This window comes from Anopheles marshallii, chromosome 2, assembly GCF_943734725.1.
Source record: "Anopheles marshallii chromosome 2, idAnoMarsDA_429_01, whole genome shotgun sequence".
In the NCBI taxonomy this organism is placed as follows: Eukaryota; Metazoa; Arthropoda; class Insecta; order Diptera; family Culicidae; genus Anopheles; species Anopheles marshallii.
Window position 1 is genome coordinate 63335708 of NC_071326.1, and position 135626 is coordinate 63471333.

At 41.1% G+C, this 135626-nt stretch overlaps 34 protein-coding genes and 2 pseudogenes across 34 annotated transcripts; 16 read left to right on the top strand and 20 right to left on the bottom strand.

The window, feature by feature from the left end:
- Positions 1–247: 247 nt before the first annotated feature.
- LOC128718353 (perlucin-like protein) lies at positions 248–778 on the bottom strand. The gene is made up of 2 exons (XM_053811981.1): positions 718–778; positions 248–624 (listed from the first exon to the last, which is right to left on the bottom strand). Exons 1-2 carry the CDS (start codon positions 776–778, stop codon positions 248–250), a joined length of 438 nt encoding a protein of 145 aa, XP_053667956.1.
- Positions 779–970: 192 nt separating this feature from the next.
- On the top strand, positions 971–1414 carry LOC128718354 (pulmonary surfactant-associated protein D-like). Its single transcript, XM_053811982.1, has one exon. It carries the CDS (start codon positions 971–973, stop codon positions 1412–1414), a length of 444 nt encoding a protein of 147 aa, XP_053667957.1.
- A 6541-nt stretch (positions 1415–7955) lies between these two features.
- Positions 7956–8486, bottom strand: LOC128718356 (perlucin-like protein). The gene is made up of 2 exons (XM_053811985.1): positions 8426–8486; positions 7956–8332 (listed from the first exon to the last, which is right to left on the bottom strand). Exons 1-2 carry the CDS (start codon positions 8484–8486, stop codon positions 7956–7958), a joined length of 438 nt encoding a protein of 145 aa, XP_053667960.1.
- Positions 8487–8678: 192 nt separating this feature from the next.
- On the top strand, positions 8679–9122 carry LOC128718357 (pulmonary surfactant-associated protein D-like). The gene has a single exon (XM_053811986.1). It carries the CDS (start codon positions 8679–8681, stop codon positions 9120–9122), a length of 444 nt encoding a protein of 147 aa, XP_053667961.1.
- A 3728-nt stretch (positions 9123–12850) lies between these two features.
- On the bottom strand, positions 12851–13381 carry LOC128718358 (perlucin-like protein). Its single transcript, XM_053811987.1, has 2 exons — positions 13321–13381; positions 12851–13227 (listed from the first exon to the last, which is right to left on the bottom strand). Exons 1-2 carry the CDS (start codon positions 13379–13381, stop codon positions 12851–12853), a joined length of 438 nt encoding a protein of 145 aa, XP_053667962.1.
- A 192-nt stretch (positions 13382–13573) lies between these two features.
- LOC128718359 (pulmonary surfactant-associated protein D-like) lies at positions 13574–14017 on the top strand. Its single transcript, XM_053811988.1, has one exon. The coding sequence runs from the start codon at positions 13574–13576 to the stop codon at positions 14015–14017; it is 444 nt and encodes a 147-aa protein (XP_053667963.1).
- A 3736-nt stretch (positions 14018–17753) lies between these two features.
- LOC128718360 (perlucin-like protein) lies at positions 17754–18284 on the bottom strand. Its single transcript, XM_053811989.1, has 2 exons — positions 18224–18284; positions 17754–18130 (listed from the first exon to the last, which is right to left on the bottom strand). Exons 1-2 carry the CDS (start codon positions 18282–18284, stop codon positions 17754–17756), a joined length of 438 nt encoding a protein of 145 aa, XP_053667964.1.
- A 192-nt stretch (positions 18285–18476) lies between these two features.
- Positions 18477–18920, top strand: LOC128718361 (pulmonary surfactant-associated protein D-like). Its single transcript, XM_053811990.1, has one exon. It carries the CDS (start codon positions 18477–18479, stop codon positions 18918–18920), a length of 444 nt encoding a protein of 147 aa, XP_053667965.1.
- A 3940-nt stretch (positions 18921–22860) lies between these two features.
- On the bottom strand, positions 22861–23304 carry LOC128718363 (pulmonary surfactant-associated protein D-like). The gene has a single exon (XM_053811991.1). The coding sequence runs from the start codon at positions 23302–23304 to the stop codon at positions 22861–22863; it is 444 nt and encodes a 147-aa protein (XP_053667966.1).
- A 192-nt stretch (positions 23305–23496) lies between these two features.
- Positions 23497–24027, top strand: LOC128718364 (perlucin-like protein). The gene is made up of 2 exons (XM_053811992.1): positions 23497–23557; positions 23651–24027. The coding sequence occupies exons 1-2, from the start codon at positions 23497–23499 to the stop codon at positions 24025–24027; spliced, it is 438 nt and encodes a 145-aa protein (XP_053667967.1).
- A 1110-nt stretch (positions 24028–25137) lies between these two features.
- On the top strand, positions 25138–25581 carry LOC128718365 (pulmonary surfactant-associated protein D-like). The gene has a single exon (XM_053811993.1). The coding sequence runs from the start codon at positions 25138–25140 to the stop codon at positions 25579–25581; it is 444 nt and encodes a 147-aa protein (XP_053667968.1).
- Positions 25582–29190: 3609 nt separating this feature from the next.
- On the bottom strand, positions 29191–29715 carry LOC128718366 (perlucin-like protein). The gene is made up of 2 exons (XM_053811995.1): positions 29655–29715; positions 29191–29567 (listed from the first exon to the last, which is right to left on the bottom strand). The coding sequence occupies exons 1-2, from the start codon at positions 29713–29715 to the stop codon at positions 29191–29193; spliced, it is 438 nt and encodes a 145-aa protein (XP_053667970.1).
- Positions 29716–29907: 192 nt separating this feature from the next.
- On the top strand, positions 29908–30351 carry LOC128718367 (pulmonary surfactant-associated protein D-like). The gene has a single exon (XM_053811996.1). It carries the CDS (start codon positions 29908–29910, stop codon positions 30349–30351), a length of 444 nt encoding a protein of 147 aa, XP_053667971.1.
- Positions 30352–37334: 6983 nt separating this feature from the next.
- On the bottom strand, positions 37335–37865 carry LOC128718368 (perlucin-like protein). Its single transcript, XM_053811997.1, has 2 exons — positions 37805–37865; positions 37335–37711 (listed from the first exon to the last, which is right to left on the bottom strand). Exons 1-2 carry the CDS (start codon positions 37863–37865, stop codon positions 37335–37337), a joined length of 438 nt encoding a protein of 145 aa, XP_053667972.1.
- A 192-nt stretch (positions 37866–38057) lies between these two features.
- LOC128718369 (pulmonary surfactant-associated protein D-like) lies at positions 38058–38501 on the top strand. The gene has a single exon (XM_053811998.1). It carries the CDS (start codon positions 38058–38060, stop codon positions 38499–38501), a length of 444 nt encoding a protein of 147 aa, XP_053667973.1.
- Positions 38502–47987: 9486 nt separating this feature from the next.
- On the bottom strand, positions 47988–48518 carry LOC128718371 (perlucin-like protein). Its single transcript, XM_053812000.1, has 2 exons — positions 48458–48518; positions 47988–48364 (listed from the first exon to the last, which is right to left on the bottom strand). Exons 1-2 carry the CDS (start codon positions 48516–48518, stop codon positions 47988–47990), a joined length of 438 nt encoding a protein of 145 aa, XP_053667975.1.
- Positions 48519–48710: 192 nt separating this feature from the next.
- Positions 48711–49154, top strand: LOC128718372 (pulmonary surfactant-associated protein D-like). The gene has a single exon (XM_053812001.1). It carries the CDS (start codon positions 48711–48713, stop codon positions 49152–49154), a length of 444 nt encoding a protein of 147 aa, XP_053667976.1.
- A 3613-nt stretch (positions 49155–52767) lies between these two features.
- On the bottom strand, positions 52768–53298 carry LOC128718374 (perlucin-like protein). The gene is made up of 2 exons (XM_053812002.1): positions 53238–53298; positions 52768–53144 (listed from the first exon to the last, which is right to left on the bottom strand). The coding sequence occupies exons 1-2, from the start codon at positions 53296–53298 to the stop codon at positions 52768–52770; spliced, it is 438 nt and encodes a 145-aa protein (XP_053667977.1).
- A 192-nt stretch (positions 53299–53490) lies between these two features.
- On the top strand, positions 53491–53934 carry LOC128718375 (pulmonary surfactant-associated protein D-like). The gene has a single exon (XM_053812003.1). It carries the CDS (start codon positions 53491–53493, stop codon positions 53932–53934), a length of 444 nt encoding a protein of 147 aa, XP_053667978.1.
- Positions 53935–55833: 1899 nt separating this feature from the next.
- Positions 55834–59072, bottom strand: LOC128718376 (uncharacterized; annotated as a pseudogene).
- Positions 59073–62430: 3358 nt separating this feature from the next.
- On the bottom strand, positions 62431–62961 carry LOC128718377 (perlucin-like protein). Its single transcript, XM_053812005.1, has 2 exons — positions 62901–62961; positions 62431–62807 (listed from the first exon to the last, which is right to left on the bottom strand). Exons 1-2 carry the CDS (start codon positions 62959–62961, stop codon positions 62431–62433), a joined length of 438 nt encoding a protein of 145 aa, XP_053667980.1.
- A 192-nt stretch (positions 62962–63153) lies between these two features.
- LOC128718378 (pulmonary surfactant-associated protein D-like) lies at positions 63154–63597 on the top strand. The gene has a single exon (XM_053812006.1). The coding sequence runs from the start codon at positions 63154–63156 to the stop codon at positions 63595–63597; it is 444 nt and encodes a 147-aa protein (XP_053667981.1).
- Positions 63598–67210: 3613 nt separating this feature from the next.
- Positions 67211–67741, bottom strand: LOC128718379 (perlucin-like protein). The gene is made up of 2 exons (XM_053812007.1): positions 67681–67741; positions 67211–67587 (listed from the first exon to the last, which is right to left on the bottom strand). Exons 1-2 carry the CDS (start codon positions 67739–67741, stop codon positions 67211–67213), a joined length of 438 nt encoding a protein of 145 aa, XP_053667982.1.
- A 192-nt stretch (positions 67742–67933) lies between these two features.
- On the top strand, positions 67934–68377 carry LOC128718380 (pulmonary surfactant-associated protein D-like). Its single transcript, XM_053812008.1, has one exon. It carries the CDS (start codon positions 67934–67936, stop codon positions 68375–68377), a length of 444 nt encoding a protein of 147 aa, XP_053667983.1.
- A 3696-nt stretch (positions 68378–72073) lies between these two features.
- LOC128718381 (perlucin-like protein) lies at positions 72074–72604 on the bottom strand. The gene is made up of 2 exons (XM_053812009.1): positions 72544–72604; positions 72074–72450 (listed from the first exon to the last, which is right to left on the bottom strand). The coding sequence occupies exons 1-2, from the start codon at positions 72602–72604 to the stop codon at positions 72074–72076; spliced, it is 438 nt and encodes a 145-aa protein (XP_053667984.1).
- A 192-nt stretch (positions 72605–72796) lies between these two features.
- Positions 72797–73240, top strand: LOC128718382 (pulmonary surfactant-associated protein D-like). Its single transcript, XM_053812010.1, has one exon. It carries the CDS (start codon positions 72797–72799, stop codon positions 73238–73240), a length of 444 nt encoding a protein of 147 aa, XP_053667985.1.
- Positions 73241–95881: 22641 nt separating this feature from the next.
- LOC128719690 (LIRP-like) lies at positions 95882–96356 on the top strand. The gene is made up of 2 exons (XM_053813318.1): positions 95882–96092; positions 96166–96356. The coding sequence occupies exons 1-2, from the start codon at positions 95882–95884 to the stop codon at positions 96354–96356; spliced, it is 402 nt and encodes a 133-aa protein (XP_053669293.1).
- Positions 96357–100833: 4477 nt separating this feature from the next.
- On the bottom strand, positions 100834–101719 carry LOC128718383 (uncharacterized; annotated as a pseudogene).
- Positions 101720–104792: 3073 nt separating this feature from the next.
- LOC128718310 (probable insulin-like peptide 2) lies at positions 104793–105355 on the bottom strand. The gene is made up of 2 exons (XM_053811944.1): positions 105178–105355; positions 104793–105106 (listed from the first exon to the last, which is right to left on the bottom strand). The coding sequence occupies exons 1-2, from the start codon at positions 105353–105355 to the stop codon at positions 104793–104795; spliced, it is 492 nt and encodes a 163-aa protein (XP_053667919.1).
- A 361-nt stretch (positions 105356–105716) lies between these two features.
- Positions 105717–106248, bottom strand: LOC128718311 (probable insulin-like peptide 3). Its single transcript, XM_053811945.1, has 2 exons — positions 106035–106248; positions 105717–105952 (listed from the first exon to the last, which is right to left on the bottom strand). Exons 1-2 carry the CDS (start codon positions 106246–106248, stop codon positions 105717–105719), a joined length of 450 nt encoding a protein of 149 aa, XP_053667920.1.
- A 6137-nt stretch (positions 106249–112385) lies between these two features.
- Positions 112386–113340, bottom strand: LOC128708625 (trypsin delta-like). The gene is made up of 3 exons (XM_053803605.1): positions 113068–113340; positions 112658–113001; positions 112386–112581 (listed from the first exon to the last, which is right to left on the bottom strand). The coding sequence occupies exons 1-3, from the start codon at positions 113323–113325 to the stop codon at positions 112386–112388; spliced, it is 798 nt and encodes a 265-aa protein (XP_053659580.1). The 5' UTR covers positions 113326–113340.
- Positions 113341–118307: 4967 nt separating this feature from the next.
- LOC128707492 (mitochondrial import inner membrane translocase subunit Tim8) lies at positions 118308–118661 on the bottom strand. The gene is made up of 2 exons (XM_053802446.1): positions 118560–118661; positions 118308–118478 (listed from the first exon to the last, which is right to left on the bottom strand). The coding sequence occupies exons 1-2, from the start codon at positions 118659–118661 to the stop codon at positions 118308–118310; spliced, it is 273 nt and encodes a 90-aa protein (XP_053658421.1).
- Positions 118662–119290: 629 nt separating this feature from the next.
- LOC128708992 (F-box/LRR-repeat protein 20-like) lies at positions 119291–120267 on the top strand. The gene is made up of 3 exons (XM_053803975.1): positions 119291–119334; positions 119469–120121; positions 120206–120267. Exons 1-3 carry the CDS (start codon positions 119291–119293, stop codon positions 120265–120267), a joined length of 759 nt encoding a protein of 252 aa, XP_053659950.1.
- Positions 120268–125365: 5098 nt separating this feature from the next.
- On the bottom strand, positions 125366–129129 carry LOC128719534 (clathrin light chain). The gene is made up of 6 exons (XM_053813161.1): positions 128958–129129; positions 127726–127827; positions 126884–126916; positions 126240–126429; positions 125931–125942; positions 125366–125549 (listed from the first exon to the last, which is right to left on the bottom strand). Exons 1-6 carry the CDS (start codon positions 129127–129129, stop codon positions 125366–125368), a joined length of 693 nt encoding a protein of 230 aa, XP_053669136.1.
- Positions 129130–129451: 322 nt separating this feature from the next.
- On the bottom strand, positions 129452–129901 carry LOC128718385 (DPH4 homolog). The gene has a single exon (XM_053812012.1). The coding sequence runs from the start codon at positions 129899–129901 to the stop codon at positions 129452–129454; it is 450 nt and encodes a 149-aa protein (XP_053667987.1).
- A 152-nt stretch (positions 129902–130053) lies between these two features.
- On the top strand, positions 130054–132574 carry LOC128718386 (NHL repeat-containing protein 2). The gene is made up of 2 exons (XM_053812013.1): positions 130054–131667; positions 131747–132574. Exons 1-2 carry the CDS (start codon positions 130054–130056, stop codon positions 132572–132574), a joined length of 2442 nt encoding a protein of 813 aa, XP_053667988.1.
- Positions 132575–135626: the final 3052 nt, after the last annotated feature.

Sequence of the window (135626 nt, forward strand, 5' to 3'; positions counted from 1 at the left end):
TAGGCATATGCTATATTTGCTAAGAGAGGGTAAGTTGATGAGATCGCAATAAGACTTAGCCTCTTCTGAATGTTTCATGAGCCCTCAAAATCGTAGTCCTTAAGACCAACGAAACAAAATCGGTTCAGACTGCACGGATTAACTTCGGGAAGGTTTCGGATCTGTTAGCAGAGCATTTGTTTTTGGCATAGAGAAACATATTTTACAACTGTTATAGGTTGCAACATGCAATCAAACTACATGCTTATTATTGACGCACGAAAGCACACACGAACCCACCAGCTACAGAATCACAAGCAACATCATTCCACTGTCTCGAAGATGCGACTCCCATCACAAGACAATTTTCCACACCATTGTTATTGTTGGGCTCGCCTTTGTAAAAGTTAGTGTACGTTGTTTTTTTGTTGAGCCCGATCCATACGAAATTACCTTCGGACCCAAGATCAGTGCCTCCAATGGCCCAATCTTTGCTAAAATCTCCTGCCGCCATAATGGCAGCTTCAGCCCGCGTGTTTTCTTCTGCAGACTCGATGGAAGCCAAATGTCCGCCGAAGAGACGACATTGCTGCCAAGCTTGGAAGAAGTTAACAGCGCGTTTGTATGCCACATAGTCCTTGTATCCTGTGGAGGAGAACGAGTAAGGTACACAGGAAACGTGAATCAGTATTAGTTATTGTGTGGAAAGCGTCACACTTTCGCTTTCGTTACGCTAACCATGCGCTTCCGTCGCAAACAACGCCAAACACAGTAGTAAGCACAAACTCTTGAACGCCATTGTTGTCACTCTAGCTTAGGTAGTGCTTTGCAAAACGATCTGCTACAGAACGACACCGACAGGCAGACTTTTATACTCTACTTCAAATGTTTACTCAGCTGTCCGGACATTGGGCTTTCAAGCTATAAAAACGAGAGGTGGCTTCTTGGTGCATTGTACTTTACGTATAGAGTTTAATCGTAGCTTCACATGATGAAGACAGGTTTGATCGCTCCAATCGTCGTCGCCCTTGTGGCCGTGGGTCTACCCGCAACACATGCGCTTCGGTACACCGTCCACAACATCGCAGTACCCTTTTTCGAAGCCTGGCAGCAGTGCTTAGCGAAGGGAGGAAGCTTAGCCTCAATCGAGTTGGCAGTGCAGAATCTTGCCGTGACCGATCAAATCCAGAAGTCTGGTGCATCTGGCGCCTGGTGGATCTCAGGCTCAGACTTGGGCTTGGAAGGATCATGGATTTGGATGTCGAGGAACACACCAGTCGGCTATCGCAGCGGTTATATTAACTTCGCCGATGGAGAACCAAACAATAAGGCTGCCGGCGGGGAAAACTGCCTGACGATGCACAAGGATGGAGGGTGGAACGATGAATCGTGCGATAATCGCAACTTTTATGTATGTGAGTACTATTCCACTTAGCCGAGTTGGTTGAGCTCTTGGGCTAATAGTTGCGCGATTGCAATTGCGATACAATGGAACAGATAATAAAAACAAAACAATTATTACAAATCATACTTAAAGATGGTATCATTATGTTATACAACATGAGAAACTTAGTTTTGACATTTGACACGCGGGACACGTAGGTATGGTCTTATTAGACAAAGAGATACGCTATTCTAGCGCACATATCTCGAAATTCTGCGTAAGTTAAATCCAGGAGTATAACAGTTGCATAGTTGACTTCCTTCTCTGCACTTCCAATTTATTCATCAAAGCAGGCGACTTTTTGAAAACATACAATAAATTAAAAACATACTTCTTGTATGGAAAAATAAGGTATTTTCGACCAATTTTTCGCCTTTTCCTTATATTTGGTGCTATAAACTAACGCAGCTGTCCAATTTCCATCTATCAAAAACCGCCTATCTCCAAATCCACGTATATGAGGAACCGCGTGTCTCGGGGATTGCCTGTGGTTGACTGTTGCGAAAATTTCTATTATCAATTTGACGTCGTAGTAAGCTCTTGTAAAACACATGAACAAAAACTTCTAGCTTAGTATGATATCGTTAATATCCATTTACCTATTCTTTTCTTAGTGTAATCGCAATCTTCTTAACTTGTGTGTTGATCGATGACTAATGTCGTGTTGTGTGGGGCTGGCTTCTGACGAACGGATGAGAGAAATGATATAGAATGCACCCATTTCCGTAGGAGAGAAGCTCCAACAATCTGCGATAATGTCGTCTAGCTCCACTGATCGGTTGATATGCAGACGAACGGATGAGTGTTAAGGAATGTTGATATGATCACACGTGCAACGTAATTTGTTGTAATGATCTCCATCGCTCAAGATCCGTGTCCATCACTAGCTTTATTGCCAGGAAAGGCTAAGTCGTTTGCTCCTAAGCTATTTTCCTATTAAATTCTCCACCTCCATATCAAAAGGCTTCCTTATTCCGAATTTTTCTATCCCTCGTCTAATCCACGACCATCTCTCCTTAGTATCGTTGCGTTCGTGTCTCGCTTCCGATGTATTTTCCCTTGTTCTACAAGCTTAGGTTATGGTTCGTCTCATTGTTCTGTGAAACTTCAGTTGGTGTGTTACATTTTCGTATAAAGCCTTTTGATCTTAATTCAAAATTAATACGTGCTAAAGCTATAACAATACTGCGCCATTCCACACCACCAATCCCAATGCTTATTGTTTTAAAAGGTTTCTTAAGCATTCAGATAATGTGCTCAGTCTAGTGTATAATTTCAAATTACAACGCAAAAGTATCTCAAAATATTCTCCCCATGCTTACAATAAACTCCTACAGTTTGGTGTTTTGTGGAAAGTTTGCCCCAAAAGTCCCAGATCTGGTCCCAGAGAAGAGATCTACTAAATCATGGAAAAGTCCCAGATCTAGAATAGTCTCTTCCCAACCAAAGCAGCTGTCGATTTGTGCAGAAAAATGCATTTGATTACTTAGCAGCAGTACGTTCTTCTTTTCCTTGAATTGCAATGCATAAAACGATTCGTGCAGATGATTAAATAATCAATATAGGGCAGAAACTGTAGTAGAATCGCTTACACGAAACGACCGGAGAAGGTTGACCTGTTTCAATGTACACCGTTGTCATTTACCTAGGTGCATACAGCCCGTTGTGCCATTTAAACAGATGGACCGCTTCCAATTGCATCTTTGTTCGTCTTTGTCAGAGATTTGGGAGTTCTCCTCTAAAGATGATTTCTCAAAACCGAAATTGGTCGACAAAAGACAAGTCTAACACCACGTTATAATCATTTTCGATCGCTAGAATAAGATTTTCATTTCTTTGCCAAACAATAAGCCTATACTTCCCGTGTTAATGCTGCAACTCTGTTGCCGATTCGTGTTCTATCCAAAAATACGTCGATAAACAGTATCGCATACGATGTGAGACCTGGCTTAAGGACATCCTAGTTATGGTTGCCTGTATGATCGTAACTCTGCTGACATCTATCAGTGCGATCGTAACCTTGCTAATAGTTCCTACACGTGATAAACGTGATCGTGTCCTGATTACTTGCCCAGCTTGCCTCTCAGTTCGCACTTGATAAAACCTATCAGTTTAATTTTAACTTTACTTGCTTACTTACCAGGCGCTTCGCAGTCTTTGTCTGCTGCAAGAGTCCTTTAAACCGCTCACGGTCGAGCGCCCGTCGTCTGCTAATCCATTACTCGGCCTTTCTGGCGGATCCTTTAACGCCATCAATCCTTCTTTATGTGGTGGACGACTTAAAAGAACTTTGCGGAAGGGGTCGTCCAGTATCATTTTAAAGACGCCCTAGTTATATACCCTCGATATCTACATGAGAGCAATAAACATAGCGAGACACAATTTACTCTACTTACCAATGGGAATACTCTCTTGTCCACTTTGTTCTTTAGTTAACTTCGGCGCTTGTTGCATTCTGTTGTTCGATTTCAGTTTTATGCCATACTATGCTCATGGCTTACCATACTACTTAGCATGTGGCTACTACCACTGTTAGGCGAATCGGAAATATTCTTTGTATCGTGCCAGTCCTTTGGCCCTTGCCACATACTCCAACGTACTCCGTGTTTATCGTACGCTCTACTTCTCCTATCCTAACTTACGTAGGAGGATCCTTTTCTCCGCAAACTTTGTTCACAACAAAGCGCTTTAAGCTTTTTTATTATCGGTTACTTCATAAACAATTTTGAAGCACTGAATTTTGTTTTAATAGATTTTGGAAATCGTACTCCAGAAAAAAACTCGCGAGTAGAAACGCATTTGAGAACCAAACAATAAGGCTGCCGGCGGGGAAAACTGCCTGACGATGCACAAGGATGGAGGGTGGAACGATGAATCGTGCGATAATCGCAACTTTTATGTATGTGAATACTATTCCACTTAGCCGAGTTGGTTGAGCTCTTGGGCTAATAGTTGCGCGATTGCAATTGCGATACAATGGAACAGATAATAAAAACAAAACAATTATTACAAATCATACTTAAAGATGGTATCATTATGTTATACAACATGAGAAACTTAGTTTTGACATTTGACACGCGGGACACGTAGGTATGGTCTTATTAGACAAAGAGATACGCTATTCTAGCGCACATATCTCGAAATTCTGCGTAAGTTAAATCCAGGAGTATAACAGTTGCATAGTTGACTTCCTTCTCTGCACTTCCAATTTATTCATCAAAGCAGGCGACTTTTTGAAAACATACAATAAATTAAAAACATACTTCTTGTATGGAAAAATAAGGTATTTTCGACCAATTTTTCGCCTTTTCCTTATATTTGGTGCTATAAACTAACGCAGCTGTCCAATTTCCATCTATCAAAAACCGCCTATCTCCAAATCCACGTATATGAGGAACCGCGTGTCTCGGGGATTGCCTGTGGTTGACTGTTGCGAAAATTTCTATTATCAATTTGACGTCGTAGTAAGCTCTTGTAAAACACATGAACAAAAACTTCTAGCTTAGTATGATATCGTTAATATCCATTTACCTATTCTTTTCTTAGTGTAATCGCAATCTTTTTAACTTGTGTGTTGATCGATGACTAATGTCGTGTTGTGTGGGGCTGGCTTCTGACGAACGGATGAGAGAAATGATATAGAATGCACCCATTTCCGTAGGAGAGAAGCTCCAACAATCTGCGATAATGTCGTCTAGCTCCACTGATCGGTTGATATGCAGACGAATGGATGAGTGTTAAGGAATGTTGATATGATCACACGTGCAACGTAATTTGTTGTAATGATCTCCATCGCTCAAGATCCGTGTCCATCACTAGCTTTATTGCCAGGAAAGGCTAAGTCGTTTGCTCCTAAGCTATTTTCCTATTAAATTCTCCACCTCCATATCAAAAGGCTTCCTTATTCCGAATTTTTCTATCCCTCGTCTAATCCACGACCATCTCTCCTTAGTATCGTTGCGTTCGTGTCTCGCTTCCGATGTATTTTCCCTTGTTCTACAAGCTTAGGTTATGGTTCGTCTCATTGTTCTGTGAAACTTCAGTTGGTGTGTTACATTTTCGTATAAAGCCTTTTGATCTTAATTCAAAATTAATACGTGCTAAAGCTATAACAATACTGCGCCATTCCACACCACCAATCCCAATGCTTATTGTTTTAAAGGGTTTCTTAAGCATTCTGATAATGTGCTCAGTCTAGTGTATAATTTCAAATTACAACGCAAAAGTATCTCAAAATATTCTCCCCATTCTTCCAATAAACTCCTACAGTTTGGTGTTCTGTGGAAATGTTTGCCCCAAAAGTCCCAGATCTGGTCTCAGAGAAGAGATCTACTAAATCATGGAAAAGTCCCAGATCTAGAATAGTCTCTTCCCAACCAAAGCAGCTGTCGATTTGTGCAGAAAAATGCATTTGATTACTTAGCAGCAGTACGTTCTTCTTTTCCTTGAATTGCAATGCATAAAACGATTCGTGCAGATGATTAAATAATCAATATAGGGCAGAAACTGTAGTAGAATCGCTTACACGAAACGACCGGAGGAGGTTGACCTGTTTCAATGTACACCGTTGTCATTTACCTAGGTGCATACAGCCCGTTGTGCCATTTAAACAGATGGACCGCTTCCGATTGCATCTTTGTTCGTCTTTGTCAGAGATTTGGGAGTTCTCCTCTAAAGATGATTTCTCAAAACCGAAATTGGTCGACAAAAGACAAGTCTAACACCACGTTATAATCATTTTCGATCGCTAGAATAAGATTTTCATTTCTTTGCCAAACAATAAGCCTCTTCTTCCCGTGTTAATGCTGTATCTCTGTTGCCGATTGGTGTTCTATCCAAAAATACGTCGATAAACAGTATCGCATACGATGTGAGACATGGCTTAAGGACATCCTAGTTATGGTTGCCTGTATGATCGTAACTCTGCTGACATCTATCAGTGCGATCGTAACCTTGCTAATAGTTCCTACACGTGATAAACGTGATCGTGTCCTGATTACTTGCCCAGCTTGCCTCTCAGTTCGCACTTGATAAAACCTATCAGTTTAATTTTAACTTTACTTGCTTACTTACCAGGCGCTTCGCAGTCTTTGTCTGCTGCAGAAGTCCTTTAAACCGCTCACGGTCAACCGTCGTCTGCCAATCCATTACTCAGCCTTTCTGGCGGATCCTTTAACGCCATCAATCCTTCTTTATTTGGTGGACGACTTAAAAGAACTTTGCGGAAGGGGTCGTCCAGTATCATTTTAAAGACGCCCTAGTTATATACCCTCGATATCTACATGAGAGCAATAAACATAGCGAGACACAATTTACTCTACTTACCAATGGGAATACTCTCTTGTCCACTCTTTGTTCTTTAGTTAACTTCGGCACTTGTTGCATTCTGTTGTTCGATTTCAGTTTTATGCCATACTATGCTCATGGCTTACCATACTGCTTAGCATGTGGCTACTACCACTGTTAGGCGAATCGGAAATATTCTTTGTATCGTGCCAGTCCTTTGGCCCTTGCCACATACTCCAACGTACTCCGTGTTTATCGTACGCTCTACTTCTCCTATCCTAACTTACGTAGGAGGATCCTTTTCTCCGCAAACTTTGTTCACAACAAAGCGCTTTAAGCTTTTTTATTATCGGTTACTTCATAAACAATTTTGAAGAGCTGGATTTTGTTTTAATAGATTTTGGAAATCGTACTCCAGAAAAAAACTCGCGAGTAGAAACGCATTTGATAACATATATTTTCTAATAGATATACCGAAATACAAGGATAGCATATCAGAACTTCCATTTGAAATCAAATTTTAAATTCATTTGTATATTTATCACTGCATTTTACTTCAACTTCAAACCTCGAATTCGATTGTCTCCTGGAATGATAGATGTTATTATTATTTCACTACCATGATCTGTTCCATTCCACTGACATTATAGTTACTGTGCCAACCCAGACAGTGACCATCCATATATCACCCATCATTTCTATCATCGAAGGACTTTCCACTACAAATAAAAATGCTACGTTTTATTTTAAAAATGCTTCATTTTATTTTAATACCACTGATTTATTATCAAAATTATGACGGCTCTTTGTCGTATTATCGATTTTTGTAATTAAAATGATTATTTTTTGGTACGAAATCGATTCCGCAGCATGATTTAGCTCCCTCTACTACCAACACTGCTAAGCCGACAATTAACTCAAAGCGTCCGTTGATGAACATCAATAGGTTCTATGGTATACTGACTTCTACAATGCTGGGGCGACGTAGGCGCACATATGAAGGCATATGCTATATTTGCTAAGAGAGGGTAAGTTGATGAGATCGCATTAAGACTCAGCCTCTTCTGTACGTTTCATGAGCCCCCAAAATCGTAGTCCTTAAGACCAACGAAACAAAATCGGTTCAGACTGCACGGATTAACTTCGGGAAGGTTTCGGATCTGTTAGCAGAGCATTTGTTTTTGGCATAGAGAAACATATTTTACAACTGTTATAGGTTGCAACATGCAATCAAACTACATGCTTATTATTGACGCACGAAAGCACACACGAACCCACCAGCTACAGAATCACAAGCAACATCATTCCACTGTCTCGAAGATGCGACTCCCATCACAAGACAATTTTCCACACCATTGTTATTGTTGGGCTCGCCTTTGTAAAAGTTAGTGTACGTTGTTTTTTTGTTGAGCCCGATCCATACGAAATTACCTTCGGACCCAAGATCAGTGCCTCCAATGGCCCAATATTTGCTAAAATCTCCTGCCGCCATAATGGCAGCTTCAGCCCGCGTGTTTTCTTCTGCAGACTCGATGGAAGCCAAATGTCCGCCGAAGAGACGACATTGCTGCCAAGCTTGGAAGAAGTTAACAGCGCGTTTGTATGCCACATAGTCCTTGTATCCTGTGGAGGAGAACGTGTAAGGTACACAGGAAACGTGAATCAGTATAAATTATTGTGTGGAAAGCGTCACACTTTCGCTTTCGTTACGCTAACCATGCGCTTCCGTCGCAAACAACGCCAAACACAGTAGTAAGCACAAACTCTTGAACGCCATTGTTGTCTCTCTAGCTTAGGTAGTGCTTTGCAAAACGATCTGCTACAGAACGACACCGACAGGCAGACTTTTATACTCTACTTCAAATGTTTACTCAGCTGTCCGGGCAATGGGCTTTCAAGCTATAAAAACGAGAGGTGACTTCTTGGTGCATTGTACTTTACGCATAGAGTTTAATCGTAGCTTCACATGATGAAGACAGGTTTGATCGCTCCAATCATCGTCGCCCTTGTGGCCGTGGGTCTACCCGCAACACATGCGCTTCGGTACACCGTCCACAACACCGCAGTACCCTTTTTCGAAGCCTGGCAGCAGTGCTTAGCGAAGGGAGGAAGCTTAGCCTCAATCGAGTTGGCAGTGCAGAATCTTGCCGTGACCGATCAAATCCAGAAGTCTGGTGCATCTGGCGCCTGGTGGATCTCAGGCTCAGACATGGGCTTGGAAGGATCATGGATTTGGATGTCGAGGAACACACCAGTCGGCTATCGCAGCGGATATATTAACTTCGCCGATGGAGAACCAAACAATAAGGCTGCCGGCGGGGAAAACTGCCTGACGATGCACAAGGATGGAGGGTGGAACGATGAATCGTGCGATAATCGCAACTTTTATGTATGTGAATACTATTCCATTTAGCCGAGTTGGTTGAGCTCTTGGGCTAATAGTTGCGCGATTGCAATTGCGATACAATGGAACAGATAATAAAAACAAAACAATTATTACAAATCATACTTAAAGATGGTATCATTATGTTATACAACATGAGAAACTTAGTTTTGACATTTGACACGCGGGACACGTAGGTATGGTCTTATTAGACAAAGAGATACGATATTCTAGCGCACGTATCTCGAAATTCTGCGTACGTTGAATCCAGGAGTATAACAGTTGCATAGTTGACTTCCTTCTATGCACTTCCAATTTATTCTTCAAAGCAGGCGACTTTTTGAAAACATACAATAAATTAAAAACATACTTCTTGTATGGAAAAATAAGGAATTTTCGACCAATTTTTCGCCTTTTTCTTATATTTGGTGCTATAAACTAACGCAGCTGTCCAATTTCCATCTATCAAAAACCGCCTATCTCCGAATCCACGTATATGAGGAACCGCGTGTCTCGGGGATTGCCTGTGGTTGACTGTTGCGAAAATTTGTATTATCAATTTGACGTCGTAGTGAGCTCTTGTAAAACACATGAACAAAAACTTGTAGCTTAGTATGATATCGTTAATATCCATTTACCTGTTCTTTTCTTAGTGTAATCGCAATCTTCTTAACTTGTGTCCTGTTATATCTTATGTCATCTCGTTTATTTATTCCTTTACCTCTGACCCCTACTCAAAGTGAGGAGGGATGTTGGCTTTCGGAGAGTCGAGCTGCGAGAATGCGTCTTCTTCCATAGGGGACCTGCGTTGATCGATGACTAATGTCGTGTTGTGTGGGGCTGGCTTCTGTCGAACGGATGAGAGAAATGATATAGAATGCACCCATTTCCGTAGGAGAGAAGCTCCAACAATCTGCGATAATGTCGTCTAGCTCCACTGATCGGTTGATATGCAGACGAACGGATGAGTGTTAAGGAATGTTGATATGATCACACGTGCAACGTAATTTGTTGTAATGATCTTCATGGCTCAAGATCCGTGTCCATCACTAGCTTTATTGCCAGGAAAGGCTAAGTCGTTTGCTCCTAAGCTATTATCCTATTAAATTCTCCACCTCCATATCAAAAGGCTTCCTTATTCCGAATTTTTCTATCCCTCGTCTAATCCACGACCATCTCTCCTTAGTATCGTTGCGTTCGTGTCTCGCTTCCCGATGTATTTTCCCTTGTTCTACAAGCTTAGGTTATGGTTCGTCTCATTGTTCTGTGAAACTTCAGTTGGCGTTACATTTTCGTATAAAGCCTTTTGATCTTAATTCAAAATTAATACGTGCTAAAGCTATAACAATACTGCGCCATTCCACACCACCAATCCCAATGCTTATTGTTTTAAAGGGTTTCTTAAGCATTCTGCGAATGTGCTCAGTCTAGTGTATAATTTCAAATTACAACGCAGAAGTATCTCAAAATATTCTCCCCATTCTTCCAATAAACTCCTACAGTTTGGTGTTTTGTGGAAAAGTTTGCCCCAAAAGTCCCAGATCTGGTCCCAGAGAAGAGATCTACTAAATCATGGAAAAGTCCCAGATCTAGAATAGTCTCTTCCCAACCAAAGCAGCTGTCGATTTGTGCAGAAAAATGCATTTGATTACTTAGCAGCAGTACGTTCTTCTTTTCCTAGAATTGCAATGCATAAAACGACTCGTGCAGATGATTAAATAATCAATATAGGGCAGAAACTGTAGTAGAATCGCTTACACGAAACCGGAGGAGGTTGACCTGTTTCAATGTACACCGTTGTCATTTACCTAGGTGCATACAGCCCGTTGTGCCATTTAAACAGATGGACCGCTTCCAATTGCATCTTTGTTCGTCTTTGTCAGAGATTTGGAAGTTCTCCTCTAAAGATGATTTCTCAAAACCGAAATTGGTCGACAAAAGACAAGTCTAACACCACGTTATAATCATTTTCGATCGCTAGAATAAGATTTTCATTTCTTTGCCAAACAATAAGCCTATACTTCCCGTGTTCATGCTGCAACTCTGTTGCCGATTGATGTTCTATCCAAAAATAAGTCGATAAACAGTATCGCATACGATGTGAGACCTGGCTTAAGGACATCCTAGTTATGGTTGCCTGTATGATCGTAACTCTGCTGACATCTATCAGTGCGATCGTAACCTTGCTAATAGTTCCTACACGTGATAAACGTGATCGTGTCCTGATTACTTGCCCAGCTTGCCTCTCAGTTTGCACTTAATAAAACCTATCAGTTTAATTTTAACTTTACTTGCTTACTTAGTCGCAGTCTTTGTCTGCTGCAGGAGTCCTTTAAACCGCCCACGGTCGAGCGCCCGTCGTCTGCCAATCCATTAGTCGGCCTTTCTGGCGGATCCTTTAACGCCATCAATCCTTCTTTATTTGGTGGACGACTTAAAAGAACTTTGCGGAAGGGGTCGTCCAGTATCATTTTAAAGACGCCCTAGTTATATACCCTCGATATCTACATGAGAGCAATAAACATAGCGAGACACAATTTACTCTACTTACCAATGGGAATACTCTCTTGTCCACTCTTTGTTCTTTAGTTAACTTCGGCACTTGTTGCATTCTGTTGTTCGATTTCAGTTTTATGCCATACTATGCTCATGGCTTACCATACTGCTTAGCATGTGGCTACTACCACTGTTAGGCGAATCGGAAATATTCTTTGTATCGTGCCAGTCCTTTGGCCCTTGCCACATACTCCAACGTACTCCGTGTTTATCGTACGCTCTACTTCTCCTATCCTAACTTACGTAGGAGGATCCTTTTCTCCGCAAACTTTGTTCACAACAAAGCGCTTTAAGCTTTTTTATTATCGGTTACTTCATAAACAATTTTGAAGAGCTGGATTTTGTTTTAATAGATTTTGGAAATCGTACTCCAGAAAAAAACTCGCGAGTAGAAACGCATTTGATAACATATATTTTCTAATAGATATACCGAAATACAAGGATAGCATATCAGAACTTCCATTTGAAATCAAATTTTAAATTCATTTGTATATTTATCACTGCATTTTACTTCAACTTCAAACCTCGAATTCGATTGTCTCCTGGAATGATAGATGTTATTATTATTTCACTACCATGATCTGTTCCATTCCACTGACATTATAGTTACTGTGCCAACCCAGACAGTGACCATCCATATATCACCCATCATTTCTATCATCGAAGGACTTTCCACTACAAATAAAAATGCTTCGTTTTATTTTAAAAATGCTTCATTTTATTTTAATACCACTGATTTATTATCAAAATTATGACGGCTCTTTGTCGTATTATCGATTTTTGTAATTAAAATGATTATTTTTTGGTACGAAATCGATTCCGCAGCATGATTTAGCTCCCTCTACTACCAACACTGCTAAGCCGACAATTAACTCAAAGCGTCCGTTGATGAACATCAATAGGTTCTATGGTATACTGACTTCTACAATGCTGGGGCGACGTAGGCGCACATATGTAGGCATATGCTATATTTGCTAAGAGAGGGTAAGTTGATGAGATCGCATTAAGACTCAGCCTCTTCTGTACGTTTCATGAGCCCCCAAAATCGTAGTCCTTAAGACCAACGAAACAAAATCGGTTCAGACTGCACGGATTAACTTCGGGAAGGTTTCGGATCTGTTAGCAGAGCATTTGTTTTTGGCATAGAGAAACATATTTTACAACTGTTATAGGTTGCAACATGCAATCAAACTACATGCTTATTATTGACGCACGAAAGCACACACGAACCCACCAGCTACAGAATCACAAGCAACATCATTCCACTGTCTCGAAGATGCGACTCCCATCACAAGACAATTTTCCACACCATTGTTATTGTTGGGCTCGCCTTTGTAAAAGTTAGTGTACGTTGTTTTTTTGTTGAGCCCGATCCATACGAAATTACCTTCGGACCCAAGATCAGTGCCTCCAATGGCCCAATATTTGCTAAAATCTCCTGCCGCCATAATGGCAGCTTCAGCCCGCGTGTTTTCTTCTGCAGACTCGATGGAAGCCAAATGTCCGCCGAAGAGACGACATTGCTGCCAAGCTTGGAAGAAGTTAACAGCGCGTTTGTATGCCACATAGTCCTTGTATCCTGTGGAGGAGAACGTGTAAGGTACACAGGAAACGTGAATCAGTATAAATTATTGTGTGGAAAGCGTCACACTTTCGCTTTCGTTACGCTAACCATGCGCTTCCGTCGCAAACAACGCCAAACACAGTAGTAAGCACAAACTCTTGAACGCCATTGTTGTCTCTCTAGCTTAGGTAGTGCTTTGCAAAACGATCTGCTACAGAACGACACCGACAGGCAGACTTTTATACTCTACTTCAAATGTTTACTCAGCTGTCCGGGCAATGGGCTTTCAAGCTATAAAAACGAGAGGTGACTTCTTGGTGCATTGTACTTTACGCATAGAGTTTAATCGTAGCTTCACATGATGAAGACAGGTTTGATCGCTCCAATCATCGTCGCCCTTGTGGCCGTGGGTCTACCCGCAACACATGCGCTTCGGTACACCGTCCACAACACCGCAGTACCCTTTTTCGAAGCCTGGCAGCAGTGCTTAGCGAAGGGAGGAAGCTTAGCCTCAATCGAGTTGGCAGTGCAGAATCTTGCCGTGACCGATCAAATCCAGAAGTCTGGTGCATCTGGCGCCTGGTGGATCTCAGGCTCAGACATGGGCTTGGAAGGATCATGGATTTGGATGTCGAGGAACACAGCAGTCGGCTATCGCAGCGGATATATTAACTTCGCCGATGGAGAACCAAACAATAAGGCTGCCGGCGGGGAAAACTGCCTGACGATGCACAAGGATGGAGGGTGGAACGATGAATCGTGCGATAATCGCAACTTTTATGTATGTGAATACTATTCCATTTAGCCGAGTTGGTTGAGCTCTTGGGCTAATAGTTGCGCGATTGCAATTGCGATACAATGGAACAGATAATAAAAACAAAACAATTATTACAAATCATACTTAAAGATGGTATCATTATGTTATACAACATGAGAAACTTAGTTTTGACATTTGACACGCGGGACACGTAGGTATGGTCTTATTAGACAAAGAGATACGATATTCTAGCGAACGTATCTCGAAATTCTGCGTACGTTGAATCCAGGAGTATAACAGTTGCATAGTTGACTTCCTTCTATGCACTTCCAATTTATTCTTCAAAGCAGGCGACTTTTTGAAAACATACAATAAATTAAAAACATACTTCTTGTATGGAAAAATAAGGAATTTTCGACCAATTTTTCGCCTTTTTCTTATATTTGGTGCTATAAACTAACGCAGCTGTCCAATTTCCATCTATCAAAAACCGCCTATCTCCGAATCCACGTATATGAGGAACCGCGTGTCTCGGGGATTGCCTGTGGTTGACTGTTGCGAAAATTTGTATTATCAATTTGACGTCGTAGTGAGCTCTTGTAAAACACATGAACAAAAACTTGTAGCTTAGTATGATATCGTTAATATCCATTTACCTGTTCTTTTCTTAGTGTAATCGCAATCTTCTTAACTTGTGTCCTGTTATATCTTATGTCATCTCGTTTATTTATTCCTTTACCTCTGACCCCTACTCAAAGTGAGGAGGGATGTTGGCTTTCGGAGAGTCGAGCTGCGAGAATGCGTCTTCTTCCATAGGGGACCTGCGTTGATCGATGACTAATGTCGTGTTGTGTGGGGCTGGCTTCTGTCGAACGGATGAGAGAAATGATATAGAATGCACCCATTTCCGTAGGAGAGAAGCTCCAACAATCTGCGATAATGTCGTCTAGCTCCACTGATCGGTTGATATGCAGACGAACGGATGAGTGTTAAGGAATGTTGATATGATCACACGTGCAACGTAATTTGTTGTAATGATCTTCATGGCTCAAGATCCGTGTCCATCACTAGCTTTATTGCCAGGAAAGGCTAAGTCGTTTGCTCCTAAGCTATTATCCTATTAAATTCTCCACCTCCATATCAAAAGGCTTCCTTATTCCGAATTTTTCTATCCCTCGTCTAATCCACGACCATCTCTCCTTAGTATCGTTGCGTTCGTGTCTCGCTTCCCGATGTATTTTCCCTTGTTCTACAAGCTTAGGTTATGGTTCGTCTCATTGTTCTGTGAAACTTCAGTTGGCGTTACATTTTCGTATAAAGCCTTTTGATCTTAATTCAAAATTAATACGTGCTAAAGCTATAACAATACTGCGCCATTCCACACCACCAATCCCAATGCTTATTGTTTTAAAGGGTTTCTTAAGCATTCTGCGAATGTGCTCAGTCTAGTGTATAATTTCAAATTACAACGCAGAAGTATCTCAAAATATTCTCCCCATTCTTCCAATAAACTCCTACAGTTTGGTGTTTTGTGGAAAAGTTTGCCCCAAAAGTCCCAGATCTGGTCCCAGAGAAGAGATCTACTAAATCATGGAAAAGTCCCAGATCTAGAATAGTCTCTTCCCAACCAAAGCAGCTGTCGATTTGTGCAGAAAAATGCATTTGATTACTTAGCAGCAGTACGTTCTTCTTTTCCTAGAATTGCAATGCATAAAACGACTCGTGCAGATGATTAAATAATCAATATAGGGCAGAAACTGTAGTAGAATCGCTTACACGAAACGACCGGAGGAGGTTGACCTGTTTCAATGTACACCGTTGTCATTTACCTAGGTGCATACAGCCCGTTGTGCCATTTAAACAGATGGACCGCTTCCAATTGCATCTTTGTTCGTCTTTGTCAGAGATTTGGAAGTTCTCCTCTAAAGATGATTTCTCAAAACCGAAATTGGTCGACAAAAGACAAGTCTAACACCACGTTATAATCATTTTCGATCGCTAGAATAAGATTTTCATTTCTTTGCCAAACAATAAGCCTATACTTCCCGTGTTCATGCTGCAACTCTGTTGCCGATTGATGTTCTATCCAAAAATAAGTCGATAAACAGTATCGCATACGATGTGAGACCTGGCTTAAGGACATCCTAGTTATGGTTGCCTGTATGATCGTAACTCTGCTGACATCTATCAGTGCGATCGTAACCTTGCTAATAGTTCCTACACGTGATAAACGTGATCGTGTCCTGATTACTTGCCCAGCTTGCCTCTCAGTTCGCACTTGATAAAACCTATCAGTTTTATTTTAACTTTACTTGCATACTTACCAGGCGCTTCGCAGTCTTTGCCTGCTGCAAGAGTCCTTTAAACCGCCCACGGTCAACCGTCGTCTGCCAATCCATTACTCGGCCTTTCTGGCGGATCCTTTAACGCCATCAATCCTTCTTTATTTGGTGGACGACTTAAAAGAACTCTGCGGAAGGGGTCGTCCAGTATCATTTTAAAGACGCCCTAGTTATATACCCTCGATATCTACATGAGAGCAATAAACATAGCGAGACACAATTTACTCTACTTACCAAAGGGAATACTCTCTTGTCCACTCTTTGTTCTTTAGTTAACTTCGGCACTTGTTGCATTCTGTTGTTCGATTTCAGTTTTATGCCATACTATGCTCATGGCTTATCATTCTACTTAGCATGTGGCTACTACCACTGTTAGGCGAATCGGAAATATTCTTTGTATCGTGCCAGTCCTTTGGCCCTTGCCACAGACTCCAACGTACTCCGTGTTTATCGTACGCTCTACTTCTCCTATCCCAACTTACGTAGGAGGATCCTTTTCTCCGCAAACTTTGTTCACAACAAAGCGCTTTAAGCTTTTTTATTATCGGTTACTTCATAAACAATTTTGAAGAGCTGGATTTTGTTTTAATAGATTTTGGAAATCGTACTCCAGAAAAAAAACTCGCGAGTAGAAACGCATTTGATAACATATATTTTCTAATAGATATACCGAAATACAAGGATAGCATAACAGAACTTCCATTTGAAATCAAATTTTAAATTCATTTGTATATTTATCACTGCATTTTACTTCAACTTCAAACCTCGAATTCGATTGTCTCCTGGAATGATAGATGTTATTATTATTTCACTACCATGATCTGTTCCATTCCACTGACATTATAGTTACTGTGCCAACCCAGACAGTGACCATCCATATATCACCCATCATTTCTATCATCGAAGGACTTTCCACTACAAATAAAAATGCTTCGTTTTATTTCAAAAATGCTTCATTTTATTTTAATACCACTGATTTATTATCAAAATTATGACGGCTCTTTGTCGTATTATCGATTTTTGTAATTAAAATGATTATTTTTTGGTACGAAATCGATTCCGCAGCATGATTTAGCTCCCTCTACTACCAACACTGCTAAGCCGACAATTAACTCAAAGCGTCCGTTGATGAACATCAATAGGTTCTATGGTATACTGACTTCTACAATGCTGGGGCGACGTAGGCGCACATATGTAGGCATATGCTATATTTGCTAAGAGAGGGTAAGTTGATGAGATCGCATTAAGACTCAGCCTCTTCTGTACGTTTCATGAGCCCCCAAAATCGTAGTCCTTAAGACCAACGAAACAAAATCGGTTCAGACTGCACGGATTAACTTCGGGAAGGTTTCGGATCTGTTAGCAGAGCATTTGTTTTTGGCATAGAGAAACATATTTTACAACTGTTATAGGTTGCAACATGCAATCAAACTACATGCTTATTATTGACGCACGAAAGCACACACGAACCCACCAGCTACAGAATCACAAGCAACATCATTCCACTGTCTCGAAGATGCGACTCCCATCACAAGACAATTTTCCACACCATTGTTATTGTTGGGCTCGCCTTTGTAAAAGTTAGTGTACGTTGTTTTTTTGTTGAGCCCGATCCATACGAAATTACCTTCGGACCCAAGATCAGTGCCTCCAATGGCCCAATATTTGCTAAAATCTCCTGCCGCCATAATGGCAGCTTCAGCCCGCGTGTTTTCTTCTGCAGACTCGATGGAAGCCAAATGTCCGCCGAAGAGACGACATTGCTGCCAAGCTTGGAAGAAGTTAACAGCGCGTTTGTATGCCACATAGTCCTTGTATCCTGTGGAGGAGAACGTGTAAGGTACACAGGAAACGTGAATCAGTATTAGTTATTGTGTGGAAAGCGTCACACTTTCGCTTTCGTTACGCTAACCATGCGCTTCCGTCGCAAACAATGCCAAACACAGTAGTAAGCACAAACTCTTGAACGCCATTGTTGTCTCTCTAGCTTAGGTAGTGCTTTGCAAAACGATCTGCTACAGAACGACACCGACAGGCAGACTTTTATACTCTACTTCAAATGTTTACTCAGCTGTCCGGGCAATGGGCTTTCAAGCTATAAAAACGAGAGGTGACTTCTTGGTGCATTGTACTTTACGCATAGAGTTTAATCGTAGCTTCACATGATGAAGACAGATTTGATCGCTCCAATCGTCGTCGCCCTTGTGGCCGTGGGTCTACCCGCAACACATGCGCTTCGGTACACCGTCCACAACACCGCAGTACCCTTTTTCGAAGCCTGGCAGCAGTGCTTAGCGAAGGGAGGAAGCTTAGCCTCAATCGAGTTGGCAGTGCAGAATCTTGCCGTGACCGATCAAATCCAGAAGTCTGGTGCATCTGGCGCCTGGTGGATCTCAGGCTCAGACATGGGCTTGGAAGGATCATGGATTTGGATGTCGAGGAACACACCAGTCGGCTATCGCAGCGGATATATTAACTTCGCCGATGGAGAACCAAACAATAAGGCTGCCGGCGGGGAAAACTGCCTGACGATGCACAAGGATGGAGGGTGGAACGATGAATCGTGCGATAATCGCAACTTTTATGTATGTGAATACTATTCCATTTAGCCGAGTTGGTTGAGCTCTTGGGCTATTAGTTGCGCGATTGCAATTGCGATACAATGGAACAGATAATAAAAACAAAACAATTATTACAAATCATACTTAAAGATGGTATCATTATGTTATACAACATGAGAAACTTAGTTTTGACATTTGACACGCGGGACACGTAGGTATGGTCTTATTAGACAAAGAGATACGCTATTCTAGCGCACGTATCTCGAAATTCTGCGTACGTTGAATCCAGGAGTATAACAGTTGCATAGTTGACTTCCTTCTATGCACTTCCAATTTATTCTTCAAAGCAGGCGACTTTTTGAAAACATACAATAAATTAAAAACATACTTCTTGTATGGAAAAATAAGGAATTTTCGACCAATTTTTCGCCTTTTTCTTATATTTGGTGCTATAAACTAACGCAGCTGTCCAATTTCCATTTATCAAAAACCGCCTATCTCCGAATCCACGTATATAAGGAACCGCGTGTCTCAGGGATTGCCTGTGGTTGACTGTTGCGAAAATTTGTATTATCAATTTGACGTCGTAGTGAGCTCTTGTAAAACACATGAACAAAAACTTGTAGCTTAGTATGATATCGTTAATATCCATTTACCTGTTCTTTTCTTAGTGTAATCGCAATCTTCTTAACTTGTGTCCTGTTATATCTTATGTCATCTCGTTTATTTATTCCTTTACCTCTGACCCCTACTCAAAGTGAGGAAGGATGTTGGCTTTCGGAGAGTCGAGCTGCGAGAATGCGTCTTCTTCCATAGGGGACCTGCGTTGATCGATGACTAATGTCGTGTTGTGTGGGGCTGGCTTCTGTCGAACGGATGAGAGAAATGATATAGAATGCACCCATTTCCGTAGGAGAGAAGCTCCAACAATCTGCGATAATGTCGTCTAGCTCCACTGATCGGTTGATATGCAGACGAACGGATGAGTGTTAAGGAATGTTGATATGATCACACGTGCAACGTAATTTGTTGTAATGATCTCCATCGCTCAAGATCCGTGTCCATCACTAGCTTTATTGCCAGGAAAGGCTAAGTCGTTTGCTCCTAAGCTATTATCCTATTAAATTCTCCACCTCCATATCAAAAGGCTTCCTTATTCCGAATTTTTCTATCCCTCGTCTAATCCACGACCATCTCTCCTTAGTATCGTTGCGTTCGTGTCTCGCTTCCCGATGTATTTTCCCTTGTTCTACAAGCTTAGGTTATGGTTCGTCTCATTGTTCTGTGAAACTTCAGTTGGCGTTACATTTTCGTATAAAGCCTTTTGATCTTAATTCAAAATTAATACGTGCTAAAGCTATAACAATACTGCGCCATTCCACACCACCAATCCCAATGCTTATTGTTTTAAAGGGTTTCTTAAGCATTCTGCGAATGTGCTCAGTCTAGTGTATAATTTCAAATTACAACGCAAAAGTATCTCAAAATATTCTCCCCATTCTTCCAATAAACTCCTACAGTTTGGTGTTTTGTGGAAAAGTTTGCCCCAAAAGTCCCAGATCTGGTCCCAGAGAAGAGATCTACTAAACCATGGAAAAGTCCCAGATCTAGAATAGTCTCTTCCCAACCAAAGCAGCTGTCGATTTGTGCAGAAAAATGCATTTGATTACTTAGCAGCAGTACGTTCTTCTTTTCCTTGAATTGCAATGCATAAAACGATTCGTGCAGATGATTAAATAATCAATATAGGGCAGAAACTGTAGTAGAATCGCTTACACGAAACGACCGGGGGAGGTTGACCTGTTTCAATGTACACCGTTGTCATTTACCTAGGTGCATACAGCCCGTTGTGCCATTTAAACAGATGGACCGCTTCCAATTGCATCTTTGTTCGTCTTTGTCAGAGATTTGGGAGTTCTCCTCTAAAGATGATTTCTCAAAACCGAAATTGGTCGACAAAAGACAAGTCTAACACCACGTTATAATCATTTTCGATCGCTAGAATAAGATTTTCATTTCTTTGCCAAACAATAAGCCTATACTTCCCGTGTTCATGCTGCAACTCTGTTGCCGATTGATGTTCTATCCAAAAATAAGTCGATAAACAGTATCGCATACGATGTGAGACCTGGCTTAAGGACATCCTAGTTATGGTTGCCTGTATGATCGTAACTCTGCTGACATCTATCAGTGCGATCGTAACCTTGCTAATAGTTCCTACACGTGATAAACGTGATCGTGTCCTGATTACTTGCCCAGCTTGCCTCTCAGTTCGCACTTGATAAAACCTATAAATTGATTATTTAATCATCTGCACGAATCGTTTTATGCATTGTAATTCTAGGAAAAGAAGAACGTACTGCTGCTAAGTAATCAAATGCATTTTTCTGCACAAATCGACATCTGCTTTGGTTGGGAAGAGACTATTCTTGATCTGGGACTTTTCCATGATTTAGTAAATCTCTTCTCTGGGACCAGATCTGGGACTTTTGGGGCAAACTTTTCCACAGAACACCAAACTGTGGGAGTTTATTGTAAGCATGGGGAGAATATTTTGAGATACTTTTGCGTTGTAATTTGAAATTATACACTAGACTGAGCACATTCGCAGAATGCTTAAGAAACCCTTTAAAACAATAAGCATTGGGATTGGTGGTGTGGAATGGCGCAGCAATGTTATAGCTTTAGCACGTATTAATTTTGAATTAAGATCAAAAGGCTTTATACGAAAATGTAACGCCAACTGAAGTTTCACAGAACAATGAGACGAACCATAACCTAAGCTTGTAGAACAAGGGAAAATACATCGGGAAGCGAGACACGAACGCAACGATACTAAGGAGAGATGGTCGTGGATTAGACGAGGGATAGAAAAATTCGGAATAAGGAAGCCTTTTGATATGGAGGTGGAGAATTTAATAGGATAATAGCTTAGGAGCAAACGACTTAGCCTTTCCTGGCAATAAAGCTAGTGATGGACACGGATCTTGAGCGATGGAGATCATTACAACAAATTACCTTGCACGTGTGATCATATCAACATTCCTTAACACTCATCCGTTCGTCTGCATATCAACCGATCAGTGGAGCTAGACGACATTATCGCAGATTGTTGGAGCTTCTCTCCTACGGAAATGGGTGCATTCTATATCATTTCTCTCATCCGTTCGACAGAAGCCAGCCCCACACAACACGACATTAGTCATCGATCAACGCAGGTCCCCTATGGAAGAAGACGCATTCTCGCAGCTCGACTCTCCGAAAGCCAACATCCCTCCTCACTTTGAGTAGGGGTCAGAGGTAAAGGAATAAATAAACGAGATGACATAAGATATAACAGGACACATGTTAAGAAGATTGCGATTACACTAAGAAAAGAACAGGTAAATGGATATTAACGATATCATAAGCTACAAGTTTTTGTTCATGTGTTTTACAAGAGCTCACTACGACGTCAAATTGATAATACAAATTTTCGCAACAGTCAACCACAGGCAATCCCTGAGACACGCGGTTCCTTATATACGTGGATTCGGAGATAGGCGGTTTTTGATAAATGGAAATTGGACAGCTGCGTTAGTTTATAGTACCAAATATAAGAAAAAGGCGAAAAATTGGTCGAAAATTCCTTATTTTTCCATACAAGAAGTATGTTTTTAATTTATTGTATGTTTTCAAAAAGTCGCCTGCTTTGAAGAATAAATTGGAAGTGCATAGAAGGAAGTCAACTATGCAACTGTTATACTCCTGGATTCAACGTACGCAGAATTTCGAGATACGTGCGCTAGAATAGCGTATCTCTTTGTCAAATAAGACCATACCTACGTGTCCCGCGTGTCAAATGTCAAAACTAAGTTTCTCATGTTGTATAACATAATGATACCATCTTTAAGTATGATTTGTAATAATTGTTTTGTTTTTATTATCTGTTCCATTGTATCGCAATTGCAATCGCGCAACTAATAGCCCAAGAGCTCAACCAACTCGGCTAAATGGAATAGTATTCACATACATAAAAGTTGCGATTATCGCACGATTCATCGTTCCACCCTCCATCCTTGTGCATCGTCAGGCAGTTTTCCCCGCCGGCAGCCTTATTGTTTGGTTCTCCATCGGCGAAGTTAATATATCCGCTGCGATAGCCGACTGGTGTGTTCCTCGACATCCAAATCCATGATCCTTCCAAGCCCATGTCTGAGCCTGAGATCCACCAGGCGCCAGATGCACCAGACTTCTGGATTTGATCGGTCACGGCAAGATTCTGCACTGCCAACTCGATTGAGGCTAAGCTTCCTCCCTTCGCTAAGCACTGCTGCCAGGCTTCGAAAAAGGGTACTGCGGTGTTGTGGACGGTGTACCGAAGCGCATGTGTTGCGGGTAGACCCACGGCCACAAGGGCGACGACGATTGGAGCGATCAAATCTGTCTTCATCATGTGAAGCTACGATTAAACTCTATGCGTAAAGTACAATGCACCAAGAAGTCACCTCTCGTTTTTATAGCTTGAAAGCCCATTGCCCGGACAGCTGAGTAAACATTTGAAGTAGAGTATAAAAGTCTGCCTGTCGGTGTCGTTCTGTAGCAGATCGTTTTGCAAAGCACTACCTAAGCTAGAGAGACAACAATGGCGTTCAAGAGTTTGTGCTTACTACTGTGTTTGGCATTGTTTGCGACGGAAGCGCATGGTTAGCGTAACGAAAGCGAAAGTGTGACGCTTTCCACACAATAACTAATACTGATTCACGTTTCCTGTGTACCTTACACGTTCTCCTCCACAGGATACAAGGACTATGTGGCATACAAACGCGCTGTTAACTTCTTCCAAGCTTGGCAGCAATGTCGTCTCTTCGGCGGACATTTGGCTTCCATCGAGTCTGCAGAAGAAAACACGCGGGCTGAAGCTGCCATTATGGCGGCAGGAGATTTTAGCAAATATTGGGCCATTGGAGGCACTGATCTTGGGTCCGAAGGTAATTTCGTATGGATCGGGCTCAACAAAAAAACAACGTACACTAACTTTTACAAAGGCGAGCCCAACAATAACAATGGTGTGGAAAATTGTCTTGTGATGGGAGTCGCATCTTCGAGACAGTGGAATGATGTTGCTTGTGATTCTGTAGCTGGTGGGTTCGTATGTGCTTTCGTGCGTCAATAATAAGCATGTAGTTTGATTGCATGTTGCAACCTATAACAGTTGTAAAATATGTTTCTCTATGCCAAAAACAAATGCTCTGCTAACAGATCCGAAACCTTCCCGAAGTTAATCCGTGCAGTCTGAACCGATTTTGTTTCGTTGGTCTTAAGGACTACGATTTTGGGGGCTCATGAAACGTACAGAAGAGGCTGAGTCTTAATGCGATCTCATCAACTTACCCTCTCTTAGCAAATATAGCATATGCCTACATATGTGCGCCTACGTCGCCCCAGCATTGTAGAAGTCAGTATACCATAGAACCTATTGATGTTCATCAACGGACGCTTTGAGTTAATTGTCGGCTTAGCAGTGTTGGTAGTAGAGGGAGCTAAATCATGCTGCGGAATCGATTTCGTACCAAAAAATAATCATTTTAATTACAAAAATCGATAATACGACAAAGAGCCGTCATAATTTTGATAATAATTCAATGGTATTAAAATAAAATGAAGCATTTTTAAAATAAAACGAAGCATTTTTATTTGTAGTGGAAAGTCCTTCGATGTTAGAAATGATGGGTGATATATGGATGGTCACTGTCTGGGTTGGCACAGTAACTATAATGTCAGTGGAATGGAACAGATCATGGTAGCGAAATAATAATAACATCTATCATTCCAGGAGACAATCGAATTCGAGGTTTGAAGTTGAAGTAAAATAGCAGTGATAAATATACAAATGAATTTAAAATTTGATTTCAAATGGAAGTTCTGTTATGCTATCCTTGTATTTCGGTATATCTATTAGAAAATATATGTTATCAAATGCGTTTCTACTCGCGAGTTTTTTTTCTGGAGTACGATTTCCAAAATTTATTAAAACAAAATCCAGCTCTTCAAAATTGTTTATGAAGTAACCAATAATAAAAAAACTTAAAGCGCTTTGTTGTGAACAAAGTTTGCGGAGAAAAGGATCCTCCTACGTAAGTTAGGAAAGGAGAAGTAGAGCGTACGATAAATACGGAGTACGTTGGAGTCTGTGGCAAGGGCCAAAGGAACCTATAAAACCTATAAAAAACCTTGATAAAACCGATAAAACCTAAAACGTAGAGTTTAATCGTAGCTTCACATGATGAAGACAGGTTTGATCGCTCCAATCGTCGTCGCCCTTGTGGCCGTGGGTCTACCCGCAACACATGCGCTTCGGTACACCGTCCACAACACCGCAGTACCCTTTTTCGAAGCCTGGCAGCAGTGCTTAGCGAAGGGAGGAAGCTTAGCCTCAATCGAGTTGGCAGTGCAGAATCTTGCCGTGACCGATCAAATCCAGAAGTCTGGTGCATCTGGCGCCTGGTGGATCTCAGGCTCAGACATGGGCTTGGAAGGATCATGGATTTGGATGTCGAGGAACACACCAGTCGGCTATCGCAGCGGATATATTAACTTCGCCGATGGAGAACCAAACAATAAGGCTGCCGGCGGGGAAAACTGCCTGACGATGCACAAGGATGGAGGGTGGAACGATGAATCGTGCGATAATCGCAACTTTTATGTATGTGAATACTATTCCATTTAGCCGAGTTGGTTGAGCTCTTGGGCTAATAGTTGCGCGATTGCAATTGCGATACAATGGAACAGATAATAAAAACAAAACAATTATTACAAATCATACTTAAAGATGGTATCATTATGTTATACAACACGAGAAACTTAGTTTTGACATTTGACACGCGGGACACGTAGGTATGGTCTTATTTGACAAAGAGATACGCTATTCTAGCGCACGTATCTCGAAATTCTGCGTACGTTGAATCCAGGAGTATAACAGTTGCATAGTTGACTTCCTTCTATGCACTTCCAATTTATTCTTCAAAGCAGGCGACTTTTTGAAAACATACAATAAATTAAAAACATACTTCTTGTATGGAAAAATAAGGAATTTTCGACCAATTTTTCGCCTTTTTCTTATATTTGGTGCTATAAACTAACGCAGCTGTCCAATTTCCATCTATCAAAAACCGCCTATCTCCGTATCCACGTATATGAGGAACCGCGTGTCTCGGGGATTGCCTGTGGTTGACTGTTGCGAAAATTTGTATTATCAATTTGACGTCGTAGTGAGCTCTTGTAAAACACATGAACAAAAACTTCTAGCTTAGTATGATATCGTTAATATCCATTTACCTATTCTTTTCTTAGTGTAATCGCAATCTTCTTAACTTGTGTGTTGATCGATGACTAATGTCGTGTTGTGTGGGTCTGGCTTCTGACGAACGGATGAGAGAAATGATATAGAATGCACCCATTTCCGTAGGAGAGAAGCTTAAACAATCTGCGATAATGTCGTCTAGCTCCACTGATCGGTTGATATGCAGACGAATGGATGAGTGTTAAGGAATGTTGATATGATCACACGTGCAACGTAATTTGTTGTAATGATCTCCATCGCTCAAGATCCGTGTCCATCACTAGCTTTATTGCCAGGAAAGGCTAAGTCGTTTGCTCCTCAGCTATTATCCTATTAAATTCTCCACCTCCATATCAAAAGGCTTCCTTATTCCGAATTTTTCTATCCCTCGTCTAATCCACGACCATCTCTCCTTAGTATCGTTGCGTTCGTGTCTCGCTTCCCGATGTATTTTCCCTTGTTCTACAAGCTTAGGTTATGGTTCGTCTCATTGTTCTGTGAAACTTCAGTTGGCGTTACATTTTCGTATAAAGCCTTTTGATCTTAATTCAAAATTAATACGTGCTAAAGCTATAACAATACTGCGCCATTCCACACCACCAATCCCAATGCTTATTGTTTTAAAGGGTTTCTTAAGCATTCTGCGAATGTGCTCAGTCTAGTGTATAATTTCAAATTACAACGCAAAAGTATCTCAAAATATTCTCCCCATTCTTCCAATAAACTCCTACAGTTTGGTGTTTTGTGGAAAGTTTGCCCCAAAAGTCCCAGATCTGGTCCCAGAGAAGAGATCTACTAAATCATGGAAAAGTCCCAGATCAAGAATAGTCTCTTCCCAACCAAAGCAGATGTCGATTTGTGCAGAAAAATGCATTTGATTACTTAGCAGCAGTACGTTCTTCTTTTCCTAGAATTGCAATGCATAAAACGATTCGTGCAGATGATTAAATAATCAATATAGGGCAGAAACTGTAGTAGAATCGCTTACACGAAACGACCGGAGGAGGTTGACCTGTTTCAATGTACACCGTTGTCATTTACCTAGGTGCATACAGCCCGTTGTGCCATTTAAACAGATGGACCGCTTCCAATTGCATCTTTGTTCGTCTTTGTCAGAGATTTGGGAGTTCTCCTCTAAAGATGATTTCTCAAAACCGAAATTGGTCGACAAAAGACAAGTCTAACACCACGTTATAATCATTTTCGATCGCTAGAATAAGATTTTCATTTCTTTGCCAAACAATAAGCCTATACTTCCCGTGTTCATGCTGCAACTCTGTTGCCGATTGATGTTCTATCCAAAAATAAGTCGATAAACAGTATCGCATACGATGTGAGACCTGGCTTAAGGACATCCTAGTTATGGTTGCCTGTATGATCGTAACTCTGCTGACATCTATCAGTGCGATCGTAACCTTGCTAATAGTTCCTACACGTGATAAACGTGATCGTGTCCTGATTACTTGCCCAGCTTGCCTCTCAGTTTGCACTTGATAAAACCTATCAGTTTAATTTTAACTTTACTTGCTTATTTACCAGGCGCTTCGCAGTCTTTGTCTGCTGCAGAAGTCCTTTAAACCGCTCACGGTCAAGCGCCCGTCGTCTGCTAATCCATTACTCGGCCTTTCTGGCGGATCCTTTAACGCCATCAATCCTTCTTTATTTGGTGGACGACTTAAAAGAACTTTGCGGAAGAGGTCGTCCAGTATCATTTTAATGACGCCCTTGGTATATACCCTCGATATCTACATGAGAGCAATAAACATAGCGAGACACAATTTACTCTACTTACCAATGGGAATGCGCTCTTGTCCACTTTGTTCTTTAGTTAACTTCGGCGCTTGTTGCATTCTGTTGTTTGATTTCAGTTTTATGCCATACTATGCTCATGGCTTATCATTCTACTTAGCATGTGGCTACTACCACTATTAGGCGAATCGAAAATATTCTTCGTATCGTGCCAGTCCTTTGGCCCTTGCCACATAGTCCAACGTACTCCGTGTTTATCGTACGCTCTACTTCTCCTATCCTAACTTACGTAGGAGGATCCTTTTCTCCGCAAACTTTGTTCACAACAAAGCGCTTAAAGCTTTTTTATTATCGGTTACTTCATAAACAATTTTGAAGAGCTGGATTTTGTTTTAATAGATTTTGGAAATCGTACTCCAGAAAAAAACTCGCGAGTACAAACGCATTTGATAACATATATTTTCTAATAGATATACCGAAATACAAGGATAGCATAACAGAACTTCCATTTGAAATCAAATTTTAAATTCATTTGTATATTTATCACTGCAATTTACTTCAACTTCAAACCTCGAATTCGATTGTCTCCTGGAATGATAGATGTTATTATTATTTCACTACCATGATCTGTTCCATTCCACTGACATTATAGTTACTGTGCCAACCCAGACAGTGACCATCCATATATCACCCATCATTTCTAACATCGAAGGACTTTCCACTACAAATAAAAATGCTTCGTTTTATTTTAAAAATGCTTCATTTTATTTTAATACCATTGAATTATTATCAAAATTATGACGGCTCTTTGTCGTATTATCGATTTTTCTAATTAAAATGATTATTTTTTGGTACGAAATCGATTCCGCAGCATGATTTAGCTCCCTCTACTACCAACACTGCTAAGCCGACAATTAACTCAAAGCGTCCGTTGATGAACATCAATAGGTTCTATGGTATACTGACTTCTACAATGCTGGGGCGACGTAGGCGCACATATGTAGGCATATGCTATATTTGCTAAGAGAGGGTAAGTTGATGAGATCGCATTAAGACTCAGCCTCTTCTGTACGTTTCATGAGCCCCCAAAATCGTAGTCCTTAAGACCAACGAAACAAAATCGGTTCAGACTGCACGGATTAACTTCGGGAAGGTTTCGGATCTGTTAGCAGAGCATTTGTTTTTGGCATAGAGAAACATATTTTACAACTGTTATAGGTTGCAACATGCAATCAAACTACATGCTTATTATTGACGCACGAAAGCACACACGAACCCACCAGCTACAGAATCACAAGCAACATCATTCCACTGTCTCGAAGATGCGACTCCCATCACAAGACAATTTTCCACACCATTGTTATTGTTGGGCTCGCCTTTGTAAAAGTTAGTGTACGTTGTTTTTTTGTTGAGCCCGATCCATACGAAATTACCTTCGGACCCAAGATCAGTGCCTCCAATGGCCCAATATTTGCTAAAATCTCCTGCCGCCATAATGGCAGCTTCAGCCCGCGTGTTTTCTTCTGCAGACTCGATGGAAGCCAAATGTCCGCCGAAGAGACGACATTGCTGCCAAGCTTGGAAGAAGTTAACAGCGCGTTTGTATGCCACATAGTCCTTGTATCCTGTGGAGGAGAACGTGTAAGGTACACAGGAAACGTGAATCAGTATTAGTTATTGTGTGGAAAGCGTCATACTTTCGTTACGCTAACCATGCGCTTCCGTCGCAAACAACGCCAAACACAGTAGTAAGCACAAACTCTTGAACGCCATTGTTGTCTCTCTAGCTTAGGTAGTGCTTTGCAAAACGATTTGCTACAGAACGACACCGACAGGCAGACTTTTATACTCTACTTCAAATGTTTACTCAGCTGTCCGGGCAATGGGCTTTCAAGCTATAAAAACGAGAGGTGACTTCTTGGTGCATTGTACTTTACGCATAGAGTTTAATCGTAGCTTCACATGATGAAGACAGATTTGATCGCTCCAATCGTCGTCGCCCTTGTGGCCGTGGGTCTACCCGCAACACATGCGCTTCGGTACACCGTCCACAACACCGCAGTACCCTTTTTCGAAGCCTGGCAGCAGTGCTTAGCGAAGGGAGGAAGCTTAGCCTCAATCGAGTTGGCAGTGCAGAATCTTGCCGTGACCGATCAAATCCAGAAGTCTGGTGCATCTGGCGCCTGGTGGATCTCAGGCTCAGACATGGGCTTGGAAGGATCATGGATTTGGATGTCGAGGAACACACCAGTCGGCTATCGCAGCGGATATATTAACTTCGCCGATGGAGAACCAAACAATAAGGCTGCCGGCGGGGAAAACTGCCTGACGATGCACAAGGATGGAGGGTGGAACGATGAATCGTGCGATAATCGCAACTTTTATGTATGTGAATACTATTCCATTTAGCCGAGTTGGTTGAGCTCTTGGGCTAATAGTTGCGCGATTGCAATTGCGATACAATGGAACAGATAATAAAAACAAAACAATTATTACAAATCATACTTAAAGATGGTATCATTATGTTATACAACATGAGAAACTTAGTTTTGACATTTGACACGCGGGACACGTAGGTATGGTCTTATTTGACAAAGAGATACGATATTCTAGCGAACGTATCTCGAAATTCTGCGTACGTTGAATCCAGGAGTATAACAGTTGCATAGTTGACTTCCTTCTATGCACTTCCAATTTATTCTTCAAAGCAGGCGACTTTTTGAAAACATACAATAAATTAAAAACATACTTCTTGTATGGAAAAATAAGGAATTTTCGACCAATTTTTCGCCTTTTTCTTATATTTGGTGCTATAAACTAACGCAGCTGTCCAATTTCCATTTATCAAAAACCGCCTATCTCCGAATCCACGTATATAAGGAACCGCGTGTCTCAGGGATTGCCTGTGGTTGACTGTTGCGAAAATTTGTATTATCAATTTGACGTCGTAGTGAGCTCTTGTAAAACACATGAACAAAAACTTGTAGCTTAGTATGATATCGTTAATATCCATTTACCTGTTCTTTTCTTAGTGTAATCGCAATCTTCTTAACATGTGTCCTGTTATATCTTATGTCATCTCGTTTATTTATTCCTTTACCTCTGACCCCTACTCAAAGTGAGGAGGGATGTTGGCTTTCGGAGAGTCGAGCTGCGAGAATGCGTCTTCTTCCATAGGGGACCTGCGTTGATCGATGACTAATGTCGTGTTGTGTGGGGCTGGCTTCTGTCGAACGGATGAGAGAAATGATATAGAATGCACCCATTTCCGTAGGAGAGAAGCTCCAACAATCTGCGATAATGTCGTCTAGCTCCACTGATCGGTTGATATGCAGACGAACGGATGAGTGTTAAGGAATGTTGATATGATCACACGTGCAACGTAATTTGTTGTAATGATCTTCATGGCTCAAGATCCGTGTCCATCACTAGCTTTATTGCCAGGAAAGGCTAAGTCGTTTGCTCCTAAGCTATTATCCTATTAAATTCTCCACCTCCATATCAAAAGGCTTCCTTATTCCGAATTTTTCTATCCCTCGTCTAATCCACGACCATCTCTCCTTAGTATCGTTGCGTTCGTGTCTCGCTTCCCGATGTATTTTCCCTTGTTCTACAAGCTTAGGTTATGGTTCGTCTCATTGTTCTGTGAAACTTCAGTTGGCGTTACATTTTCGTATAAAGCCTTTTGATCTTAATTCAAAATTAATACGTGCTAAAGCTATAACAATACTGCGCCATTCCACACCACCAATCCCAATGCTTATTGTTTTAAAGGGTTTCTTAAGCATTCTGCGAATGTGCTCAGTCTAGTGTATAATTTCAAATTACAACGCAAAAGTATCTCAAAATATTCTCCCCATTCTTCCAATAAACTCCTACAGTTTGGTGTTCTGTGGAAAAGTTTGCCCCAAAAGTCCCAGATCTGGTCCCAGAGAAGAGATCTACTAAATCATGGAAAAGTCCCAGATCAAGAATAGTCTCTTCCCAACCAAAGCAGCTGTCGATTTGTGCAGAAAAATGCATTTGATTACTTAGCAGCAGTACGTTCTTCTTTTCCTAGAATTGCAATGCATAAAACGACTCGTGCAGATGATTAAATAATCAATATAGGGCAGAAACTGTAGTAGAATCGCTTACACGAAACGACCGGAGGAGGTTGACCTGTTTCAATGTACACCGTTGTCATTTACCTAGGTGCATACAGCCCGTTGTGCCATTTAAACAGATGGACCGCTTCCAATTGCATCTTTGTTCGTCTTTGTCAGAGATTTGGAAGTTCTCCTCTAAAGATGATTTCTCAAAACCGAAATTGGTCGACAAAAGACAAGTCTAACACCACGTTATAATCATTTTCGATCGCTAGAATAAGATTTTCATTTCTTTGCCAAACAATAAGCCTATACTTCCCGTGTTCATGCTGCAACTCTGTTGCCGATTGATGTTCTATCCAAAAATAAGTCGATAAACAGTATCGCATACGATGTGAGACCTGGCTTAAGGACATCCTAGTTATGGTTGCCTGTATGATCGTAACTCTGCTGACATCTATCAGTGCGATCGTAACCTTGCTAATAGTTCCTACACGTGATAAACGTGATCGTGTCCTGATTACTTGCCCAGCTTGCCTCTCAGTTCGCACTTGATAAAACCTATCAGTTTAATTTTAACTTTACTTGCATACTTACCAGGCGCTTCGCAGTCTTTGTCTGCTGCAAGAGTCCTTTAAACCGCCCACGGTCGAGCGCCCGTCGTCTGCCAATCCATTACTCGGCCTTTCTGGCGGATCCTTTAACGCCATCAATCCTTCTTTATTTGGTGGACGACTTAAAAGAACTTTGCGGAAGGGGTCGTCCAGTATCATTTTAAAGACGCCCTAGTTATATACCCTCGATATCTACATGAGAGCAATAAACATAGCGAGACACAATTTACTCTACTTACCAAAGGGAATACTCTCTTGTCCACTCTTTGTTCTTTAGTTAACTTCGGCACTTGTTGCATTCTGTTGTTCGATTTCAGTTTTATGCCATACTATGCTCATGGCTTATCATTCTACTTAGCATGTGGCTACTACCGCTGTTAGGCGAATCGGAAATATTCTTTGTATCGTGCCAGTCCTTTGGCCCTTGCCACAGACTCCAACGTACTCCGTGTTTATCGTACGCTCTACTTCTCCTATCCCAACTTACGTAGGAGGATCCTTTTCTCCGCAAACTTTGTTCACAACAAAGCGCTTAAAGCTTTTTTATTATCGGTTACTTCATAAACAATTTTGAAGAGCTGGATTTTGTTTTAATAGATTTTGGAAATCGTACTCCAGAAAAAAAACTCGCGAGTAGAAACGCATTTGATAACATATATTTTCTAATAGATATACCGAAATACAAGGATAGCATAACAGAACTTCCATTTGAAATCAAATTTTAAATTCATTTGTATATTTATCACTGCATTTTACTTCAACTTCAAACCTCGAATTCGATTGTCTCCTGGAATGATAGATGTTATTATTATTTCACTACCATGATCTGTTCCATTCCACTGACATTATAGTTACTGTGCCAACCCAGACAGTGACCATCCATATATCACCCATCATTTCTATCATCGAAGGACTTTCCACTACAAATAAAAATGCTTCGTTTTATTTCAAAAATGCTTCATTTTATTTTAATACCATTGAATTATTATCAAAATTATGACGGCTCTTTGTCGTATTATCGATTTTTGTAATTAAAATGATTATTTTTTGGTACGAAATCGATTCCGCAGCATGATTTAGCTCCCTCTACTACCAACACTGCTAAGCCGACAATTAACTCAAAGCGTCCGTTGATGAACATCAATAGGTTCTATGGTATACTGACTTCTACAATGCTGGGGCGACGTAGGCGCACATATGTAGGCATATGCTATATTTGCTAAGAGAGGGTAAGTTGATGAGATCGCATTAAGACTCAGCCTCTTCTGTACGTTTCATGAGCCCCCAAAATCGTAGTCCTTAAGACCAACGAAACAAAATCGGTTCAGACTGCACGGATTAACTTCGGGAAGGTTTCGGATCTGTTAGCAGAGCATTTCCATCTATCAAAAACCGCCTATCTCCGTATCCACGTATATGAGGAACCGCGTGTCTCGGGGATTGCCTGTGGTTGACTGTTGCGAAAATTTCTATTATCAATTTGACGTCGTAGTGAGCTCTTGTAAAACACATGAACAAAAACTTGTAGCTTAGTATGATATCGTTAATATCCATTTACCTGTTCTTTTCTTAGTGTAATCGCAATCTTCTTAACTTGTGTCCTGTTATATCTTATGTCATCTCGTTTATTTATTCCTTTACCTCTGACCCCTACTCAAAGTGAGGAAGGATGTTGGCTTTCGGAGAGTCGAGCTGCGAGAATGCGTCTTCTTCCATAGGGGACCTGCGTTGATCGACGACTAATGTCGTGTTGTGTGGGGCTGGCTTCTGTCGAACGGATGAGAGAAATGATATAGAATGCACCCATTTCCGTAGGAGAGAAGCTCCAACAATCTGCGATAATGTCGTCTAGCTCCACTGATCGGTTGATATGCAGACGAACGGATGAGTGTTAAGGAATGTTGATATGATCACACGTGCAAGGTAATTTGTTGTAATGATCTCCATCGCTCAAGATCCGTGTCCATCACTAGCTTTATTGCCAGGAAAGGCTAAGTCGTTTGCTCCTCAGCTATTATCCCATTAAATTCTCCACCTCCATATCAAAAGGCTTCCTTATTCCGAATTTTTCTATCCCTCGTCTAATCCACGACCATCTCTCCTTAGTATCGTTGCGTTCGTGTCTCGCTTCCCGATGTATTTTCCCTTGTTCTACAAGCTTAGGTTATGGTTCGTCTCATTGTTCTGTGAAACTTCAGTTGGCGTTACATTTTCGTATAAAGCCTTTTGATCTTAATTCAAAATTAATACGTGCTAAAGCTATAACAATACTGCGCCATTCCACACCACCAATCCCAATGCTTATTGTTTTAAAGGGTTTCTTAAGCATTCTGCGAATGTGCTCAGTCTAGTGTATAATTTCAAATTACAACGCAAAAGTATCTCAAAATATTCTCCCCATTCTTCCAATAAACTCCTACAGTTTGGTGTTTTGTGGAAATGTTTGCCCCAAAAGTCCCAGATCTGGTCCCAGAGAAGAGATCTACTAAATCATGGAAAAGTCCCAGATCAAGAATAGTCTCTTCCCAACCAAAGCAGATGTCGATTTGTGCAGAAAAATGCATTTGATTACTTAGCAGCAGTACGTTCTTCTTTTCCTAGAATTGCAATGCATAAAACGACTCGTGCAGATGATTAAATAATCAATATAGGGCAGAAACTGTAGTAGAATCGCTTACACGAAACGACCGGAGGAGGTTGACCTGTTTCAATGTACACCGTTGTCATTTACCTAGGTGCATACAGCCCGTTGTGCCATTTAAACAGATGGACCGCTTCCAATTGCATCTTTGTTCGTCTTTGTCAGAGATTTGGGAGTTCTCCTCTAAAGATGATTTCTCAAAACCGAAATTGGTCGACAAAAGACAAGTCTAACACCACGTTATAATCATTTTCGATCGCTAGAATAAGATTTTCATTTCTTTGCCAAACAATAAGCCTATACTTCCCGTGTTCATGCTGCAACTCTGTTGCCGATTGATGTTCTATCCAAAAATAAGTCGATAAACAGTATCGCATACGATGTGAGACCTGGCTTAAGGACATCCTAGTTATGGTTGCCTGTATGATCGTAACTCTGCTGACATCTATCAGTGCGATCGTAACCTTGCTAATAGTTCCTACACGTGATAAACGTGATCGTGTCCTGATTACTTGCCCAGCTTGCCTCTCAGTTCGCACTTGATAAAACCTATCAGTTTAATTTTAACTTTACTTGCATACTTACCAGGCGCTTCGCAGTCTTTGTCTGCTGCAAGAGTCCTTTAAACCGCCCACGGTCGAGCGCCCGTCGTCTGCCAATCCATTACTCGGCCTTTCTGGCGGATCCTTTAACGCCATCAATCCTTCTTTATTTGGTGGACGACTTAAAAGAACTTTGCGGAAGGGGTCGTCCAGTATCATTTTAAAGACGCCCTAGTTATATACCCTCGATATCTACATGAGAGCAATAAACATAGCGAGACACAATTTACTCTACTTACCAAAGGGAATACTCTCTTGTCCACTCTTTGTTCTTTAGTTAACTTCGGCACTTGTTGCATTCTGTTGTTCGATTTCAGTTTTATGCCATACTATGCTCATGGCTTATCATTCTACTTAGCATGTGGCTACTACCGCTGTTAGGCGAATCGGAAATATTCTTTGTATCGTGCCAGTCCTTTGGCCCTTGCCACAGACTCCAACGTACTCCGTGTTTATCGTACGCTCTACTTCTCCTATCCCAACTTACGTAGGAGGATCCTTTTCTCCGCAAACTTTGTTCACAACAAAGCGCTTAAAGCTTTTTTATTATCGGTTACTTCATAAACAATTTTGAAGAGCTGGATTTTGTTTTAATAGATTTTGGAAATCGTACTCCAGAAAAAAAACTCGCGAGTAGAAACGCATTTGATAACATATATTTTCTAATAGATATACCGAAATACAAGGATAGCATAACAGAACTTCCATTTGAAATCAAATTTTAAATTCATTTGTATATTTATCACTGCATTTTACTTCAACTTCAAACCTCGAATTCGATTGTCTCCTGGAATGATAGATGTTATTATTATTTCACTACCATGATCTGTTCCATTCCACTGACATTATAGTTACTGTGCCAACCCAGACAGTGACCATCCATATATCACCCATCATTTCTATCATCGAAGGACTTTCCACTACAAATAAAAATGCTTCGTTTTATTTTAAAAATGCTTCATTTTATTTTAATACCATTGAATTATTATCAAAATTATGACGGCTCTTTGTCGTATTATCGATTTTTGTAATTAAAATGATTATTTTTTGGTACGAAATCGATTCCGCAGCATGATTTAGCTCCCTCTACTACCAACACTGCTAAGCCGACAATTAACTCAAAGCGTCCGTTGATGAACATCAATAGGTTCTATGGTATACTGACTTCTACAATGCTGGGGCGACGTAGGCGCACATATGTAGGCATATGCTATATTTGCTAAGAGAGGGTAAGTTGATGAGATCGCATTAAGACTCAGCCTCTTCTGTACGTTTCATGAGCCCCCAAAATCGTAGTCCTTAAGACCAACGAAACAAAATCGGTTCAGACTGCACGGATTAACTTCGGGAAGGTTTCGGATCTGTTAGCAGAGCATTTGTTTTTGGCATAGAGAAACATATTTTACAACTGTTATAGGTTGCAACATGCAATCAAACTACATGCTTATTATTGACGCACGAAAGCACATACGAACCCACCAGCTACAGAATCACAAGCAACATCATTCCACTGTCTCGAAGATGCGACTCCCATCACAAGACAATTTTCCACACCATTGTTATTGTTGGGCTCGCCTTTGTAAAAGTTAGTGTACGTTGTTTTTTTGTTGAGCCCGATCCATACGAAATTACCTTCGGACCCAAGATCAGTGCCTCCAATGGCCCAATATTTGCTAAAATCTCCTGCCGCCATAATGGCAGCTTCAGCCCGCGTGTTTTCTTCTGCAGACTCGATGGAAGCCAAATGTCCGCCGAAGAGACGACATTGCTGCCAAGCTTGGAAGAAGTTAACAGCGCGTTTGTATGCCACATAGTCCTTGTATCCTGTGGAGGAGAACGTGTAAGGTACACAGGAAACGTGAATCAGTATTAGTTATTGTGTGGAAAGCGTCACACTTTCGCTTTCGTTACGCTAACCATGCGCTTCCGTCGCAAACAACGCCAAACACAGTAGTAAGCACAAACTCTTGAACGCCATTGTTGTCTCTCTAGCTTAGGTAGTGCTTTGCAAAACGATCTGCTACAGAACGACACCGACAGGCAGACTTTTATACTCTACTTCAAATGTTTACTCAGCTGTCCGGACAATGGGCTTTCAAGCTATAAAAACGAGAGGTGACTTCTTGGTGCATTGTACTTTACGCATAGAGTTTAATCGTAGCTTCACATGATGAAGACAGATTTGATCGCTCCAATCGTCGTCGCCCTTGTGGCCGTGGGTCTACCCGCAACACATGCGCTTCGGTACACCGTCCACAACACCGCAGTACCCTTTTTCGAAGCCTGGCAGCAGTGCTTAGCGAAGGGAGGAAGCTTAGCCTCAATCGAGTTGGCAGTGCAGAATCTTGCCGTGACCGATCAAATCCAGAAGTCTGGTGCATCTGGCGCCTGGTGGATCTCAGGCTCAGACATGGGCTTGGAAGGATCATGGATTTGGATGTCGAGGAACACACCAGTCGGCTATCGCAGCGGATATATTAACTTCGCCGATGGAGAACCAAACAATAAGGCTGCCGGCGGGGAAAACTGCCTGACGATGCACAAGGATGGAGGGTGGAACGATGAATCGTGCGATAATCGCAACTTTTATGTATGTGAATACTATTCCATTTAGCCGAGTTGGTTGAGCTCTTGGGCTATTAGTTGCGCGATTGCAATTGCGATACAATGGAACAGATAATAAAAACAAAACAATTATTACAAAACATACTTAAAGATGGTATCATTATGTTATACAACATGAGAAACTTAGTTTTGACATTTGACACGCGGGACACGTAGGTATGGTCTTATTAGACAAAGAGATACGCTATTCTAGCGCACGTATCTCGAAATTCTGCGTACGTTGAATCCAGGAGTATAACAGTTGCATAGTTGACTTCCTTCTATGCACTTCCAATTTATTCTTCAAAGCAGGCGACTTTTTGAAAACATACAATAAATTAAAAACATACTTCTTGTATGGAAAAATAAGGAATTTTCGACCAATTTTTCGCCTTTTTCTTATATTTGGTGCTATAAACTAACGCAGCTGTCCAATTTCCATTTATCAAAAACCGCCTATCTCCGAATCCACGTATATAAGGAACCGCGTGTCTCAGGGATTGCCTGTGGTTGACTGTTGCGAAAATTTGTATTATCAATTTGACGTCGTAGTGAGCTCTTGTAAAACACATGAACAAAAACTTGTAGCTTAGTATGATATCGTTAATATCCATTTACCTGTTCTTTTCTTAGTGTAATCGCAATCTTCTTAACTTGTGTCCTGTTATATCTTATGTCATCTCGTTTATTTATTCCTTTACCTCTGACCCCTACTCAAAGTGAGGAGGGATGTTGGCTTTCGGAGAGTCGAGCTGCGAGAATGCGTCTTCTTCCATAGGGGACCTGCGTTGATCGATGACTAATGTCGTGTTGTGTGGGGCTGGCTTCTGTCGAACGGATGAGAGAAATGATATAGAATGCACCCATTTCCGTAGGAGAGAAGCTCCAACAATCTGCGATAATGTCGTCTAGCTCCACTAATCGGTTGATATGCAGACGAACGGATGAGTGTTAAGGAATGTTGATATGATCACACGTGCAAGGTAATTTGTTGTAATGATCTCCATCGCTCAAGATCCGTGTCCATCACTAGCTTTATTGCCAGGAAAGGCTAAGTCGTTTGCTCCTCAGCTATTATCCCATTAAATTCTCCACCTCCATATCAAAAGGCTTCCTTATTCCGAATTTTTCTATCCCTCGTCTAATCCACGACCATCTCTCCTTAGTATCGTTGCGTTCGTGTCTCGCTTCCCGATGTATTTTCCCTTGTTCTACAAGCTTAGGTTATGGTTCGTCTCATTGTTCTGTGAAACTTCAGTTGGCGTTACATTTTCGTATAAAGCCTTTTGATCTTAATTCAAAATTAATACAAAATAATACATAATTTCACGTTTTAATTAATTAAAATTCCAGAGATTTGGAAGTTCTCCTCTAAAGATGATTTCTCAAAACCGAAATTGGTCGACAAAAGACAAGTCTAACACCACGTTATAATCATTTTCGATCGCTAGAATAAGATTTTCATTTCTTTGCCAAACAATAAGCCTATACTTCCCGTGTTCATGCTGCAACTCTGTTGCCGATTGATGTTCTATCCAAAAATAAGTCGATAAACAGTATCGCATACGATGTGAGACCTGGCTTAAGGACATCCTAGTTATGGTTGCCTGTATGATCGTAACTCTGCTGACATCTATCAGTGCGATCGTAACCTTGCTAATAGTTCCTACACGTGATAAACGTGATCGTGTCCTGATTACTTGCCCAGCTTGCCTCTCAGTTTGCACTTGATAAAACCTATCAGTTTAATTTTAACTTTACTTGCTTATTTACCAGGCGCTTCGCAGTCTTTGTCTGCTGCAGAAGTCCTTTAAACCGCTCACGGTCAAGCGCCCGTCGTCTGCTAATCCATTACTCGGCCTTTCTGGCGGATCCTTTAACGCCATCAATCCTTCTTTATTTGGTGGACGACTTAAAAGAACTTTGCGGAAGAGGTCGTCCAGTATCATTTTAATGACGCCCTTGGTATATACCCTCGATATCTACATGAGAGCAATAAACATAGCGAGACACAATTTACTCTACTTACCAATGGGAATGCTCTCTTGTCCACTTTGTTCTTTAGTTAACTTCGGCGCTTGTTGCATTCTGTTGTTTGATTTCAGTTTTATGCCATACTATGCTCATGGCTTATCATTCTACTTAGCATGTGTGTTACGAACGTTATCGTAATAGAACGGCTCATAAAACGCGGTGTAGTTTTTAATAGCTTTATTTGCCTCAAGAGAGGGCTAAAAAATTCACTATCGTTTCGCAATTAACAAATGAGCGCTTTTTTCCCTTCGTCGGTCCCCTTTATGCCTTTTTCTCGTCCTGGCCAGCCAATGACCCCTAATCGAAACGTCATTTAGGCCCGATCGACTCCACTTCGTACTGGGCGACGACGCCAACGCCATCTACATGTCGTTTATCTATGACGCTGGTTCCTAGCTTTCCTATTTTTAATCGGACCGTTGATTTGTATCAACACTGCCCCCAGTGTTTGTAAACACGTTTGTAAACACTACTTGTCCGATATGTTGATCACTGCTATTTTGATAGCCGGGCGCTCCAATACTTTTCCGGAAGCAGTTTGCACGTGCACACGTCGCACTTGGCCATCCTTCGCTGTACGGGTTTGTATGACCCTTCCTTTTGGCCAGCATCCTCGCGGGAGGTTTTCGTCAACGATGAATACCAGGTCCCCAATCTCAATCGTTTTGCTGGGCTGAAACCATTTCGAACGTTTGGTAAGCGTTGGCAGATACGCCTTGACCCATCTTCGCCAAAAGATATCCGCATACACCTGGGACGTTTTCCAGGTGTTTCTCAAAGCTTCTGATGATGCATCGAATTCGACCACATATTTAGCACCGGAGGAGGATCCTAAGAGAAAGTGATTGGGAGTTAATGGTGCTTCTTCCTCACGATCAACCGGTACTTCTGTCAACGGTCGCGAGTTAATTATGTGTTCGACTTCTATCAACCAATTATTGAACACTGCATCCGACGGATTCCGGGTGAACTGCATGCCGTTTAACGTAGATTTAACCGAACGGACGAGCCGCTCCCATGCTCCACCGAAGTGTGGAGCCGCCGGAGGATTAAACGTCCACTTAGTATTGGTTAAGTTTAAGTCGTCGATCATCTTATTCACATTCACTTCTTTTAGGATTCGCTGCAGTTCTCGACTTGCCCCGACGAAATTTGTTCCACAATCAGTAATGATTTCATTTGGCGTTCCGCGTCGGGCTACAAAATTACGTATGGCCAAAATGCAGGAACTAGTTGACAATGAATGCGCCACCTCGATATGGATAGCTCGAACCGTGAGACAGGTAAACAATACACCCCATCTTTTTTCGGATTTTCGACCGTTTACGATGTTGAAGGGTCCGAAGTAATCGATACCAGTGAATGTGAAAGGACGTGTATACGGTGATAATCGGCATTCCGGAAGATCTCCCATAATTGGCGGTTGTGGTGTTGCGCTCCTAATCTTACAGATGAGACACCGGCTTCGTACTCTATGACAAGCTGCTCTTAGCGCCGGAATATCGAATCTTTGTCGAACTTCGTTTATCACGGTGAAATGGTTTTGGTGTCCGTATTTGCGATGAAAATAATCTACGATGAGATCAGCTACATAATCCTTCTTGGGAAGTATAATTGGACGTTTGGTCTCGTCTTTCGCGAACGCGCAGGCATCTATTCTTCCTTTTACCCGAAGTGTTCCTGTTTCATCCATATATGCGCTGCGTTTATATAGCTTGCTTGATGGTTTAAGACGGGGACTTTCTCCTTTATCACGAGCCTTTTGCAGAAAGTTGTAGTCTTCTGGAAAGGCTTGTTTTTGTACTAGTTGAACGATGCTGCGTTCTGCTGCTTCTAATTCTTCAGGAATCAGCGGACCTATTTCCCGTTTTCTTCTCTCCGGTTTTCGAAGTCTCGAATTGCGAATGAACCTCCAAACGTAAGCAATTGTACGTTGCAAACGTATCCATCGCGAAAACGCGTCCAGTTTCAGCGGTGGTTCGATGATGATATGGCTACAAAGGCTTTTCCGCAATTCCTCTTCGGTTGTCTGTTTACGTAAAGCCTCCCTAGGCCACTCGAGTTCATGTAAACTAAGAAACTGCGGTCCGGTAAACCACGGGCTAGTCGTCAGGTGTTGATTTAGCTTAGACCATTTTGTTCCTTCATCTGCAACGTTAAACTTTGTAGAAATCCAGTGCCATTCAGTAACTTTTGTATTTTCTAGTATCTCGCCAGTTCGATGTGCCACATAAGTGCTGTAACGCCTATGATCCGAATTGAGCCACAGAATCACGTCTTTAGAGTCGGACCAAAAAAAACGTTTGCCGATTCTTTCACGATGAGCTTTTTCTATACTGCTGGCCAATCTTGATCCTAATACAGCAGCTTGGAGCTCAAGTCGTGGGACTGACACGTACTTCAAAGGGGCTACCCGTGTCTTGCTTCCTATCAGTGCTATTTCTACCTCATTATCTCGTTGATATCGAAAATATGCGACGGCAGTTATCCCGTCCTTTCCTGCGTCAACAAAAACATGCAGCTGCAAAAGGCTTCCATCTAACGGTATCGAACGTCGGTAGCACCTTGGAATGGATATTTTCTCCAAGTCTAGTAGACATGTTATCCATTCGACCCATCTCACTTGTAGATCTGTAGAAATAGGATCATCCCAATTGACCCCACTCCGCCATACGTCTTGAAGTAGTACCTTTAGATGCAGTAAGAAACCAGCTATTAATCCTAGAGGGTCGTATATCCTCATAAGCACTTGTAGCATCAATCGTTTGGTCGGGGTGATCTTCTTCTGTAGCAACTCAAAAATACAGGGTGGTATTTTATAGCGGAAGGTGTCGCTATCTGTGTCCCACCACATCCCGAGCACCTTTTGTACAGTCGTTGTGCTGCTGATATGTAAGTCCTTTTGTCCTGAGACGTTTCCGCCTACACTTGTTACGACGTCTTCTGAGTTTGATAGCCAATTATGCAGTGTAAATCCGCCTTCAGCATGTATGATTGTAACATGTTCAGCCAGCTCCTTTTCTCCCTTGACCGTCTCAGTGCTAGTGAGCATATCATCAACGTAGTGTTCCATCTTAATGCATTCAGCAGCTCGTGGGTAGGAGGCTGCAAACCTATCGGCATTGATATTCTTTACAAACTGGGCACAGCTAGGAGAGCAAGATGCTCCGAAAGTCATTCGTTGCATTACGTATTCATCTGGTACTGTTTGTCCCTCGTTCCAGCGCCAAAGAAATCGTTGGCTGTCTTGATCATCCTTTTTCACGCATACTTGATGGTACATCTCGCGGATATCAGCTGCTACTGCCACTCGATATTCACGAAACCTCGATAGAACCGACGTAAGAGGCGCCAGGAGATCCGGACCGGTTAGCAACATTGAGTTTAAGGATACTCCGCGAAAGGTAGCTGCGGCATCCCATACAATCCGAACTTTCCCCGGCTTGTTCGGGTTAACCACAGGGAAAATAGGAAGGTACCAGGTTTTAGGGTGTGTAACTTCCTTCTCCTCTTGTGATAACTTTCGTGCGTACCCTTTGTTTAAGTAGTCCTCTATCTTTTCGTTTAAAGTTTGCCTAAGATGTGATTCACGTGTCATACGGCGTTCTAGGCATTCTAACCTTCTCAAGGCCATGGATTTGTTGTTGGGTAATTTTATATTGCTACCGCGCCATAATAGACCTGTTTCGTACCGACCGTTCACTAGCTTAGTGTTTGAGTTGAGCAACTCTAAGGCCTGATCATCTTGCTTAGAAATACTGATTTTCATATTGGAGGATCGTACATCCTCCAAAGCAAAGCCTTGTTTCAAAGCGGCGTCGATTTTAGCATCTATATTTGCGCAGTCGCAGACGATTACACTATGTGTGGCTACGGCCATGTTTCGATTCTGTATTTCGGTGGTACAGCATCCTGATACAACCCATCCTAAGCGGGTCTTCGTAGCCGTTGGTTCATTTATTAGTCCCTCTACTGTCTTAAGTGGGCGGGTTAGGCGATAGTTATCGATTCCGATAAGTAATTGAGGAACAGCCGCTTCATAAGGCTGCAACGGAAGAGTTTTTAGATGGTTATATCGCGACGTAAGATTACTCACGTTGACAGATTGCGTTGGTAAGCCTAGTGACTTAACCGTCCGAACAGCAGGCATCAGGAACTTTCGATCTCCTTTTCGAATCCCGGAGATGGTGATCGGAATCTCGACGGAACCGTCCTCGTTTCGTAGTTGCCCCCCGGTCCAGCTCAAACAAAGAGGTTTTTTTGTTCCCTCTAAGCCCAGCTGTTTCATCAAGCTATGCTCCATCAGCGTCACGGATGAACCTTCGTCGAGGAGTGCCACCGTATGAACCGTCCGTTCATGTCCATGTACTGCCACAGGGACATAGCGCAACAATACCTCGCCTTTGCTATGTACTCCTGTGGAATGCGAGAGATTAACTTCATACTTGCTTTGTTTTTCCGCCGTAGGTTCGTTGTGTAACAACGGATGATGCTTCCTGGAACAGCCGTTTTTGCCGCAAATCCGTGTCACGCGGCAAGGGTTGCGGTGACGACGCAAACATGTGCTGCATAGCTGGTCATTCTTCACACGTTTCCACCGCTCACCCGGAGTTAAACGCAGGAAAACCTCACAATACTCCAGCTGATTGCACTTGTTGTTGCAGGCGCACACTATTTTTTCGGAATGTGCGGGTGGCTCAGACGTGGTATGCACGTTGATATGTTTGGCGCTTCGCTTCTCTTCTGGTTTCGCTGCCGCTGCTGCTGCTGTTGGAGAAGCTATCAGTGCGGCTTCCTTAGCGTCACGGATCCAGGTACCAAAATCAGTCAGGCTAGCTGGCGGCTTCCTCACACGTTGCATTCCCCATAGAAAAGCCATGGTAGACGGCAGTCGTCGCACTAGCTCCTCCAATAAAGGACCGTCGTACCGATTTTCGAGACCACTTGTCTTTACTGCGGCGCATACCTCTTCCACCATTATCGCGTAATCCACCAGCGTGTCCAGTTTCTCCATCTTCGGCGTCGGTGCCTTTCGAATCTGATCCATAAGCGAGCTTATGATCATCTCCGGTCGACCGAAACTGCTTCGTAGCGCTTCCATCACATCCGCCAGGTTGTCTGCTTTCCGAAGTCTCAACTGTACAGTCTTCAAGGCCTTCCCCTTTAATGCTCTTTGTAGCCGCATTATGTTCTCCCCATCCGAAAAACCACACAAACGCGTGCTTTCTTCGAAAGTCGAAATAAACATCGACCATTCGTCGGGATTTCCGGAAAAGAAGGGAAGCTTCGCCGCACCAGTGTGTCTTGCAGATGATTTGGCCCGCGATAATTCCGGTTCATCATCTGTTGCAGAAAAGCCGAAAGTTGTAGATGATGGCGGCTTTGCGTTAGCGGCGTGCGCTTCTAGCCTTTGGTCTAACGAGTTAATGCGTTCTATCAGTTGATCCACTGAACTTGACACTGGTCTCCTCGCTACCGTACAAATCGCGCACTGCCAATCACGTATCGCAACTGCTTCTACTTCCTGAATACACTCAATGTGACACCAGCGATCGCATTTATTACACTCGATCATGTTCAGTGTGCCAGTACGATTACACACATAGCACACTCGTTGAGGAGAGGAGTTGCTAGGGGGTTCGCCCCCTCGTAACATGCATGCCTTCATTTCGTTAAAGAGGCGACTTATCTCGTTCACAGTATCGTCCGGCAGCGATGATTGACGTGCTACCGGATTGTCTCGAAGCGGGGACGATGTAGCCACGCTCGTCGCTCGAGGTATGCATATTGCACATCGCCACTCGCGGGTTCTCACCGAATCGTCTTCACCTACGCAATCCGGATGATATGATCTCCGGCAATCAACGCATCGAATGCACACAATATCGGTGGCCGAGGCACAGATTACACAAACTAGTTCGTTGGGTGCCATTTTCACAATTTCACTTCAGCACGGTTCTGCTGTTCTATATCTTCAGCAACTTGCCGGCAACGGGTGAGTCTGTGATGAATTCGCACTTTTGTCACTTATTCAACACAAGTGAATTTTTTAGAATGTTACGAACGTTATCGTAATAGAACGGCTCATAAAACGCGGTGTAGTTTTTAATAGCTTTATTTGCCTCAAGAGAGGGCTAAAAAATTCACTATCGTTTCGCAATTAACAAATGAGCGCTTTTTTCCCTTCGTCGGTCCCCTTTATGCCTTTTTCTCGTCTTGGCCAGCCAATGACCCCTAATCGAAACGTCATTTAGGCCCGATCGACTCCACTTCGTACTGGGCGACGACGCCAACGCCATCTACATGTCGTTTATCTATGACGCTGGTTCCTAGCTTTCCTATTTTTAATCGGACCGTTGATTTGTATCAACAATGTGGCTACTACCACTATTAGGCGAATCGAAAATATTCTTCGTATCGTGCCAGTCCTTTGGCCCTTGCCACATAGTCCAACGTACTCCGTGTTTATCGTACGCTCTACTTCTCCTATCCTAACTTACGTAGGAGGATCCTTTTCTCCGCAAACTTTGTTCACAACAAAGCGCTTAAAGCTTTTTTATTATCGGTTACTTCATAAACAATTTTGAAGAGCTGGATTTTGTTTTAATAGATTTTGGAAATCGTACTCCAGAAAAAAACTCGCGAGTAGAAACGCATTTGATATCATATATTTTCTAATAGATATACCGAAATACAAGGATAGCATAACAGAACTTCCATTTGAAATCAAATTTTAAATTCATTTGTATATTTATCACTGCATTTTACTTCAACTTCAAACCTCGAATTCGATTGTCTCCTGGAATGATAGATGTTATTATTATTTCACTACCATGATCTGTTCCATTCCACTGACATTATAGTTACTGTGCCAACCCAGACAGTGACCATCCATATATCACCCATCATTTCTATCATCGAAGGACTTTCCACTACAAATAAAAATGCTTCGTTTTATTTTAAAAATGCTTCATTTTATTTTAATACCATTGAATTATTATCAAAATTATGACGGCTCTTTGTCGTATTATCGATTTTTGTAATTAAAATGATTATTTTTTGGTACGAAATCGATTCCGCAGCATGATTTAGCTCCCTCTACTACCACTAACACTGCTAAGCCGACAATTAACTCAAAGCGTCCGTTGATGAACATCAATAGGTTCTATGGTATACTGACTTCTACAATGCTGGGGCGACGTAGGCGCACATATGTAGGCATATGCTATATTTGCTAAGAGAGGGTAAGTTGATGAGATCGCATTAAGACTCAGCCTCTTCTGTACGTTTCATGAGCCCCCAAAATCATAGTCCTTAAGACCAACGAAACAAAATCGGTTCAGACTGCACGGATTAACTTCGGGAAGGTTTCGGATCTGTTAGCAGAGCATTTGTTTTTGGCATAGAGAAACATATTTTACAACTGTTATAGGTTGCAACATGCAATCAAACTACATGCTTATTATTGACGCACGAAAGCACACACGAACCCACCAGCTACAGAATCACAAGCAACATCATTCCACTGTCTCGAAGATGCGACTCCCATCACAAGACAATTTTCCACACCATTGTTATTGTTGGGCTCGCCTTTGTAAAAGTTAGTGTACGTTGTTTTTTTGTTGAGCCCGATCCATACGAAATTACCTTCGGACCCAAGATCAGTGCCTCCAATGGCCCAATATTTGCTAAAATCTCCTGCCGCCATAATGGCAGCTTCAGCCCGCGTGTTTTCTTCTGCAGACTCGATGGAAGCCAAATGTCCGCCGAAGAGACGACATTGCTGCCAAGCTTGGAAGAAGTTAACAGCGCGTTTGTATGCCACATAGTCCTTGTATCCTGTGGAGGAGAACGTGTAAGGTACACAGGAAACGTGAATCAGTATTAGTTATTGTGTGGAAAGCGTCACACTTTCGCTTTCGTTACGCTAACCATGCGCTTCCGTCGCAAACAACGCCAAACACAGTAGTAAGCACAAACTCTTGAACGCCATTGTTGTCTCTCTAGCTTAGGTAGTGCTTTGCAAAACGATCTGCTACAGAACGACACCGACAGGCAGACTTTTATACTCTACTTCAAATGTTTACTCAGCTGTCCGGGCAATGGGCTTTCAAGCTATAAAAACGAGAGGTGACTTCTTGGTGCATTGTACTTTACGCATAGAGTTTAATCGTAGCTTCACATGATGAAGACAGGTTTGATCGCTCCAATCGTCGTCGCCCTTGTGGCCGTGGGTCTACCCGCAACACATGCGCTTCGGTACACCGTCCACAACACCGCAGTACCCTTTTTCGAAGCCTGGCAGCAGTGCTTAGCGAAGGGAGGAAGCTTAGCCTCAATCGAGTTGGCAGTGCAGAATCTTGCCGTGACCGATCAAATCCAGAAGTCTGGTGCATCTGGCGCCTGGTGGATCTCAGGCTCAGACATGGGCTTGGAAGGATCATGGATTTGGATGTCGAGGAACACACCAGTCGGCTATCGCAGCGGATATATTAACTTCGCCGATGGAGAACCAAACAATAAGGCTGCCGGCGGGGAAAACTGCCTGACGATGCACAAGGATGGAGGGTGGAACGATGAATCGTGCGATAATCGCAACTTTTATGTATGTGAATACTATTCCATTTAGCCGAGTTGGTTGAGCTCTTGGGCTAATAGTTGCGCGATTGCAATTGCGATACAAAGGAACAGATAATAAAAACAAAACAATTATTACAAATCATACTTAAAGATGGTATCATTATGTTATACAACATGAGAAACTTAGTTTTGACATTTGACACGCGGGACACGTAGGTATGGTCTTATTTGACAAAGAGATACGCTATTCTAGCGCACGTATCTCGAAATTCTGCGTACGTTGAATCCAGGAGTATAACAGTTGCATAGTTGACTTCCTTCTATGCACTTCCAATTTATTCTTCAAAGCAGGCGACTTTTTGAAAACATACAATAAATTAAAAACATACTTCTTGTATGGAAAAATAAGGAATTTTCGACCAATTTTTCGCCTTTTTCTTATATTTGGTGCTATAAACTAACGCAGCTGTCCAATTTCCATCTATCAAAAACCGCCTATCTCCGTATCCACGTATATGAGGAACCGCGTGTCTCGGGGATTGCCTGTGGTTGACTGTTGCGAAAATTTGTATTATCAATTTGACGTCGTAGTGAGCTCTTGTAAAACACATGAACAAAAACTTCTAGCTTAGTATGATATCGTTAATATCCATTTACCTATTCTTTTCTTAGTGTAATCGCAATCTTCTTAACTTGTGTGTTGATCGATGACTAATGTCGTGTTGTGTGGGGCTGGCTTCTGACGAACGGATGAGAGAAATGATATAGAATGCACCCATTTCCGTAGGAGAGAAGCTTAAACAATCTGCGATAATGTCGTCTAGCTCCACTGATCGGTTGATATGCAGACGAATGGATGAGTGTTAAGGAATGTTGATATGATCACACGTGCAACGTAATTTGTTGTAATGATCTCCATCGCTCAAGATCCGTGTCCATCACTAGCTTTATTGCCAGGAAAGGCTAAGTCGTTTGCTCCTCAGCTATTATCCTATTAAATTCTCCACCTCCATATCAAAAGGCTTCCTTATTCCGAATTTTTCTATCCCTCGTCTAATCCACGACCATCTCTCCTTAGTATCGTTGCGTTCGTGTCTCGCTTCCCGATGTATTTTCCCTTGTTCTACAAGCTTAGGTTATGGTTCGTCTCATTGTTCTGTGAAACTTCAGTTGGCGTTACATTTTCGTATAAAGCCTTTTGATCTTAATTCAAAATTAATACGTGCTAAAGCTATAACAATACTGCGCCATTCCACACCACCAATCCCAATGCTTATTGTTTTAAAGGGTTTCTTAAGCATTCTGCGAATGTGCTCAGTCTAGTGTATAATTTCAAATTACAACGCAAAAGTATCTCAAAATATTCTCCCCATTCTTCCAATAAACTCCTACAGTTTGGTGTTTTGTGGAAAAGTTTGCCCCAAAAGTCCCAGATCTGGTCCCAGAGAAGAGATCTACTAAATCATGGAAAAGTCCCAGATCTAGAATAGTCTCTTCCCAACCAAAGCAGCTGTCGATTTGTGCAGAAAAATGCATTTGATTACTTAGCAGCAGTACGTTCTTCTTTTCCTAGAATTGCAATGCATAAAACGACTCGTGCAGATGATTAAATAATCAATATAGGGCAGAAACTGTAGTAGAATCGCTTACACGAAACGACCGGAGGAGGTTGACCTGTTTCAATGTACACCGTTGTCATTTACCTGGTGCATACAGCCCGTTGTGCCATTTAAACAGATGGACCGCTTCCAATTGCATCTTTGTTCGTCTTTGTCAGAGATTTGGAAGTTCTCCTCTAAAGATGATTTCTCAAAACCGAAATTGGTCGACAAAAGACAAGTCTAACACCACGTTATAATCATTTTCGATCGCTAGAATAAGATTTTCATTTCTTTGCCAAACAATAAGCCTATGCTTCCCGTGTTCATGCTGCAACTCTGTTGCCGATTGATGTTCTATCCAAAAATAAGTCGATAAACAGTATCGCATACGATGTGAGACCTGGCTTAAGGACATCCTAGTTATGGTTGCCTGTATGATCGTAACTCTGCTGACATCTATCAGTGCGATCGTAACCTTGCTAATAGTTCCTACACGTGATAAACGTGATCGTGTCCTGATTACTTGCCCAGCTTGCCTCTCAGTTTGCACTTGATAAAACCTATCAGTTTAATTTTAACTTTACTTGCTTATTTACCAGGCGCTTCGCAGTCTTTGTCTGCTGCAGAAGTCCTTTAAACCGCTCACGGTCAAGCGCCCGTCGTCTGCTAATCCATTACTCGGCCTTTCTGGCGGATCCTTTAACGCCATCAATCCTTCTTTATTTGGTGGACGACTTAAAAGAACTTTGCGGAAGAGGTCGTCCAGTATCATTTTAATGACGCCCTTGGTATATACCCTCGATATCTACATGAGAGCAATAAACATAGCGAGACACAATTTACTCTACTTACCAATGGGAATGCTCTCTTGTCCACTTTGTTCTTTAGTTAACTTCGGCGCTTGTTGCATTCTGTTGTTTGATTTCAGTTTTATGCCATACTATGCTCATGGCTTATCATTCTACTTAGCATGTGGCTACTACCACTATTAGGCGAATCGAAAATATTCTTCGTATCGTGCCAGTCCTTTGGCCCTTGCCACATAGTCCAACGTACTCCGTGTTTATCGTACGCTCTACTTCTCCTATCCTAACTTACGTAGGAGGATCCTTTTCTCCGCAAACTTTGTTCACAACAAAGCGCTTAAAGCTTTTTTATTATCGGTTACTTCATAAACAATTTTGAAGAGCTGGATTTTGTTTTAATAGATTTTGGAAATCGTACTCCAGAAAAAAACTCGCGAGTACAAACGCATTTGATAACATATATTTTCTAATAGATATACCGAAATACAAGGATAGCATAACAGAACTTCCATTTGAAATCAAATTTTTAATTCATTTGTATATTTATCACTGCTATTTTACTTCAACTTCAAACCTCGAATTCGATTGTCTCCTGGAATGATAGATGTTATTATTATTTCACTACCATGATCTGTTCCATTCCACTGACATTATAGTTACTGTGCCAACCCAGACAGTGACCATCCATATATCACCCATCATTTCTATCATCGAAGGACTTTCCACTACAAATAAAAATGCTTCGTTTTATTTTAAAAATGCTTCATTTTATTTTAATACCATTGAATTATTATCAAAATTATGACGGCTCTTTGTTGTATTATCGATTTTTGTAATTAAAATGATTATTTTTTGGTACGAAATCGATTCCGCAGCATGATTTAGCTCCCTCTACTACCACTAACACTGCTAAGCCGACAATTAACTCAAAGCGTCCGTTGATGAACATCAATAGGTTCTATGGTATACTGACTTCTACAATGCTGGGGCGACGTAGGCGCACATATGTAGGCATATGCTATATTTGCTAAGAGAGGGTAAGTTGATGAGATCGCATTAAGACTCAGCCTCTTCTGTACGTTTCATGAGCCCCCAAAATCGTAGTCCTTAAGACCAACGAAACAAAATCGGTTCAGACTGCACGGATTAACTTCGGGAAGGTTTCGGATCTGTTAGCAGAGCATTTGTTTTTGGCATAGAGAAACATATTTTACAACTGTTATAGGTTGCAACATGCAATCAAACTACATGCTTATTATTGACGCACGAAAGCACACACGAACCCACCAGCTACAGAATCACAAGCAACATCATTCCACTGTCTCGAAGATGCGACTCCCATCACAAGACAATTTTCCACACCATTGTTATTGTTGGGCTCGCCTTTGTAAAAGTTAGTGTACGTTGTTTTTTTGTTGAGCCCGATCCATACGAAATTACCTTCGGACCCAAGATCAGTGCCTCCAATGGCCCAATATTTGCTAAAATCTCCTGCCGCCATAATGGCAGCTTCAGCCCGCGTGTTTTCTTCTGCAGACTCGATGGAAGCCAAATGTCCGCCGAAGAGACGACATTGCTGCCAAGCTTGGAAGAAGTTAACAGCGCGTTTGTATGCCACATAGTCCTTGTATCCTGTGGAGGAGAACGTGTAAGGTACACAGGAAACGTGAATCAGTATTAGTTATTGTGTGGAAAGCGTCACACTTTCGCTTTCGTTACGCTAACCATGCGCTTCCGTCGCAAACAACGCCAAACACAGTAGTAAGCACAAACTCTTGAACGCCATTGTTGTCTCTCTAGCTTAGGTAGTGCTTTGCAAAACGATCTGCTACAGAACGACACCGACAGGCAGACTTTTATACTCTACTTCAAATGTTTACTCAGCTGTCCGGGCAATGGGCTTTCAAGCTATAAAAACGAGAGGTGACTTCTTGGTGCATTGTACTATACGCATAGAGTTTAATCGTAGCTTCACATGATGAAGACAGGTTTGATCGCTCCAATCGTCGTCGCCCTTGTGGCCGTGGGTCTACCCGCAACACATGCGCTTCGGTACACCGTCCACAACACCGCAGTACCCTTTTTCGAAGCCTGGCAGCAGTGCTTAGCGAAGGGAGGAAGCTTAGCCTCAATCGAGTTGGCAGTGCAGAATCTTGCCGTGACCGATCAAATCCAGAAGTCTGGTGCATCTGGCGCCTGGTGGATCTCAGGCTCAGACATGGGCTTGGAAGGATCATGGATTTGGATGTCGAGGAACACACCAGTCGGCTATCGCAGCGGATATATTAACTTCGCCGATGGAGAACCAAACAATAAGGCTGCCGGCGGGGAAAACTGCCTGACGATGCACAAGGATGGAGGGTGGAACGATGAATCGTGCGATAATCGCAACTTTTATGTATGTGAATACTATTCCATTTAGCCGAGTTGGTTGAGCTCTTGGGCTAATAGTTGCGCGATTGCAATTGCGATACAAAGGAACAGATAATAAAAACAAAACAATTATTACAAATCATACTTAAAGATGGTATCATTATGTTATACAACATGAGAAACTTAGTTTTGACATTTGACACGCGGGACACGTAGGTATGGTCTTATTTGACAAAGAGATACGCTATTCTAGCGCACGTATCTCGAAATTCTGCGTACGTTGAATCCAGGAGTATAACAGTTGCATAGTTGACTTCCTTCTATGCACTTCCAATTTATTCTTCAAAGCAGGCGACTTTTTGAAAACATACAATAAATTAAAAACATACTTCTTGTATGGAAAAATAAGGAATTTTCGACCAATTTTTCGCCTTTTTCTTATATTTGGTGCTATAAACTAACGCAGCTGTCCAATTTCCATCTATCAAAAACCGCCTATCTCCGTATCCACGTATATGAGGAACCGCGTGTCTCGGGGATTGCCTGTGGTTGACTGTTGCGAAAATTTGTATTATCAATTTGACGTCGTAGTGAGCTCTTGTAAAACACATGAACAAAAACTTCTAGCTTAGTATGATATCGTTAATATCCATTTACCTATTCTTTTCTTAGTGTAATCGCAATCTTCTTAACTTGTGTGTTGATCGATGACTAATGTCGTGTTGTGTGGGGCTGGCTTCTGACGAACGGATGAGAGAAATGATATAGAATGCACCCATTTCCGTAGGAGAGAAGCTTAAACAATCTGCGATAATGTCGTCTAGCTCCACTGATCGGTTGATATGCAGACGAATGGATGAGTGTTAAGGAATGTTGATATGATCACACGTGCAACGTAATTTGTTGTAATGATCTCCATCGCTCAAGATCCGTGTCCATCACTAGCTTTATTGCCAGGAAAGGCTAAGTCGTTTGCTCCTCAGCTATTATCCTATTAAATTCTCCACCTCCATATCAAAAGGCTTCCTTATTCCGAATTTTTCTATCCCTCGTCTAATCCACGACCATCTCTCCTTAGTATCGTTGCGTTCGTGTCTCGCTTCCCGATGTATTTTCCCTTGTTCTACAAGCTTAGGTTATGGTTCGTCTCATTGTTCTGTGAAACTTCAGTTGGCGTTACATTTTCGTATAAAGCCTTTTGATCTTAATTCAAAATTAATACGTGCTAAAGCTATAACAATACTGCGCCATTCCACACCACCAATCCCAATGCTTATTGTTTTAAAGGGTTTCTTAAGCATTCTGCGAATGTGCTCAGTCTAGTGTATAATTTCAAATTACAACGCAAAAGTATCTCAAAATATTCTCCCCATTCTTCCAATAAACTCCTACAGTTTGGTGTTTTGTGGAAAAGTTTGCCCCAAAAGTCCCAGATCTGGTCCCAGAGAAGAGATCTACTAAATCATGGAAAAGTCCCAGATCTAGAATAGTCTTATAGGATAAGAATTTACCTATTTTCGGATTTGGAGAAGAATACTTAACACGTCCGATTGGGTTCGCAGTTACAATGGTAGAGAGCGTTTTATTGCGCCTAAAGCGTTCAGGTTAATGTTGGTTAACATTTAGGATACCCGAATAGGGATATCCGAACTTATGCGGTTTATGCTGCGGCGTTTGTTTCTCACCCTAGCTTGCGTGCGAGATTGCGTGATAGTCTCGCCACATCACTTCCCCCTTTATTTAAAATTTATCTGGACGATAAATTTTCCTGCCGTATCGGGTCTGGTGCACAGCTCTTCGAGGATCAATTGGGTCCGTTATTTTCGTACCAGAATCTTTGGTTGTTTCATCCGGTCGGTTGGTCAGAGGGTTGGCCGGAATAGGCTGTTGAATAGCTGGTTCATCGTATATCGCCGATTTGAGACGATCAATGGAGATTTCACAATTCCTACCTCTGATGTCTAAAACGAAAGATTTCTTATTACGTTTAATTATTTTAAATGGACCATCATAAGGCGGGGTTAGAGCAGGCTTGACGGCATCGATGCGGACAAAAACATGAGAACAAGATTGGAGTTGCTTTTGTACATATGCCTTTTCCTTCGTGTTGTGGTTCGATTGGGGTGGTGGTTGCAACGAAGCCATGATGTTTTTCAGGTTTGCCACGAAGTCAGGTGATGCGTTTGATGTCGTCTTGTGTTTATCAAAAAATTCGCCAGGTAGTCGAAGTGTTGTTCCATAGGTGAGCTCTGCAGTTGTTGCACCGATGTCTTCTTTTATGCTGGAACGCATACCAAGTAACACCATGGGTAGTGCTTCTGTCCAACGGGCATTTTTGTGGCAAAGTATCGCAGTTTTCAGCTGGCGGTGCATTCTTTCTATCTGACCATTGGATTGGGGGTGGTAGGGTGTTGTTCGAAGGTGGTCGATACCTAATGTTGAGGACAGTGAGCGAAACAATTCCGATTCGAATTGCCTTCCGAGGTCAGTTGTGATTTTAGCAGGAACACCAAATCTCGAAATCCATCCGGTGATGAAAGCTCGTGCAACGGTCTCGGCTGTGATGTTCGAGATCGGTATTACTTCAGGCCAACGCGTAAATTTGTCGATCAACGTTAAACAGTACGCATTTCCTTCTGATGGTGGTAGTGGGCCGATTAGATCCATGTGGACGTGTGCGAATCGTGCGTTCGGTGTATTTATAGTAGTGATCGGCGACTTGTTGTGGCGTATTATTTTGTTTTTTTGGCATTCAATGCATGTCTCTACTAACGTTTTGCATTCCTTTCGTATAGATGGCCAAACAAAACGTTTTGATACCAGGTCAGTGGTTCCTCTTATACCGGGGTGCGATAGGTTGTGTAGCTTGGAGATAATCATTCTTCTATGAGCTTTAGGAACGAAAGGTCGAATATGATCTGTTGAAATATCGCAAAACAGTTTTTTGGTAGAGTTTGGTACCGTCAATGATTTAAGTACTAGTGATGTTGTTTCCGGTGGGTTACTTAAAAATTCTTTTAGTTCGGTATCGGTTTGTTGCGCTTCGGCTATGTGGTGATAATCGATGTGTGTGCTCAAGGAGTCAATGCGGCTTAACATATCAGCAACCAGGTTGTGCTTGCCGGAAACGTGTCGAATATCGGTTGTGTACTCGCTGATGAAAAGGAGTCGTCTTTGTTGTGTGGGGTTAGCGTTATCGAGCTTCTGCTGAAACGCTGTAGTTAACGGCTTGTGGTCGGTATATACTGTGAATTCGCGAGCTTCCAAAAGGTCTTTAAAATGTTTGACAGATTCGTAAATGGCGTAAAGTTCGCGATCATAAGTGCTGGTTTTCTGTAACGCAGGTGTCAATTTCTTCGAAAAGAAAGCTAATGGTACGATACCCTTGGCGGTCAGTTGGTTAAGTGCAGCTCCTATAGCATGATTGGAAGCGTCAACATCTAAGACGAGGTTTGCACTTGGTGAAGGATGTGCTAGCAAGGCTGCGTGTGCTAAATCGTGCTTACACTTTTCAAAGGCTTGAGTGCTTTTTTCGTTCCAATTCAGTACGGTAGAATCATTTTTAATGTTACCATTTATCATGCCGTGCAAAATTTGCTGGCTTTCTGCTGCGTGTGGTATAAAACGCCGGTAAAAATTAATCGTGCCAAGAAAACGTTTCAATTGTCTCGCTATGACTGGTTTCGGGAAGTCGAGGATAGCTTGTACCTTACTGGGTTTCGGTTTGATACCTTTTGCGCTTATAAGATGGCCGAGGAATTCGACCTCTGAACGACCAATTTGGCTTTTTTCGGGGTTAATGGTTAAACCATTTTTTCTTAAGCGCTCGAATACTGTGCGCAAGTGCTGTTGGTGTTGCTTTTTGTCTTCCGATGCAACGCATAAATCGTCGACATATGGAAACACGAAATCTAAATCTCCCAGGATGGAGTGTAAGTGTCGTTGCAGAGTTTGACCAGCATTTCGTAGACCAAATGTCATGAAATTGAATTCAAATAACCCGAAAGGTGTTGAAATTGCGGTTTTTGGTATATCTTCAGGGGCGACGGGGATTTGGTGATATGCACGTTGTAGGTCGATGCAGGAAAAAAATTTCTTGTTGAAAAGTATTGTTGAAAAATCTTGTATGTGAGGCACGGGGTAACGGTCCGGTACAGTGATCGCATTCAAATTTCTGTAGTCCCCACATGGTCTCCATTTCCCATTAGGTTTTTTTACTAAGTGCAAAGGGCTTGCCCAACAGCTTTTAGATGGTTTACAAATACCATTTTTGATAAGAAAATCGAATTCTATTTTTGCCTCGCGCAATCTTTCTGGGTCCAAACGACGAGGGCGACAAAAGACAGGTGGACCGGTGGTGATTATTTGGTGCGTAACATTTGTGTTGACCGGCTTGTGCTTGTTGTCGAGTATTGTGATATCCTTGTATTCGTGTATTAGATGAGAGAAACTATCGCTTGAACTACATACGGCTACGTGGGCTGGTATTGTGTTAGTGATGACGGTCTTATTTTTAATCAGCTGATTACGTTTAATATCTACTAGCAGATCAAAGTGCTTTAAAAAATCAGCTCCGATAATGTGAGATTCTACGTCTGCTATGGTGAAAGGCCACATAAATGTTTGGTTAAGACCGATATCTAAAGTGAGGTTCTTAGTGCCGTACGTACCGATTGAGCTTCCATTCGCTGCGAAGAGTTTTCTAGCTGACGTCGGGTTCATTCTGTCCTTGTAAGACGGTGGTATGACCGAAATCTCAGCGCCGGTGTCGATCAGGAATCTGTTGTTGGTTCTGCTGTCGTTCACATAAATTCGCTCGATGATTTCAGCCTTACTGGGGTTCAGCTTGATACTGGTGTTGGATGTGTTTAACGTTGTGTTGGCGTGTGAAGAAGAGTTGGTGCTGCTTGCGGGTTGACGAGAGGATGCGTTGTAGCTGGTGCTAACGGGTTCGGCTGGGCCGGTGTGAGTTTCACGCGCGCGGAGAGAGAAACGCACTATTTTTTTCGGGAGTAAACCGGGAGATGCTCGCCGAAAAAAATACATTTAGTATGTGGATCGTCAGAATGTTCCTTCTCACACTTCTCTGCCTTGTTTCCATGGCGATAGTGGAACCAACAGATCCAGCGGCGTGGGGCTCGTGATGGTGTTCGTGACCGCGTGGCACTAAAAGGTCGTTGCCCCCATGGTTGTCTAGGCGGAAGGCGCTGTCTGGATCGGGGATCTCTGTGTGCGTTCGAATACGGGTATCGATCAGCTGATCGAGCTGATAGAACTTCGTCTAGGCGACGAGAGAGTGCATCGATACGAGCCTCTAAACTGCAGGCGGTTGCAGGTGCATCGGTTTCATTTACGGTGCAAATGACATTGGTGGGTGCTTCGAGTATCTTATCGGCCACGTTGGCCTGATCGTCAAGCGATGCTGATGGCATAGCGGCGATGATAGAACGGACGGTGGTCGGTAACGCGCGTAGCCAAATGTTGCACAGGACACTATCGGAGCAGCCTTCTCCTCCCATTCTGCGCATCTCGGAAAGAAGCACACTCGGCTTCCGATCGCCTAGCGCGACGCCGGAGAGTAAGCTTGTGAGGCGTTGGTTTTCCGACGGCAGATAAAAGTCAATGACCGATTTTTTTATGGTAGCATATCGATCAGCCAAGGTCGACTTGTTACATTTGGATATTGCGTGATGGAAAAATTTTGCGCGGGTGTTGAGTGCTACTATCACCGCGTTAAATTTGTGCTTGTCCGAAATCACACTATTCACACAGAATGCCGCTTCTAAGCACACGAACCACGTTTCCACCTCCTCAGGATCGAAATCGGGGAAACGGATTTTTGCCACTGATTTTGTTTCTGCGTTTTGGTTTTTGGTTCCCGCGTCTTCCTGCTTGGTCATCTTTCCTGGTTCGGGATCCGTCATCGTGTCGAAGGTTTAACACTCGCGTTCACTTAGTGGGTTAATAAAACACGTGGTACACGCGACGCGAGAGGTTTGCGATTTGTGCGGAAATGAATTACGCAACGGTGAATTACACGATTTTACACGGATGTAAAACTACGCGACGAAAAATTACACGATTGTAATGTTTGCTGTCGAAACTTAAACTTTTCGAGTTTTCGCGTTCGGGGTCACCAGTTATAGGATAAGAATTTACCTATTTTCGGATTTGGAGAAGAATACTTAACACGTCCGATTGGGTTCGCAGTTACAATGGTAGAGAGCGTTTTATTGCGCCTAAAGCGTTCAGGTTAATGTTGGTTAACATTTAGGATACCCGAATAGGGATATCCGAACTTATGCGGTTTATGCTGCGGCGTTTGTTTCTCACCCTAGCTTGCGTGCGAGATTGCGTGATAGTCTCGCCACAGTCTCTTCCCAACCAAAGCAGCTGTCGATTTGTGCAGAAAAATGCATTTGATTACTTAGCAGCAGTACGTTCTTCTTTTCCTAGAATTGCAATGCATAAAACGACTCGTGCAGATGATTAAATAATCAATATAGGGCAGAAACTGTAGTAGAATCGCTTACACGAAACGACCGGAGGAGGTTGACCTGTTTCAATGTACACCGTTGTCATTTACCTGGTGCATACAGCCCGTTGTGCCATTTAAACAGATGGACCGCTTCCAATTGCATCTTTGTTCGTCTTTGTCAGAGATTTGGAAGTTCTCCTCTAAAGATGATTTCTCAAAACCGAAATTGGTCGACAAAAGACAAGTCTAACACCACGTTATAATCATTTTCGATCGCTAGAATAAGATTTTCATTTCTTTGCCAAACAATAAGCCTATGCTTCCCGTGTTCATGCTGCAACTCTGTTGCCGATTGATGTTCTATCCAAAAATAAGTCGATAAACAGTATCGCATACGATGTGAGACCTGGCTTAAGGACATCCTAGTTATGGTTGCCTGTATGATCGTAACTCTGCTGACATCTATCAGTGCGATCGTAACCTTGCTAATAGTTCCTACACGTGATAAACGTGATCGTGTCCTGATTACTTGCCCAGCTTGCCTCTCAGTTTGCACTTGATAAAACCTATCAGTTTAATTTTAACTTTACTTGCTTATTTACCAGGCGCTTCGCAGTCTTTGTCTGCTGCAGAAGTCCTTTAAACCGCTCACGGTCAAGCGCCCGTCGTCTGCTAATCCATTACTCGGCCTTTCTGGCGGATCCTTTAACGCCATCAATCCTTCTTTATTTGGTGGACGACTTAAAAGAACTTTGCGGAAGAGGTCGTCCAGTATCATTTTAATGACGCCCTTGGTATATACCCTCGATATCTACATGAGAGCAATAAACATAGCGAGACACAATTTACTCTACTTACCAATGGGAATGCTCTCTTGTCCACTTTGTTCTTTAGTTAACTTCGGCGCTTGTTGCATTCTGTTGTTTGATTTCAGTTTTATGCCATACTATGCTCATGGCTTATCATTCTACTTAGCATGTGGCTACTACCACTATTAGGCGAATCGAAAATATTCTTCGTATCGTGCCAGTCCTTTGGCCCTTGCCACATAGTCCAACGTACTCCGTGTTTATCGTACGCTCTACTTCTCCTATCCTAACTTACGTAGGAGGATCCTTTTCTCCGCAAACTTTGTTCACAACAAAGCGCTTAAAGCTTTTTTATTATCGGTTACTTCATAAACAATTTTGAAGAGCTGGATTTTGTTTTAATAGATTTTGGAAATCGTACTCCAGAAAAAAACTCGCGAGTACAAACGCATTTGATAACATATATTTTCTAATAGATATACCGAAATACAAGGATAGCATAACAGAACTTCCATTTGAAATCAAATTTTTAATTCATTTGTATATTTATCACTGCTATTTTACTTCAACTTCAAACCTCGAATTCGATTGTCTCCTGGAATGATAGATGTTATTATTATTTCACTACCATGATCTGTTCCATTCCACTGACATTATAGTTACTGTGCCAACCCAGACAGTGACCATCCATATATCACCCATCATTTCTATCATCGAAGGACTTTCCACTACAAATAAAAATGCTTCGTTTTATTTTAAAAATGCTTCATTTTATTTTAATACCATTGAATTATTATCAAAATTATGACGGCTCTTTGTTGTATTATCGATTTTTGTAATTAAAATGATTATTTTTTGGTACGAAATCGATTCCGCAGCATGATTTAGCTCCCTCTACTACCACTAACACTGCTAAGCCGACAATTAACTCAAAGCGTCCGTTGATGAACATCAATAGGTTCTATGGTATACTGACTTCTACAATGCTGGGGCGACGTAGGCGCACATATGTAGGCATATGCTATATTTGCTAAGAGAGGGTAAGTTGATGAGATCGCATTAAGACTCAGCCTCTTCTGTACGTTTCATGAGCCCCCAAAATCGTAGTCCTTAAGACCAACGAAACAAAATCGGTTCAGACTGCACGGATTAACTTCGGGAAGGTTTCGGATCTGTTAGCAGAGCATTTGTTTTTGGCATAGAGAAACATATTTTACAACTGTTATAGGTTGCAACATGCAATCAAACTACATGCTTATTATTGACGCACGAAAGCACACACGAACCCACCAGCTACAGAATCACAAGCAACATCATTCCACTGTCTCGAAGATGCGACTCCCATCACAAGACAATTTTCCACACCATTGTTATTGTTGGGCTCGCCTTTGTAAAAGTTAGTGTACGTTGTTTTTTTGTTGAGCCCGATCCATACGAAATTACCTTCGGACCCAAGATCAGTGCCTCCAATGGCCCAATATTTGCTAAAATCTCCTGCCGCCATAATGGCAGCTTCAGCCCGCGTGTTTTCTTCTGCAGACTCGATGGAAGCCAAATGTCCGCCGAAGAGACGACATTGCTGCCAAGCTTGGAAGAAGTTAACAGCGCGTTTGTATGCCACATAGTCCTTGTATCCTGTGGAGGAGAACGTGTAAGGTACACAGGAAACGTGAATCAGTATTAGTTATTGTGTGGAAAGCGTCACACTTTCGCTTTCGTTACGCTAACCATGCGCTTCCGTCGCAAACAACGCCAAACACAGTAGTAAGCACAAACTCTTGAACGCCATTGTTGTCTCTCTAGCTTAGGTAGTGCTTTGCAAAACGATCTGCTACAGAACGACACCGACAGGCAGACTTTTATACTCTACTTCAAATGTTTACTCAGCTGTCCGGGCAATGGGCTTTCAAGCTATAAAAACGAGAGGTGACTTCTTGGTGCATTGTACTTTACGCATAGAGTTTAATCGTAGCTTCACATGATGAAGACAGGTTTGATCGCTCCAATCGTCGTCGCCCTTGTGGCCGTGGGTCTACCCGCAACACATGCGCTTCGGTACACCGTCCACAACACCGCAGTACCCTTTTTCGAAGCCTGGCAGCAGTGCTTAGCGAAGGGAGGAAGCTTAGCCTCAATCGAGTTGGCAGTGCAGAATCTTGCCGTGACCGATCAAATCCAGAAGTCTGGTGCATCTGGCGCCTGGTGGATCTCAGGCTCAGACATGGGCTTGGAAGGATCATGGATTTGGATGTCGAGGAACACACCAGTCGGCTATCGCAGCGGATATATTAACTTCGCCGATGGAGAACCAAACAATAAGGCTGCCGGCGGGGAAAACTGCCTGACGATGCACAAGGATGGAGGGTGGAACGATGAATCGTGCGATAATCGCAACTTTTATGTATGTGAATACTATTCCATTTAGCCGAGTTGGTTGAGCTCTTGGGCTAATAGTTGCGCGATTGCAATTGCGATACAAAGGAACAGATAATAAAAACAAAACAATTATTACAAATCATACTTAAAGATGGTATCATTATGTTATACAACATGAGAAACTTAGTTTTGACATTTGACACGCGGGACACGTAGGTATGGTCTTATTTGACAAAGAGATACGCTATTCTAGCGCACGTATCTCGAAATTCTGCGTACGTTGAATCCAGGAGTATAACAGTTGCATAGTTGACTTCCTTCTATGCACTTCCAATTTATTCTTCAAAGCAGGCGACTTTTTGAAAACATACAATAAATTAAAAACATACTTCTTGTATGGAAAAATAAGGAATTTTCGACCAATTTTTCGCCTTTTTCTTATATTTGGTGCTATAAACTAACGCAGCTGTCCAATTTCCATCTATCAAAAACCGCCTATCTCCGTATCCACGTATATGAGGAACCGCGTGTCTCGGGGATTGCCTGTGGTTGACTGTTGCGAAAATTTGTATTATCAATTTGACGTCGTAGTGAGCTCTTGTAAAACACATGAACAAAAACTTCTAGCTTAGTATGATATCGTTAATATCCATTTACCTATTCTTTTCTTAGTGTAATCGCAATCTTCTTAACTTGTGTGTTGATCGATGACTAATGTCGTGTTGTGTGGGGCTGGCTTCTGACGAACGGATGAGAGAAATGATATAGAATGCACCCATTTCCGTAGGAGAGAAGCTTAAACAATCTGCGATAATGTCGTCTAGCTCCACTGATCGGTTGATATGCAGACGAATGGATGAGTGTTAAGGAATGTTGATATGATCACACGTGCAACGTAATTTGTTGTAATGATCTCCATCGCTCAAGATCCGTGTCCATCACTAGCTTTATTGCCAGGAAAGGCTAAGTCGTTTGCTCCTCAGCTATTATCCTATTAAATTCTCCACCTCCATATCAAAAGGCTTCCTTATTCCGAATTTTTCTATCCCTCGTCTAATCCACGACCATCTCTCCTTAGTATCGTTGCGTTCGTGTCTCGCTTCCCGATGTATTTTCCCTTGTTCTACAAGCTTAGGTTATGGTTCGTCTCATTGTTCTGTGAAACTTCAGTTGGCGTTACATTTTCGTATAAAGCCTTTTGATCTTAATTCAAAATTAATACGTGCTAAAGCTATAACAATACTGCGCCATTCCACACCACCAATCCCAATGCTTATTGTTTTAAAGGGTTTCTTAAGCATTCTGCGAATGTGCTCAGTCTAGTGTATAATTTCAAATTACAACGCAAAAGTATCTCAAAATATTCTCCCCATTCTTCCAATAAACTCCTACAGTTTGGTGTTTTGTGGAAAAGTTTGCCCCAAAAGTCCCAGATCTGGTCCCAGAGAAGAGATCTACTAAATCATGGAAAAGTCCCAGATCTAGAATAGTCTCTTCCCAACCAAAGCAGCTGTCGATTTGTGCAGAAAAATGCATTTGATTACTTAGCAGCAGTACGTTCTTCTTTTCCTAGAATTGCAATGCATAAAACGACTCGTGCAGATGATTAAATAATCAATATAGGGCAGAAACTGTAGTAGAATCGCTTACACGAAACGACCGGAGGAGGTTGACCTGTTTCAATGTACACCGTTGTCATTTACCTGGTGCATACAGCCCGTTGTGCCATTTAAACAGATGGACCGCTTCCAATTGCATCTTTGTTCGTCTTTGTCAGAGATTTGGAAGTTCTCCTCTAAAGATGATTTCTCAAAACCGAAATTGGTCGACAAAAGACAAGTCTAACACCACGTTATAATCATTTTCGATCGCTAGAATAAGATTTTCATTTCTTTGCCAAACAATAAGCCTATGCTTCCCGTGTTCATGCTGCAACTCTGTTGCCGATTGATGTTCTATCCAAAAATAAGTCGATAAACAGTATCGCATACGATGTGAGACCTGGCTTAAGGACATCCTAGTTATGGTTGCCTGTATGATCGTAACTCTGCTGACATCTATCAGTGCGATCGTAACCTTGCTAATAGTTCCTACACGTGATAAACGTGATCGTGTCCTGATTACTTGCCCAGCTTGCCTCTCAGTTTGCACTTGATAAAACCTATCAGTTTAATTTTAACTTTACTTGCTTATTTACCAGGCGCTTCGCAGTCTTTGTCTGCTGCAGAAGTCCTTTAAACCGCTCACGGTCAAGCGCCCGTCGTCTGCTAATCCATTACTCGGCCTTTCTGGCGGATCCTTTAACGCCATCAATCCTTCTTTATTTGGTGGACGACTTAAAAGAACTTTGCGGAAGAGGTCGTCCAGTATCATTTTAATGACGCCCTTGGTATATACCCTCGATATCTACATGAGAGCAATAAACATAGCGAGACACAATTTACTCTACTTACCAATGGGAATGCTCTCTTGTCCACTTTGTTCTTTAGTTAACTTCGGCGCTTGTTGCATTCTGTTGTTTGATTTCAGTTTTATGCCATACTATGCTCATGGCTTATCATTCTACTTAGCATGTGGCTACTACCACTATTAGGCGAATCGAAAATATTCTTCGTATCGTGCCAGTCCTTTGGCCCTTGCCACATAGTCCAACGTACTCCGTGTTTATCGTACGCTCTACTTCTCCTATCCTAACTTACGTAGGAGGATCCTTTTCTCCGCAAACTTTGTTCACAACAAAGCGCTTAAAGCTTTTTTATTATCGGTTACTTCATAAACAATTTTGAAGAGCTGGATTTTGTTTTAATAGATTTTGGAAATCGTACTCCAGAAAAAAACTCGCGAGTACAAACGCATTTGATAACATATATTTTCTAATAGATATACCGAAATACAAGGATAGCATAACAGAACTTCCATTTGAAATCAAATTTTTAATTCATTTGTATATTTATCACTGCTATTTTACTTCAACTTCAAACCTCGAATTCGATTGTCTCCTGGAATGATAGATGTTATTATTATTTCACTACCATGATCTGTTCCATTCCACTGACATTATAGTTACTGTGCCAACCCAGACAGTGACCATCCATATATCACCCATCATTTCTATCATCGAAGGACTTTCCACTACAAATAAAAATGCTTCGTTTTATTTTAAAAATGCTTCATTTTATTTTAATACCATTGAATTATTATCAAAATTATGACGGCTCTTTGTTGTATTATCGATTTTTGTAATTAAAATGATTATTTTTTGGTACGAAATCGATTCCGCAGCATGATTTAGCTCCCTCTACTACCACTAACACTGCTAAGCCGACAATTAACTCAAAGCGTCCGTTGATGAACATCAATAGGTTCTATGGTATACTGACTTCTACAATGCTGGGGCGACGTAGGCGCACATATGTAGGCATATGCTATATTTGCTAAGAGAGGGTAAGTTGATGAGATCGCATTAAGACTCAGCCTCTTCTGTACGTTTCATGAGCCCCCAAAATCGTAGTCCTTAAGACCAACGAAACAAAATCGGTTCAGACTGCACGGATTAACTTCGGGAAGGTTTCGGATCTGTTAGCAGAGCATTTGTTTTTGGCATAGAGAAACATATTTTACAACTGTTATAGGTTGCAACATGCAATCAAACTACATGCTTATTATTGACGCACGAAAGCACACACGAACCCACCAGCTACAGAATCACAAGCAACATCATTCCACTGTCTCGAAGATGCGACTCCCATCACAAGACAATTTTCCACACCATTGTTATTGTTGGGCTCGCCTTTGTAAAAGTTAGTGTACGTTGTTTTTTTGTTGAGCCCGATCCATACGAAATTACCTTCGGACCCAAGATCAGTGCCTCCAATGGCCCAATATTTGCTAAAATCTCCTGCCGCCATAATGGCAGCTTCAGCCCGCGTGTTTTCTTCTGCAGACTCGATGGAAGCCAAATGTCCGCCGAAGAGACGACATTGCTGCCAAGCTTGGAAGAAGTTAACAGCGCGTTTGTATGCCACATAGTCCTTGTATCCTGTGGAGGAGAACGTGTAAGGTACACAGGAAACGTGAATCAGTATAAATTATTGTGTGGAAAGCGTCACACTTTCGCTTTCGTTACGCTAACCATGCGCTTCCGTCGCAAACAACGCCAAACACAGTAGTAAGCACAAACTCTTGAACGCCATTGTTGTCTCTCTAGCTTAGGTAGTGCTTTGCAAAACGATCTGCTACAGAACGACACCGACAGGCAGACTTTTATACTCTACTTCAAATGTTTACTCAGCTGTCCGGGCAATGGGCTTTCAAGCTATAAAAACGAGAGGTGACTTCTTGGTGCATTGTACTTTACGCATAGAGTTTAATCGTAGCTTCACATGATGAAGACAGGTTTGATCGCTCCAATCGTCGTCGCCCTTGTGGCCGTGGGTCTACCCGCAACACATGCGCTTCGGTACACCGTCCACAACACCGCAGTACCCTTTTTCGAAGCCTGGCAGCAGTGCTTAGCGAAGGGAGGAAGCTTAGCCTCAATCGAGTTGGCAGTGCAGAATCTTGCCGTGACCGATCAAATCCAGAAGTCTGGTGCGTCTGGCGCCTGGTGGATCTCAGGCTCAGACATGGGCTTGGAAGGATCATGGATTTGGATGTCGAGGAACACACCAGTCGGCTATCGCAGCAGATATATTAACTTCGCCGATGGAGAACCAAACAATAAGGCTGCCGGCGGGGAAAACTGCCTGACGATGCACAAGGATGGAGGGTGGAACGATGAATCGTGCGATAATCGCAACTTTTATGTATGTGAATACTATTCCATTTAGCCGAGTTGGTTGAGCTCTTGGGCTATTAGTTGCGCGATTGCAATTGCGATACAATGGAACAGATAATAAAAACAAAACAATTATTACAAATCATACTTAAAGATGGTATCATTATGTTATACAACATGAGAAACTTAGTTTTGACATTTGACACGCGGGACACCTAGGTATGGTCTTATTAGACAAAGAGATACGCTATTCTAGCGCACGTATCTCGAAATTCTGCGTACGTTGAATCCAGGAGTATAACAGTTGCATAGTTGACTTCCTTCTATGCACTTCCAATTTATTCTTCAAAGCAGGCGACTTTTTGAAAACATACAATAAATTAAAAACATACTTCTTGTATGGAAAAATAAGGAATTTTCGACCAATTTTTCGCCTTTTTCTTATATTTGGTGCTATAAACTAACGCTATATATGAGGAACCGCGTGTCTCGGGGATTGCCTGTGGTTGACTGTTGCGAAAATTTGTATTATCAATTTGACGTCGTAGTGAGCTCTTGTAAAACACATGAACAAAAACTTGTAGCTTAGTATGATATCGTTAATATCCATTTACCTGTTCTTTTCTTAGTGTAATCGCAATTTTCTTAACTTGTGTCCTGTTATATCTTATGTCATCTCGTTTATTTATTCCTTTACCTCTGACCCCTACTCAAAGTGAGGAGGGATGTTGGCTTTCGGAGAGTCGAGCTGCGAGAATGCGTCTTCTTCCATAGGGGACCTGCGTTGATCGATGACTAATGTCGTGTTGTGTGGGGCTGGCTTCTGTCGAACGGATGAGAGAAATGATATAGAATGCACCCATTTCCGTAGGAGAGAAGCTCCAACAATCTGCAATAATGTCGTCTAGCTCCACTGATCGGTTGATATGCAGACGAACGGATGAGTGTTAAGGAATGTTGATATGATCACACGTGCAACGTAATTTGTTGTAATGATCTCCATCGCTCAAGATCCGTGTCCATCACTAGCTTTATTGCCAGGAAAGGCTAAGTCGTTTGCTCCTAAGCTATTATCCTATTAAATTCTCCACCTCCATATCAAAAGGCTTCCTTATTCCGAATTTTTCTATCCCTCGTCTAATCTACGACCATCTCTCCTTAGTATCGTTGCGTTCGTGTCTCGCTTCCCGATGTATTTTCCCTTGTTCTACAAGCTTAGGTTATGGTTCGTCTCATTGTTCTGTGAAACTTCAGTTGGCGTTACATTTTCGTATAAAGCCTTTTGATCTTAATTCAAAATTAATACGTGCTAAAGCTATAACATTGCTGCGCCATTCCACACCACCAATCCCAATGCTTATTGTTTTAAAGGGTTTCTTAAGCATTCTGCGAATGTGCTCAGTCTAGTGTATAATTTCAAATTACAACGCAAAAGTATCTCAAAATATTCTCCCCATGCTTACAATACACTCCCACAGTTTGGTGTTCTGTGGAAATGTTTGCCCCAAAAGTCCCAGATCTGGTCTCAGAGAAAAGATCTACTAAATCATGGAAAAGTCCCAGATCTAGAATAGTCTTTTCCCAACCAAAGCAGCTGTCGATTTGTGCAGAAAATATGCATTTGATTACTTAGCAGCAGTACGTTCTTCTTTTCCTAGAATTACAATGCATAAAACGATTCGTGCAGATGATTAAATAATCAATATAGGGCAGAAACTGTAGTAGAATCGCTTACACGAAACGACCGGAGGAGGTTGACCTGTTTCAATGTACACCGTTGTCATTTACCTAGGTGCATACAGCCCGTTGTGCCATTTAAACAGATGGACCGCTTCCAATTGCATCTTTGTTCGTCTTTGTCAGAGATTTGGAAGTTCTCCTCTAAAGATGATTTCTCAAAACCGAAATTGGTCGACAAAAGACAAGTCTAACACCACGTTATAATCATTTTCGATCGCTAGAATAAGATTTTCATTTCTTTGCCAAACAATAAGCCTATACTTCCCGTGTTCATGCTGCAACTCTGTTGCCGATTGATGTTCTATCCAAAAATAAGTCGATAAACAGTATCGCATACGATGTGAGACCTGGCTTAAGGACATCCTAGTTATGGTTGCCTGTATGATCGTAACTCTGCTGACATCTATCAGTGCGATCGTAACCTTGCTAATAGTTCCTACACGTGATAAACGTGATCGTGTCCTGATTACTTGCCCAGCTTGCCTCTCAGTTTGCACTTGATAAAACCTATCAGTTTAATTTTAACTTTACTTGCTTATTTACCAGGCGCTTCGCAGTCTTTGTCTGCTGCAGAAGTCCTTTAAACCGCTCACGGTCAAGCGCCCGTCGTCTGCTAATCCATTACTCGGCCTTTCTGGCGGATCCTTTAACGCCATCAATCCTTCTTTATTTGGTGGACGACTTAAAAGAACTTTGCGGAAGAGGTCGTCCAGTATCATTTTAATGACGCCCTTGGTATATACCCTCGATATCTACATGAGAGCAATAAACATAGCGAGACACAATTTACTCTACTTACCAATGGGAATGCTCTCTTGTCCACTTTGTTCTTTAGTTAACTTCGGCGCTTGTTGCATTCTGTTGTTTGATTTCAGTTTTATGCCATACTATGCTCATGGCTTATCATTCTACTTAGCATGTGGCTACTACCACTTTTAGGCGAATCGAAAATATTCTTCGTATCGTGCCAGTCCTTTGGCCCTTGCCACATAGTCCAACGTACTCCGTGTTTATCGTACGCTCTACTTCTCCTATCCTAACTTACGTAGGAGGATCCTTTTCTCCGCAAACTTTGTTCACAACAAAGCGCTTAAAGCTTTTTTATTATCGGTTACTTCATAAACAATTTTGAAGAGCTGGATTTTGTTTTAATAGATTTTGGAAATCGTACTCCAGAAAAAAACTCGCGAGTACAAACGCATTTGATATCATATATTTTCTAATAGATATACCGAAATACAAGGATAGCATAACAGAACTTCCATTTGAAATCAAATTTTTAATTCATTTGTATATTTATCACTGCTATTTTACTTCAACTTCAAACCTCGAATTCGATTGTCTCCTGGAATGATAGATGTTATTATTATTTCACTACCATGATCTGTTCCATTCCACTGACATTATAGTTACTGTGCCAACCCAGACAGTGACCATCCATATATCACCCATCATTTCTATCATCGAAGGACTTTCCACTACAAATAAAAATGCTTCGTTTTATTTTAAAAATGCTTCATTTTATTTTAATACCATTGAATTATTATCAAAATTATGACGGCTCTTTGTTGTATTATCGATTTTTGTAATTAAAATGATTATTTTTTGGTACGAAATCGATTCCGCAGCATGATTTAGCTCCCTCTACTACCACTAACACTGCTAAGCCGACAATTAACTCAAAGCGTCCGTTGATGAACATCAATAGGTTCTATGGTATACTGACTTCTACAATGCTGGGGCGACGTAGGCGCACATATGTAGGCATATGCTATATTTGCTAAGAGAGGGTAAGTTGATGAGATCGCATTAAGACTCAGCCTCTTCTGTACGTTTCATGAGCCCCCAAAATCGTAGTCCTTAAGTCCAACGAAACAAAATCGGTTCAGACTGCACGGATTAACTTCGGGAAGGTTTCGGATCTGTTAGCAGAGCATTTGTTTTTGGCATAGAGAAACATATTTTACAACTGTTATAGGTTGCAACATGCAATCAAACTACATGCTTATTATTGACGCACGAAAGCACACACGAACCCACCAGCTACAGAATCACAAGCAACATCATTCCACTGTCTCGAAGATGCGACTCCCATCACAAGACAATTTTCCACACCATTGTTATTGTTGGGCTCGCCTTTGTAAAAGTTAGTGTACGTTGTTTTTTTGTTGAGCCCGATCCATACGAAATTACCTTCGGACCCAAGATCAGTGCCTCCAATGGCCCAATATTTGCTAAAATCTCCTGCCGCCATAATGGCAGCTTCAGCCCGCGTGTTTTCTTCTGCAGACTCGATGGAAGCCAAATGTCCGCCGAAGAGACGACATTGCTGCCAAGCTTGGAAGAAGTTAACAGCGCGTTTGTATGCCACATAGTCCTTGTATCCTGTGGAGGAGAACGTGTAAGGTACACAGGAAACGTGAATCAGTATAAATTATTGTGTGGAAAGCGTCACACTTTCGCTTTCGTTACGCTAACCATGCGCTTCCGTCGCAAACAACGCCAAACACAGTAGTAAGCACAAACTCTTGAACGCCATTGTTGTCTCTCTAGCTTAGGTAGTGCTTTGCAAAACGATCTGCTACAGAACGACACCGACAGGCAGACTTTTATACTCTACTTCAAATGTTTACTCAGCTGTCCGGGCAATGGGCTTTCAAGCTATAAAAACGAGAGGTGACTTCTTGGTGCATTGTACTTTACGCATAGAGTTTAATCGTAGCTTCACATGATGAAGACAGGTTTGATCGCTCCAATCGTCGTCGCCCTTGTGGCCGTGGGTCTACCCGCAACACATGCGCTTCGGTACACCGTCCACAACACCGCAGTACCCTTTTTCGAAGCCTGGCAGCAGTGCTTAGCGAAGGGAGGAAGCTTAGCCTCAATCGAGTTGGCAGTGCAGAATCTTGCCGTGACCGATCAAATCCAGAAGTCTGGTGCATCTGGCGCCTGGTGGATCTCAGGCTCAGACATGGGCTTGGAAGGATCATGGATTTGGATGTCGAGGAACACACCAGTCGGCTATCGCAGCGGATATATTAACTTCGCCGATGGAGAACCAAACAATAAGGCTGCCGGCGGGGAAAACTGCCTGACGATGCACAAGGATGGAGGGTGGAACGATGAATCGTGCGATAATCGCAACTTTTATGTATGTGAATACTATTCCATTTAGCCGAGTTGGTTGAGCTCTTGGGCTATTAGTTGCGCGATAGCAATTGCGATACAATGGAACAGATAATAAAAACAAAACAATTATTACAAATCATACTTAAAGATGGTATCATTATGTTATACAACATGAGAAACTTAGTTTTGACATTTGACACGCGGGACACCTAGGTATGGTCTTATTAGACAAAGAGATACGCTATTCTAGCGCACGTATCTCGAAATTCTGCGTACGTTGAATCCAGGAGTATAACAGTTGCATAGTTGACTTCCTTCTATGCACTTCCAATTTATTCTTCAAAGCAGGCGACTTTTTGAAAACATACAATAAATTAAAAACATACTTCTTGTATGGAAAAATAAGGAATTTTCGACCAATTTTTCGCCTTTTTCTTATATTTGGTGCTATAAACTAACGCTATATATGAGGAACCGCGTGTCTCGGGGATTGCCTGTGGTTGACTGTTGTGAAAATTTCTATTATCAATTTGACGTCGTAGTGAGCTCTTGTAAAACACATGAACAAAAACTTGTAGCTTAGTATGATATCGTTAATATCCATTTACCTGTTCTTTTCTTAGTGTAATCGCAATCTTCTTAACTTGTGTCCTGTTATATCTTATGTCATCTCGTTTATTTATTCCTTTACCTCTGACCCCTACTCAAAGTGAGGAGGGATGTTGGCTTTCGGAGAGTCGAGCTGCGATAATGCGTCTTCTTCCATAGGGGACCTGCGTTGATCGATGACTAATGTCGTGTTGTGTGGGGCTGGCTTCTGTCGAACGGATGAGAGAAATGATATAGAATGCACCCATTTCCGTAGGAGAGAAGCTCCAACAATCTGCGATAATGTCGTCTAGCTCCACTGATCGGTTGATATGCAGACGAACGGATGAGTGTTAAGGAATGTTGATATGATCACACGTGCAACGTAATTTGTTGTAATGATCTTCATGGCTCAAGATCCGTGTCCATCACTAGCTTTATTGCCAGGAAAGGCTAAGTCGTTTGCTCCTCAGCTATTATCCTATTAAATTCTCCACCTCCATATCAAAAGGCTTCCTTATTCCGAATTTTTCTATCCCTCGTCTAATCCACGACCATCTCTCCTTAGTATCGTTGCGTTCGTGTCTCGCTTCCCGATGTATTTTCCCTTGTTCTACAAGCTTAGGTTATGGTTCGTCTCATTGTTCTGTGAAACTTCAGTTGGCGTTACATTTTCGTATAAAGCCTTTTGATCTTAATTCAAAATTAATACGTGCTAAAGCTATAACAATACTGCGCCATTCCACACCACCAATCCCAATGCTTATTGTTTTAAAGGGTTTCTTAAGCATTCTGCGAATGTGCTCAGTCTAGTGTATAATTTCAAATTACAACGCAAAAGTATCTCAAAATATTCTCCCCATTCTTCCAATAAACTCCTACAGTTTGGTGTTTTGTGGAAAGTTTGCCCCAAAAGTCCCAGATCTGGTCCCAGAGAAGAGATCTACTAAACCATGGAAAAGTCCCAGATCTAGAATAGTCTCTTCCCAACCAAAGCAGCTGTCGATTTGTGCAGAAAATATGCATTTGATTACTTAGCAGCAGTACGTTCTTCTTTTCCTAGAATTGCAATGCATAAAACGATTCGTGCAGATGATTAAATAATCAATATAGGGCAGAAACTGTAGTAGAATCGCTTACACGAAACGACCGGAGAAGGTTGACCTGTTTCAATGTACACCGTTGTCATTTACCTAGGTGCATACAGCCCGTTATGCCATTTAAACAGATGGACCGCTTCCAATTGCATCTTTGTTCGTCTTTGTCAGAGATTTGGAAGTTCTCCTCTAAAGATGATATCGCACCGAACCGACTAACTGAAATTGACTAGGCACAATAAATGTAAGTTTTTCAAAGCTGTTTTGATATAATCTCATTAACAAATTTTCACACAAATAATAAATTAACAGGAAGTTGACCGCACAGTACGAATACAATTTAAGAGCGCGTAACGCGACAAGTTTGCTTCGTGTAATAATATATACATAAGAACAATAAACATAGCAATTACATTTCATATCCTTATTCCTTACGATTCTCCCCAGTATATGCAAATATTATATTATATTATATATATATTATATATATATGATATTATTCTTATAACTTCTGCATCCACAAATTTAGAATCCAAGTAAATCGAACTGTGCCATAAAACTCCCGGAATATTCCTTCATTTTTTTCGGCTGAAGCAATTGCTCTGGGTCTAGCTGTTGAGGAAGAAACAGATGAAAATACTCAATATGTAGTTTTCTCCGACAGTGCTAGTGTTCTAACTGCTTTGGAACATAGTGGTACACAAGACCCCCACATTGATAACATTGCACCCCCACATAATATAAGTCTATAGACTTATCTTCCAAACTCCATTACGTATCTTTTTGTTGCGTTCCAAGCCAAGTTGGAATACCGGGTAATTAGATAACCGACAAAGAAGATCGGAGATATTATCCTTCATCCGATATAAAAAAGAGATGCAACCAAGAGGTGCAAACTCCAAATCTCTAATTCATGGCAAAAATATTGGCAAAAATAATCTGACCGATTTCTAAGATAAGTGAAAATGTCAATCCTTCCTTGGGAAAACCATCCTTGTCACAAGAACCAACAAATCCTTCTTAGATTACGAATAGGTCACACAAGATTAGCTCACAGCTACCGGTTGGGAAAAGGTCTTCCTCCAACATGTCAAATCCGTGGTGTTTAAGTCACAGTGATACATATTCTTACCGACTGCTTAGCATTCAATGCCAAAAAACGCAATACTCATTAGATAATAATATAGACTCAATACTTTCTCTGGATCCTAATTCTCAAAACAAACTACAAAAATTTCTATGCAAAACCAAGCTATATATGCAAAGCTTCACAATTTTCTAACATTGTTATAATAAATTTCAGAGAAGAAAGAAAAGTATCTTATGCATGATTTGACTAATCTCACGGTAGTCTACTTTGCACAAGTTAATAGACCTAAGGTACCTTAAAACTTAATAAGTAGACATTTGCGTAGCAGTCATCTGCTCCCCAAATGTCTATTCTATCCCTCCATCCATGTTTTTAAAACTGTTGGTGCGGTTCCATTGCATGCAGCTTTGTCGCGCAGATGGTCGAGGTCTTTGTGTGGGACACGGCGGGTGTCGGCACAGGTCATACGCTAGAGTAAGGCATGTGGCACAGAACGTCACAGTCCGCACGAGATTTCTGATTTTCGTGAGAGCTGAGTGCGGTGGGATTGCGCCGGCAGCATTACCCCACTTCGTATCCATTTTTACATCCTTCCCCGTTTCATTCCATTTTATTTCTCTGTAATGCTCTTTTATATTTTTTTATTTACTTTTTCACGTTTCTTATTTGTTTTTCTTTCCTATTTTTCACTTTATTATATTTTTTTCTCCAGAGATGAAAAAAAAACTCCAACGTTACAAAATCTCTCTAAATTATCATACAATACAAAATATACAATTTACGCTACAAACATAAGGGAATATAAAGTTCGCTTGTCTAAATTGCTCTGTGGTTTATTATTGTGTTTGTTACAAACATAATTGCTCTTTCCTATACATTTGTTTCAAATTCGATTTTTTGTCATGCTATATTCATAGTTTTATACTAACGAGCTTTTTGAACTTTATTCATTTTACTGTTAAGGTTATAAAAAATATCGGTGGCTAGATTTTGTTTTTATTTAATATGGAGTAATATGTAATTTTGTTTTGTCTTTCGGCTTTCATTTACCAGTATCTGGATTAACCATTCTGTGTACTAGAAAATTACAGTTTACTGGATGGAACACTCATCTACCAGATCCTCGACATTTTGTTTCTTAACATTTTATTTCAGGCAGGTTTGTTGAGTGCCACCATGGTTTATTCAATTGATTTTACAACTTAATTCAAGACAAACTTACAACAGAACTGATAACTTCGCAATAGGGAAATCCCGTGAGCAAAAAAGAGAAGGATGAGGTTAACAGATAAAGGAATGAAAGAATAACAACATGCAACAAGGACATAGGATATCACACAGAACAAGAGACAACATAGTTTCGCATCTTTAAGAATTTTATACAAACGTAAAATGCTTCAATCGTACACCTGGAATTGGTATTGATGTTTCAAGAAAAAGAAATCAGTTTTTGCGCCTGTAGAGTATGCAAATGTCTGTAACATTTGAACCAGGCATGTCAAACTTACTACTAACGAGGTTATAACGTTTCGTGAGATTTTTTTTTATTATAACCGGCACAGGAAAACTGAAAACATCGATTATGTACAAATGGAACGTAGATGTTGTTGTAATTGAACTGCGAACCTGAGAAAGTCACCCAAACGGGCAAAAGATATTTGTCTCCACCCCCCATAGGGTTTGAAGCTACCCTCTACACAATTTTAACTTGACACTATGGGCAGAACGTGGTCACGATTACGAATTAAAAAGAAAAATGTTTTTATATTTTTCCGTAGCAATGCTAGTTTAAAACTGCGATGTTAGGCAAATTTTGTAAAAGATGAAATTAAATTTAATGAATGTTATATATTATTAATTAAGGGCTTCATTACTTACAGTTTTTAATTCCGCGATGTATGCAATTTTATTCATAATTTATTTAAAATGTACATTTCATACATTCTGGGTTATACACATTTTAAATTCATAAAAAATTATCTGAATACATCTGGTAACTTGTTTGAAAAGTATGTTTATGTTTATATTTACAGATATTTACGGGTTTCTCTGGAACGCATTATACACTTATCTCGGATATCGATTGTATACAATAATCATCGTAATATCACTCATATAGTAAAAGTTCATCGCTCAAATTTTAACATTTTCAAAATTTATTTCCTTAATTTATACCATATTATAATTTACATTAACATCACTGTTTTTAACTATCAAAGCAACGAAAATATAAATTTAGAAAAAAAATAAATTTAATTAGTAACATTCCATGACCGAATCGTCTACATAGTGCAACAAATATATCCAGGGTAGCTTCAAAACCCTACGGGGACCACTACAAAAATCGTTTTGCCCGATCATCGCTTTGCACCGATGTTACATCCAGTTCTATTTATGTTTCCTTTCTTTTTGCAACATTTTATAAATTAGAGAATAACGTGCGTGTTTTTATTAATTTATTACTCTGTACAATTTATTTTCTCTAAAACTTGTTCGTATATGATAATTTACAGTGTGCGGAAACAAGTATTGCACACATTTATTTCACAAACATAAATATCAATTGATGTGACATTCGTAAATCTTGATTGAACCCCGTTTTAATAAATCAATTAAACATTTATTTTACCTTTTGAATTAAATCTTGGTTTCGAACTACAGTCAAAACCGAAGACTGCAATGGTCGATAGAACAGGTACGCACCCACACCCAGTGCCATTCGGAACTGGAACTACATCAGTGGTTGCCATGAGTTGTTTACGACTTGAAGGCTTCCCATGCTTTCGTGATGAATTTCATCGGCAACTGATAAGCGTTGGTTCCGTAGTAAGCAAATACCGACAGACCAGCCGCACTGGCTGATTGCAAGCAGGGTCAATATTTACTATACACCAAATGGGAAAAGCAGGTTTGAATGCAACCGCCAGTTGCTAACACTCCTGCCATGGAAGATTAGCTGCCCGCCCGGTACACCAGCGACAGTAAGGCTAATCTTTGTGCATCTGGTATCGCTCGCCCGAACGACCCTAAGTATCCCGGGTTCGAATCTCGGAGGTCCGCAGATGCTGTCATCGGTTGGCAACGGAGAGATGGCAAACAATCACACACTCTTACTATGATTCGGGGTGAGTCAACATAATATGCTACACTTTGTACTATGACAGATTAATTTTGGAACAGAAATGACCTTCAAATTCAAAACAGACCAATGAGATCTTATTGAACTAAGTGTTTATTTTTTAAGCTATTAATGTTATCTTTGCGCAGTGGCGATATCGTAACCAATCGAGGTGTGATTATTGCTAGTACAAAACTTTAAAAAAGTTGTTGATGTTGGATGTTTGCTGTTGACTGTTGGTTTCGATTGTGTAGTTAAAAAATGGTTAATTTTGGATAAGATTTATTTAAAGCATTGTTTATCTCATCATTGTTTATCATTGTTACATCAAACAAATCAAAATTAAACATTTTTTTCTACGTAATGAACGACTCCAACGGCAGGAATAATAGAAACACAAAACTAGCATAACCAAGGCGCCACCAGCATGAACCAGTCTCAGCAGAACAACCCTAATCAGTCAGCGTTAAAGCCAAAAAAACAAGCGCAAATCAAACCGTCCTTCAAAACTAACGCCAAAAATCTCTTGCTATTCTATTTCCAGTTTGAATAATCAACTTAACGAAGGCCAAGAGAAAGAAAACATACCCCCACGGAACGGAATTCCTTCGAAACGGTAAACATGCGTGCAACAAACAAATAAATTCAATTTTCCACAAACACTAGAATTTGTGTTGATAACACTGCTGATTGTGACTGCGCAAATATGTGCAAATAAAATCACTCGTGCTGATGATGGCTTTGAATTGCGCAATTGCGTTTTATGGGGCTTATCGGAAGTAATTAATTATTTCATGTTTTGTAGTAATAACTTATAACTAGTAATAGAGAATCGAGCACAAGGTGCGTAATGCAACCATTGTCAAACTTTTCTTGTTCATAAAGAGGGTTTAATTCGTGGATTCATCCTAGAATGACTTGGTAAATGGTTTGGGAAATTGGTAAAGGGGTCATTTGTAGGCGTATTTTAAATCATCGCCAAACGAACTTCTTACATTTTGCACCAACTGCTTGTGATCAACTATCAGACCATGATCCATGATGTGATCAACTATATTCGCGATTTGGAACTGTAAGAGAGATATGACCCATTCTCTCCCAGAAATGCCCCAATAATGGCTAGATTGAAGCTATCACATGAAACCCTTTTTTTAGTCGTATACCGGGGACGCAAGAGCTATTTCACTGCAGCCTACGGCCTCTGCAGTGTCTCAGATTTACTAAAACTCTATATGAATAGCTTTATATCTCGCCCTGGTGGTTTAATCAAATTAACAGCTTACTTAATTAGGCACTAGCAGCACTTTGTGCTCTTGATCTACTGTCAACTGCGCTGTGCCTACGACTTCCTTTCGTTTAATTTCAAATTCCTAATTAAAAGATTTTAAAGTCTTTCACCATTTAGTATAATTCATACGTATAGTCGTAACCTCTATCTTAAGTAATCCCAGTAACTTAAAAACCTTATACTTGAGTATGTCAGTTGTGTTTGGAACTCATCTACAAATGAGAGGTGCGCCAGAACTGAAAGCATACAACGATATTTCACCAGGGTTGCTTTTCGCCGTTTATCTGGTTGCCTATATCTTGGATTTTATTCGTCATCTTGGACTTAGCTACGACATGTCAAGTCAATCATTTTTCATTGGTAGGCTTAGTACTGTTTTTTTTATGCTCCTGACCTCCTTTATATATGCTCCTGACCTCCTCACTTTCATGTGCTTTTATGTGCCCTGTCGCTCCCTTCGTTCACGCGACCCTTTAGCTATTCATCCTTCAGATACACCAGACCCTTTAGATGGTTCAACGACTCTTCCTATTTCTTTGATTACAACTCTTCCCGGTTATTATTATTATATTGCGTAAAATACGTGACGTATGAGACATGAGTATCCTATTTCGAGTGAATATAGAAAATCAACTAGTGACAGGCAAGGGCTTGCTGCGTTTCCAAAAACTTTGTTCCAAAGTTCCAAGCGGTCAAAAGAACTCCTATAGCAAGGATTGACTATTCGAATATGTGGTAAAATTAACTCTAGTAAATCAAAAACTAATTAATCATTAATTAGTTATTTCTAGTAAGTCAAAAAGTTTAGCAGACAAGACCTAGTAGATCGTTACACCAAGTAGAATAAAATTGCAGTTGAAAAATGAGAGAAATGGAATACCTCAAGGAATTCTGGATAAAATTGACAATATTTAAAAGTCTCCAACCTTTACAACACGGGTTCCATTCCACTGTTCGTATGAGATGTTTCCACAATACGTCCTGATCATGCCTGATGAAATAAAATAAAAAATAAAAAAAACTGATAACAAATTGAAATCTCTTTATCTGTCATGTCTTTTTGATGAATCCAACAGTCTATCAAATATCCTTTCTCTTATGACTGTCCTGACTGACACTTATGACTTATACTTTTAAAAATATTCTTAATTGAGCCTATTACCCAACCTCACTACCGCTCTAAACATATTATATAACTTCAATCATTTTTTAATATATTCGTACCATTCTCGAGCACCAAACATTTGAACCAAAACTCCAACCGATTGGTGACCTTCTTTTTGTGCCATTGAACCACAAATTTGAACGATTAACAAGTGCCAAATCAATTGACGATGCACAACAGACACCTATGGCCTGTACTGGGATTTTATGGTTTTGTTTACCACAAAAGTTATGCCTGCATTCTTGCAGTGCTCTCAAGTCATCAACCCAACGGACGGTACAGACGAGTTTTATGCTTTTGACGGTTTTTTTTCGATTTATTTTTGTACCGTCCACGCTACTCTCCTTGCAGTTCGTTCTAAATTATTGTTTCTGGTTTTTCCGCTTCTTCGCTTTTGTTACTGCAAAGAAACATAAAAACGAGAAGCCGCAAGTGTTCGATTCGCATTCCGACAAACGTTCATTTTGAACGGATTAACCTATGCTCCACACTAACGGGCACGGTGAGGTGAGGTGTTAAGTTTCTCTTCCATACTCAACAAAACCCCCTTTTTCCAACGGTCAGCCACCCACAAAAAAAAGATGGACCCAATTGCAACAGGTCGTACGGTAACTTCACCATGGCCAATACAGAGTGTGGGCTATTTTTAGCTGCCCGGTTCGGTTGCGACCACATTCTGGGCGATCTGTCAAACCATTATTTACGGTCGGATCGGCCGAAGGCTCGACCGTGGAAAGAGACACCCAATCGCCACAGATCATCGTCTGCGCGTCTATAACTAATGCGAAGGTGCCATAAACCGTGGGCACCGGTGGCACTAGGTGCAACAACAACAATAAAAAAAAACCACCTCCTTACACACATTCCGAAAAGTACAAAACTACTTTTCACCCTTCCCCCATTATGCTTTCCGCTTTTAGCCCCCTGCTATATGGCATACAGTTCTGCAATTATGAGTTGCCATTTTTGCGCTCATTAGTTACGGAAACCCACGCCGAAATTGGCACTAACACCGTCGAAAGTTATGTCGATGCTTGTGGGACCAGAAGGTGGAAGCGTCTTTCAACAGTGCCTTTGAACTTAAGGGCACGATGCAGGAACCATGAGGAACAGCAGGAATGAGGCACTAAAAATAAATCGAAGCAATAAGGAAGAACTTGCGTTTAGCATTGAAGGTAACGCTTTTCGGCCTGTCAAACCGTTACGTGATGGAACGTTAAATCGATGATTGGAAGTGAGTAAGGCTTTTTCGGTGTCGTGCCCCTGTCCTTATGAGCGAGAAGGATTTAGAAATCTTAAATAACTGTTAATGAGATGCTCATATTTCCTTTACATTACTCATTGAAACATACCGTAGGATGTTTTCAAATAATATTGTTTCAAATAAGGTTAAACATGTTTTTGTGTAATTGCTAATTCAAATATGCTCGAAAAACTCGGTTGTTCCCTATTGTCGAATTTTACAATTACCACAAACATGCAAGAAGAATCATTGACCTTTTCTTTTTCTTCTTGTTCTTTATCGACACAAACAAACAAACTGGTCTAGGCATGCCATTTCTGGCTCTCTTTTACTTTATTTAACCGCAGCCGGATAGTCAGTCCTGCATACGGAATGCGTATCTTTGGCTTAACAAGCTAAAAAAAAATGTTTAATGCATGTGTTGCGATTGGTTTTTACGACATTAATTCACCAAATTATCAACTTTTGTGTGATTTTTACTGATTTGCCAATGACTGAGTGTTTATAGGGAGCATTTACGCTTAGATAGACCAAATCATGCTGTTGAGAAACACGGCACATTTGAGATCTTCATCCAGATTGTGAGTAGCGACGAGTAGTAAAATATCAGTTACTGTAGCCATGAGGTGCAATGAAAATTATTCGGAATCACAATTGATACTCCGTCGTTGCTGTGCTCGATTTTTTTTATGTTCCCAAACCATGGATCAGTTGGTCGCAATGATCCTCTGCTGCGGGCATTATGATCGTTTAATTTTTCATCTCATTTGTTTGAGTTTTACCATTCTCCTCCTGTATTCCGTTCCTTATTACGATCCTCTTTTTAATTCCTAGCCCCTTCCAAAAACGCCTTCACCTAGTTCTAATCTTAATTTCAAGTTAGGAGTAAGTGAGTATGTATGTTGTAAATAACAATAATTTACAGATATCCGGAGCCGCTTTTTTTATTTAGCTTCTAATGGCTTTGACCCAATATGGCTACATTACGTTTTGACAATCTGGTTTCTTATTAGTGTTAAAATTTGCTGTTAATCGATAATTTAGTTTTTCCTTTCTTTATTATTGTTTAATTATCCGATTTTTTCCTCATTTCTAAAGAAGATTGGGTTTGCTTTATGAGGTTTGTGTGTCTTAAATAGTTCAGTAATTTTGTTTCCGTATTTCTATCGTTTGCTAAGCCAAAAGATCAGATCATCTACTAAAACATCAGCGAGAACTTGTTAGCCTTCATGAATCATAAAGTTGGGTAGTTACTTTATATACCTGTGTATTGTTTGTGCATTTTATTTTGAAAATGATTTCGTTAAAGAAGCTTGATGTGTAGCAACAGGCCGTCCCGCTCAGTTGAGGTATGATCAACACGCTACGATGTATTCATTGATCATGGAATCGTTTTTACTTTTGCTTAAAGCCTTTAACGCCGTTAAGCAATAGGCCTTGTCTACTAAAAAATGATCTCGTAATGATAGCAGCTCAGCTTACCCTTCGATAATGATGTCCTAGATACTTATCTAGCTGCTCCATGAGCTTTTCAGTATCTAATAAATATACTAAAGAATACGAACCTTTTTTGCAACAAGCGTCCAAACACGCATTACACAATAACAAGCGATCCTTACGAAATTGTGCGCTTCAAACTCAACTTCATCCATCGAAAAAGAAAACAAAAAGAGGTCGATCATTCCATGCCGCGTTGATCGTAGGCAGAATGTGAATTGGTACACGGGGGTGCCGACTAGTTAACCTACATCATGGCAACGATCATAACATTGGCCATAGTTTGCCAACCGTTCTGATTATCCACGGGCACCGAGGCCGAGGGCGTCTTCCTTGGAACGGTTTGTCGTATCAGCGACTACGAGGAAACGTCAAGAATTCGCGATCGACACCACATTTCACTGCGCTGGTGATAGATTGCTTGGTGTTGCGGGCGCCAACTGATTGAGCGAGCACAGAGCCCATGTAAAGCCCTTTCCTTCGACCGGGGCGCAGGCAACTGGTAGTGTCCAGAAATGGGATCGTCTGGGCGCCATGGCAGCAACAGAAGCAGCAGCTTCTTTCAAGTTTGTTTCAAAACAGCGAATGGGAAGACAACATCAATACCAAAGCATGCTAATAACAAGTGATCAATGATCATCCAAAGCAACACGACAAAGGACGGTGAAACAATTCCAAGGAAATACTCGTTTGACGTTTTTTTATGGTGCACCAACTATATCTTTCCCAAATTGCTCTAAATACTGATCACGCCCAATAAATATCCTGATGTGAAGTGGTCTGCAGTGAAAGCTTTATCCATGACGTCAGTGCCACTTTTGACGTCAATGCTTACGAGATGTGATCTCAACCCGGCAATTAATCCATCCGCGTTACTTAGTCCTGCCAAACCGTAGGTCCGTCCTTCTGCTCAGCTTCCATACCTGAAACTTCCACGTAAGAATATCAATTATACACATGAACCTATAATTGTCAAAGCTCGTGCTATTTTCAACACCGGAGTGAACACATTACGCAAACTTTAACATCTTTAGCACGCTGTTATATACAAACTGGACTAAGGCTTGATAGGAACGTAAATTATAGGCTACAAACAGAATCATTATAAGACCAAAGTATGGTAATAATTTTATACTATTTCTACTCCTCTACTATTCTACTTAGCGAATGATGTTTGTACAATCCTTTTTTATAACTAATGACATGAGTGTTATTGCTGTTGAACGCATACTAAGAGAAAGCGAAAGTGTACTTCAGAATAGAGCAAGCTAAACCAGCGCAGCAGCTTCATGTGCATCATTGATTTGTGGATAATTGAGAGGATGAGCGAAAGATTATGGAGTGATAAGTAACATGCAAGGTGGTCAGTCATCGATCGTTCCGTTACATCCGTAGCAAATTTTCAATATTCAAGCCTAATTAATGCATACTTTCTTTACAAACACCTTTAACATTATTTGATTAACTGGCAAGTTTCAAACATAACAAGAAAATACATATGCAAGAAAACCTAGACTGAAAACAATTGTATTGCCACTTTTTTTTATTAAGTGCAAATATATATATATATTTCAGTCAATGGTTATAATCTAAATGATATTTAGAATCAAATTTGTATACGGGCATTGAATTTGCAATGCATGATTTGCATTTGCATGCGTTTTTTCCAATAGTGACGAAATTTGGATTTTAAAAATTCATTTAGTATTTATTATTTATGTTTTTGTGTATGATATTTTTAACCTATAACACTAAACTATACCTCGAATTATGTGAACTAGTTCTGGTGTACTTTACGTATTTTCTTCTAATTTTCATTACATGTGAAGCCCATATCCAAAAAATGTTAATTCTTCTTTTTCGGCACAACAACCTCAAGAGGGCAAGGGTCTGCCATTTCTGACTTTCTTTAATAACTTTGTTTATGCCCTATTTAGCGATCGAGTAACATAATTAATGAAAGCTACAAGAAAATGCGTGAATAACATCAAGATTAGTTCACATTATACGAAGGACCATTTCATACCACTTGTCAAAAAATCGGTTATTCATGAAAAAACGAAAAAATTAAAAACAATTAAATGAACTTTTAAAGTTATACTTTCTTCACGATTGGAAATAAAAATAATGTCCCCATTTGTGCTAAAGTTTTGAAATTAAAGTTTGCAATACAACCAATGCACCTAACCAAGTTATTAAAGAGTTATATCGTAGAGATAAGGGGTATGAAAAAAATATCGTGGACAAATCGCATATCCAATGGAGGAGACCGTTGAAACGGACTGTCGAAATAAATGTGTTCGTGTAGAAAATTGGTTCATGATTGAACTAAGTTGACTAGATGAGTGTTGGGATTGTTATTACATCACATTAAAATCCTCCAATATGCTAAATATATATAATATTTCATAACACATAATATAAGTTATGTTACAACTGAAACTGCATTAGCTGATTAGTAGTTTACACTCAATTAAACCATTTAATGTTGTATTATTTTAACTATAATAAGAAAAATAAAATATAATAACCTAATTTAACCAATTGTTTAAATGATTTTTACAACAACAAAATAAGGGTTAAAATAAAACATTTTGTACATTAACCGAAACCCTCCTCCAAATAAACGCGAGTTTTAAAATAAAACAAATGCAAAAATAATAGGAACAAGATGAACGTTAAGAAAAAAGACAAAGGAGATGATCAACCGTACGTGCACTGACCGTTTACGACATACGATAGAGCGCTTCGATCAGATTCGGATGCTGCGCATGCACTCGATGGAGCAGACAGTAAGCGAAAAAGAGAGTCGCAGGATTGCGAGAATACGAGAGAGTATCAGAAGCGGGTGAGAAATTTCCAACACAAATAAAACCGCTGAAGAGAGACGGCATGCAATCGAGCAGGCGAAAAGATCCGGAGCGAGGCAGGATTTAAAGCGATACCACTCGACCGGGTAGCCCGAATTGCAATTGTGATGTCGACGAGATAGCAGGCAGCGAACGACAAATCCCATCCCATCTCCCGGGGGAACACGAGCTTTGGAGTCGAAACGTGCGCATGTTTGGTGTGTGCGTGTTTGTGTGTGGTTAATTTTTGTATGTGCGTGCGTCCGTCCGTGCGTGCCACTTCTGCTTAGCGTGTGTGCGATCGCGTTGCTTTTCGTGCGTGTGCGTTGTCAGAGCCTGGTTTTGTGTAGGTGTGAGCGACCTTTGACCTGTCTTCAAGGGGCCCCGCAGCAAAAACATCGGCAAAGGTTACAAAGTGCTACCATTGTTGTTGTTTTTCTTTTCTACGTGTGCCAAAAGCCACCTTCGCCAAAAACAAAATCATCATTTTCCGTTCCGAGATCGGCCCCGTCGGATCATCGTTCCCTACCCAGCGTCCGTCACTCACGTTGCTAACGATAGAAGGCTCTTGCTTACCGCATCATTCCATTTCGAGATTGAGCATCCTGATACACTGATTAGATTTACACGCGTTGTGTGATTTTTATCAAACCAAACCTCATCCAAACGCCTTTCCTCACGGAAACAAACTATTCCCAGAAGCTAATCAGTACACAAAGCAGTGGCAGAGAAAGAAACGATCCAGTGAACAATAATTAGGAAGCGTTAGGGTACTGTAAGCATAAGCTAGTGAAGTTACAAACACGCTCTTCAAACAGTGATTATGTATACGCACGCAGTACTCCGTCAGTTTTGGGTAGAAAAAATGTGCTAATTGTAGTTCCCTGGCATCACAAACTCATCACGCAACAACTCTAAGTGATACTATCACTACTGACATCTGTCAAATAAGCACTAAACACTCCAGCACGCAGCAGCGACGGTTTGAATGTGTACTACCGAACGGATTGGATGCTGGATTGATTTCATTTTCATTTTCAACAAAAACTGCTCAAAAAACGCTGAACCGTACCGACGGTGTACAATCACAGGATTTCGGTTCCTTGCGTTGTGTTCGAGCCACTGCTAGACCATTTCACTGCACAAAGGTAAGTTTTTTATTTAAATATTGTCTAAATTATTGAAGTTGCTTTAACAATAACTTTTTTTAAGGGACATTTTGATGGTTTCTGAAGCAGAATATACGTTAATGTCATACGCTACGTCCTCATAAGACAAGACCATCACTGCACTAAATAACTGAATTCAATAATTGAGTGAAAAATTTGACACTTCTCAGCATCTAACCTCACTTTCCTTCACTTTAACGGGCTATTGAAAAGCTTAAACTACCCACATCGAGCATAACCGAACGATGCGGAGGACGAGTACTAGACACTTATCACGATCGAAGCGAAAGCAAACAAACAAACATGGCTGATGGCGATGTTGATCAGCGATGAAGTAACACCCACCGAGCAATTATCGACGATGCCTAGGCACGGCATTACGAACGAACCTACTTTATGCTGCTAGGGGTCGGTGTTTATGATTTGTTCTCGCCTACCCATTCTTTCCTGCGCTGGGCTAGCAATATGAGCAAACAGCCATTGTGGGTAGGGCTGTCTATCTGCTTCCTCCCCATCGCGGCCTGAGTTCAACGAGGCCACGGTCTACCTACCGACAGAGCACTATCAGTGAGCGAAAGGTTCTTGAATTACCCTGGGCCAGCATGAGCCGTACGGTCTAAAAATAGCCACATACAGGAAAAGGGCTGACAGGGCCGAAACAGCTGGTCCCGGGGTTCCGGGACAGCTACCAGCACTGTCAGGTCACAGGGCAACGCTGTGCCGATGGCACAGCTGTGTGTGGAACGAAGGGCTGATCGCATGACCCGCTGGGCCGTACATAAGAAACGTAAGGGCATACCCGTCCCGCCGGGGGGTTTGGGTTTTTTTTGTCTGGGTTGTTTTTGTTTTTCGTTCCTCTGTGCTTTCTGTTCGTATGTGCAGTGCACAACTATCCCGTATGTTGCCCAACAGCGAACCCAGCATATCTCTCTCGCATCGCTCACAACCATCTGTTGGGTTTGTTGAGCTGAGCCGAGATATGGTGGTAGAGCGAGTCCGAAACGCGCGCAAAGAAAACAAACGTAATGATCGTACACAACCTTTTGCTCGAGCCGGTGCAGGCAAGCTAGACGTACAGGGAGTACCATGGCGGAAAGTTGTAGCAGAATATCCGGACAAAAACAAAAAATAAAGCAAAACAAACCCCGCCATACCGATCCCTGAGGAGGGCTGTACCATGTATGTAGGTCATGTAGGGAACCGAACGGAGCGGATATGATGCAGCACGATCGGTTTCACTGAAGCGCCCCTGACGGGAATCATGTAAACACATGATCGTGGCCACCGTTTGGCTGGCATGGAAGAGTCGACCAGTTGATCCTCAGCTAGATGAATATTTATCACTTTTAAACTTCCAATTAAGATCGGCTGTAACGAAATTGAAAGATGAATCACTTTTGAGATGATTAATTTGATTTCTTTGCTCGATGCCTGATCATTAAGGGACGTTCACGTTCCGCAACGAACAACTTTTTTGCTAAAAGAAAAACGCGCTCTCTCGCGAGAGAGAGCAAAACTCTGAGCAATATTGAAGAAAGTTGTCACAACGGCAGACTATAATTGTGCCGATAATTAAATCGATCATTGCCCTTTTGTAGCGAGCAGTAGGTCTGCAACAATGTAGAGCATTTAAACTTATGTGACAGGCTTTGCGGATTAAATTGAAAAGGTTTATTTTGCTCGTTGTCACTGACGAACCTGTGGCAGAGTGCAGCTCTTCCTAAATCCACTCTGAACGCCAGTAGCAAAAATGTTCCAACGTTCGGGAACGTTCCGTATTCCAAAAAGGTCCCACAATATGCACCTTTGATGCACACAACTCGCGACCTCATAGTGCGACTAAGAAACGAACGCAAACAACAGCATACGCCAATACGGAAGCTGCTGGTGCGCGTGTATAGCTTGTGCGGCTGTGCCGGAGAGTGAGCTCAGCGAAGATGTAAACAAGCGGTCAAGCGCCCAACAAGTCGATGCAACCATCGCGTCCCGATTGGGACGTTGTGCACGCGCTCACCGTGTGATTGAGTCGTTTTCGCTGCGATCGTCCTAAAAGACTGGTTCACCATCTCGTACTCCTGCCTCTCCCTACCACACTTTGGTGTAGGTGAGTGTACGTTTGGACTGGCGGCATAAATATGCCCAACCGGTGATGGCCCGGAACGACGGTGACTTACCTTCGACATTCGCATCACATCGTTATTTCACGTTCTTTGCTTGTGCAGATCGGCCAACCACTGCCTGGGCACGCAAGGAGAGTAGGACATATAGGGGCAGATTTCTTTTCCTTTCATTATTGCTGCAATCGCGCTCCTTTCCGATAGCGCATGCCATTACGTGTCGGAATGTGGAAGTGTGTCTGGATTGCATCGTTTGCGTACGATGCACAAACAAACAACAAAACCAACCGATTCGCTTTCCATCCTTTCCCAGACACCATGGGAAATCATTACTCGACTCCTGCCATTATGGAATGATGGCTGAGTGGCTGTCTGCCAGGGTCTTGCCGCATTTAAATCTCAAGGTAAGCCCAAATTAATAGGGAACGACGCGGTTTGAAATACGCTTCGAACGGATAGATTGATGTGAGTGTGGAACGGTCGTCAAGACAGATTAATGGTGATAAGAAATGTTTGCCCAGTAGGGCAGAGCCTCTCAGACTCTTGGGTACGGGTAGTTGACCTTAAAAGGATGCTTAAACATAGGGTAATAGGGGCGACCGGTGGTGTATTGGTAGCGGCACCAGTCCTCACACGACAGAACCGGTCTAAAATCCCATCCGGACCAATTCCCCGTGACAAGTACTGACTATTCGACTACGTGGTAAAATTAAGTGTAGTAAGCCAGAAATGGCAGACACGACCTAGAAAGGTCTTTACGCCAAAAAGAAAGAAAGAGAGAGAGAAACATATAGGGTAACAGTATTGAGGTTTTTTTATCAGCTACATCTACAAGTTTATTCTTTTCAATAAAGACTATTAACTTAAATATGAACCCAGACTGGCCTTATGGTGATCAATTGTCGATTACATGGTGTTATCAGTAATGAATATTTACACCAACTTATAAATCAGCAAGAACTAGGAACCATTCGATTCAGCATTTAAAGATTACATATCTGCCTGTCGCTCTGGATGCAATGCCTCACATTGACAGAGATTTTTGCCAAAATGGCTAAAAAGCGTGCAATATTAAGTAGAATTTGGAAAGACCAAAACTTGATAGAGAAGCATCCCTGTTTAAAACTCACCATTCCACACTTTTATCTTGGGTATATCCTGACCTCATTATGTGACCACCACCTCATATGTCATTATGAATTGGACTTGAGCATGTAAAAACTAAAATAATTTCATAGGGTTTAATTTAAGTTCCCAATTTGAAAATCGCATTAAAATCTAACACAATTTGCATTTTTATGAATTAAAATTGCAAAGATAATCAGTTAGATAGTAGTCAATATAGTTATGTTTTTTTCCCAACCCCCCTTTTTTTACAATAACTCATGCAATAATGATAAAAAAATTGTGCAAATTCGCAAAATTGTGTTTTTTATTCATCTCCTCGAGAAATTGTCCGATTTGGCCCAAGTGATGGATGTTGCACTTTCCAATCTTAGTCTTTCTAGTGCTAAAAAAACTCAGCTTATCCTGTCCATCTATTATTCTCTATTCTCTCTAATTATCTATTATAATATAGTACAGTACCATAAACTCTAAATTTTCAAAATATATCATATAAAATAGAATAGGGACGTTTTATTGGAGCATCTTGTGTAAATGTATCACAGCCGAGTGATCTATAGAGTAATTATATGATACTCATTACTTGGTCGTTATCCTGACCTCTCTTCAGTTATCGAATAAATGTTTCGCTTTTTACTAATTGAGCAGTGGAATAATCGGAAGTGACCGATGTCAGACACGTTAAGTTTTCCTCTCCTCAAACATTGGAACTGACAAATTTCGAAAATCCTTTATCAGAATGGTGAATCAGCATCAGTATCAGTGAATTAGATCAATTTGGAGCTGTAAATACAATGGAGGAGGATGGAACCAAGGATGTTTGAAATCTTTTTTCTCTATGAGTATGGAATATTAGCCTTTTTATTAAAAACATAAATGTGATTAGCTTTTCCTTAGCCAAATATGGGGTATGAAGGGATACGATGCTTCATCCTCACAAAGTTCGTCATCCTCACAAACAAGGTTTCTTAGCTCTAGCTACTGATGAACCATTTCTAAACCAATGTTTTATTTGGGGTATGTAGCCGTTTAGTAGCTCATTTTGTGAAAAAAGACGAAAGATTATTTTCGATGATATTCTCGTGATATTTTCAACAGAACTGGTGAAATAATCGCACTTTTGCCGTACTTATTGGCGAATCTTCATTTCCATAAACTGCACTTCTAATTCAAACTTCTCAGAGCACATTTTTAATCCACTCAGAGACCAAAGTTCATTCCCGAAGCGCCTTCCAAATTGGAAATTGCATCGCTTTAATCCGAACCTAACTCACTGTGTGGTAGGCGAAAGCGTAATCAGCATAAATGTAAGCCCTATTCCTTCTGTCCCCATTCGCTGCCTACCTTTGTGCGCGGTTTCGTTATGTTAACACAAAAATTTAATCCTGCTCAATCTGTCCGATTCTCCGACCCCAAAACAAGTGTGTGTCCACAAATCAAACCAGCAGCGGTTGCTACTAGACACAGCTGGACCTGTCTAGGCACTGGACTGGCCCATAATCTACGAGACCCGTGGAAAACCCGGACAGAATATGCCACGATTGTTTTAATGAAATCATTTGTTTTCATTTGTCCACATGTCGGTGCCTGCAGCACCCTATCCCGCGACCACACTTCTCCGATAACGGTCAGTTTGCTGTGGACGAAGTCGACACACACTAAACGGCTCGTTGCAGCGTACATTCGTCTGAATTTAGACCGACCACGTTCTAAGGGGACCAGTATCCGGAGGTCTTATCGCAACCAGACTCTGTATCTATTTCGAGCATCACCCAACGGCAAACGGACGCCCACTATTGGCACTGGCCAATTTACTGGCCGCCCTATACCGGTAATGCTCTTCGATGCTTTCTAGCAAATGATCGTTACTTGGTGCAGTTGAACTCTAGACCCACACGAGACCGAATCGACTCCAACGTCCAGCCAAAACGGCGATAACTGACCAGCGGGACCGTGACCCCCTCTCGTCCCATATGTTGCAGCGAATTGCACATCCATCAATCAAACACGCTGGAACACCCTAACGCAAGCAGCGAAAAGCGTGAGGTCAGTGCAAACCGATCCTGTGCTGCCAAGTGTCAAACATTCCATCAAGTCACGACCTCACGAGATGCAAATGCCGCCGGTGTGCTCGGTTTGCGTTGTTTGCAAAGTTTTCGTGTTTTTTCTCCCCCTCTTCAGGAAGAGCAATCCGTCGCCAAACCGACTGTGCTCTCAATTGACCTGTGCGAGTGGATCCTATTAGTAGCCGGCACACAGGACAATACTGGCTCCCCATCGAGGAACACGCGGTTGAATTCAATTTACTCCATTTTTATTCATTGACGCATGGTGCTCGCTCATCGTCAGCCGGTACGATGTCATAATGGGACGATCGGGTTCTCCACTCCACTTGGCCGAAAAGGTCCCGCGGTGTAAATTGCTTTTTCCCTACTAGAGAGAGATTCTTTTTACTTGCAAGCGTACCCATTTGTGCGACACGGTGCGAGGTCATTCGAACGTATAACCCGGATATTTCGCGAATTTTCGTCACTATCATTACTTTTATTTTATTAGACCAATTTGTGAGGGTCTTGGATTTGATGGTCTAGCTCTGGGTGACATGAAAGGGGAGAGTAGAAGCTCCCTCCGTTTTTTTTAGGAGTATGAAAGAACTTCACACCAGGAGGTATTGTGTTCGTGAAACGAATCCGGTGGATTTCGTCTGTGAGTAGACATCTTGCTGAGTTCAATGCTCCTTCTATCTAAGCACACCGTCCTGGGGCTATCATGGTACAAACGCTGATTCATTAAATTGGTGGTCATTTTCTTCCTGCTATACCTACGGTGTTTCTTCTTTACTCCAGTAACTCATCTTCTACAACAATCTGCAAGTACAGCCACGCACGGCATCGTTTGCCTCTCGCCGAATCGCTGTGTCGATGTATCGTTGATTGGTTTATTGTTGCCGTATCTCAAGCTCCAAATGGATCGGAGGCAACAATAAAACAAAACCAACACCAGTCTGCCGTCCAGCGACCGTGGGATTCACTCCAAAATCCAAGGACTATTATACCGAGCACCATAGCCTTCAACCGTCCGTCTCCTTCAGAGCGATTATTTCTTTCAATGAACCCCAATTAATCGTCTACCGGTACTTTGTATTTGTAGACTTGCGAGACATGTATGTCCCCGACATGCTCTGACAGTTGTTAGTACTGCCCGGAAGAAGTCTCCGATTGCAACCAAAAACCAACAGCACGCGACATAATTATCGTGCTCCCAAGAAGAAAAAAATCCTTGGAAGAAATTTGAAAGTGCTCTCGGTAGGAAAGAAAAACAAAACCTATCGCGCCGAACGATCACACCGTGAGCGACTGCCCTCGTGCTGTCAATCTAGACAGTTACGCCTCACAAACAACCCTGTGTTGGCCCATCTGCTGCTGAACACTAGCCGAGCTCATGGCGGTGTTATTCCATATGCCATACATTCCACAGAAGGAGATTCCACCCTCGGTTTGCCATCGTTTCTTGTTGCCGCGCCTGATGGCCTTTCTGAACGGCGCACCGATAAGCGAAACCGAACCCGCGTGTGGGAATGCTAATTTTAACACACCTTCCCAGTTAATGGCTGATCGATAAGCGGGCGCGGTCAAGGAACAGGAACAGGTTGCAAACGCCACAAACAGCCGGAAACATCTCTGACCCGGTGCGATCGGACTGCGCCGTTCGATGTTGTTTACGTCTTCTAATCTAAGTCCAAGGTGCGAACTCCTATATGGTCCATGACCGGAATCACGAACGGCCAGTGTTTATTTATTCGGTTGGATTCGCTTAACAGAATAAAAGAGTATTTGCCACTGCTGACTCACACCAAATCAAGTCCCAAGTGTTGTGTTTATCGCCATTAAACACTTGCTACTAATTGTGGGTTTGTGTGTTAGAAGCAACAACTAATCATGGCTCAGATTGCGGACTTACCGTTATATGTTTTATGATCTTTCAGCGGGTGATTTCAACACATCGCAGCTGAATGCAAATCAGATAAGATACGAATCCTCTCAAAACATCACCCAATCATGACAGCTACCAAGCGGCACATGTCAATAAACCTTTGCTACTAGATTTGTTCTGGGGAAAATCTGTTAAAGTGTTGTTTACTGCTAGTTATTGCTTACACTAAATGACTGGGATGCAACGTGATCTGTGCTAGTGTTGAGCAACGTGGCGTTATTTGCCAAATCAATATTTCTGGTCTAAATTCAGTTACAGACCTTGTCACTTATCCTATATAACCTATCCTTCCTTATATACCTCAAAGAGTATGATTACTAATGTACTTCTTTGACACTTTACTTCCAGATGCGATCTATCTTTGTCGGAATGAACTCCATCCTGATCGTAGCGGTGGTTGTGCTGTTGCTGCTGAACGAAAGTAAAGCCAACTCCACGCCGAACAGCGATGCCTTGATCAGTCAGTTAACTCGCTCACGCTATTGTGGCCGTCGGCTTACAGAGACGCTTGCCTTCCTCTGCCAGGGACGGTATCCGATGCTAACGCATTATCGAACCGGTACGTTCAAACTATTGCCGCCCAACCGTTACAGCACAGTGTGCCACTAACTGAAGATCTTACCCATTTGCAGACTACGTCCACGATCAGCAAAACCAGCGAGTAAAGGTAGAAGTAGCCACGCTGCCTGATACACTACCACCGGGCTTCCCGTATCCTGGGGCTGGTGTGCACCGGCGTAGTCGGCGCAATTCCGGCGGCATTTACGATGAGTGCTGCAAGAAGAGCTGCTCGTACGTCGAGCTGCGTGCGTACTGTGATTGAGCGGAGCGGGGTGTTCATCACCCACCGCCTGTACTAACCGAGACGAGTGGTTTCGGGATGCGGATGGAAACAACAACAAAAGCCCCCGGATGTAATGAGCAGTCGGTGATGCGTTTACCAGGCTTGCTGTTCAAAATCAATCGCTTGCGTATTATTCTATCCAGTTTACTTTATTATATTATTTTTTTATTTGCAATTTTACTCGCACTTCCCAATTCGTACAACGGCGAAGTTCTATTACTATTACTTTTAAAACGTTTTTGTAGGATATTACAATTAGCCGCAAAACCGTTTGTACTACATTACTCCCTATATGAATTTTTATTTGCGCGCGCGTCGAGAAGATACTGGAGACCGTTTGGGCATCTCAAGCGTCTCGTGCATTTTATGTTTGTGCCTTGCTGTTGTAGTTTACGTACGCTCTTCTTATCCTTTCTTGCTTTACCATTTCCAAACCTTCCAACATCGATCGGTCATGGGGAGTTAAAACGTTTCCTTGCTTTTACAATCAAATATAGCACACACTCTAGCTTTGTTGAAGCTTCCCAACTGTTCTTCCTATTTTTTATACACATGTATACACATTACAAGTTAATAATATAGCGCTTCTGTGTTACGAACGGAACGTGAGACGGAATTTCGGTAACAATCAGTGAGGTAACGTATAACGCACATTAGGCATAATAAGCTCCTTGCCGAAAGCGCATATTGCAGTGTCCTTTCTGCTTGGGATCTAGCTTCAAGATGAGTATCCACTAAAACGTAGACGAAAACTGGTGCTCACTGATGCCGAGTTCCGTACCGCTACCATTCGATTCGATAGTATATGTATATTTAGTACACGGTCAAAAGGTGTGAGATGATGCAGGAGGTGTACACGGTGAAGTTTTGTTTTTCTTTGCATGTGTGGTAACTTATTCGCTAGCAATCGATGCTGGCCGGTTTGCTGGTAACAGTGACGAAAGATATCGAAGGAGTTCTTGATGCGTCTACGAGCGGCTCACACTGCGAGTTTATGTGTGTAATTATTGACCACTCGAGAGGATGGGTGAAACGATGACAAACCATACAAACAAGATATTAGAAGAAAAGGATATTCATAGTCATTGTACACGATAAAGTGACTTGCGTACAGGTATTCGAAGCGGTTAGGTAGAACGTTTGATAGCAATAGCTGCAAGTACCAGCTTGTACGTGAAATTGAAAAAAAAAACATATTATTAATGGCAAAACTTCACCACACTCGAGTGTTGAACATACAGAATCTACGTATGTACACCTTCGCCTCACACTCTCTCCCATTGTGTCCCTGTGTCCTCTGAACGAATGTGATCGTAAATGCCTGTACAGGCTCTCCTCTGTCTATCAATAGGGTAAGCCGCATACGTGGTAGTAGATTTAATTAAAGTCAACTTCAACCATTAATGAACGACAGTAAAGGGTGCCTTTTTTATCTTTACGCTTCCGAAAATCTTCTTTGCGTTGCATTTTTTTATAAAAGGTTACGGCTATGCGAGTTTCAACGAGATCAAAACTCACCACCGCACGACATACTGTCGCCGCTGTCAATTGACCATTGGCCGGGCCCGGATCTCGGTCTCGTTTCTTCGGTAGGGGCCAAATCGATCGAGTGCGCTGATACCGTTCACCGTCCCGCCGTCAATCGATGGATCACATTTCCGATGCGTGACCAGTCGGGCATTCGGTGAGACAGAAAAAAGAAAAACAAACAAACGAACAAAACACACATAAATCCACCCCACTGGAAGATGCATCTTTCTTCGCATAGCACCGCCCGGTTGTTATGACTTACAACGGTTACGTGTTATGAAATGGACCGCTCACTTACATCGGGTAAGATCGAACGGCACCCAGCGGCTGACCTTCAATCGTGTACATTTCAGTTGATTGAGTTGCATTTCCCAGTCGCTATCTATACCATGTCTGGCTGTTGTCCATTTTTTCGAGTTCTTCTTTCCTATTCACCCCCTGCAGCATTGTGTCGTTTGTTTTGTATTGTTGTTGTTGTTTGCTTTTATGCATCTCGATGGCATGTAAACCTCGATTCCACCCTGGTAAACTGGTACGAGCCGGATCGAACGCGTCCCTGTAAACGAAACCATGTTGCTATGATTAATCGGTGAATAAATATAAGTTCCTTATCTACACGTTTTTTCCACCCCCTGCACGCTGTCTCGTATTAATAAACCAAATTATTATTACATTGCATTAAATGATACATTGTTGTGATAATCGACCTTCACATAAAATTTACAAGTTACTATCTCATGCATTTCCAATTTATTTTAATTCATGATCGATCGATATTAGCCACCGCTTACTGTAAATCATAAAAAATTGCATTTTACCGTTTTATATGACAATTCAATGAATAAACTATTCTTGTGGAAAATTTTATCCAAACTGTACCACAATGTATTGAGTTTGATACTAACTCATAACTTAGATGTATGTATAATTAATTACAATTTTCCTTATGTTAGAGGTATTAATTAGGGCGGCGGCATGATGATAGCGGAACCATCTGCACATGAACGGACCGGAACAAAATCCCCCCCGGACCAATCTCCCGTACGCAGGACTGACTATCCAGCTACGGGTAAATAAGGTCACAGAAAGCCAAATATGGCAGAACTAGACGAATATATTGGTCATTTAATATATATTGAACTCTTATTCATTCATATACTAGATGTTAGTAAGAATGGATGACTGGAACCCACCAGCATCATGGAAGAGGTCTCACAACTCTGTGAAAGTGGTTGTTTGAATTTTTGAATTGAAATTTCAAATGTTTGGCCACCAACTGCACCAATCGCACTTACAGTTACACAAAACCTCAAATAAGTTTTACACATGGGTATGCCAATATAATCTTTAAGTCCCTTCGCGGGACCCAACGAGTTTGTAATAACTGCTTTTTTAAGTTTCGTAATCGGATTGATTCGGATTGAAGGTATGGTCGATTCTAATTGTCATTATTTTGAGTTAACCTTGTGGATAGTATCGCGATTTACTCTCCCTGGGCTTTTTTGTTAATTCATGATAAATATAAAAATAAAAAAAAAGCTCGTTGTTTGATTTTTCTGTAACATAAAGGCTACTACTATAACATTTTTTCTAGTCATCTAAAACACTTCTAAAAGCCATCTAAAAATAAAACTTTCTAGATTCCTAGTTAGATTTCTTTTTTCTCTATTTTGCTATTTACTTACCGTACGGCAAACCTCCTTCTTTACCTGCTGTATTGTTTGAATAGTTTTGTAATATTTTTGTAATGTTCGTATCGGGTATTTATATATGACAAAGCAGGGATGCGCCGTGGCCGCGGCTTTTTTGAATAAATTGGAAGAAATACTGTATTTTTTCTCATCTTTCTAGATTATTTCTAACCTATTTTTCATACTTTTACTTTGATTACGTTTCGGCTGCTCAAATCGCATTCGAGGCGAGTTGCATCGTAAATCAAGCGTTTTCAAGCGTAACTACAACTTTGCAGAAAATAATTTTTACTTATCTCTCCATTTTTTTTTGTCATACTCAAAAATCTAGATGTCTTATAGTTATGTTACAGACTGTATTAGTGATAAAGCCATCCTCTATTCTGTTGGTTTCACTTGATGATCATGTGTATATGCTGCTGGGTTGTTGTCATCTTAACGAGATCGTCGATGAAGCAGAAACAGCTAAAAGGAACATTCTCATTCAACGTCTGGCCCGAAAACAGTATGTGTAATGGGTTTTACTAAACAGACGAAAGTGCAGAAGAGATAGGATATGACTTGGAAGATGAATATCACTTATTTATTATTTTTTCGATCTAATATAGCTGTTTTAAGGCAAGGCTTGAAACGTTGAGCTGTTTGGTTACTACCAGCAACTTTTACTTTTTGGACAACCCTCAATGTTGTCTGATTCCTCTGCGTCCGTTTTTTACAGTAGAAAAAAGCCCTCTCCCAGGTCTAAATCAAGATCCAAATGGTTTCGCCAGTATGGAAAAATAAGTCCTTATTTTAAATAGCTTATCATTTTAATGTTCGTCATATAAATAACTGAGATGAATGCATTATATTTCAGCTATTGGTTATTATGTTGTATATGTTTGCAGCACATTGTGGAAACCCGACTTTAGTAAAACACAGCTTTGACTAATAAGAAAACAAAAACATCATCAGCCTCATTTGCAATTAAACCTTTATTTATAGCTTCTTAGGACCACTCATTTATGTTACATGCTTCCCAGTAGAACCCTGTCTAATTCTTTACAAGCTTTCATACACATCACACACCTTCAAAGTGCTTAGTGCTTTGGTGCACTACATTAAAATTGATTAGTGTAATACGACTATTTGCTCACAAGTCCCGCTAAGTCCGTGTGCATTCCCCCTCACTAATCTAACTCGTTTTGGCTCAATAGTAAAAGAACTACCCACATCACACTGGAGCTTGAGGTATTCTAGTTGTTCAGTACTCCCGGAGCAACCTTCTTACAGTAGGACAGCAGCTGATTTATAGTGCAATCTTCACGGCAACATTCGTCCGCCACATTCCGTCGCAGCCGCGCCTTCATATGCGGTACAATGAACCGGTGAAATGGTTTCTTCCTAAACCATTGCGATGCCCAGCCGTCATGCATCGTTTCCAACTGGTTGGCATTTGGGGCCACGTTAATGTTCCTTTTAAATGCATTCTCATTGAAGTTCTCTCCAGACCAATGGAGCTGGGACGTAAACTGGTTAGGGGACATTTGTGGGTAAAATTCAACTGAAAAGACATTTTCGTCATTCCAAAAGGGTGTAGTTTTAGGTGATTGTTTTTGTGTGTCTGCATCTTGTTTATACCATCGTACCTGCATTTTGCCTCAGGTCGTCCAAAGTGTAATATTCCTCACATAACATGGCCAACACTTTCGGTAGTTGATCTCCGCAGTAACGATTCGCTGCAACGGACTGTAGGTTTCCAGTAGCAATCAGTACCAGCAAACATGCAACTCTGACGCATGCATACCGTGAAAATTTCATCTCCTATGGTGTACTGCAAGCGGTAGACCGCTTGTTAATTTGAAAAAGAAAATCTGAGCGAATTTTCAAAAAAAAACTTCAAGAACAAATCATTTTTCAAAAGCTTAGTAACTTTACCTTGTATCGATTGGACCTCTGTTTAGTAGCACGCAGGTTGGCGAACAGAATGAGTTACTTGCATTAATGGCCTCGCTTATATACTGCACTTTAGTGGGATAGTTTATTTTTAAACCATGACAACAACATGTGCAAGCTTTATAGACATCTGGGAAACCGACCAAGATTCCAATCTACACTAGAGGACACAAATATAGATGCCATGTTCATACACGGATCAACAATTATTTAAACAACCTTTCCTAATATGATTCTATTAAATCCAGAACTTTGAAATTATACAAAATTTATATATGTGTAATATGTGCATAAAACTTTTAAAATACTAGCAAGCTAAAGTATAAATGTTTAATTTTAATTTTCAATTATGTCCTTTTATGCACAACAGGCTGTACACCTGCTGTACACCAAGCGTGTCCTTGCTAATACGCATAATGCCATCTTGAACCACTTATTATGCAGCGCGTCTGGCGACGTATTTTACTTGTCAGACACTATTAATGCACTGTAGTGCAGTTGGAACAAATGTCAATCCCCAAGCAGGTGTTGTACCTTTTTCTAATTATTTACAAAGTAAGCAAGTGCAGTGTCCTTCGACGATTAGGTAGGTATTCCTCACAGGAATTCATTGTGGTAACTTAAATTGAAAATTTATAAGTTTGTATACAAACTTTTACTTCATAATATACCATTTATAATATTATAATATTTATAATATAATATGAGTATGAGTATGATTCATATATAATATAAACCATTATTCATCCTACTGCAAAAGTATAGTACAACTGGAACAAGCGACAATCTTCACGTAAGTAAGTATGATCTGAGTTTGAAATTCGATTGAATTGGAACGCCTCCTTTACGAAGAATTGATTAACATCTAAGACACAGCTTTTGCAGGATAGTTTTTATGGCCCAGACTTTGATTTTGCTTTGTAAATGTCAAAATCATATTCATATTCATCATATTCAAAACAGGAGAGTATGATCGATTACATAGTGCAATGTAAGGTATACTGATTATACTTGATTTAAATAGATCTAATTACAAGTATTACAAGTGATCCAATGAGACAAAATCGAGTCTATCCGGCAACTCAAATAAGTCTGGTAATATAATAAGTCAAATAAGTCTAGGAAGCCAAAAATGGCAGGTATGACCTAGTCGGTCATTACGCTCGGAAGATGGCGAAGAAAAAGAACAACAACAAAGTTATAATTAGTAGTAGTAGTAGTAGCAATAGAAGATGAGGGTAACAATATCAAAAAGACCAAAAAGACAAGAACTTTTTAATGATTTTTGGATATTGTTACCTGGTTTGTTTGTTTTGGTTTCCATGGTTTTTCATTCTTATTAGTGGACAAGACTAAAGCATGACGCAGTATAAACACATATTTTCTGCTCAGCTTGTTTAGGTTATCTGATCAAACATAGCGTTTCTTTAATAATATTTTTGAATAATAATAATATATTGGACTAATTAATAACAAACATTCGATCAACTGTCTATGATCTACGACTGTTTCATGCATTTTAATTAATTACAATTATTAAATAAATTAATAAATATAAATTAATTAAATAAAGTTTCATCATTACCCCCCAAAATTTATTTACTTAAACTCAAAATTTTTACTTAAACAACCCAATGTTTACAGTTTAAGACTTTAATTAAATTAAATATAAATAAAGAAAAATAATCATTCTGCTAGACTTCCTATATCATAAAATCAAATTTATTGGAATCAAAAATTGTACGAAATTGTTTTAAATTTTTACTAAATAACCGATGATACCATATCGGTCCCAAGTAGATGTAAATTCGTCTTTCGACAGGAGAGCTGTCTGACCAAGTATTATTCGCGAGCTTCGTTGTAATGCACATAGCCTGAATCCGAGATCATGTTTTGAATTATAAAAAAATCATTTGTCTGAAGATTTGAAAATTACATATTTATATAAGTGTATATATATATTACATAATTATTGTTTGGGATGTAAAACTGTAGCATTTAACATTTAATTAATTTATTCATTTTTGTTGTTGTAGATACATTGAACAACGGATAGGCTTAGCAATGAATATTCAAATACTAACCAGTTATGTATTAAAATTAATTAAAGTTAATTAACGCAATTAATGTATTAAATTCAACGTAATTATGTTGTGCAATAAAAACTATCAAAAACTCAAAACGAGAAAGGAGCAATAAAATTATCAATAAAAGAGACACCTATAGGCATGAAGGAAACATGGCATGAATGGAAACAACAAGACCGCAGAAGGAGGAGAAGTTAAAATCAAAACAAACATAACATCGATCAAACCATCTGGAAGAGGAAATGAGTTTACCATTGTGACAAATTAGTAGAGTGGCGGTCCGATGGTGTATTGGTAGCGACGACGATCTTTACACGCCACGTGGTAAAATAATTCTATTCAGGCCAAAAATGACAGGAAAGTTCTAGTCGGTCGTTACGATAAGAAGTAGTAGGGAGGGTGTCACGTTAACTATTTAGAATGAATCGTCAATCTGCTAAAAAATAAAAAATCTTTTTTCTGCATATAGGAGTGTCTTTCCCTAAATAACAAAGAGAAAACTTCAATGTATGGCAACTACAATATGAAAGGGATTAATAACCGGATAGAAAGTCAATACAATAAAGATGAATTTAAGAATGAATGTAGAAGCAGCCGAATGAAGACTTTCCATTCGACAACTTAAGACAACCAAATAGAAATCTCAAGTTTATAACAACAACAACTTAGTTCTTTCTGCATAGAAAAAGTCAACCAAATCATTTAGAATAAATTCACTATCGTTCGTACAGTTTTGTTTGTGCTTTTCAAATGCTTGCAAATAGCCAATAATTGATAGGTTGGTTTTTATTCCACGATTCACAATTTCCAATAATAACCGTACCAGTAAATGGCACTACGCCTGGGCTACCGAGCTCGGCTAGTTAAATAGGCATCCTTACAACATCATCTGTTCTGCTTGCCGCAACCGTGCAAGTGTAGCTACATTGTAAAATATAAAGCGATCTAATTAACAGCGAGAGCTTGTGAGCTTGGGTTAGATATTTAGGTAAGATTTGCGAAGTGCAGTGTGTACGATTTGTAATTCATTTTTGTACGATTTTGTACGTATCATTCCCTGCTTCCAGCGCGGTGATCCAATTTCACTTGCGTTGACATTCATTCAATAGTGAAGAGTAATCGATCAATACTTAATAACGGCGTGCTTTTGAATGTGAATTCCAAAAGGAGACTTAATATGAGCTGGCCTTCTTACAGTACTGCAGCAACTGATTCATGCCGCAGGGTCGCAAACAACACTCCTCTACAATGCCTCCGCGACTTTTACGGAACCGTGCGGGTATCAGCTCGTTGTGTCCTGTTCCATGTCGGTACATGTAGTTCGTCGGATACACCATGTTCATCCAGGCCGGTACAGAGGCCCGATCGTCCATCATGCCGACCGATTGCAGCTGCTGATCCAGTATCATCTGCTGCTGCTGCTGCGTGCTGTCGTCCGCATTCATCCACTCGTCGTTGCTGGTGTCCGTCTTCATGAAGGTGTCCACTTTTATTGGGAAGGATAGCAAACTGTTTACAGAAAGATTTCTAAGATTCCTTGGATTTGGTATAACTTACTGGATTTCTTGCTCGAAGTATGCAGATCGGGGAACTCGTCACACAGGAAGGATAGGACCTTGACCAGCTCGGCACCACAATATCGCTTGTTTCCCGATACTACTGCAATCGTCCAGAGAAGTACCAACGCTTGCAGCATGTAGAAAGTTCCACTACCAGCTCCGTTCGAAGACGACATGATGACAAAAGTTCAAATTGGTTTACGGTGAGCTACTTTACAGGAAATATACGTCCAATACGTTGCAGTGTACACTGTGAATAAATCGTAAATATTATAAAAAAGAACAGAAACATCCAGCGTTAGAACCTTCAAAAGTGTCTGGCAATAGCTGCTGCAAGCGAAATTCAATGTCTGACAATAAAACCCACAAACTCTTTCTGAGAGGGGGAAGCAATGCGTGTGCTCTAATGCGTTTATTGCGCCAAAAGAGGTACACTACAGAGTATCAAAGAAAATGCGAAGATTCCAATGCTTTGCAACAGGCGGCAGCACCAGCAGATGACGATCATGCAGCTCTCCAGTATCACGCGGTCAGTCTTTAATCGGCACAGTAGCTTTTCAGCGTGTCGAGCGTACAGCTCTGGTAGCAACATTCGGCCACCACCTGACGCCGTACACGGCGGAAGTTCTGTCCGTGAGAGTTGAGGTGCTGGAGCGTCACCAGCGCCTGGTGGATCATATTGGACGAACGATCTTGCAGAGTACGTAGCTCTTCCATATCATTCTGAACATCATCCAGCAGCCGTGCCTCATGGTAAGGCACCAAGAAATTGTCTACAAAAGGCACAGAGCATTTCTTGCAATTAAAACGACACTAATAGCAAGACAAACACACTAGCTACCACCGTACACATACCAGATCTCTTGCGGAGTCCATTAAATCTGTTGCATAGTTCAGCCAACGTATCGCTCAGCTTTGCTCCACAGTAGTGTGCTTTTCGTTGCGAGGCGCTTTCCACGTACTGGAGTGATCCACTAGCACCCGATATGGAGAGCAGTGTTAGAAACAGTAGCACCATAGTTCCGCAGGAAACCACCAGTAGACGGTGTGCGTTAGCCTTCGATGGCATCTGCAATGGAATGGTTGAATGCTAAACCTTAGAGTGCAAAGCAGGCTGCGGACTGCACTACTATTACGTAACTATGGCACGGCTATGTTTGGCGCATACTGCTAATGTACGTCTCATTGTGTTAGTTTTATTTCGAAACAGTATCTCAGAGGCTGCCAAACCTCATCAGATTTAGAGGATCTACTAGTGAAGTCATCTTCCAATAACTGCTACAAACGTATCCGGCAAGAAGATCTTGTTTCGTACAGAATTAATCACACATTAGCACAGGTTCTACGCCAAGCACACTAACTGCAAAGCTTCTCCAAATTGTATAGTAAGCACGTCCAAACAAATTCAATTTGATCAAACGTTTCACCTACCTTGCACTGAACAAAAACTTACCACACGCAACAACTCGACACACTCACTCACTCTTTTCCGCACTATTACTAAGCTCGACAGTAATTTCCACAAACCAAACCCAAGAACTAAGAAGTTTCTGATGACAATTACCTTGCTTGTTACCTGGCCGGACCTGGCGTACTGGATCAGCTTCCGATGGTTTGATGTACTAGATATCCACGTGAACAAAGAGAGAGAAGGAGTGTACACTACACTGTGGGAAATCCGTTGGATCACTGAATGTCGGTTGTTGGTTCTTGGTCGCTTTTATACATCGCCTCCAGTGGTCGGAATTTTTCCACGCACGCACTTGAAAGTACGCGATTTAGATGACTTATTTCCCAGTACTCTCATCCCGTTGGAAAAAAAATCACTGGCCTGATGAAGGGAAAAAACGAGACGCAACATACGGGAAAGTTCAAGGATATGTGTGCCGCACTAAGACGGCCACAGTACCTGGCGCGCCATTTGCATAATCAGCTCCTTAGTTTCGCAACCCTTTTTGATGCGACGTGAGAAAACATGGTGGCGCCAACCGTCTGCCGAACGATTTCGATGCCCAATCGAGTGTGAAACGTGCACGGAAAGTGAAAACTACCGCCACACGTCGATAGGAGAAAATTATTAACAAAAATTGAAGAAACACGATACGTGTAAAATGTATGACTTTTTACAAAACTCGACAGGTTTCGTAATGCGATTGTATGGTAACGAATGGAAATGCATCAGCAATTGGCATTGAAAATATAAACATGCTTTCTGCACCAGAGTAAGAGTGTGAACTGCATGTTGGATAGCTTCCGTGTGGCCCGGTAAAAAAGTGTTTAGTATGTTTTACTTTTATAATTAACTTAACTACGCAAAATGTTATTTGAAACGCAAAACTAATCAACTATAGTACAACTGTAAAGTATTCAGCCTCTTCACATAGCTGATTATTTACAAACCATGGACCATTTGCAACAGAACTGCTCTTTCATGGGAAAGGTGAATGCATCAATCAAACGTTCGTTACAATCAATCCAGTAACGAAACATTCCAGGAAGCTGTTTTGATGTTATTTTCATACAGATTATTTATTGGCGATCGGCGGAACACTGAGCCACTTCGTGCACATTTTGTTGTGTTTTCGAAAATGCTGTGTTGATGAAAATGATGTATTCACAACATAGTGCGTGATCGCATCGCAATTTCATTTAGTCTAAATTTATTAGCAAGTGCCGATAATCATCGATAACACCATCGTATAAAGACAATTATTGTGGTAGATTTTACGGGTCAATTTTTTTTTAATCAACACGACCAAAACTCTTTTGAAACGGAGCTCCCACATGCTGAACCGGTTGTTAAGCTGTTAGTAAATCAGGCGAAGGAAAGCCAGAGGTGGCAGGCAGATCACAGACATTTTATCGAAACATCTGCTTACATTTTGGGACTGTTTTTTGTTGGAATTTTATGTTGATTAGAAGACTGTTGTTCTTTTAATCCTTCTTAATGTTTTAATTTAGCTTTTTAGTTAAATAATCGCAGAATATAAACGCCAAATTATACACCTTTTCAATGTTCAAATAGTTGTTGATTTTATTATCTCGTACTTCATGATCTTTCGTGTTTTGATGCATAGTTTTAAGACAGATTACCCGAATATAAATCGCTAAGATATTTACTTTTCTACTGTACAAAAATTGTACAACGACGTACGAACGTTGTTAGTACTTATGTTATTAGATAGGCATATAGAAGCCTTGATTGAAAATGGAGACAGAAGGTGGGTTAATTCAAGATTGAAAGTTGTGCTATACGGGAAGATATGCTCTAGACAATTTCATTGTGACTATTTCGCAGTACGTTTCCTCTCTATCGCTGGCGAGATTCAATGTACTGCAAATTGCATATTTTTTTCATAGGAAAAAACTGTATTCAATAAAGTATAAATAATCTTAATTTTGTAGAATTAAAGCTAACAAAACGTAGATGTAACGTGAACTTAATTCTACAAGATAAATCGTTCCCCCGTAGCTAGGACTGACTGAATGACGGCCGTTCTAACCAAAAAAGCTAACAATGTTCGGCTGATTTTTACCAAACGTTACCAAATAAATCAGTATTGAAAAAATAAGTAGCTTTAACATAGTTTTGAGAGAATGGTTAATTTCATCTTTCAGAGAATGGTTGATGATTTGAATCTAGATTGTTCTAATCTAATTGAAATATTTTTTTATATTGATTTATATTGAAATATGTTTTATACATATTGTCCATACGCGAGTGATTGTCACCAACAATTCGTGGAAACCATACGCAATGTTAAAAAACCACATGGGTGGATTCAACGCGCACCACAAAGCACTATTTGCAGCCCCACATTTTCAACCCCAACAGGTCTAAACCTGCCAAATCTCGATTTCTTTGAGTTTATGTCTCCTTTATCCGTTCGGAGTATTGGTCCGGATAGGATTTTGAACCGCTCCTGTCGTGTGAAAAACGGCGCCACTACCAACGGGACTTTACACTACATGCTTAGGACAATACTATATTGGTGCTTCTCGCCACCAGCATTGTAATTTAATCAGAAAGGATCTTATGGACTCTCTCTCTCTCTCTCTCTCTCTCTCTCTCTCTCTCTCTCTCTCTCTCTCTCTCTCTCTCTCGACTTCCAAACGTGTTGGGCATTGTGGCAAAATTGTATAATACTACTGATACAGCCAGGAAAGGCCGGGATAATGGATTGGCTGACGACGGCGTTTAGAGCATTCCTGCAGAAGGCGAAGTAAGTAAGTATACAGTTGACTCCTAAATCAATCTTGTACGGATAGGAATTGGTTGGTTCATAAACTAACCTCTCCGTGGTTCCTATCTACCCATGTAGCCACGGCAAAATAAATGCAAAAGCCCATCCTCCCTTCTCCGATATACTCCAAGCCTGTTGCTGTTTGCTCATGATGTTGTCTCCAGCGATGCTTCTTGCTGTAATAAGTTAACCCACACTTGAGTTTACAGAACAATCTACGTCCTTTGCAAGAATGATACATGTGGACACCATTCCAGCGATACACTGCATCGTCAAAGTTAGTTAGTAATTGGCGACATCATGGGCGCCCATGCTTGTGTTCCGTATATTAGCATGGATATGGTTTCATTTGTATGCTCGCGCAGCAATTTGCTACTTGGGTCGCAGATGTTTGGTATGTATGACGCTAACACGATGGATAACTTCGATGTCTTGTTGCAGAACTGCTTTAAGGGCTCGTTGCAATTTAGTCGACCGTCTGTGACCACAAATTAGTGCAAGATGCCATCTTCGGTTAAGTATCCATAATAACCCACCCCCCCTTCCCCCCCTTCCAACCTCTGAAGTTCCCATCCATAATCCCCCAAAAGCAGTGAAAGTCTCGTTCCGATCCGATGAGTTCCGATCCCGAAGAAAACGTCAAACGTCATAAAGTTGTACATAACGTATCAAACGCCCACCGTTATTTTGACTGATTTAAGGTCCGCGTCGGTGTCGATAGCATTTAGATAGCTTTACAGAAGTCTATACAGGTACGGAGGATCCTTCATGCTGTGCTGCGCCTTTGTAATAGCCTCCTCACTTAGCTTCTTGATTCCTTTAAACATCGACAGACGGCCATGCACCACCATCTTCTTTGGCTTTGCTAGTGAAACTGGTATCCCCAATGTCCTTAAGGCTGAGGTATAATCAGGTGTCTTTTCTGGCCTCGGCAAAAGAAAGTCTCTTCCAGATGGCCGAGAAGTTGCCGGATACAAGATCACCCTGGAAGATCATCTGACTCCCTTTCGAGTAAGCTTTCATAGCGGCAAAAATTTCTTCTCTATCTATTGGCACAGGTGCTGACTGAGGGAAAGTGAAGGTAGAATTCCGGTTAGGCGAGCCGTGGACAACAAACAGCATTTTTATAATGATTTCCTAGTGAACTTCGGTTTGAGGTAGGTTTTAAGTTTGTTCATATAGAATTTTAGGAAATAAGCACTCCACCAATTTCGCAGGATGTCGGTGCATTGTTCGAAAGTTTCGATTCGGTTGCATCACGCTGCCTCCACAATACACGAGCGAATGGCCCAGCCAGACGAAGAAAACTACTTGAATGGGTAAATGACCAGCTCGCTGTCTGAAAATATTCGTTAACCTTTAGCCGTTTTAGGTCTTTGCATCTAAGTTGTTTACAGCGATGTCCCGGTACATCGTGACGAAAAGAAACACAATTAGTTGAGAATCACCAAAAGAAATGACTATTTGCAAGGAAACCATCAAAACAAGAGTATCACAAGCTGCATGGTAGATAAAAGTCACAGAGACGCAACTAAGAGTAATCAATCAGCAATCAATCATCGCAACTCACGGGAGCATGCACTGGACACATGCAGGTTACATGGGGGCGCCCAGTCGTTCAGTGGCATTGGTACCGGTCTCCGCAAGACCAACCTGTTCTGCACTTTTTTCCCCGTACGTAGAACTGTACATCCAGCTGCAGAACAATAAGAAAATTATTTCATTCAAGGCAAATTGCTTAAATTCAAAATATTATAAACTCTTCCGTGCTGTTGACCACACATTTTCCGTATGTTTGTATTGTGGTTGTTAATTTATGAGTGTGTTGGGAATTCAACAAGATCAATATATCGATCACAGATAGGTGAGGGGGAAAACTGTAAATTCCACTAACCCGATTAAATACGCCGCCCTTGTGACTTCTTCTTCTTCATCATCACTTCTTCTTCTTCTTTATCGGCACAACAACCTCAAGAGGTCTGCCATTCCTGGCTTTCTGTGACTTTATTGACCCGTAGCCGGATAGTCAGTCCTGCGCACGGAGGATTGGTCCAGAACCGTTCCCGTAGTGTATAAAACAAAACCGCTATCAACACGACCAACGTTTTCAAATGCCGGAATTTAAAACGACCGGGTTACAGACGAGTGAAACCGACAAAAAATGACATGACTGATACAAAATACTTTCTGGACCATTGCTCAGTAGCAAGAATTGACTACATAGCCGGTAGTGGCGGATCGCTGTGAGAGAAGCCCCGAAATAAAACATTTCGGTTGGAAAAAGTGTTTGAGTTATGGACCCGAAAAGTAAACGGAAGAAGTAAAGGGCCTGAAACGGGACGGGTGTTTAATCCTCAACGTATGGTATAGCCCCCGAAGTGCACTATTAAGTGGCCTCAGCCTGTCAAAATGAGACAGCTGTCTCCATCGCTTTTCACCTTATCTCAGTGATGCTGAGCATTTTTTAAATATGATCATGACCTCCTCCCTCGCTCAAGCATTACGGTATCATAGACTTCTCTATAGTGATGAGAAAAATTGCTCCCATCAGGGATTCGATGCGACCGATCCGGATCCACCTTGAGATCGATCCTCCGAATTTGATCCGAATCCCACTTTGGACAAAGTGGAATGTCTTCTTCTTTGTGATTATACAGAATATATTTATGTTCATCCCAGAGAATATGTATGCAGAACATGCTCACAATTTGATCATTTTCTAAAAATGCACAGTAAATGATGGTGAAATATATATTTTTGTGGGAACATATTTCGTTATTTTAGATATTTAAAGCACTGCATACGTATGCAGTAAAAAGACGCAACAGTATTAAAAACGCAATAAATTTAAGATTCAGATTTATATTTCACGCCCTCAGTTGTGATGCTTGAAAGACTTTTTGAAAAATGCTGCATGTACTCGATCATTTCATTTATTTCTGTCGAGCTTGTTTGAGCAATTTTATATTCCAGCTTGGCTTCGAATGAAGTTGCGAATGCTGGGGTCAATTACCTTTGCGAAACCAGCTGGCAAAGCACTGTTACAGTCGGGATTGGTGAAGGAAGCGATTCCCGTTAGTCTGCCTTCACACACCAATGCACCACCACTGTCCCCCTTGCAAACATCCACTCCATTGCCGTACTTGGCGCAAAACATGCTGTGAAAACAAAAATACATATAATTGATCACATTCGAGAACATTCTCGGTTGACTTCATCAGTAGACACACTTACTTAGACGTAAATCGAATTTGATATGAAGCCCATGCTGCGTTACAACTGGCCTGCGACAAAATATTCATCTGCGCGTAACGCAATTCACTTGTAGGTGCTGGCACGTTGATGTTAGTTCGGCCCCATCCAACCACAAAGCAAGGCGTTCCAACCGACATTTCTGAGAATTGGAGTGCTATCCGACCCATGTTTGGTTTTCCACTGAACGCATTCGTAGGCACTGTTACGATAGCTGCATCGTTCTCCAGTGTGTTAGGGTTATAGCCGCCATGAAGTGCAATTCTCACCACCTGGAAAAAGAAACCTCCTGTGGTGGGAGATATGCTACCACCGTGCACAATGATCTGAAACATTCAAACGTCAAGCAGATAGTGATTTTGATTAGGAAATTAAAACACGCGACAACTCACCTTTGCAATATCGTTCATTCTATCGTTCATACAATGACCTGCAGTCAAGGCATGAGAGAAGGTGATGATACTTGCACCACAGAAGAACATATTGTTATGATACATGTTTACTGCATATACATAATTGGCAATATTCACTGCGACACCATTAACTATACGTCCAGAATGGGATACCCCATTTGCTTGAGTCCCATCTCCTGCCAACACAACATTGCTGCGGATCAATCCCAAAAGCACTAAACCGATCACTTGCTTCATCGTCCGTTTGGTTCAACTATGAGTACAGCGTCTTTCGATGCGGTATTTAAAGCTCCGAAAATTCGTTCCGCATCAAACAGATTTATTTGTTATACTTGTATGTATAGCGAAATTTTTTCGGAAGATGTTTGGAAGTGTTTTATACAGATTCATGTGTATGTGTTACCGTAAGTTGGTTATTACTGGCAAATGTAGTATCTTGCATCATCTGTTCAAATAGCAAAAGATGGTTGTGCAGGCAGCCTCCGAGATACGCTATTATAGCGGACCGCCGTGACCCGGGAAAATTCGCGCATAACTCGAATCTGTGAGTAAAATCGTTTATACTTCAAAGTTATTCAGTTGATAGTTAACTTCCTTCTCTGCACGTAAATTATTCAGCAAACCATACGACTTTTTGAAAGAATACAATAAAATAAATTTAAAATAAATGTTTCCCAAAGGAAGATATTTTGGATCATTTTTTTTCCTTTTTGTATAGATTTTGTGCTATAAACTAAGTCAGCTGTCAAGTTTCCTAAAACCACGTATCTCCAAATACGCGTATAAAAGGAACCGCGTATCTCGGGGATTGCCTGTACCTCTTTACAAAAGCACCAGATATTTGAAATTTTCAGTATTCAAGAAGCGCAAATTAACTTCTTAGTAGATACATATCATCCTTCTCCGTTTAATTCCATTTTATTTTTCTTTAAGGTGCTTTTTTTCATTTTGTTACGTTTTCTTATTTACTTTTCTTACAAAAATTGTTTGTTTTTGTTTTTCTTATTGTTTTTCTTTCTTTACATTCACATTATTTTTTCCCCAGAGATGACATAAATTCAAACTTTTCAAAGTATCTATACTTCTTTCGACAACAGTACATACATTTCAAAAGGGGATGATCCATTTATTACGTAACGCTGGCAGAGGCGCTAAAGAAGGAGGTTAGTACCAGCGTTACGGCATGTTACATAGAAGCAAGAGGAGAAAGGGGTCAATTTTGTGTTTCGTTAGGCCGTGCTCTGGGATTTGTCGTATACGACAAACGACAAATACAAACGTATGGCGCTCTATGGAGGTGCTCTGTGAAATCCGATCAAACTTGGTAAAACATCTGTCGTCATACAAATCAATTTGTTTTTTCTATAAACCCCGTAAAACTTGTCGTTCGCACAGCTAGCATATGTGGATCTTGAGTGTTTGAAGCATCTGACAAGCGTTTCAAGGGGCAAAATAAAAAAAAATTCGTTCAACCGTCAAAAAAAATTTAAACATCGTGCTTTGACAGCTTGTCGTATACGACAACTCCTAGAGCACCCGTAAAATGTGTCGTTGTCGTTGGTCGTATACGACAAATCCCAGAGCACGGCCTTATGTGCATTAAAATAATACAATGTCGCGCTGCATAGTGTATTCATGAACAATTATCTAGTTTTAGGGATTGTCATACGATGTCTGTGTAGTGTTACGTGAAATGAGCGTTACAGGATTCGGGCTTGTTTCAAGTGCTCGACTCAGACCCATCAATGGAACTTGCAACGACGAACTTCGCTTCGTTCTTAAAGACGTCGAAAAATTACTCCTCAATAAACGCTCACCTGGGCGGTTCGGTAGCATGATGGTAGCACCGCCGGTCTTCACAAGAACGGACCGGACCAAGATCCAATCCGGAACAATCCCCCGTGGGCAAGACTGACTATCCAGCTACGGGTATATAAAGTCACAGAAAGCCAGAAATGGCAGGCCAAGACCTTTTGAGGTTGCTGTGCCGATAAAGAAGAAAAAAACGCTCTCTACTATCTAACTACGAAGCGAGTAAGACACACATAATATTTCCAAAGCAATCAGAATTCCACTAAATAATTTCTCCGAATTGTTTCTGCAAATTCCACATTCTCGTTATTTATCAAATTGTTCATACATGATTGTACTTGATAGAGCGTAGCACCCGCCGCTAGAAAATAGCAAGTGCGTTGGCGTTCTCCGCCTGTATCGTCCAGGATTCACGGCCATAGAGGACTACTGGACGTATAGCGGTAAGATGTATGCTGCATTTCGTGTCTTGTGGGAGTTTTCTGGACTCTGTAACGGGGTAGGATCCGAAGCCCCTCGAAGGTCCCACATGCTTTCCCACTCAACTCCTATTCCGTTACGTCTTCGTCATGCAGAGTGGTGAAATGTGTCACCGCATATCCAAGCTTGGGTGCACGGGCTAGTCCCAACCCCTGGAGCGGATGGTGGCACATGGCAAAATAGGAGGGGGGTAGATAGTCGAACTCTCTGGGCTACCTGAACGTCGGAGGGACAAGCAGACGCTAAACTAATCTGTCACGAAGCCCTCCAGAGCTACTTGGGGGCTTGGGTGCAGGGCCAGGCCCCTTGCTTCAACTATTCAACGAACTACAGAAAGCATAAGGAATTTTCGAAACGTACTTAACGGTATACGACCTACGCTACGTCCCCGGACTACGATTTTTATTGGCTCATGGAACGTACGCACTCCGTATAGAGCCGTAGCCTTGAAGCAACTGCATGACACCCTAGCCACACTGAACATTGACCTCGAAGCTCTACAAGAAATCCGGTGGCTAGGGAACGATGTGCAGAACAGGCGTGGTAGCAACGGGAGCTTCAAGGAATCAGAGTGCGTTACGGATCCGGAAGAAAGTTTTGCTAAGAGATAGCAGGTCGCCGAAACAACTTTAGACCTAAGGTGACCTGTTGTCGAAATAAGGATGGAGATCTGGTCAGTTACCAGCCAAAAGGTCGCCTCGGGATGAGCTCAGTATTTTGATGAATTATTAAACGTACAGTTTAACGAGAAGCTAGCGGCTCCACTAGCAGTTAATATCATGCTTCTGCCACCTACCATTGACGAAATCCGAAAGGCCATCCATGGGCTCAAGAATAACAAGGCACCAGGCACCGACGGAATAGTAGCTAATGAAGGTGCAGCCCTAGAAAACCAAATTCGTCAAATTATTGCTGAGGTATGGGATAGTGATTCGATGCCTTGTAAATGGAATCTTGGTATCATCCACCCCATGTATAAGAAGGGAGATAGGCTAGAGTGCAGCAATTACAGGAGTATTACGGTGTTGAATACCGCCTACAAAATATTCTCCATTATACTACAAGATCGTCTTGTCCCATTCGTAGAAAAGGTAGTTGGGAACTATCATAGGGGATTCCGAAACGGAAAACCACTGACCAGATGTTCACCATGCGGCAGATCTTGGAGAAGATGGAGGAACAGTAGCTACATTCCTTCCATCTCGTTATCGACATCAAGGCCGCATATGACAGCATAGCTAGTGTAAAACTTTACGACGCAAAGAGTTTGGAGATACTTCTTTTACTGTGTCGTCTTGGAGATCTTATCACTTAGACTTGCCAAAACCTTCTGATCTTAAAACTAAAATTTTTGATTCTTTTATACAAGAGCTCGAGCGAGCAGATCCGTGATCCGTTTTAATTTTTTTCTCTAACGCTAGTAGCGTGAACGCTACAAGCTCTTTTGGAAGTCCGGCCAAACTTACCAGACTAGTACGAATGACAATGACCACCGTCACATGACAGCTGGTGGTGGATGGAAAACTCTCAGGTACCACCAAGGGTCTGCGCCAAACCCAGCATGGAGTACTAGGCACATCAGCGCATCGGCAGGGTTCGGATCAGGTCGAGGAGTGGTTTAGTGGAGTCGCATCGGCGGCTTGGTCCGCTTCACAGGACACGTCGTCACATCCTCATGCTCAATTCAATCCATAATACTTTACGTTTCATTACGAGTTCCAACCGGAGTTGGATCCTATATTTTTTTTACTCTTCCTGGTTATTGGGTACAATGCACAGATTCACTCCTTTCACAATCTCTACTTTACCACTTCGGTCTTCGATCGACGATTGGACGGAAACTTCCCGTCGGAGTTTGAGCCATAGCTGTTTTTGATATGGACATGGTGCCGTTTTTATATCGTTTTTTGGTCCATCTGTTGCCTCTTATGTGTTGGTAAATATGTTCTTTTTTTTCGCTAAATAGTCCTTTTTTCGAATCTCTTGTTTGGGCCTACCTACAAACAGTGGCGGATCTAACGGTGGACGGAGTGGGCGGCCGCCTAGGGACTCGTCGTGTAAGATGCCCCGGAAAAAGTTGTTTAGTAGGTAAAGTGTATGAATTATGCCAGGGGGAGGGGGTCTCAAACAAGGATATCATTGTTCTCGTCTAGACCTGAAAAAACTTCCAAACTAACATTTTGTTAGTACGCACTAATCTCTCTAGGTGAGGCAGGTTTATGTCTTGGCTAAGGTTTTATTTTTTACCCACGGCGCTTTAGTCGCTACAAGCTGTTCGCCCGACTCTTCAAATTGGCGCTTCTTGTTCCGGAAGAGTCATGTCTGTTGCCTTCTCAGTCGTGCGCGGTTCTCCACGTTCTGTCCAGTCTTACGCTGGAATCCTTGGAGATGGATTGAAATGGAGCGCTGCATTCTTCTCGTCTGCACTCATCATCAAACCGTGCTTTTTTCTGGTTACGTGATTTACGGCCGATAGTTCGCTCGACTGTGCTGCTGATAGTCTGTTTCACCTTCCGCCAGTGATCATTAATGAACATCAGTAGTTCATCGGGCAGCGCAAAAACATAGGAAAGTGTTGCAAAATGTCGCTACTGCCAGGATGTCTTAATTAATGCCAGGACGTTGTCAGTAGCAACATTTAGCACCAAACTGTCCGAAATGTGCGTTAGAAGGAGGTTTTCAAAAAATAATTCAATTTTTGCGCCCCGCCGAAGATATTCTACATTCTAACAGGCCCGACAGTAAATTTCTATATGAAAAAAAACCAAACTGAGTTTGACATCACTGGTGTAGAGGTATTTTTGTGTGCCGTTATGCACATATATTTAACAGAACACCATCATGCTTAGGGTCGAAACTAAGAACTACTCCCGAAATGCTTTCCCCCCACACGGCCAAGTAACACTGTACCGGGCATAGTATGTTCCTTACATTCCTTGGCTCTTTTGCAAACTTTGCGCAAAACGCTGCGTTATCAAAAGCGACGTATCAACGAAACGGTTTACACAATTCGCTAAACATGTTTCCGTCCGGCTGTCTAGTTTGTTGCTCGGTTTCTCCACACATTTGTCCCAGCAGATGTCAGTAAACTCATGGATCTACAATCAAAATCGAAGCGTTAAATGAAATAATCTCCAGGACATTGTGTCGTTTCGGGGGAAGTTTGTGGTTCAACTTACCTGTGCACTGAGCCGGGCACGTTCGTTTTCAGCCATAAGAAAATCCTGCAACTCAGGATCGACGTTTGGTTTGGTCGCGTCGCTACTTCCAAAACTCGACATGGCTGCAAATGGAATGTTTTATTACTTTTACTTGTAAAACTTGTTAACTATCGCAATATTACATACCTGCTGATGAAATTATTTACCGTCCGAATAAGAAATTGACAAGCTCAATTTGACAGCCTCGTGTTATTATGCAATGCCAAACTATGGTTTGCACAACATGTCCATTTCGGTCAAAACAAATGTTTTCCCAAATAACATTTGTCGCGCGTTTTTTTTTATTTTTGTTTCAATTTTAACCTCTGATATCCATAAAAAATGTATTATCAATTCTCAAACATGCAAAAAGCGATAATGTATGACAATAATATGCGTTCTGCTAATATTTGCTGCTAAGAAATATCGTGTCCGCTTGGAGGCACGCAAACCGTGACACAGGGTAACCCAAAATGACAGCCTGCTTGGTTACTTTGTTTATAAACATTCATGTGCGTGTGTTGCTACGTCGCTTTTCGCCATTCAACCGTGAATATTCGTTGTAAATAGTGTTCCGTTTTTTAAGTTGGTGTTCGCACACGTTACGCGTGTGTCCTTGCAATTATTCCCAAGTGCCCCCAGATCCCTACCAATTGCGGCGTTTCCGACGGCGTGCAACTCACTGGCAGCCACCACGGAAAGCTTCAAAAATGAGTATTAGAGCTGGTCCACAGCCAGAGACGCTGTTTCACTCGTACGTATAGCGCACTGGTCATAACCATATGGCGTGACCTTCTATCATCCCACGCACATTTCACTACCATTTTATCCTCCTACGCAACAACCGCTCCGCTTGGTGGCTCTCTCATCACTCCACTACACCCCCAGGTGCATCCGGTTCGTAGCAAAAAATCTACAGCTGTATAAAAACATCGAATATCTGGAGTTGCTGCCGGCACTGGTAAAAAATGCCATCTTTCTGAACGTTGTGCGCGTTCACAAAGGCTTTCACGACGAAGAGCTACCCCGGCTGCTGCTTAACTCGTCCCTCACCAGAATAAACCTGTCGACATCGACGATCACCGACGGTATCTTAATGCTGATGGCTGAAAAGTGTCCTCACCTGCGTAGCCTTACCCTAACCGAGGGGAACTATCGGTTTACTCGCAACGGTCTGCACGCAATGATACAGCGACTGGGCAAACTGCAGCATTTGTACGTGAAAAATTGCCCAATGATCGACGACGAGTTTGTACGCGTGTTGACGAGCAGCTGTCCCCAACTGGACACACTTGATCTCGAGTCGTGCAAGAACGTTGGTGATGGGTCGGCAGATTGTTTGAGCGGCATGCCACTGATACGGCTTAACGTTTCCCACACGAGCATTACGGACAAATTCCTAAAGGCGATCGCCAACGAACGATGCGGAAAGACGTTGGAAGATCTGAACGTGGGCCACTGTCCGATTACTAGCGATGGGCTGTCGGCATTGTCCTGGAACACGATAAAGTACATTGGTTTCGAAGGATGTAGCATCGAGGGTAGGTGGAGCGGGAATGGCTCTTGGAACAGGAAATTAATTTGTTTTGCTTTTGTGTGTTTTTTTTTTTAATTTGTTTTTGTAGATCTGGAAATTGTAGGGTTTGGGAAGCATCTGAAATACATCTACTGGACCATCTCTAACTGATATAGCAGAAGCAGCTGGAATTACCACATACCTTCAACTACGCGAACAATACAAAAGGTAGCTATCTGCACAGACTAATACACTTAACTCATTAGCTGTCAACAAACATTGATACGAATCCTTTTCTCACAGTGTAGCAGCACAGTGAATATAGCAATATTCCGTATAATTTTAATTTAGAGTTAATTTTAACCCATGAATTTTAAAACGAACAAAGTTTGTGAATGTAGTGTTTTTTGACGCGTTCATTTACCGTTCAACATATAAGGCAATATAATCCAGTGATAGCAAATAATTAAGCAGACAAAAAGAAACAGTCGCAAAATAAAACATGTTTCCTATTTGCTGCGGAACCGGGAAGGAGCTATTATTATACCATGGACCAACAAAGCTAACAAACGTACGAAATGAATCTGTAAACTCCTGAATGGAAAAACATGTTTAAATTACTCTCTCTAGATGATAGCTATATTTTAATGGATGCTTGTATGTAGCATCGCTGCTATTATAATCGATTCACTACTACTTACACACTGAACTATGTATTTAGCACCCAAACACAAGCGTTACTGGTAATTTCACTAAATTACAGAAATTAAACTATTTCCAACTACTACAATTTATAGCAAAACAGAGAAGCAATCAATTGTAATACTAATGTGTAAGTTAAACCAGCACGTAACTGTTAAAATACTGACCCACATAATAGTGTAATAGTGGGGCAACCGTTTAGGAAAAGAATTTCTCCCATTTTCCCCCCTTACATCCATCTAGCACGTTTTCCCGCAGATTTAATGCAACTAATTACAATAAAATCCCAAAAACACACGTTAGACTATACGATACGTAGCAATGGAAACAGGATTTTCTAATGGACCATTACGCATAGTATGATAGTAGGTTAGCTACACGGAGGGCAATACAACAAGCATCGCTAGCAGTGTAATAGCGATACAACTATTTTAACGAGATAGCACGTACGGTGATATTGTAGTACGCACTGTACAAGCATTGGCCGGTAAAGTAAGAGTAAAAATCAAATATATATATGTACCCGAATGAATAGGCAAATGGTATGTGGAGGGTCATTAGCCTAGCGCGGATGCTATGGTGGTTAGGTTTTATGGTTGCCATTTACTTACACAAAGATACATATAGAATGTATTGCATGTGCAAACGCAAAACGACTCGTAAGAAAACACAACAGGAATCTGATTTGTTTGCAACAGTATTCAAACAAACACCATGAAAGATCTCAAATCAAACCAATGCTCCAAATAGCCGCTAAAAAAGCATTACTGGATACTTTCACTTACTACAAAAATGGTTCGCATTGTCAACTGGACGCTACGTAAGCAGTAGCGTTAGTTGAGATAAACGTTTAAGTTTGTTTTGCTGTCAGCAAAACTCATTTTCAAATCAGCCAAACTCAGTTTATCACCCAGTCGGATCCAACGTCCCAAACGATCACGATCACTACCACGTGTTTGTGGTCACACGATAAAAAATGTCCATTTCTCAAATGCACCAATAGTAATGTAATAATATTTGAACGAAGGCGCACAGTAAAACAATGCATTTTAAATCGTGGAAAGGGGGTTCAAATAATCCGTGTTTTTTGTTTGTTTGTTCGCTAGAAAAACTACTATCCAGGCATACTATCCAGGCATGTATAACAAATCTCCTTAATAATACGAAGCTACAAAAAGTTACTAATAATCCGGACCAACAATGAATTAGGGGATGATGAAACGGTGAAAAGCATAGAACCATTTACGGGCGTGTTATGGACCTTAGTTAGCGATAGTTTGCAGTATACTAGCGCAAATAGTTTTATGGAATGGTAGCATAAAGCAATTAATGCTACGGACGTGTAACAGCTTTAAACATCGAACCAAAAAAGCAATAGCACTGTTCGCGCTAACCGGTGTGTATGCTTGAGCTGGAAAGGAAGGCAAGAAAATGTAGAAAATCGGCAATACATTTAAACTTCTCCCTTGATAATCGTATATCCTTCCAGGTGAAACCACAAAAGTAAAAGATATTCAAATAGTTCATGCAAAATTCAAATTCTTCGTAACTCACACCAAACGGAATGCGTTTTTCTGTGACGAAAGAAGTAACAAACGATTAAGGCAATGCCGAAACACAAATAATGGGCACACAAATTTCATGCTACGATTTATACATATAAGGCACAGAAATTGCACAAAGGAAATTTTTGCTATTGTAACGAGGCAATAATGAGCGGTATGGTGTGCAAACCAACTGGTACAGACGTTTTTAAATCAAAATTTTATAATCGAACGTAACGGAACGGATAAGGTGTGGTCGCTTTCAATCCAACCACGTTAAGCCATCGAAAAGGTACTACTGAAATGCATACAACTAATAATAACACAAAGCAGACTACTACATATATACATATACATATTAATATAAATGCAAAATTATTGTAATCGAAAACACCACTATTGCTAGATGCAAAACATTGTTAGTTGTTAAAATGTGTAAGTGCATCGTAATCCCGATCGTTTATATTTTCTTCTCACACCTAGTGCTAATACAACACACTACATGCTACACAAAACAACAGCACATGCACAGGTACACAACCACAGACCATTCACTTACGAAGCCAATGCCAATCGTAAAGATTTTGGAGAAAAGGTATTTTTTATAGCAGTTCAGTAACACTTAGTATTGATAGTTATTAAGCGCCGAATTTTAGAGCGTGTTGGAAACTGTTTGGAGTAATTTTAGCAACTAGTTGTTCTAGTTCCCCGTTCCCCGCATACCGAATACCAGACCTTAGTTTAGAGCGGTTTTCTGGAACTATCAGGAACCAAAGTTAGAGTTGATTAGCACTAAATGCTTATCCTAGCGCTTATTTGAAGAGGCTATTTTGTAACGAAGCTTATATTCAAATACTATTATAATTCTAGGTATTATAGTTTCTTCACACATATTTACATCTTCTACCATTAAGTTAACCAGAGATAAAAAAACTCCAATGTTTCAAAGTCTTTACAGTCCTTCAACAACAACTACCGTTAAGTTACTAATTATATAGCAAAAACAAGTTACGTATATAAAAAAAAACACCAGTATGGTGGAGATATTTGGTAACAGCTATAAGTAAATGTAAAACTTCACTACACTTCCATACACTTCTTGGCAATAACAATGTTCTAAAAATACTCTGTTTCGCAACAGCCGCAACAACAGGCTGGAAGCGCCACCACACGCAGACCGTTTAGAAGAGCGATGGAACAAAGACCAATAATTAATGCAGCATTTTTATCAACCATAAAACGATATTGAAATCAAATTCACGACGATAATAAGAAAACAGGCACGAACAACAGAATTTTTAACAATTTCACACCTCATTGTAGTACTTTTTGTACCGCTGGAAGTTGCACTACTACAACTACAATCTACTACATTATTTTTTATTGTTTTTGTTTTGCAAAAAAGAAATGGTGGCTGCAGTATTTGATAAACGATAATAAAACAGAAACGTCTTGTTTGTTTTACTACCCCGCAAACTTTATATGTGTTTTGATTTTGACTGCAATATAAAATGGGTGCGGTGAGATCCGACAGTCGGTCAGACACAGAATACCGTTATGAACTTGAACGTAGCGGATGAGGAGAGAACAGCAGAGATCTTCATTACGACAGTCCTGACAAATGCGAGATGTCCTCGGCATCCTTGGACAAAGGTCATCAAATACCTAACATGTAACAAGTCTACTGACGACGGATTTAAACTCTTCAAGATGGGATCGGTGAAACACGGTGCTATGCCCGTACAATTCTTTACAATCGACCCGATTGTAAAGAATTGTACAGAAGGAACAAGAGGAAGTACCAGAGGAGTTCTATGCACTGGGAATTATTTTTGTATTGGAACACAATGCACCACCAACCAATCAAGTACGAGTATCGAAGATTCGCTAGAATTCCTAGGCATAGCGTTTGGCATCAACATCATAGGACGAGCATAAGCGGCGGTATGCGAAGCGAACACTCGACCGAATTGCGATGCCTTATAGATTGAATTAAGGATTTTTTTAGTTTGTAGAGCCTTTGATCCAATATAGCTACATTCGTCTATAATTAATATAAAGGCGACAAACACGCAGTACCTGCTTTTCGTAAGCTCTGTTCAGTAAATGCTATGCCCAGGCAGTTAGTTGGCGACGATATCTCGAGGTTGCAGGATTCTGTTACTTTGGTACGATCGTAACTTAAGCGTAGATCAGCTGTGGTTTTTTTTTCGTTTCGTAGTTTTCGCTGATATTTTCGTATTATTTATGAATTCGTATAAATTATGAATTATGAAACATTTGCGAATATATTATTAGAAATTCCAAATGTTGGCATTCCGCATTCAATCGCTAAGGTGGTTGTTGATAATAGTCACCTTTATAGCCGTAATGTACCCACCAAATACAAAGTCATACTTCCTAACAATAAAATTTGCCGTTTAAAACATGACGAATGATTGATCCAATCGGATCGATTACAGCTAGCGTTCAGCACAATCATGTCAAAAGAAAGAGAACCTCAATTTAGGTTTTTTTTTTCATTTATTTTCAATTCGGCTCTCTTTATATCTATCTGCTTTGTCGCATATGAATGTTTCGTGTTTGTCTACGCATGTGTTTATCCTAACGAGAGAGGAATTTTGTTTTTATCTTCAACTTGTTACTTAGACAGCGTATAATATATACCATATTATATTATTTTCACGAATCGCTTAGTAGTAGCATCAACACTGCATGCATCGATAGTATTATTAATTCTGCAATATCGGTGATACTATATCCGTCTAATTACTATTTATATTATCTCAATAATTCCATTATTGTATTATTGTTTTTAGGGTTTCTCGCTTGCTCTAAAGCTCTCCCCTGCCCACCAGTTAATCTTTCCTTCCTTAAAGCAGTATTGCACCTCGCAGTTTTCTAATGAAAAAGAATGTACTAATAACACTTTACTGCCAACTTAACGCCTCATTGGAAGCGCAATGTTGGTGATGCTGTGGGATGGACCATGACCGGAGAGCGTTCGTCGTTTCAAGCCCTATTTAAACCTTCTTGGTAGCCTGAATCGGGTTTTGCTTGAGCTGCAAAATGATGGAACGCATACGAGAGATGTCTTTGCTTGATTTGTTCGTCTTCGGGTTAAAGTCACACAGTTTGGCAATCCGTTCCCATTCGGTACCCGGTTCTATTTCATCCGTCTCGGCCACGAACTGTTTTTCGGCATTTCTGTAATCGCATTAAAACAAACAAATCATTTGATTATCCGATCGTTAAAGACATTGTGACAAATGTCGCTAGGAGATGAGAAGGGGAAGAAACATGTAACATGCCAATCGTTATGAATTACTAATGTCGTTCAACCGATGCACACGTTAGTAACAATATTATGTACTACAATCGGAATTAAGTTTTTTTATGCAAAAATGGTATTAGCACACTTCATTCACTTGTTGAAGGATTTTTTTCAGGAAACACACTCATCCAACTAATCAATCTAGTCGCAAATCATATTAATTGAATTAAAAAAAAAACAAAATAAATAGAAAACATAAGCCAAACCAAACTGTAACACAACGTTTTTGTCTGTTGGTTTTTTGTTCTACTTACTTGGCCGATTCCCTGTGTTTTGGCGCATTTTATCAAACAATTCGCGCAAAAGTTGATTGGTTAGTACATTACGTTTTTGTTTTTTTTAGCAAAAGAGAAAAGAACGTTTCAAGTGGGTTAGAAATATAAAACCAGAACTATCAACAAATGTTGGTGTGTATGTGTTGGTTGTTGTTTCGTTGCGGAATATCAACTGGATGTTGTTAGAACGTGCCCACCCACCCAGCTGCATACACACAACAGATATAATCCTGCAGATGATGGTGGGTGGTGTTCCATACAGCACGATAGCGCGATCTATCAACTTACCTATTGGAGGCTTTCGTCTTAGAAATCGTTTCCTCGTGATGTTTGTACCAATCTTCCAGCTCCTTGCGGGCTTGTTCGCGCAATTCATCCTTCTTACGCTCTTCCTCGCGATCTTTCTCTTCCAGCCGGGCCTTCTGATCTTCGCGCCATTTGCGTATTTTTTCCGGTTCCTCTGTCACCTGCTTCGGCACTGTATAGAAATGATACGAATGTACCGAAGACATCGTTAGTACAAATAATTTAGCTGCAACAATCCTTCTTTAAAAGTTTAACAATGAAGAAAGAGATGTAAATATTTGCCCCTTCTGTATTATTTTACTGTTTTTTTATTATTATATGTATGCAAAAGAAAGAACTGCGAATAAGATATTATATTTGAAAGCAATTATTCTACCAGCGCTAAGTATTAAAATTAAATATCTTTATTTTGCCAATGCAAACACTACCGCAGCCATTAAACGAAGAGTTTGCAATAACTACACTGATCAAAATCACTTTGGGTACGCAGTGAAAAACATGTACAGCGCTTTTTAATAACGAGAACAATTGACGCAAATAAGGAAGAAAAAAACATAAATAAGATGATATTCCGGGTGCAAATTTTGTCTATTTGATAAGATTATATTTTACAATGAAACACTTACCTGTGAAGCCTGCAAAATCATCATTATCATCTTCTAAGAAATCGAGAAAAAGAAACACATTTGTACAAACATTATTAGACTAAAAAACGAAACATATAACGACAATTAATAACGTAAACTTAAACATTACTTAGCACATAAGCGAAACGATTGTTTTCTTATTGTGTGTCTGCTTCTTTGTGAATGTTGTTTTATGTTTGAAAAATCATGCCCAAAGATACGCAAAACGTAAGACCTCTAAAACAAGGGCTCCGTCATGTCATGATTATTACCATCAGATTTCGATTCTTTTTCAATTCATTAAAAAGGGCCGAAAGGTGTAACTTATACTTCATGCTAATACAACACGCGCTATCGTTGACATGCATTACTGCCGACGCTGGCACTGATTGCGAAACTGTTTATCGCGGTACATTCGGGTGGATTGGATTTACTTTCGGTAAATATGTGCGGATCGGTAATTCAAAATTAAGCATTTTCAGTTGCAATCCAATTGCACAATCGAAACAAACTATATACGATACACAGGGGTATAGGCTCGTGTATGAGTTTAAAAGGGATACATCACATTTCTCCTAAAAACTAGATTATAAAAAGGAAAACTGTAATAATAATGTGTAGATTGTCAAGCTATGGCAAAGCGAATTCTTAACTTTGAATATATAGAAGTAGGAACACAAGCGGACAAACAAAACGGTGATCTAAGTGGACAGTTACCTTTCCTACTGATGAACTATCAAGGAAGTTAATTTGCCATTACAGTACCTACTTAAACCCGGTAGATGCTAGTAGATCATATTTCTGAGTTTAGTGTAAACCATTGTTGTTAGTAATTTATTTACCTGTGTTGTGATAATTATCGGCAGTAGTGGACGGATCTTGCGCATCAGCATTACTGATCATTTCAAAGCTTCCATTTAGCTCATTTTCGAGTCCTGTCGATTCTGTGTTTACGTGTAGGTTCGTGTGTACGATTGTGTGTGATTGTTTTCCCATATTTTATTTGTTAACGAAAAGAACAACGTTCGAGAGTATTTAAAAATTTAGCAAAAATGGTGTTGATTTAAACCGGATGGAATAGAATTGTTTTGTATTTTTTTTTTTTTTAATATCAGCCAACAATGAATGGGTAGTATTGTTTGTCGTTAGTAGAGACAATAAATATGCATATCAATCATATGGTTAACAAGCGACGAAACGAAGTCAAAGTAAGCCAAACAAACAGTTCGTTCCATATGGCCCCCCAGTAAGGCGTAATAGTGTGTTGATATGTATCCGGAAAAAGAAAGAATAAAGAAAACCATGAAACGAACAAAAATTGGATTAGAAAATTACATGCTCTTTCCTGCATCAGCTTGTTTGTAACACAAAAATTATTGGCAATGAATAGATAACACATAAGGTTTGTGGACTGATACATTTTTGTGTACCACACACATGTAATATTTAATGTAATCTAATGATTATCATAGTGACGACCCGTTCAAAACAGGAAATGAAGTCTTTTGGGCCAACAGACAAGCAAACGCACGTCGAAGACGCGAGACCATGTTCGTGGCATCCGATATGGCATGGTGTATGCATTATTAGAAAACATAAATAACAACATAGCATCGGAGGAGGAGGCTGTGCGAAACAGTAGATAAGCTTTTACATATAACAACAGTACGTGTATGTGTGGGCTGGACTGTACGATAAGCACATTTATGATAGCAAAGCGCTACTAATATGTTGGCGGAAAAGGTCTTCCATTGCGATCTACTAGGAACTCTGATCCATTACACCACAGCTGTCGGTGTCATCCTCGTTAATTGGATTAACGAGGCAAACGACAAGCTACCGAAATAAGATACTTGAGCCAGAGTATGTAAGTAAGCTTTTGGGGATGATTTCAAACATGGTCCATTGTACATTCACACGAAGGAGGATGCATTCGGTGCCCCTCCAATGGATGACTAATATACCGATCATTCCTGGCACCCTAGCAATACGACGGATGGGCGGAACAACCCTGGATATGACGTATCTAGGGCCGCACAATTCTATCGCAGCAATACATTTGGTGCATACGAACCTGATTTCGGCACGGGGTCACCATTGACGGAACCATTTGTGTCCGTCGTTGCCGCACCAGCCACGGGCGGAATTTCATCCTCCAGTCCAGCGAGGGCGTTCTGTTCGCGGGCCAAAAACTCTGCCGCCGGGTCCACTTCGGACTGCTCGAAATTATCGCCGAATGCGTTCATTATGACGAGGAAAGTTGTTTTCTTTTCCGCTCAAACACACGAAACAAACTTTTGCACGCCGATTTTTTGCACCAAAACGCGTTTACTTTGCTGGAGAACGGGAAAATTTCTTCGATCCAATTTTTTTAATGACGCGACGGAAAAATTGACATTTCGTTGACGGTTTGCGCTGTCAAGGTAAATACACACGAGTCGCGAAACGATCAGTTCGGAAGATACGCACAATCAACAAAAGAAAACGATAAGTTTGAATACCATCCGTGTTTTCCTTCTCTACAATAAATATTTGATCGAAACATGAATAATGTTTCTAAACACAATTTTAGTGCATTCTCCCTAAATTAACCTGCACCACAAGAGAACATTCGTCACATGAAACGTAAATCGGTTCGTGAACGGGGGTTTCCTCCGGCAGAATATAATATCCACCGCAACGACACGTGTGGAAACAAAAGTTTCCCTCTTCGTCACGTTCAAAATCCGCATCCGTGAGTATTTCGTTCACGAAGTATTCTTCCGTCTGTTGCATCAGTTCGGCATCATAAATTCTTCGCAACCGATCATCCCGCAACGTTTTCCAAGCCTGATCGATACGGATGAAGTGGTCCGATTCGTGTGCTTCCGGTAGTTTACATTTTCTTTTGTCGGGATGATACTGCAAAGCTAAGACTTGATAGGATTTTCGAATTTCTTCCAAAGTGGCGTTTTGAGGGACTTGTAATACGTCGTAGTGCGATATTTTGCGTTCTACGGTTGTGCCGGTTCGTGACATTCTGTCAACAGAAACACTACAAGAAAGGAAAATGAGATAAAGAACGAAACACTTTTACGATTTTGCTGTATTATTCACACTTCCGTACCGTACCGTGCGTATTTTACTTGACCTGCACAGGTCACCAGAAAGCAAGCTGCTCCAAAACACACATGGCTTTGTTTGTTATTTTCGGACGTTTCTCGCGAATACATACCATCCGTCAAACCACTGCATTCCAACACAGAACGTCACCGTTCAAAACAATAGCTGCAGTTCGTGAACGCTCCCGAAACTTTCATCACCTTATCCAGTGTCTTCCCAATTTCCTTCCCAACGTCGTCAAAATAGGTTCCAGCATGAGCTCATCGCCCGAAGGTCAGGACATGATGGAAGTCTTGGCCTGCAACAGCAATCAGCTGGCGGACGATCTGCTTGCGGCCGGAAGTAACGCAGGGAAACGGCAAAAACTTGTGCTCGACTATCTCAAGGTAGCCGATCGGGATGGCAAAAGTGTGACGGCCGAATTTCCGGACGGATTGGATTGGTTCAATGTGACGGAATCACTGACGCTACAGGGTTCCCTGCGGGGGAAGGTGGTTGTGCTGGACTTTTTCACCTACTGCTGTATCAACTGTATGCACATCCTGCCGAATTTGAAGCGCCTGGAGCACATGTACCCGATCGAAGAAGGTCTGGCAGTGATCGGTGTGCATAGCGCCAAGTTCAAGAACGAGAAAGACTCGAACAACATTCGGGCAGCGGTTGAACGGTACGAAATTTCGCACCCCGTCGTCAACGACAACGTGTCGGCAATGTGGCGCAAGCTGCGTGTACAGTGTTGGCCAACACTAATGATATTGGGACCACGAGCGAACCCACTGTTCGTGATTATGGGCGAGGGAAACTTTGATGATTTGAAGCTGTACGTTGGCAGTGCGATACGGTTCTACAAGGAGAAGGGCGAAATTCAGCGCCATTCATTGCCGCTCAATCTGTCCGGCACGGGTACGATTGCTTCGAATATGAAATTTCCTGGCAAGATTGCCTGTTCGATTCCACCCATGGATGGTGCTAAGGATAACAACGAGGAGCAACTTTACGCCGTTTCGGATTCGGGCAACCATCGGGTGTTGATTATCGATTCTGCCGGTACGGTGCTACACAAGGTTGGTGGCAAGCAGAGTGGATTTTTGGATGGCAATTTCTCGAATGCGCGCTTCAACGCTCCCCAGGGCGTTGCGTTCCAAGGATCAGATGTGGTGTTCGTAGCAGACAACGAAAACCATGCGGTGCGTAGAATTGACCTGAAGACGCAATTAGTAAGCACCATTGCCGGAAACGGTACGCAGGGTAACGATCGCATCGGAGGCAAGAGTGGACGCGATCAGCTGCTATCATCTCCATGGGACGTAGCGGTATATTCGACACGAGACCTAGATATGTCGTTCCACGCGGACGAAGCAAGCGTTCCATCAAAAGATGTGTTGTTGATTGCGATGGCTGGGATTCATCAGATTTGGGCCATCTTTCTGGAGGATACGATTTGGTGGAAGTTCAAGAAATACGGTGCCGGTACGTGCTGGGCCATTGCGGGCAGTGGCCATGAGCAGAACCGTAATACGTCTTATCCACACAGTGCCGCATTTGCTCAACCATCTGGTTTGGCTATTAACCGTGTAGCAAAGGAAGTTTATTTAGCGGACAGTGAAAGTTCCGCTATCAGGAAAATCTCACTCGCCGATGGAAAGGTGATGGCCGTGGCCGGTGGAGATCGAAATCCGTTGGTAAGTAGCCACAATGCATTCCATACTCAACCATCATCCATCCATTACTTAACATTAACCATCCGTTGCGTTCTCCCAGGATCTGTTCGCTTTCGGTGATGTGGATGGAAAACAATATGCGGCAAAGTTTCAGCATCCTCTCGGTGTGGCCTACAACCCGATAGACGGTTGCATTTACTTCGCGGACACGTACAATCACAAGATAAAGAAAATTGACGCATCGACAAACTGTGCTACGACATGTGAGTTCCGGGTGGCGAATGGTACCGTTCGACGCTTCAGCGAACCGGCCGGCCTTTGTCTCGATCGTTCTGGGCAGCTGCTGTACATTACCGACACTAACAATCATGAACTGCTGGTGGCAAATCTTGCCGATTACAGTATCCGTCCAGTGAAGTTAAACTTCCGCGTACCGGAAGAACTGGACAGTGTGGGTGAAAATCACCCATCGGGCACCACGCTGAAACCAACCCGTCCAATCACAATGCATCCCGGTGCTGGACAGAGTTCGTTGCGCCTAACCTTCAATCTAACCTTCCCCGGTCAGACAACCAAACTAACCGAAGGTGCACCCCAGCAATGGTCCATCGAGCTGCCATCGTCTGAGTGGAGTTGCGCGTGCACCAAGGGTACGATCGATACCGCTTCCGGCCAATCACTTCAGTTGCTTATCGCACCACCAGCAAACGATGCGTCAGTTAACGGTAACGATCCTTCACCGATTGTTCTCAGCTTTAAGCTAAATCTTTGTGAAGGGGATGTTTGCTTCCCGAAAGAATTCACCGTGCTACTAGAAGTGCAATACTCAGCAAAGGAGGTCGGCCACACTAACGTGGAACGTTACGACGCACAGGAAACATACGAGGTGCAGCTATCACGCGAAAAACTATCGCTTCAGCAGTCCTGAAACTATCGCGTACAACGAACAAAAGCATTTTAATGTTTTGTTTTATTTTTTAATCACGTTTTAAGTCGTTAATTATTGAGTGGTGTGCACAGTAAGATTTGTGTCGCCATATGTATTCGATTGTTTTTCATTTCACGTACACAACCGAGCTTATCATCGATATGATACAGATCATAAAATTACTCACCACCCATTTCTTTTGTTTGGCCATTTGTTAGAGCCACTCAGCATGGATGATGGGTACGTAGACGCGATTAGCCAATGAACAGATAACAATACATTTCACTAGGGCAATCATTGACGACGAATGAACTCCAACGATGTAGCAGTGCAGTAGTAGACAGGATGGATTACTAAAGGAAAACACATAATAAATTTTCTGTACATGAAACAGCTAAACGAATGCAATAGGTCTATGTAACAGTTAAGACCAAAGAGAAAACAACAAAATTCTATGCATATTGCACTTGCAGATAAACGTCTCATCACTGATTGGTTACGAGCCGCATTCTGAAATGCAGTAGCATCGTTTTTTTTTTTAATATTCCATATGTAATGTGTATTTTAACTTATTAGTAGTCCAATGTCTTCAGACGACCGGACGACGGACTCAGTATTTGATGATTAACCGATTGTTTCAATGAGCAGACCAGGGATCCACACTAACAGTCTGGTGCGTAAGACCCTCTTAACTCTTTCTAGTTGAACTTGCACAGAATCCGGAAATTATTTCGATGATGCCAGTTCCAACTCGGACATCCACGAATGAAGCTTTACACAGATTCGATTTCACTTTTCTAAAGCTCGGGAAAAGTGTAAAGATGAAACATCAACGTCTACATATTCCAACCTGAAAAGGATTCAGAAATGGTCCCAATTGTACCATTTCATATTGGAAATCGTGTAAGTCAATCGAGATCTTGGATCTCTCCTGCGTGCTAGAAGATCCAACTAAAAGTGGAAAACTTCGGGATGGAAGTTGTTGTGATCATCATTCATATTTTTACTCGTAGATACATAAATGTCTATTTTGTTAGGCAGGACTATCTATGTCGACACATTCTAGTTCTATTTCAACAGGATCCAGTAAAAGCTCCGATTTTACTAGATAAAAGCATAAACCCTGGTTCGGGCTAGTGATCACTACTCTACTAGACCGCTAGATCACTTTTTCTACTACGTTTAACGGTTCCCAACGAACTATTACTTCGAAACTTCGAAACTATTACGTTTATACAAATGAGGAACAAATCGGATTTTTGTTGTTGTAAAACAATAGTTTAATTATTGACTATTATCAACACATTGCACCTCCAGATTGATTTTGGATAACCAAACGTTCAAAACCGTTCAGAGCAGCAAAACATAACCTGGGATGACGACATGAGTGAGCATTAGTAATAATCCTCATGGCATGCAGTTAACCATCCCGTTGTGGGAAGGAGGCAAAACAGTAAGCCAAATTTATCCTTCATACATTCCTTTTTCGGATCAGTTTTGCCGGTGCGGTATCGCTTCAGGGTGAATTGTGACTACCTTTTTTATATTTGCATTATCACTTTTTGTTTTATTTTCTTTAGTGTGATTACACCATATTCTTTTTCCATCCGTCAGTTTTTAGATTTTTCATGTTTTCATTTGTTTCAATTCATAATCATTCTCGATATTTCTTGCAGTATGTTGTATTTGCGATCAGTGTAAGTGTATTTCCTTATCGTTTACTAATTGTCTCTCTACCACGGTACGTTGCTTCTCTCTACATCCTTCCTTCTATAATACATGGTTCATTGCGCGTGTCTTTCTCCATTCTTCCCATTTCTTTTCAAAATGTAATCGTACGTTAGTGCTTTTGATGTCATAGTATGCATACTTTCTTGTGTCCTTTTACGCACTTTTCATATATCTTACGTTAGTGCTTTTGTTGTCATGGTTTGCGCACTTTCCTTTGTCCCTTTTACGCACTTTGCGCATTTTACAAATTATCTTACGTTAGTGCTTTTGTTATCATGGTTTGCGTACTTTCTTTTGTCCTCTTTGCTTTGCGCATTTGACAAATTCGATATATGCTTTCCTATTAGCTTGTAATTTCGTTCTGCTTCGTCAATGTCAATGTTCGTCAAATACGAAAAAATGTTGTTGGTACTTTTTAGTCACTCTTCCGACATATGCTTGGACTTGAGAAGCTATCGTGGCAGACTTAATCGCAGCTTTCGCAAAGTTGCCTTACGAGCCAACGATGAAGTTTGCAGCGACGCTTCCTTTACAGGAATTGCCATCGATTTGTTGTGATATAAAAGCAACTCAAACGGATCTGTTAGCGGCAAAGCAAGACAAAGCGACTACGTCTGAATGCCGTTATGCACGAACAAAAACGAAACTTTGCTTTAAAATACGATGTTCAACATAAAAACCCTTGGAACGATTAACTTTGTACAAATGAAAGACTTCTTCGTGATTACACAATTATAAAAGTGCTTATAACGATTATATATTATGATCGTTATAAGCACTTTTTGCGAAAAGAGTAAAAAAAATATAACGTAAAAGAATGTTTTTATCTTTTGCTTTTCATTATTTATTCGTTACAGTACGACTTCAATATATGACGTTCAAGCTAACTATTAATTCAGTTCGTTCATGTGTTTTGTAAGAGATTTATAGGAAAAAAAGTTATTATTAAATTTTCCTTTATAATCAAAAATAATTAAAATGTGCTGGTGGAAAAGTGACAATGTGAATCTTCAGAACAATTTTCGCAATGAATTTTTTAAAATTTCGGTGCAGGTCAGACAGATTAATACTTTTTTGTAAACAAATTAGTTACTTTAAAACACTTTACTTAACAGAAACTGTTATGCGAAATCAGATGCAGTCGTACTGTCATAGCTACTAGTTCATCTCAGCGTTACTGGGAGCTATATTAGCTTGATGATGCTAATTCGAGACTATTGGAAACAAAATTATATCAACTGGTTTAAGGGACTTGAGGTGTGCATAAAATCACGCAACATCAAAAGCTGCACCCACAGAAATAACGATTAGAAGCCTATCG

What these genes read in the sequence shown, in the direction of transcription:
- LOC128718365 (XM_053811993.1), top strand. Translation starts at nt 25,138, where the DNA reads ATGAAGACAGGTTTGATCGCTCCAATCGTCGTCGCCCTTGTGGCCGTG.
- LOC128707492 (XM_053802446.1), bottom strand. Translation starts at nt 118,661, where the DNA reads ATGTCGAGTTTTGGAAGTAGCGACGCGACCAAACCAAACGTCGATCCT. An exon ending in GTGCCCGGCTCAGTGCACAG is followed by an intron (nt 118,479 to 118,559) that starts GTAAGTTGAACC and finishes TTTTGATTGTAG; the next exon opens with ATCCATGAGTTTACTGACAT.
- LOC128718382 (XM_053812010.1), top strand. Translation starts at nt 72,797, where the DNA reads ATGAAGACAGGTTTGATCGCTCCAATCGTCGTCGCCCTTGTGGCCGTG.
- LOC128718366 (XM_053811995.1), bottom strand. Translation starts at nt 29,715, where the DNA reads ATGGCGTTCAAGAGTTTGTGCTTACTACTGTGTTTGGCGTTGTTTGCG. An exon ending in GTTTGCGACGGAAGCGCATG is followed by an intron (nt 29,568 to 29,654) that starts GTTAGCGTAACG and finishes TCTCCTCCACAG; the next exon opens with GATACAAGGACTATGTGGCA.
- LOC128718353 (XM_053811981.1), bottom strand. Translation starts at nt 778, where the DNA reads ATGGCGTTCAAGAGTTTGTGCTTACTACTGTGTTTGGCGTTGTTTGCG. An exon ending in GTTTGCGACGGAAGCGCATG is followed by an intron (nt 625 to 717) that starts GTTAGCGTAACG and finishes TCTCCTCCACAG; the next exon opens with GATACAAGGACTATGTGGCA.
- LOC128718310 (XM_053811944.1), bottom strand. Translation starts at nt 105,355, where the DNA reads ATGTCGTCTTCGAACGGAGCTGGTAGTGGAACTTTCTACATGCTGCAA. An exon ending in TACTTCGAGCAAGAAATCCA is followed by an intron (nt 105,107 to 105,177) that starts GTAAGTTATACC and finishes TCCCAATAAAAG; the next exon opens with TGGACACCTTCATGAAGACG.
- LOC128708625 (XM_053803605.1), bottom strand. Translation starts at nt 113,325, where the DNA reads ATGAAGCAAGTGATCGGTTTAGTGCTTTTGGGATTGATCCGCAGCAAT. An exon ending in GAATGAACGATATTGCAAAG is followed by an intron (nt 113,002 to 113,067) that starts GTGAGTTGTCGC and finishes TGAATGTTTCAG; the next exon opens with ATCATTGTGCACGGTGGTAG. An exon ending in CAAATTCGATTTACGTCTAA is followed by an intron (nt 112,582 to 112,657) that starts GTAAGTGTGTCT and finishes TTGTTTTCACAG; the next exon opens with CATGTTTTGCGCCAAGTACG.
- LOC128718356 (XM_053811985.1), bottom strand. Translation starts at nt 8,486, where the DNA reads ATGGCGTTCAAGAGTTTGTGCTTACTACTGTGTTTGGCGTTGTTTGCG. An exon ending in GTTTGCGACGGAAGCGCATG is followed by an intron (nt 8,333 to 8,425) that starts GTTAGCGTAACG and finishes TCTCCTCCACAG; the next exon opens with GATACAAGGACTATGTGGCA.
- LOC128718368 (XM_053811997.1), bottom strand. Translation starts at nt 37,865, where the DNA reads ATGGCGTTCAAGAGTTTGTGCTTACTACTGTGTTTGGCGTTGTTTGCG. An exon ending in GTTTGCGACGGAAGCGCATG is followed by an intron (nt 37,712 to 37,804) that starts GTTAGCGTAACG and finishes TCTCCTCCACAG; the next exon opens with GATACAAGGACTATGTGGCA.
- LOC128718379 (XM_053812007.1), bottom strand. Translation starts at nt 67,741, where the DNA reads ATGGCGTTCAAGAGTTTGTGCTTACTACTGTGTTTGGCGTTGTTTGCG. An exon ending in GTTTGCGACGGAAGCGCATG is followed by an intron (nt 67,588 to 67,680) that starts GTTAGCGTAACG and finishes TCTCCTCCACAG; the next exon opens with GATACAAGGACTATGTGGCA.
- LOC128718372 (XM_053812001.1), top strand. Translation starts at nt 48,711, where the DNA reads ATGAAGACAGGTTTGATCGCTCCAATCGTCGTCGCCCTTGTGGCCGTG.
- LOC128708992 (XM_053803975.1), top strand. Translation starts at nt 119,291, where the DNA reads ATGAGTATTAGAGCTGGTCCACAGCCAGAGACGCTGTTTCACTC. An exon ending in CCAGAGACGCTGTTTCACTC is followed by an intron (nt 119,335 to 119,468) that starts GTACGTATAGCG and finishes CTACACCCCCAG; the next exon opens with GTGCATCCGGTTCGTAGCAA. An exon ending in CGAAGGATGTAGCATCGAGG is followed by an intron (nt 120,122 to 120,205) that starts GTAGGTGGAGCG and finishes TTGTTTTTGTAG; the next exon opens with ATCTGGAAATTGTAGGGTTT.
- LOC128718369 (XM_053811998.1), top strand. Translation starts at nt 38,058, where the DNA reads ATGAAGACAGATTTGATCGCTCCAATCGTCGTCGCCCTTGTGGCCGTG.
- LOC128718359 (XM_053811988.1), top strand. Translation starts at nt 13,574, where the DNA reads ATGAAGACAGGTTTGATCGCTCCAATCATCGTCGCCCTTGTGGCCGTG.
- LOC128718361 (XM_053811990.1), top strand. Translation starts at nt 18,477, where the DNA reads ATGAAGACAGATTTGATCGCTCCAATCGTCGTCGCCCTTGTGGCCGTG.
- LOC128718371 (XM_053812000.1), bottom strand. Translation starts at nt 48,518, where the DNA reads ATGGCGTTCAAGAGTTTGTGCTTACTACTGTGTTTGGCGTTGTTTGCG. An exon ending in GTTTGCGACGGAAGCGCATG is followed by an intron (nt 48,365 to 48,457) that starts GTTAGCGTAACG and finishes TCTCCTCCACAG; the next exon opens with GATACAAGGACTATGTGGCA.
- LOC128718311 (XM_053811945.1), bottom strand. Translation starts at nt 106,248, where the DNA reads ATGCCATCGAAGGCTAACGCACACCGTCTACTGGTGGTTTCCTGCGGA. An exon ending in TGGACTCCGCAAGAGATCTG is followed by an intron (nt 105,953 to 106,034) that starts GTATGTGTACGG and finishes TGCCTTTTGTAG; the next exon opens with ACAATTTCTTGGTGCCTTAC.
- LOC128718363 (XM_053811991.1), bottom strand. Translation starts at nt 23,304, where the DNA reads ATGAAGACAGATTTGATCGCTCCAATCGTCGTCGCCCTTGTGGCCGTG.
- LOC128718386 (XM_053812013.1), top strand. Translation starts at nt 130,054, where the DNA reads ATGGCTTTGTTTGTTATTTTCGGACGTTTCTCGCGAATACATACCATC. An exon ending in GTGGAGATCGAAATCCGTTG is followed by an intron (nt 131,668 to 131,746) that starts GTAAGTAGCCAC and finishes GCGTTCTCCCAG; the next exon opens with GATCTGTTCGCTTTCGGTGA.
- LOC128718364 (XM_053811992.1), top strand. Translation starts at nt 23,497, where the DNA reads ATGGCGTTCAAGAGTTTGTGCTTACTACTGTGTTTGGCATTGTTTGCG. An exon ending in GTTTGCGACGGAAGCGCATG is followed by an intron (nt 23,558 to 23,650) that starts GTTAGCGTAACG and finishes TCTCCTCCACAG; the next exon opens with GATACAAGGACTATGTGGCA.
- LOC128719690 (XM_053813318.1), top strand. Translation starts at nt 95,882, where the DNA reads ATGCGATCTATCTTTGTCGGAATGAACTCCATCCTGATCGTAGCGGTG. An exon ending in GCTAACGCATTATCGAACCG is followed by an intron (nt 96,093 to 96,165) that starts GTACGTTCAAAC and finishes ACCCATTTGCAG; the next exon opens with ACTACGTCCACGATCAGCAA.
- LOC128718380 (XM_053812008.1), top strand. Translation starts at nt 67,934, where the DNA reads ATGAAGACAGGTTTGATCGCTCCAATCGTCGTCGCCCTTGTGGCCGTG.
- LOC128718357 (XM_053811986.1), top strand. Translation starts at nt 8,679, where the DNA reads ATGAAGACAGGTTTGATCGCTCCAATCATCGTCGCCCTTGTGGCCGTG.
- LOC128718367 (XM_053811996.1), top strand. Translation starts at nt 29,908, where the DNA reads ATGAAGACAGATTTGATCGCTCCAATCGTCGTCGCCCTTGTGGCCGTG.
- LOC128718377 (XM_053812005.1), bottom strand. Translation starts at nt 62,961, where the DNA reads ATGGCGTTCAAGAGTTTGTGCTTACTACTGTGTTTGGCGTTGTTTGCG. An exon ending in GTTTGCGACGGAAGCGCATG is followed by an intron (nt 62,808 to 62,900) that starts GTTAGCGTAACG and finishes TCTCCTCCACAG; the next exon opens with GATACAAGGACTATGTGGCA.
- LOC128718378 (XM_053812006.1), top strand. Translation starts at nt 63,154, where the DNA reads ATGAAGACAGGTTTGATCGCTCCAATCGTCGTCGCCCTTGTGGCCGTG.
- LOC128718381 (XM_053812009.1), bottom strand. Translation starts at nt 72,604, where the DNA reads ATGGCGTTCAAGAGTTTGTGCTTACTACTGTGTTTGGCGTTGTTTGCG. An exon ending in GTTTGCGACGGAAGCGCATG is followed by an intron (nt 72,451 to 72,543) that starts GTTAGCGTAACG and finishes TCTCCTCCACAG; the next exon opens with GATACAAGGACTATGTGGCA.
- LOC128719534 (XM_053813161.1), bottom strand. Translation starts at nt 129,129, where the DNA reads ATGAACGCATTCGGCGATAATTTCGAGCAGTCCGAAGTGGACCCGGCG. An exon ending in CGATAATTATCACAACACAG is followed by an intron (nt 126,917 to 127,725) that starts GTAAATAAATTA and finishes TCGATTTCTTAG; the next exon opens with AAGATGATAATGATGATTTT. An exon ending in TGATTTTGCAGGCTTCACAG is followed by an intron (nt 126,430 to 126,883) that starts GTAAGTGTTTCA and finishes ATTTCTATACAG; the next exon opens with TGCCGAAGCAGGTGACAGAG.
- LOC128718385 (XM_053812012.1), bottom strand. Translation starts at nt 129,901, where the DNA reads ATGTCACGAACCGGCACAACCGTAGAACGCAAAATATCGCACTACGAC.
- LOC128718360 (XM_053811989.1), bottom strand. Translation starts at nt 18,284, where the DNA reads ATGGCGTTCAAGAGTTTGTGCTTACTACTGTGTTTGGCATTGTTTGCG. An exon ending in GTTTGCGACGGAAGCGCATG is followed by an intron (nt 18,131 to 18,223) that starts GTTAGCGTAACG and finishes TCTCCTCCACAG; the next exon opens with GATACAAGGACTATGTGGCA.
- LOC128718374 (XM_053812002.1), bottom strand. Translation starts at nt 53,298, where the DNA reads ATGGCGTTCAAGAGTTTGTGCTTACTACTGTGTTTGGCGTTGTTTGCG. An exon ending in GTTTGCGACGGAAGCGCATG is followed by an intron (nt 53,145 to 53,237) that starts GTTAGCGTAACG and finishes TCTCCTCCACAG; the next exon opens with GATACAAGGACTATGTGGCA.
- LOC128718358 (XM_053811987.1), bottom strand. Translation starts at nt 13,381, where the DNA reads ATGGCGTTCAAGAGTTTGTGCTTACTACTGTGTTTGGCGTTGTTTGCG. An exon ending in GTTTGCGACGGAAGCGCATG is followed by an intron (nt 13,228 to 13,320) that starts GTTAGCGTAACG and finishes TCTCCTCCACAG; the next exon opens with GATACAAGGACTATGTGGCA.
- LOC128718354 (XM_053811982.1), top strand. Translation starts at nt 971, where the DNA reads ATGAAGACAGGTTTGATCGCTCCAATCGTCGTCGCCCTTGTGGCCGTG.
- LOC128718375 (XM_053812003.1), top strand. Translation starts at nt 53,491, where the DNA reads ATGAAGACAGGTTTGATCGCTCCAATCGTCGTCGCCCTTGTGGCCGTG.